The 124,707-nt window shown below is 42.1% G+C and overlaps 7 protein-coding genes and 1 long non-coding RNA gene across 9 annotated transcripts in view; 6 read left to right on the top strand and 2 right to left on the bottom strand.

Annotated features, from left to right (window-relative positions):
• Positions 1–3,120: 3,120 nt before the first annotated feature.
• atf4a (activating transcription factor 4a) lies at positions 3,121–9,624 on the bottom strand. The gene is made up of 4 exons (XM_084042203.1): positions 9,464–9,624; positions 6,732–6,911; positions 5,895–6,182; positions 3,121–4,986 (listed from the first exon to the last, which is right to left on the bottom strand). The coding sequence occupies exons 2-4, from the start codon at positions 6,781–6,783 to the stop codon at positions 3,992–3,994; spliced, it is 1,335 nt and encodes a 444-aa protein (XP_083898329.1). The 5' UTR covers positions 6,784–6,911; positions 9,464–9,624; the 3' UTR covers positions 3,121–3,991.
• A 3,150-nt stretch (positions 9,625–12,774) lies between these two features.
• rps19bp1 (ribosomal protein S19 binding protein 1) lies at positions 12,775–16,936 on the bottom strand. Its single transcript, XM_084083773.1, has 4 exons — positions 16,768–16,936; positions 14,991–15,176; positions 14,179–14,279; positions 12,775–13,865 (listed from the first exon to the last, which is right to left on the bottom strand). Exons 1-4 carry the CDS (start codon positions 16,823–16,825, stop codon positions 13,716–13,718), a joined length of 495 nt encoding a protein of 164 aa, XP_083939899.1. The 5' UTR covers positions 16,826–16,936; the 3' UTR covers positions 12,775–13,715.
• Positions 16,937–17,882: 946 nt separating this feature from the next.
• Positions 17,883–22,106, top strand: LOC311063976 (3-mercaptopyruvate sulfurtransferase-like). The gene is made up of 2 exons (XM_084083630.1): positions 17,883–18,589; positions 21,279–22,106. The coding sequence occupies exons 1-2, from the start codon at positions 18,007–18,009 to the stop codon at positions 21,584–21,586; spliced, it is 891 nt and encodes a 296-aa protein (XP_083939756.1). The 5' UTR covers positions 17,883–18,006; the 3' UTR covers positions 21,587–22,106.
• Positions 22,107–22,514: 408 nt separating this feature from the next.
• LOC311035490 (uncharacterized protein) lies at positions 22,515–89,625 on the top strand. 2 transcript variants are annotated; one of them, XM_084043733.1, is made up of 18 exons: positions 22,515–22,746; positions 28,160–28,422; positions 35,411–35,631; positions 36,063–36,156; positions 36,409–36,536; positions 36,752–36,950; positions 50,112–50,329; positions 50,749–50,842; positions 51,033–51,163; positions 51,464–51,686; positions 84,056–84,276; positions 84,734–84,827; positions 84,981–85,108; positions 85,237–85,462; positions 85,996–86,095; positions 86,351–86,429; positions 87,145–88,583; positions 89,139–89,625. In XM_084043733.1, exons 2-17 carry the CDS (start codon positions 28,344–28,346, stop codon positions 88,537–88,539), a joined length of 3,630 nt encoding a protein of 1,209 aa, XP_083899859.1. In that variant the 5' UTR covers positions 22,515–22,746; positions 28,160–28,343; the 3' UTR covers positions 88,540–88,583; positions 89,139–89,625. The 2 variants fall into 2 exon arrangements, with proteins under 2 accessions (XP_083899859.1, XP_083899860.1); XM_084043734.1 differs by lacking the exons at positions 22,515–22,746; positions 28,160–28,422; positions 35,411–35,631; ... (1 more) ...; positions 36,409–36,536; positions 36,752–36,950 and adding exons at positions 43,049–43,216; positions 47,828–48,098.
• Positions 37,265–38,633, top strand: LOC311035501. The gene is made up of 3 exons (XR_014599724.1): positions 37,265–37,411; positions 38,182–38,242; positions 38,468–38,633. It is a non-coding gene; the product is annotated as an uncharacterized lncRNA (long non-coding RNA).
• Positions 89,626–99,948: 10,323 nt separating the features above from the next.
• LOC311054225 (uncharacterized protein) lies at positions 99,949–102,486 on the top strand (the record flags this gene model as incomplete). The annotated part of the gene is made up of 4 exons (XM_084070103.1): positions 99,949–100,102; positions 100,796–100,907; positions 101,138–101,216; positions 101,890–102,486. The coding sequence occupies 4 exons, from the start codon at positions 99,949–99,951 to the stop codon at positions 102,484–102,486; spliced, it is 942 nt and encodes a 313-aa protein (XP_083926229.1).
• Positions 102,487–116,063: 13,577 nt separating this feature from the next.
• On the top strand, positions 116,064–119,401 carry LOC311059098 (beta-1,4-galactosyltransferase 1-like). The gene is made up of 2 exons (XM_084076731.1): positions 116,064–116,512; positions 117,363–119,401. The coding sequence occupies exons 1-2, from the start codon at positions 116,210–116,212 to the stop codon at positions 118,026–118,028; spliced, it is 969 nt and encodes a 322-aa protein (XP_083932857.1). The 5' UTR covers positions 116,064–116,209; the 3' UTR covers positions 118,029–119,401.
• Positions 119,402–123,667: 4,266 nt separating this feature from the next.
• tmprss6 (transmembrane serine protease 6) overlaps positions 123,668–124,707 on the top strand; it is a gene marked incomplete at its 3' end in the record, with an annotated part of 13,259 nt that continues 12,219 nt past the window's right edge. The window contains exon 1 of the mRNA XM_084070092.1: positions 123,668–123,844. Coding sequence (XP_083926218.1) covers positions 123,770–123,844 — 75 coding nt within the window. The 5' untranslated portion in view covers positions 123,668–123,769. The remainder of the gene's footprint in view (positions 123,845–124,707) is intronic.

Below are 124,707 nucleotides of genomic sequence, written 5' to 3'. Positions count from 1 at the left end.
AGGAACTTTGACTTGTAGATGTGAATGGGGATACTGGCGAGTGGGGGCCAAGGCTGCACTGCTGGGGGATGGGTGCTCAAAACCTACCCTCCAGTCTGTCCTTGTAAAGTCTCCTTTAACATTTCTTGGCCGGCACCAGCTCCTTCCCCAACTCCTTCTGGACAGCCTGGCTCCCCTCAGTGTCCCCTGCCATGAAAGCCCTCTTCTTCCTGTTCAACAGAGCATTTACTGAAGTCACAACATGTGACATGTAATGGAGTTGCTACCGGCAAGATTAGTCACTACTTAATAGGGTTGGCAGTGGTTCACTGCTCAGGAGGTAGAGTGGAGGCTTGGAAAACGGAAGATTCCCAGTTGGAATCCCAGGCTCCCCCTAGGTTAGTGTCGAAGTGTCCTTGAGCAAGACACTGAACCCTTAAGTGCTCCTGATGAGCAGGCTGGTGCCTTGCATGGTTTCCTCCTCCATCGGTGTGTGAATGTGTGGGTGAATGTAATGCAATGTAAATGCACCATTTACCATTCTATTAAACATTATTTATAGAGCACTTATTAAAACGTGGTACTTTATATGAAATAAAAACAGAATAAAAACAAGATGACTTGCTAGGGAAGAAGCTACACGGTTTCCCCATAAGTAGCAAGAGCTGGTGAAAGACCATCTTATGAAACTTATGTCCCCACATACAATCATCATCACGTGTATGCTAGTGGTCAGACTGGAATAGACCTGTGGACAGTGCCAGTTCAGACTATGAAGAAGCCACTGGAAGCCTACTTGGCAATCACTCTTACAGTGTATCCTTCACTGCACGTGTGTAACTATGAATACCCTTCACAGTATTACTGAGCCAAATGCCACAAGTCGTCGTTCATTGGGATATCCTGTACTTCACTGCTTTAGTCATACTCACTAGGGGGTGTTTCATAGAATCATATCTATGAACAAGGACTTTCATTGAGTCCTTGTTCATAGATATGATTTGAGTCCTTGTTCTAAACTAATATGATTTTTCAATGAGGATTTGGTATGAATAAATAAAATGAATAAATAAACAAACAAGTAAATGAGTGAATGAACAAACAAACAAATAAATAATCATATGTACTTTTACAGTCTATGGTACAAAGCCTGTGGGCTTGGACAGTTTATTCTGTTTATTTCTTTCACATGAACCCTGGCGTCCCTTAGGAGGCAGGGCTCTCAGTTTGCCCCTGATTACGAGATAGATCAAGTCTTTCTATTCATAACATTAAAGGGTTAAACTCTTTAAATATATTTATTGTACAAGTCAATCCATTTGTCCTCGGAGAATAATGAGGCCTACACTTTTTGTTCTACGATTATAGGGTTACTGTGCTTTCTGATATTTCTATAGTTCAGGGCAATGGACACACACACACACACACACACACACACACACACACACACACACACACACACACACGTAATCGCTGTTGCAAGAGGAAATGCAAATAACAGATAGGCAATGTAGGCCTACTGTGTGTAGTGAAAGCTTCCATTGTAGTCCTAATTAATATGGACTGACTGTACACATGCTGTCCCCAGTGACATGAAGTTCTCCTCGGAGCTACCAAACTTGTGATGTCCCCCTGGCCTGTTTGACATGTAGTGAAATAGGTCCCCCCCTCCTAGAATAGAGATACTCAACAAAACAAATAGCTTCTCTTGCAAAAATGCTTGACAGAAAATAAAAACAAATTACTATCGTAGTTTATAAAGCATCAACAAAATAACACACCTGTTATTCAGAATGGACTAATGTATTGGAAATTAGACTTTTGTGTGTACACAGTACACAGTACACAGTGAAATCTTCAGTATTAATTCATTCATTTGTATCTCTGAGTGTTTACGAATGTAACCAAATGGGCGTTCCTTGTGAGTTGAATGAATACTGAGGAGTTCACATTGTAGGCCTGTGTGCTTATCATATGGTAACTGGGTTCTACTTATCACAGAAGACAGAAGGCCTTGGTCATAATAACTTTGAATGTAAGACTGGCCCTCATATGGTTTCACTTCTGTCTCCTGCCTACATTTCTTACTTTCTTATTCTTTCTCTCCTTTATAGACACTCTCCTTTAGATACAACAAAATTCAAGTAAACTATTAAGAAATCAGTTATTCAAATACTACGTCGGGCAGCTCTTCTTATCTGTCAGTTCAGCATTGGAGGGCCTCACTACTCTGGAATTTGAATTTTGACAGTCAGTAGGAGTGTGTGTGTGTGTGCATACACACCCTTGGTTATGGTCTTTTACTGCTGAGGATAAATTTACACAGCTGCTCGACGAGTATTTAGCTGACTCCAAATACACACACACACACACACACAGTATGTATTGCACTAATACTTCTCTCACCAGAAACCTAACCCACTCAACTCTCTCCTCACACAGACATATCTAACAGACCCACTCTCATGTTTTCTCTGGTTCCCATCCCCCTCTCCAACACACACCTGCTTCACAGTTCACACAAACAGAAAAGGGATCTAGCACCAGAGCGTTTATTATGGGATGTCTGGTTTCAGACAAAACAGAAAAGGGACCTAGCACCAGGACGTTTATTATGGGATGTCTGGTTTCAGACAAAACAGAAAAGGGACCTAGCACCAGGACGTTTATTATGAGCCATCTGGTTTGAGATAAAAACAGAAGTTGGACGTAGCACCAGGAACTTATGGGCTGTCTTGAGATAAAACAGAAGAGAGACCTAGCACTAAAGACACTTATGCAGCTGTCTCTTTCCTCAATTCTTTCTACTGACAAAACTGGCTGGGTTGGGGTTTTACCCGGAAGGCATAGATAGATAGTTTAACTGTCAACAAGTTTTACATGTTTCCTTAGGTGGGACCAGTAGTATAATCAAAAAACATGTTTCCGTACTAATTTGTTTAAAATGACAACAATAAATTAGTTACATCTGTGTAAATTAGAAGCAGAAGCTACTGACATGCCTTGACATATAGCATTTAACAAACTTTCTGGGTAGTGCAGTGATGTTCTGCATGAAAACTGCAATAAATGGATTGGTGGATTTCATCATTCATGTCATGCAGATAAACTTGGTAATAAATAAAGTATACAAGCTTTCACTTGAGTATAGATAGATATTTAATAGAAAAACAGACGCAAAGCATTATACAAGCCAAACACTTGAACTAAGAAAGTGGTTAACTACGACATTAAAGAGTTATCCAATATTAAATAATAAAAACCACAATCAGAAAGCAGGAGGAACTATGTACAAACAAAATTTGTCAAAACAGGTTCAGTGTAACAAATTCTTAAATAAATGAGGCCCCTTTCTGGACTTAAGCTCAGAGGAAATTGTGAAATTAGAATGAGAAGAGAGAGGGGGGGTGGGGTGGGGGGGTGAAAGGGTAATAGGGTGGTCACTTTTTTTTTATGTTGCAATTTGGTGAGGTGGGGTCTGGCCACATATCGGTATGGGGGAGTATAGTAATACAAGCTATGAAAACTCATATTTCACATGCCTAGCCTACAAACTATTACAAACGCTACCCGTTAGTGCAAGATGTTATATGACAGAGCATCAGGGAACAAGAGACTGAGAGACCAGCATGTACCGATGCTTCCACTGACGACCTCTCAGCTCACCCCGTTCTCTACATAAGTAGTAATCTCATCAACTTTCCTGTTCTGTTCTTTCATCATTAATCTCCCCCTACATCATTTTCTGTCCACTTGACAGTTTCAAACACCCACACTAGCATACTACCATGCATAACTGCAGCCCTATTCAAGCCTCACTTAGTTGCCCACGGGTGTCGCAGTGTGATGTGTTGTGAGCTTGTCGATCTGCTATTTTCGGTGTGCAACACCCATGCACAACTAAGCTTAATCAGACTTAACCCCTATATAGAATGTATAAACTACAACTACATGGACTTCTTTGCTAGGATATGCTAGAATGGGAGCAGAAACGTGACCGTTTCATCCATGACTAGGCCACTGTGCTGGTCTTGCTACGACGGTTGCGGACTTCCTCCATCAGGTCCTTGAGGTACTGGATCTCTCGGCTGATGGACTCGGCCTTATCCCGCAGCACGTCGTTTTTCTTCTCCAGCTCAGTGCACTCTGAAACCAGCACTTCCTGCTCCACCCGCTTCTTTTGCCGGTAGCGGGTGGCCGCTGTCTTGTTCTGCTCCATCTTCTTAATTTTCTTCTCGACCTTGGGCGCGCCCGACACAGATTTGACCCGTGGGGCTTTGGGACTGGGGGAGGTGAGCTCCGGCTTGGAGTAGGGCTTGGTTCTGGAAGAACCGGCTGCTGAGGGAGAGGTGGCAGAATTAGGAGGAGTAGAGTGGATCTGTGGAGGTGAACTGGGTATAGACTCGATGCCAGAATCACTGTCGCAATCATTGGATGCGGGAGAGGTTTTGTTGGCCGACTCGGGGAGAGGGACAAGGGTGGATTCATCTTTAGGGGTGAGGACCACCACAAAGTGGGTGGTTGTGGGGAGAGCGATCACGATGGGAGTGGCGGTCTGAACATTTCCACTAGAATCTGGGATGACGGTGATGGTTGAGGTGGCTTTCCCTGCATCCAGGACATCCACTTCACTCCCCAGCTCCAAGTCCAACGTGTAGACAGGAGAGTGGGGAGACAGAGGAGGAGCCGGTGAGGAAGGCTCTGACTTCACAACAACGTCCTGCTCGGGAGCCACCCCTTGCTGCTTTACCTCAGCTCCAACAGCGTGAGGGAACTCCAGGGGGAGGTCGGGCAGTGACATACCCAGACCCAGGGAATCATGTGAGGCAGGGATGGATGCATCGAAGGTGTCTAGTTCCAGATCCATGTGGGAGTTGAGGGAAGCCAGGAGTTCCTCGGAAGAGCTGGGGGGCTCATCTGAGGCACAGGAGCCGATGAGAGAATCCAAGTCGAAGTCGCTCAGATCAATTTTCTCGGTCATCCATTCCATGCCCGTGAACGCATCCTCTGATGACAAAGAGAGGCAACACAGAGAACATTACTTACTGTAGTTGGAGAATCACATGCTACAGGGATAAACAGGAGATGAATATCATGTATCGTGATGACTACTCAGATATTAACAGTATCACATTTGTATTACTCGTTATTGAATAGCTAACCTAAAACACAGAATATAAGATTTCAGGTACCAGTTATTGTTTCGAGTATTTCTCGGAAGACCTTCAAAACAGATCGTATATCTAGGTCTGCTGGAAAGCCTTTGGCTTTCAAACTTTGACATGTGTTGTACAGTTAAGCTACCGCTTACATAATAATAGGTCCAATACTGATGAACGAGGATAGTTCATAAGAAGCCCCCTGGGGAATTGTGAGATAACACATTTTACAGAACCTGTCTAAACTAGTATATTACTCCATCATTGTAATGTGAGGTGTGGCTCCCATGTGTAATGTCATTGCATGCCAGTGTAAACCACGGAATCACCACACACCAGTCGTCTAACCTGAAATGCTGGGGAACGGTTTAAAATGCCTTGAACAGCCTTTCAGGTCTCTGTATCACCAGTTTCAAGACCTGTATTTTTTTTACACATTAATTGTTTTACAACTGATTGAAATACATTTTCCATTCATCCAGACCCATGTAAAGGTGTGGAAAAAGATGGTGCATTGTGGCATGTTCTTTGAGACCCAACCCTAGCCTGCAAGTAATTACCATTAATTAAAATGCCTTTCAAAGAGCAGTGTGAGTGTGCCACCCTACAAACATTTTATGGTTCTCTCCCCCCTCGTTACTAAATTGAAATTGACGACACACTTTCGGTTTATGTGCTCCCTAGTAAATTTCTATTTTCATGATGTCTCCCCGCTTCATTTCAATATGTGAAAGTATATAAACTCTAAACTCTCACCTTTGCCATTGTCTGCTCTGACGTCAGCATCAAGCAGGTCACTGGCACCAAACCAGGGGAAGGACAGGGAGTCCTCCCTGGCCTTGGTTCCCACGAACAAGGGATAGGTGGGAGGGGGAGGAGAGGGTGGTGGGGAGGAAAAAGAGACAGGGGAGGAGGCATAGGAGGAAAAAGAGTGGGAAGGCGAAGATGCCGCCCTCCCTTCTATGAAGGAGGGGGGAGAGAGAGCTTCCTCTTCATCTTGGTCCAGAAGGGGCCCCATGGGGTCAGCCATCAGAAATGAGGGCCCTGTGGCGGAACAAAATGACAGTTTGGAACACGGACTAAAGACATCAAGCCCCACACATCAAGATGTCATGCTCCTGCGACAATTTAAGTCATAATGGCCTACAGCCATTTACTTTGTTTTATTGGTCTTGATCACAACCCAAATGAAAAACTGATTTCTAGATTCTGATTTCTGATTTTCCAAAACTTAGGTGGATAACAGTATGAACTTCACAATTGACATAGTTCACCTAACAACTAGATCCTTAACCCATTAAGACCTGAGGCGATTCTTTAAAATGTTTTCTAAATCCGTTTAGAAAACAGTTTTGATAAAAAAAAAAAAAAAAGTTCACGATTTTTCAAAAATAGCAGATCTACAAGCTCATCCTCTATGAACTTGTATATCTGCTATTTGAATAGCCAAAGAAATCTAAAGTGACACAGATGCGTTCCAGGTCTTAATGGGTTAAAATCTAGGTGTTTTTTTCACCTGCCACTGTTTAACCCAACTTCCTATCCATTTTGAATATTACGTGTAGTGCTGGACATTTCACTTGTAATACCAACCTAAGAACAGGGCCCCCACGTCCTCCAAAGCTAGTTGGGAGCTCAGAGTCATGGCTGCTGCTGGTCAGTGGTCGTTGTGAATGGGTCAATAAAAACAATGGAGTGTCTGGTAACGTTATCGAGTCTGGTTCGGTCCTGCTGTCGATGGCAGCAAAGCTGAGGGTGGATGCCGGGAGAGACCTGCATGGAAAAGAGTGGATAATGTGGAAGGCAGGTCAATCGTGATGAAAAATTAGGCCCATTATTAACCTACATGTTTATATACATGGACAATTAGAATTTTAGCTATATATGAGAACATTGGTTTAGAACAGTGGTTCTCAAAAATGGCAGATATACAAGCTCACAGGGCATCACTTCATGCCGCACTGAGAGCTTGTACATCTGGTATTTTTTAAATCTTGACAGTGTTGAATAATCTGAATAATTTGAATCTTTTGTTCTGGGAGTCCCTGGCACAAAACATTTTCAGATGGGGGTCCATGGCCAAATAGTACATATCATTTTTGGGGCCCTTGTCACAAAAACGTTTGCAAACCACTGATTTGGAAGGCATTTGTAGAATCGGCCTACGGTCTAATGGGTTAAGGGATAAACATTGTTATCATTAGCACAAAACACAAATATGACATTTAAATCATTCGACGGTGTAGTGCCACAGGTATAAAGATATTTGAAAAATATATTTTCATAAGATAATCTTGTCAACTCTGCATAACTATTTGTCATCTAGTTTACACTTGGCTGACATTTCGCAGTGATACAAATTAATCATGACAGTGACAACACTAAGAGAGAAGTGTGAACGGTATGTGTGTACTTTCCCTATGACTAGTTATTAGTGTGTGTTTAGTGGGGGCTATTTCCATCTGATCCCTTCAATGGAAAGGCTAACAGCGTTGATGATGGGAAACGCTCCTCCTCCACCGGGGCATAACATCTCCTAATTTGGTCATGGTTTGGTCGGTAACTCCGCCTCCCTACTGAGTCACCATGGAGACAGGCGAACTGCCTTTTTACCGCCGGTCTGAGCAGAGGGGGGCGGAGGCAAATATTGTACTTTTACTCCTCTACAATTAACTTTAGTTACTAGTTACTTTGCAGATATAAATTATTACATTATAAAACATACATTAACCACTTTAGCCCTATTATATACCTAGGCTATTTGAAAATAGCAGATCTACAAGCTTTAATTCTTTTTGGATTGTTTTTTATTTTTAACCAAGACAACAGAACAAACACCAACGGATAGCTTGTATATATGCTGTTTTCACCTATTATACCTAGGCTATTTGAAAATAGCAGATCTACAAGCTTTAATTATTTTTGGATGGTTTGTTATTTTATTTTTAACCAGACAACGGAACAAACACCAACGGATAGCTTGTAGATATGCTATTTTCAAACATTTTAGTTATTACTTTGATACTTTAAGTTAATTTATAACCCCCGCTCTCCGCCCCCCCCTGCTCAGACCGGCGGTAAAAAGGCAGTTTGCTGGAGACAGGGGAGAGGCCGGGGGTGGCCAACCGCCATTTTCACAACACAGAGAGCCATCTGTCACGGTCAGTGTTGCCATGTCCGCTTATTATAAGCGACTTTGGGCTACTTTTTCTATAAAGTTGCTTGTTAGAGTTGGTAGCTGCGGGTTGTGATTTTTTGGGTCCGGTTGTGATTTTTCTTAAGTATAGTTGCTTTAAAAAAGTGGATCTTAAACATGTTCATGTCAAGGACCCCCAAATTAATATGCATTTGTCCACAGACCGCCCCCTTCCGAAAATATTTTGTGCCAGAGTCGGATAGAGCCCCATACAAGATTTACGTTGCGTTAAAATGTTTCAGAGATGTTCCAAAATTACTTAATTTATTTCTACAAGATTATTTGTCTTTAATTTATTTAAATTGCTGTACCCTAGTCACTTCGTTTGGGCTCGTTTTCTTAGACCTGGTTGCTTATTTCTCTCGCACTATCTGTCAACACTGGCTGTGGTGGGAGGGTATTGAAACCCGCCGCCGGGACACTACGCGCCATTTTGAATGCCACGTTGTCAACACACTAATATGAATATAAGTTGACGTTTTATGTTTTAAACACCTTTGATTAATGCTCTGTTGCACCGGGCATGACATGTATAACTCATAATGACACATTTTACTGTGGCAATGTTAGCATTCACTGAAACAGTGAGGGGACACGGATGTCCCATCAACCAGACGGACTAGACGCCGGGTGCCACATTTCGTCGTACGACAGCGTAGCGCGTGTAAAAATAGCCGCTCTACAAGCTCTCGATGCTTTGCATCCCGACGCGCTGTGAGCTTGAAGATCGGCTATTTTCGATGCGTGGCACGGTACCGCCCTACTATGTCATATAAATAAACAAACCACTTCTAGACAATTACAGGTTGAAGTAACGTTAAATGTGTCTGGTTGTGTATGTTTTTTGTATGTACATTGTCTTGTGTGTAGGTCTGAGTCTGTTGGAGTCTTGTCTGAAAAACTCAAAATTGAAAATAAAACAACAAAGTAGCGTTAAAACTAGCCCCCAAAAAGCGCAAACACGACCTTTAATCACAATATAACAACCCACGCGGCCCGTGCATAAGAACTACTGTCCGTTATGTTGTTATGTTGCATGACATGAAACCACAACGCCCGGCGTCCACGATGCAATCGATTTGTTAACTACTAAACTAATCACAAAAATATTAAGCTAAATTGTACTTACGCCATTTTGCCTGAAAGAGCCAGTGCACTTAGCCGTTGCACTGCGAGGTTTCTGCCGCTGCGAGACGAGCCGCAAATTACACTGCCATTTTGAGCACTTTAGACTCGATGCAAAACAACACAAGCTTTTTCTAACGTGATGAGAACAGAGAATGCACTGGAGGGGTCACATGACTGCATTTATATATGACCACATCACCGACATGCGTATCCTTCCGCCTTTTCACATAGCATTCTTTCAAGCGGACTGCACTAACCGGCACTAGACATATAAAAAAGTAGACGCCTCCTCCGACAGTCGACTGCGGCGTTTGTGTCTGCGCGCGCCATGTTCGAAAGGGCAAGTCAGTTTGTTGGAAATTGCCAAACTCAAACTCCACACTCGAATTTGTGAAATGAATCGTATTTTACTGTAGTCAAATCAGGGCCCCAGAGACATGGTCAGTGATTGGACTGACAGAAATGCTTTGTGACTATTACTGTTACTTGGATTAGATGAAAGTATTTAAGTGTGAAAATATGCATTTTAGCGTTCATTTCCTGAAGATTAAAAAGCATTTATCTTATTAAATTGCATTTTCGAATTTGCCATATCATTTGATTTATGGCATCTATTCGCTTCCATATTTTAGATGTAACCACGTATGATCAATAACTCCATGTCTGGCATTTGTTACAAACGTAACCGCTTGAAAATCGGTTGAAAACTCAGAGAGTTGTGATGATTTTAATAGTGGAGAGACTGTCTGCTTCAATGGATATATAAATGCATTAAAAAGGCTCGGCTGCCACTTCCAATATGACGGCCGCGGATACAGGTCGCTCCAATGAACTGCAGCGGCCGATGGGGTATCTAGGTTTCTAATCTATCATATCTATGGCACTAATCCATGAAAACACGCGCACCCCAAAACACTCCGCGTAGTCTTGTCGCTGATTGGCCAGAAAGTCCTTGCAAAAAACTAGTTCTGGGGGAGGGAGTGGTATGTACACCATGCGAGTGATATGTAGGTCAAATGCAAAATGTAAACATTGGAGGATTGAAATAGTTTTGTGGCGTTTTACACCCGGCAATAACTGATGAAAGTTAGACTTGAGCTACCATAGGCTACTACACATTATTAAAAAATCATACTCATATCGTATTGTATATCGTAGGCCTATGGCATTTAATTGGTAATGGTAATCCAATTAAAGTCTATAAAAACACCAGGCTTTGGGGCTGACATTTTTCTATTTTATTTTATTATTAAATAAATAAAATCTCAGAGAGCTAAAGAAAAAAAAAACCCTAAAAAACATCGAGGTTTGACGCTACGGGTTAGATGAGACTGCCCTCTAGTGGCGAACATTAAAAAGGTTCTGTTCAGAGTTCCTTACCACTCAGGTCTTTGCTGAGGTGTAAGTTTAAAAGCTCAACTTTGCGCACATTTGTGGCGAGCAGACCCTCTGCAGCTAGTTTTGAATATATTCGAAAATCATACCAAAAATATGCTTTACAGTCAGGGAATATGATCAAAAATATTCCTAAGCAAGAAATGTCTTGGCAAGACATATTTGTAGCCTAATATTCCCTATACGATACACATTTTACTTTCTTCTAACAATCCATCTAGTTGCAGTGGTGGAAAGTACTCAAATTATTTACTTAAGTAAAATTACCAATTCTGCAAAATAGAAATACTTTGCTACAAGTAAAAATCCAGAATTCAAAATTTACTTGAGTAAAAGTACAAAAGTATTGGCATCAAAATGTACCAAAAGTAAAAGTACTAAAATGTTTGAAAATATCAGATCTACAAGTTCACAACGCGTAGTGATGCGACGCGTTGTGAGCTTGTAGATCGGCTATTTTCAAATAGCCTCTGTATAAAATAGGGCTAAAGTGGTTAATGTATGTTTCATAATATCATAATTTATATCTGAAAAGTAACTAGTAACTAAAGTTTTCAAATAATTGTAGTGGAGTAAAAGTACAATATTTGCCTCTGAGATGTAGTGGAGTAGAAGTAACAGTATTGGAAATTGGAAATACTCCAGTAAAGTACAAATACCTCAAAATTGTACTTAAGTACAGTACTTAAGTAAATGTACTTAGTTACTTTCCACCACTGTCTAGTTGCCAATACTTCCTAGTGCAATAATATGGGCAGAATAATTGTCTATCATTTCAAAATCAGCCGGCAGCAGAGAGCCACAGTGGTGGATGCCACCTGCTGTTACAATACCCATAAATAGTTGCAGTGTGTATTTTGACGGAGCCAAAAATAACGTTTAACTCTTTATGAGCAATGTGGCTGTATTTCTTTTTCAAAATGACATTGAATTCATTGCTGTGCACACTTTACCCTGATATTCCCATTGGAGAAAATCTGAGAATAGCATTAGTTGGACACGGCAGAAGAAATGTTATCACAAACTAAACTAAGGATTGTTCCTTTGTTATGTTTGAGAGAAAACCACATTCCTCCAAACCCACAAGTGGCAATTTTCTGCGTTGGATACCCAAATCAACAGAAATGGTGTCTAGATATGGTTTGTAGTGATATACAGGTATCTGAACTGTCCAGAACTTATTATATTCAAGCCATTAGATGGCAGTAGAGAGCCAAAATTGTTGATGCCAGCTGCCATTACAAACCCCAGAGGTCCAGTAGCGTGGGCAGAGAATGATTGCGGATTACAATACATCAAACACTGTTCAGATGAATTATATTTAATGGCAAAAATATAGGGTACTTATTTCCTTGGCCTACTGGCAGTGTGAAAAATAATGTTGTTATTCAAGTGGTTTGGCCACAGACTGCTTGACCCCCTAGATGCCAGGCCATAATTGATAGCGTGACCATGTCTTCAAGAATACACTTGATATGTTCAGATGCATATTATCCTAGTAAAGACAATAGTATTAAGACAATAGTTAGTGTACACCAGGGGTATCCAACTAGATTAGACAGGGGGCCAAAATTGTTAGATGCATTGAGGTCGGGGGCCACAGGCCTATAAACAAAAATAACCAAATGTTCATGGTTAACCGTTTAACCGGTAACTAAAAAGTAATTTGTAACCAGTTAATAGGTTAATATACATTTTTCATTTCATTGTTAGTGCAAATGCACTTTTTACCCCAACCTAAAGTTGTGGCTGGAGGCAGATGCACAGCCACCACAGAAACACAGGGAAATAAAGTACCATGCGCACTTCAAGAAGTTGAGAAGCCGACAGACCTGAAGGCTGAGGGATTTCCTTTTCAAAACGTTGTTTCACAGAATAACACCATGTTTTGCAGTAAAATTATGATCTGAATTCATATTTTTCTGCAAAAATCTTGCAATTTGATAACTGAGGCAATTATGTACTATGCATCATAATGCAGCATGGCAGAGCTACAGTAATAGCAATAAATTTCATACCTGACATAGTGGAGGATCGTCCCCAAATATGCTGGAATACAGTAGCTTCCAATAATTAATTAGGCTACATTGCACAAAAGTAGATCAAATCAATTAAGCATGTGCAACACATGTTGGGACTGGGAAATTAATTGATAGTTGATAACACCTTTAAAGGATCAAGTCATTTCGAAAAGACACAATCCTGAATAATCTGAGACCATTGTTAACAATTAGTCTGTATTAATCTTTATTACAATTTTCAACAGTCTCCCTTATATGTAATTTTGACGAAATCCTCAAATAACCTGTCAAAAACACAAAAAAGCTTTGCAAATAAACGGATGGCTTATCAGGATAATGAGCATATATGTTTCTAAATACTATGTGTTTCTTCTCCTCTATCTTCTTCATCTGTTAGAAAAGGTAATGGTCATAGTCATTCTGATTGGTATTGTAACGTTTGTTCTTTCAGTTTTTTCTACACGTGTCACATGTTGAATATATTATTTATCAATGAGATAATTAATATATTTAATGTGAGGACAAAAAGAGTGAAATCACCATTACTTCAATGCTGTGGGATATTGAGTCCTTTCAAATAAATTGAAAGTAAACAATGTTTTAAATTAGACATTCTCTCCAGGTACAGAATATCCATCACCTGATATACGTAGCTATGCAATTTCTAACAACTGTCTCTTCGAGTGCTGTGGTCCAAACAGCAGCCTAAAAGAAAAACAAATATGTCTTTCAACAGTCTGGTCCAAAAAAAAAAAACTTTGACCACTTTGAATTACTTGTTCCCACAAAGCACAATCCTGGTGTCTCCAATGGGCCTGTAATATCACTGAGGACATCTCATTTCTCATCCTCCACAGTCCTGCCAAAGTATTCCTTTTGGAACTGTTGAAACTCCTCCTCTGTGAACAAGGACTTGGGCTCTGGTGCCTTCTTGGTGGGAGCGTCTGGACGGCTCCTGGACTGCCTTCCAGAGTTGTGATTCAGGATCTAAGTGAGGACAGAGACCAAGTATTAGGGGTGCAACAGTTAATCCAACAAATTGAAAAAATATGCCAGAATATGGAGATTATAAATTCCACATGGCTCCAGACTGGCCTCCAAGTACTCTGGTATATGTAGAAAAAGTTACAGTGATCTTGACCTTTAAATCACCAAATTCTAATCAGTTCCTGAGGTATTGCATTCACAAGGTTGGGACGGATAGATGGAAGGACGGACGGATGGATAACCATTATACAAGATTACAGTTCAGTTCCAATTCAGCAAGCTGGGGCGTGAGTGGACATCCTCCAATCCTTACCTTCATGGTGTCAGAATCTCTTGCTTTAATGCCACTAGTTCCCAGGAAGTACTTTAGGTTTGCACTCATATGGCTCTTTTTCTGATGCTTCCTGAACTCCTCTGGGTGAAAGAAAAAAAAGGTCCATTATTTCCTCTCCTTTTTCCCCCTCTACACCATATCTCTCCTCTTACCTTTCCAACAAATCAACAACAACAACAATAGTATTGTAGTCAAGTGTCAAGTCAAGTCAACAATCAAAAAAGGTCCAGGGATGTATTTTACTCATATCATATGGTTACCATCCATAAATGGACACTGGAAAAGTGGTAATTTATCTAAAGAGGCCAAAAATACAAGCCTGACTACCAACTAGGGATGGGACGATATGAAAATTCTTGTCACGCTTGTTGCGACCGAAATAATTGCGAATATTATCGCGATAATCAAAATATGCTTAAAATGGCACTTTTGTTAACCATGACTTGAACCCCTGCATCCATAGTCTGGGGTGGAACATTTGCCAAAAAATGCAGATCTACAAGCTTGCGTTGCGACACGTTGTGAGCTTGTAGATCTGCTATTTTAGGCAAAGATATTTAGAGAGTGAAAAAAGTATCAAGTTTGTACTGTACAGGTGCGTTTTACCAATTCTCGAGGGAAGTGGTACTGGATGTGCAGTGTATGGAGGACAATTTCATTGTGAGCGTTTTTTTATCACAATAAACGATAATAATGATTATCGTCCCATCCCTATTCCCTACTACCAACCAATCATATAGAGAATCAAATGGGGAAAATTCCTTTATGACCTGGTTTGACCTCAGACTTACCTACAGCAGACTTGGTCCTCTTGTCTTTAACAGTAGCTTTGCTCTTGCCCGGACCCAGGCGACCCTGCAGCCGTTTGACCTGCTTTGTGATACCGTGTCTGTTGGTGCTGACCAGCTTCATGGCACCGGTCTTATTGGGAGTCTGCAGATGCTTCTTAGCATTAATTTTCTTTCTCTTGCTGACATCTGGCATATTGAAGAGAAAAAGTAAGAGGGAGATTTGTATTGTTTTTCTCTAAAACAAAAAATACACACATAAATTCTGGTTTTAAAGCTGCAATCCAGGGCGCTCGGGTGGCGCAGTGGTAAAGTAGCTTCCCACCACCACACGGAGTGGGTCAATCCACACATGTCCGTTCCGCGTCCGTTTCCGTTCGCCGGAAGTTCCATCCACTCCCATGTTAAAACGTACGGTCCCGTTTTTTTTTAACATGGGAGTGGATGGAACTTCCGGCGAACGGAACCGACTCGGAACGGACGCGGAACGGTCGCGAACGGAGATGTGTGGATTGACCCAGTGGGTACATACACACATGAGCGTCAACTTGACGCCCGGAAGTCGGAAGTCCCGTCCACTCCCATGTTATAGGAAAAAACGGACCGGAACTTCCGGTTTTTAACTTAACATGAGAGTGGAGCTGCAATCAGGATTCAAACCCAGATGTCCTGCATGAGGAACCTTTCTACAGCTCATTCAAGATCTAATCCTTGTTTGGACAGGGGAGAAATACTGTGCTTATGAGCTTCAGGCAGTACTACTAACCAGTAGGTGTCCTATTTGGGTATACATTTCTCAATGGAAGAGAAGGGAGACCACCTCCAATTAAGGATGCACGATTAATTGTTCATGATATCAGTATCGGCCGACATTTTCTTTACAAAATGTAACATTGGTCAAATCTGTGTCTGGAAAATAATGCAGATGTTTTATAATATTTATGTCTTGACGTGATACTGAAAAAGCCTTTTGTGATGATTGAAGGCTGCAGATTAAATCAGTATTTTGTGGGGAAGCTTTTAAAAGCTATCTGTAAAACAAATATAAGCAAACAAGTTGGAATTTTGGAAATGTTAAGTGCAAACAAAAATGTACGTCTTTACTATATTCAAGTTGTTTGAACTAATAGGTGCATCAATGGGCTTATTAAATGAGCCAGGCAATAGAATGCAGTTTCTCAGAAGTCTGCATCTGCACCCAGAATCACAGTTAATGTATAACAGTGTAAGGAAACCTTCATGGAAACGTGTACAGCTTAGACTTGTATTGCCCTAGAGGAATATACAGTATAAAATAATGTGAAAAACAGTACCTACATATGTTAGTTTGACATTCTCATAAACAAGATATTTTGGAAAACAGTTTTTGATTGATTTAATGCTTTTTTAACAGTTTGCAAATAGTACAGTGGTACGATTAAACAATGGTGCTAAAAGGATAACACGAAAAACCTAAGGGCTTGTTTCCATTGTGGTCCTGCGTAATCAATTCATCAAGACATTTAAAGACATACGATAAATACTACCTACAAGAAATAATCAACGCTAGTAGAAAACAGGGGGGTTGTTAAGCTTAGAAGACACATATCTCAAGTTATCCCTTATCTCTGTATCCGACTGTTGCCCTGCTACCTTTAACATAACGTTACAATAATCCTTCTAAGGATTATTAGAATAATAAAATAAGAACGAGCCAGCATGTTCGTACATTTGCTAAGGAGGACTCGGGACTGCTGCTCACGGCTAAGCTAACACATTTTGTCTAGAGAAAAATGATTACCTTTTTTTATGTCATCACTTAGCAATTCCAGTCCTCGTCTTATCATTGATGCCGACATTCTGCTGTGTTATTTACAACCGGGAATGTAATGTATATCATTTAATTACAGCAACGATAGTAATCAGCTTCTTTTACACATGCTTTCACACGCTCGCTCTACTACCAAGTACCCCGGGTGAGCGGTCAGTGTTGCCAGGGTTTGTGATAGAAATAAGAAACCAGGTCTATGAAAAGAAGCGAGCCTTGCGCCCTTTAAACATAATTACATTACGTTGTGACCTTAGATCTGCTATTTTCCAAAACATCTTGGAAGAACATTTTCAAAAAATCAAGAATATTAAACAAACAAAAAAAACGCAACCCGCAGCAACATTCAACAAGTGACTTTACAGAAAAATAAGCCTAAAGTCGCTTATAATAAGCGGACATGGCAACCATGCATGTGAGTCCATCAACATCCGGTGAGCAGTGCATCATTGAAACAAACCGGATACTGAACATTCTCCAACATACATAGTTCCACCCATTTATGGTTCCACCAATTCCAAGTTCCACACGGAGATCTTTGAACCAAATGATGATCTCAAATTAATACACTGCCCTCAGTGCCCCTGAACACACGACAACATACATTATGCGTAAACCTATGGTCAAATATTGTACTTTCACTCCACTACAATTATTTTAACACTTTAGTTACTAGTTGCTTTGTAGATTTTGAGTATTATTACAAAACATACAGTAACCACGAAATATCCGATCTAAGCTCACAACGTGGCACTCGCAAAGGGACGCATTGTGAGCTTGTAGATCTGCTATTTTCAAAAGTTTAATACATTTTATACATTTGAAACCTGTGAAATTGGACATTCTGCATGAATCTACTTTTGGTACTTAAAGTGCATTTTGATACCAACACTTATGTACTTTTACTCAAGCACATTTTGAATTCCAGACTAGTAACAAAGTATTTCTACATTGCAGTATGTTTATGTTAAAAATGTGAGTAGGCTACTTTTTCCACCACTGCCTTTAATAGGTTGGAAACGCCCCCATTGATAACAGTGAGTGAGCCGCCCACCTGGGAACAGACACACAGTTTAAAAGACGTGACTCAATCTCTCCTCCTGACCACCTCACTGCTGGACTATATCATCTCCTCCACTCTTGCTGCGGGGACCAGGACACCACCAGAGACTTTCAATAAGGCTAAACGCCTTCCTCCCTCACCAGTTGACCATGGCGCTTCAAACCAGATGCCTCGTTGCCTCAAAGTGGCTCTCTGAAGCCGTTAAGGGACAACAAGGGAAAATGCGCGTCTTGGACACTTCGTGGTATCTGCCCAAACTGCAGCGCAAAGCCAAGAGCGAGTTCAAGAAGAGGCACATTCCCGGTGCAGCGTTCTTTGACATAGACCAGTGCTGTGATCAAACATCTCCGTATGACCACATGCTGCCACCAGAGAACGTTTTTGCCGATTATGTCGGTAATTTGGGTATCGAAAGTGACACGCACGTCGTGGTGTACGACGCCAGCAAGTTCGGCGCGTTCTCTGCGCCCCGGGTGTGGTGGATGTTCCGGGTGTTCGGACACAGGTCCGTTTCGTTGCTGAACGGGGGGCTCAAACACTGGGAACTGGAGGGTCTACCGGTAAGCGACCGGTACGTCAGACCCACGCCGACCGAGTTCAGGGCCTCGCTGAACCGCTCTTGGATCAAGACCTACGAGGATGTCCTGGATAACGTGGAAACGAAGAGGTTTCAGTTGGTGGATGCGAGACCAATAGGCAGGTTCCGAGGTCTAGACCCCGAACCCAGAGACAGTGAGTAGTACGTCTGATGATGATGATGGAGGTTGTTGTTGTTGTTGTGATATAGGAGACTACTGTTCTAACTTCTATGAAGTGAAAAGGTGGTTTGCATGTGACTTGGTTACATTACCTGGTGAGGTGATTTCCTCTTTAGTGGAAGTTGGCTATAATATGATATTAAACGGTAATCATAATAGTATGGTTTTACAAAAGGCTTATTCTGGCTTACTCTTCATAATAATAATTTTCTAATCAAAGATTTCTAAGTTGGACATGGACAAGTCTTGCCATGGACACATTGATGACCCCTGGTAACTGGCTATTCATTTTGCTTATTAAGTCACATTTTGATATAGCCACAAACTAAAATGACTTTCCTGGGAGAGAGTAGTTATCCATCAATCCAGTGATTCCAGTCATGCAGAGCAGAGGACCCATTTGCTTTTCCCCCACACGACCAAAGTGCCTAACAACATTTGTAGCTCATGTTGACTTGACTAAATACTGCATGCTGTTTAGACGTGGAGCTAATCAATGACCTGATTAGGAGAGGTTAGATATTTATCTGTCTGCTAATAGACCCATGAGTTAGCTTGCTGTAATCAGCAAGGGAAACTCTTGTTTTGAGTTCCTTACATGTAGGCAGAGGACTGTTTACCCTGGGCAAACACATAAACCAGAGGCATACAAACACATAAGACAAGCAAGCACCATGCCTTTTGCACAGTCATTGAAGTGAATGCTCATTTGAACACATACACTGTATGCGTACATGCACGAACACACACACACACACACACACACACACACACACACACACACACACACACACACACACACACACACACACACACACACACACACACACACACACACACACACACACACAGGTTTCACATTGTAATGTGCTTTGGATGAAAAGGCGATATATAAATGCACCATTTACCATTTTACAGACACACACTCAAGGACAGTAGTGTGGGAGTTCAACTGAAGTGAGTTGAATTCAGATCTTTTTAAGTGTTCTTTGGGTGTGACTTGTTGATCTTTACAGGCAGTACAATGGAGATAAGGGACCTATAGTCTGTGTCTTATCTCATAACAAAGACTTTGTTCAGACATTCCCCCAACACGCATGCACACTCCACTTTCCCTCATCCAGTTTGTACAGCATGCAACTTTTAACAATATAGTTAAGTGCAATAATAATGTATCCCTCTTATTGGCGTAGAACTCTGCACATTTCCCATACACATATCTTGCAAATTTTGTTCCAGAATAACGATCTCCCGTTTTTGAAAAGGGTGAATTATTTTCCCTCAAGAAGATATATCGCAAATGAAAATTCAAACATATTCTGGTGTAGGCAGGCCAATATAAATCTTTTTCACTGTTGGCTGTATGTATTTCAACCACCTAAGGACATATAGAGCACTGTGTTTACTTAGTAGGTAGGGGAATAAGATCTGTCTTATATTTAGTGTTACGTGTACCTAATAGTTACTTGTTAAACAGCAGCAGGACCGCATAATGCTGTTAAGTACATAAACACAGACTATGTGGGTTCAAAGTATACTGTGTATAGTGTATACTATAGGGCTGCTGTTACAGATTTGTTACAGGTTACATATTATGCATTGAGGAGCTTCATCACTGTTGAGTGATGTTGAAAAACAAAACACAGAATTAATACAAAATGAAAACAAAAGTATATAGTGTGCACATCAAAAAAACAAGAGATCAGAAAACATTGTGTGTTGTTTTCTTTTATTTACCGATTATTTGACAAAGGCTGCAATAATTCAAAGCTAGTGTTTAATGATACACTTGTCCACCCGGCTCTCATTCACTTCAAAGCATTAGTTAGTTAGTTAGTTTCCATCACTGTTGGCTTCAATTTGCCACCCAGTGCCACCTAGAACGTACATACAACATAATCTGAGCTCTCTTCCTTTACGTAGCCTTGTTACAGCCCACTACCAGTATAACCAGAGACGTTGTCGGTGGCGTCTGTGCGGTATGGTGGCAAGATTTATAGACTGCCAAATGTATGTATCATTGTGTATTTGTTTGCCTTACGTTCAATCTCTCATTCATGCCTTGATGAGAGTTAGCAGAGTTAGCACCAATGTGGTAACTCGTGTTACCTGACTGCAGCTGTCCATCTTCTCCTAAAGTCAGCCTGTATCTTGAACACTTGTGTCTCCTTCTGTTGTCATGAAAAAGCTGATGTCATACATGGCCATTCTTAACTTAACCAATCAGCATGATTATTCTCGTGGTGTCACTTAGTGTAGCACATGTCCTTATATGACCATTTAAGACAGCTTCTCTGTGAATGAAAGGTGCCACACATGACACCTAAAGGAAGCCTGGGCCCAGGGGGTGCTATTGCCCTGCTGTTCTCTGACAACAGGCAGCCACATGGAGTTTCACCCATGGATGAGCACTGGTATAGCACACATGATTCATGCTGACATTTACTGGATGTGGGGAAGTGGAGTGTGCTGCATGCGTAAGATGAAAAAAGAACTCCAGCGCACAGACAGAAACACCAATGCAAATGCGCATTTGCATGTAGATGAAAGGGCCCAAACGTGTAGAAAAAGCAACATGTACAGTACATGTGGACAGGGCTTTAGTTTTAGTTAAATTTAATAACCCTGCAGCTGACCGCTCTTCCTCTCTTTTGATTCAACAGACACAGAACCTGGCCACATCCCCGGTTCTATCAGCCTGCCCTTCAACACCTTCCTGTCTCCATCAGGTCACTTCTTGCCCCAAGAGGAACTCAAGACTTTGTTTAGCCAGGCGGGGGTGGACCTTAGCCGTCCGATCTGCGTCTCCTGTGGCTCGGCAGTCACAGCAGGCCATGTGGCACTGACCGCACATGAGTGTGGACACCCAGACGTGTCGGTATACGATGGCGGGTGGTCAGAGTGGTACACCCGTGCCGTACCCGAGCACGTCATCTCTGAGGGACGAGGGAAACACATCACGGTTGGCTGATGAACACATGATTGGATAACATCAGACGAAAGCCGACTGCAAGCCGAAGAGAAAAGGATTATGTTGAATGAATCCATGTGTTTGATTATGGTCCTGGGAAAAGGGCACTACGATTTATTACTAAAGGCTTATTTCATGATTCAATCATGAATCAAAAAACACCACAGGATTGTTTTTTCACTCCAAACTAACTTCCCTGACAGAGGGTCTACAAATATGTGACAGAAAACAAATGTTTAAAATTAGCTGTAAATGTGTCAAATATGAATCTGTGGAATAAAAATGAGCTGTATTGTTATTTTCTTTTATTTATTATAAATATCCTTATTAATTTCAGGCAATTTTGAGTCAGAGCAGTTGGACATTTTTTCATTTTCTCCCCTTCCCCCATCCCTACCCGACATAATTTTCTTACTTTCTTTTCCAAAACAAAACAATACAAATAAAATCAAATAAAAAAATCCAGACAAACAAACATACATGTGATTAAATACATGATATCAAACTAGGTATAGAAAATGGGACGTGAGAGAAGAAATAAAAAGGAGCAGTATTGTTGAAAGCGTCTGTTCAACACAAGTCAAACTTCAATATATGGACATCTTTATTTGTAGGGGCACAAAACTGGTCAAAGAGCACAGTCCAATTTGTGCATTGAAGGGTAATGTACTTTCCACCTTGGCTCAGAAAGCTTTAGAATGAGCATTCAATCCTAGCTAGACACGGATACACAGCCTTTGAAAAAGCCTTCTCCAGACATGGGTGCCGATTTGAAAATGTTCACTGACTTTATCCTAGATTGATATTAATATACACATCCACTTCTAATTATATGGCCAAATAGAATCTCAAATGAGGAACTTTATAAGCAGACAGGCAGCGTGCATATGTCCCTTGAGATAAGGAGACGCCGGTTAAGATGGCTCGGTCATGTATTGAGGATGCCCAATGAAAGGCTACCCAAAGTTGCCTTGAGATGGACCCCGGTTGGGAAGAGAAAGAGGGGTAGACCAAAGATCACCTGGCGAAGGACAGTGATGATGGAGCTGAAGGAGATGGGTCTTTCCTGGGACGAAGCGCAGGCCAAAGCACGAGACAGGATTCAGTGGCAGTGTATGATTGCGGCCTTATGCCCCAACCGGGACGAAGAGGATAAGTAAGTAAGTACTTTTAACTATATAAATTATAATATATATGCAAAGATCATAGTATATTATAAGTATCATAGTTGTAATACATAAGGAATTATAATCACTGTTATTAATGCATTGTAGTGCGATTAAGTCATTTGTGCGTTCTTGCATAGATTTCAAGTAAGTGATATTTTTGGGTTAAAACAAAAAGGTTTTTGTTAAAGGGTTAAAGCTCTATATTCTGATAGTAATCATTGCTATAGAGTGTTTGTTCAGTAATAGGGGGGAGTTCTCTCTCCTGATTCGATAAAATTGGTATCCTGACCTGAAAAGTCTGTTAAATCAAGAACTGGAGGGACAGGGAGACCTCTGTTACTGAACTATCAGAATATAAAGCAATCTAACACTTGTTTTAACAAAAATACAAAAAATAACAAAAATATATATCATATACCCGACCTTTAACACTAGTTTTTCACTTTACTTAAGCTCCTAATGACCATTTATAGTGACTTGGGTATAATCACACTATAATGCATTATAACAGGGATTATAATGCAGTATAGACCTTCATAGTCAGTGTTACCGATATGCTTCATATTACAATAAAGAGGAGATATTCTGTTTTGGAACTGAACCTAGATAATGTTACCCTCAATTATTAGATTGGATTTGTCCATAAAGACTAAGGTTGTGATGTACAAAATCAAATGGACCCTGGTGTCACTGTAGAACGAAATGATGACCTAACTTTTACAAAGAATTTTACATAGGAAGTGAAAGTAAAAGTTATGTCATAAAAAGTTTTTGGATTATGGATATGGAAATGGAAAACAGATGTGCAGTAGTTGCCTGAGTGTGGTATATACAAAGGCAAAAAAAAACAGAGGGCAAAACTATGAATTATCCATACTAATAAAGAGATACAGTAATAATGTACACACAATATTATAAAAAAGTAAATGAGACACAATGATGATATCAAAGGGTCATACATTGTGGTGCTGTCTGTTCATTTAACTAAGCGTACAAATGGAACCCAACAGCCATAAGGGTCCATTTGTAGACTCTCAGAGTTACAAATGGATACATTGAAACTAAGGATTTTACATTACATCAGCTTTCTACCTTATCTAAGCTTAAAAGTTACTCCTAATGGATGCAAATAACCAATGTCTTGCACAAGAAATGCAACAACAAACATCTCCTCAAATGTTGATGGTCATAGCCATGGTGCCAACCTACAGTATATTTGTTTGGTGTTTGAGTGTGGTTGTGTTTTTGCCTGTGAGTGTGTGTCTGGTTTATCTGAAGCTATTCCTAATATCTCCCTGTGCATGAGGACCCCTTATGTGGTGTTTGGTGGAGATAAGGAATCCCACAGGGCCACCCATTACATATGCTCTAGGCTACAGTGTACATGAGGCCTTAACCCCTGACAAATATGAATATAATGTTTTGAAACATCTCGAGTTTAGGGTTGTCCACTTGAGGGCAGCAAAACATCAGACTAAGGCACAATCTAGATCTTGAGGATGCTAAATCATGTGAACATGTGAACATGTGAAGTGGTGTGCTTGGTCTTTCATCAGACCAAAACCTAATGACCAAAAAGTTGACATAGGAGAAATAATTATTCATTGCCAAACATTCTTTCTTCTGACATTTCTGGACATTAAACAATGTTACCATCATGCATGGTGATCCTATTAGGGAACTGTAAAATGTTGTTGTGTTGTCCATAAGGGGACATGAGGTGGACTGCCTCCAATGGTGTTTTCATTTAATATATTGAATCAGTTGAAACATTTTCCAACATAATAGACCAATTATTTGTTTACTAACATTTAGACTGGATGCACAGGTGATTGTTTCATGCTATCAATTCTCAACCTGTTGTTTCGGGGTCAACCCCCTCCTGTGTGTTGGCTAGTGAGGCGCGTCCAAGCGAGACCTGACAGAATGGGTTTCATTTCACTTCATTTGGAGCCAGTATGACGTTTGGAGCCAGTGTGACATTTAAGAGGTCTGTAGGAACAATACTAGTCTAAAAGGCCCTCTAGTGACCCCTTGAGGCTGAGTTGCTTCTCAGACCCAGACAGACCAAAGTGATTTGAACCATGAACAGTTAAATATTGCAAAACATATCAATTCCCAGCAATTTGTGCTAGTAGCACCGGACACACTCAGACTCACACAATCACAGACCTGAATCACAAGAAACAAGAATGGGGCAGATCTCTTTCTTTTCAATCTTCTCAATCTTTTCTGAAGTGAAAAAATGATAATGATGCTGTATTTAATAATCATGATGGTAAAATAAACTCAGATCTGTGGTTATTTCTACGTTAAAAGGGTCTGCCAGAAATAAGACAGGATGTTAAACCACAAGTGGGGAGGATGTCAGTGAGGTATAGCCTGTGTGTGTGTGTGTGTGTGTGTGTGTGTGTGTGTGTGTGTGTGTGTGTGTGTGTGTGTGTGTGTGTGTGTGTGTGTGTGTGTGTGTGTGTGTGTGTGTGTGTGTGTGTGTGTGTGTGTGTGTGTGTGTGTGTGTGTGTGTGTGTGTGTGTGTGTGTGTGTGTGTGCGTGTGCGCGCGCGCGCGCGTATGTGTGGGAGGGAGAGGAAATGTAAACTGTCAGGGCTAAAGGTAGTTTGTTATTGGAAACAACACAAGCATTCCAGGAAGAGATGAGTTGGGGTTGATAGTCGTAGAGAGAGAGAGAGAGAGAGAGAGAGAGAGAGAGAGAGAGAGAGAAAACATTCTCCATTGACCAGTTCTAAAATATCTGCAACTTATCTATTTATGTGGTGAATTAATATAGGTTTCTGCACCTCACCACTGGAAATAATCTTTTTTTGATCCATGTCCTGTAGCCTACTGTATGTGATATTAGTTTTTCCTAGAATGTCAGGGGACAGCTTGAGCTTTGACACCCTGTGATTGACTGAGATGGGGGGAAGGGAGTACTCATTTTGGTTCATATGAAAACCTATTCCTTCCATCACAGCTGGCCAACTCATGCTTGTCGACACGTGAGGCCATCAGGACTGACTACGGATCCCTTCACATACATTTGTAATATTTCATTTGTCAGACAATCAATTAAATGTTCATTAAAACTATTAACTGTGTAAACATTTCTCAACATGTCATGTACACACAATTATTACTTTGTTCCTATTTCACCCGCGCAACGCTGGCTACATTAGTATGAGAGGAAACAGAGACAGTAGTCTGCATGTCAGAACTGTATGGTGTGAATCACATGGCAATTTATGGTGTGATTTCTGAGACTGACATGTCTCATCACACCATGTGATGGAAGATTTAGATTCTCAGAAATCACCGAAAGTCCTCTGACCTAAAAGCAACGTCAGTGCAGGTGACCACAGAGTCAGCAGTAACCTGCTACTTCCTCCGTAATGGAAATCAAAAAGATATGACGGAAACAACAGCATCTTCACATTCAGTCATGTTCAGCCATGAAATCCTAATTTTGGTTAAAAAATAAACAAATCTTTAAATTTTTCAGTTCATTGCAACAGCAATCATCTTTTTACAACTTATTTAATTCCTCTCTCTCTACCCTCCCCCCTCTTGAATACATTGAATTACATTGATCAGGCACCAGTGGTGTAAAAAAAAAAAGTACTCACATTTCTTACTTAAGTAAAAGTGTCAATACTGCAATGTAGAAATACTCTGTTACAAGTAAAAGTCCGGAATAAAACATTTACTTGAGTACCAAGTACTCATTATGCAGAATGTCCCATTTCACACCGTGTGACACGTTTTTAAATGTAGCCTATAAAAGGTAGACTAATCTTTTGAAAATAGCAGATCTACAAGCTCACAATGTGTCGTATCGCGACGCATTGTGAGCTTGTAGATCGGCCATTTTAAAAATGGCCAAAATATATATATGCTGAAGTGGTTAATATATATTTTGCAATAATAATCAAAATCTACAAAGTAACTAATTGGAAATACTCCAGTAAAGTAAAAAATACTTCAAAATTGTACTTAAGTACAGTAGGCCTACTTATGTAAATGTACTTAGTTACTTTACACCACTGTCAGGCATGAATGCTTTATGTTGCAGGTAGAGGTATAGGTAACTCATCAAGTGATGCTGTCTTAAAAGTGACAGACAGTTTAATGGGTGTTGATTGATTGATCAATCAAGTTTCCAGGCATTGTTGCACTTTTTAAATCAAGCCTGTGTTAATACATATAAAGTACTTTAACCACTTGAACCCCATCATCCATATTCTGGGGGGAAACATTAGCCAAAAATAGCCTATCTACAGTACAAGCTCTTGTGTCGCAACACACAAGCTCACACGTTGTGAGCTTGTAGATTGGCTATTTTTGGTGAAGAGATTTGGTATAGACGGAAAAAAGCAGTCCAAGTACAGAGCCATCTCTGCAACTCCAATGCAACCTCAAACATGCTCCTTGCAAAGCTGTGCCTCCACCGCCCCAGCCTCCAACTTTCTAGTGCATTGCATGGCTCAAAAGTTAAACAGAATTTCAATATCTTGCTTTGGGCCCGCTCTCGGGCGTTTCTTTATCACTCTATCTGATTTAGCTTAGCATGCTGCTTGGCTATTTGATCTTTGAGTTAGACATCTTATTAAACACCAGAAGTTTATAAAGTAAACCACAACACATCCAGTCTTACCACCAAAACTGAACCTAAAGGTTAAATGGGCTCGTGATCAAATGGACGTCAAATCTTTGGACCAGCTGCGGAATTAGTGCAGAGAAAACACACACACACACACACACACACACACACACACACACACACACACACACTCTATTTACTCTATTTTAACGTATTATTATAATAATCTGAAAGACTTAACTGTAGGACTTAGCAGTGACACTTTAAGGGACCATAGAATATCTTTCCAAAATTAAATACAATTCTATTTGAATAAATGTATCACATGGAAGAATGTGTTTAATATTGCCAAGGAACAGGACAGCTGACATTTTGTGTCTTTGAATAAACAGAGCCATTTAAAAGGGATTCATATGCTAATACTGCTTAGGCACATGAAAGCACTATGGCTGCTGTATGACAGGTCATGATGGTGTTCAAGAAGTTAGCTGTGGTTTTACTTTAAAGTTTCCAGAGTTTTTGTACATATTTATGTGCGCATGGGTGTGGACTGCGGTATATGGCAGGTGTGTGTGTGTGTGTGTGTGTGTGTGTGTGTGTGTGTGTGTGTGTGTGTGTGTGTGTGTGTGTGTGTGTGTGTGTGTGTGGTGGGTGGGTGGGTGGGTGCGTGCGTGCGTGCGTGCGTGCGTGCGTGCGTGCGTGCGTGCGTGCGTGCGTGCGTGCGTGCGTGCGTGCGTGAAATAAAATCATATACCTGAACGTCACTCTCAACCACTTGTCACCAATTTTACCTCATTTATCTGCTCAGGTTCAGAAGTAGGAAGCAGTGAGCATCCTCCTATACAGGGTACATCACCTAGAAGTCTAAAGACCTCCACAAACACAGTGATCTGCACTGCATCCTGTCTCCTGCAGAAACACAAGCAGCCATCCATCTCTAGCCTACCTGGGAAAATTGATGTGGTGTGACATCTATTGGATGATTCTCCACAATGGAGGCTCATAAGAAGCTTCATTTGTTGTTTCTCCTTCCTGTGGTCTTTCATCTCTCCACTGGCTCTTTGCAGGACAGTAAGTGATTGTTATTGCATGGTATGTAATGATTGACCACCCTCTATACCTACCTAGTAAACTGGACATGAGTTGCCTCTGGTGTGCTTTTTTTCCCTCTACACCAAATCTCGTTGCCAAAAAGAGCCAATCTACAAGCTCATAAAGCGACGCAATGCAACTTGTTGCGAGACTGTAGATCGGCTATTTTGATATTGATTGTATTATCCGTTTACAAAAATGGCATCTGTTACTTTAGTCCATTATGAAAACTCATTTAGTATTACTGTAAATAAATCATTAAGTAAACATGAGAAGGGGGGGGGGGCAAGGGGGAGAAAAGAAAAATCAACAAAAGATATCTAGTACATATAGCATATCGATACGATACGATACGATACGATACGATACGATACGATAATACTTTATTGTCAGTTCACACTGAAATTTGTCTTGCGACCCAGCAGCCATGTATGCAACAATAAACAGTTCACACATTTGACATGACACAAGAAAAACAAAACACAATACAAAATACATACATAAAAACATACATAGACAAGTGCAATGTCCACCTCTCAGCCTACCCTTGGCCTATAAATCCTGATTAAGCCTCAGTGTCGTCTGATGGACAAAGGACCTCTTCAGTTTGACCTTATTGTATGTAGGAACACCGTATCTCCTTCCTGAAGGCAGCAACCTATATTCTCCATACAAAGCATGGCTAGTGTTTGAAGTGATATTCCTTGCCAACCTTATCATACTATCATTATACGTAGTTGTATAGAGCCTCTGAAGTGGCTGTCCAACAATCTTTGAACAAATGTTCAGTTGCTGCAGCAGTTGTGACTTTAAGGCTACAGACAGACATCCATACCAGGTGGTACTACAGTACTGAAGAACACTCATTATAACCGAAGTGAAAAACAAAAGAAGAATCTGTCTACTAGCACCAAAAGATCTCAAACGGCGAAGGAAATAGACTCTTTGCTTTGTCTTCTTACCCACTGATTCAATTTGTTCTTTCCATGACAGAAGGTGGTCAATTACTACTCCTAGGTATATATACGAACATACCTGGTTGATCTGTTCACTATGAATAGTTATGGGGGATATGTGTATCTCTAGTGGGGCACCAAAAACAATCTCCTCTGTCTTTTTTGTGTTAATGATAAGAGCGTTGTTATCGCTCCACTCCACCACCTTATTTACTCTGTGTTGGTGCAGTCCAGGATCACTGGAACTATCCAAAAGGGAAATCAAAACTGTATCGTCAGAGTACTTTAGAATGTATTGGTCTGTTTTGTCAGTGCGACATTCAGACAGACATTCCTCAGTACGACAGCTGTCAGTATAAAGGGTGAAAAGTACAGCTGAGCTTACGCAACCCTGGGGAGCACCAACATTAGTAGTTAATGCTGCGGAGAGGGTTTTGTTCACTTTCACCCTCTGTACTCTGTTAGTAAGGAAGGAAGCATACCAGTGAATTAAGTATGGATTCAGTTGCAACTGCACCATCTTTGACACCAGAATATCAGACTGTATTGTATTGAAAGCTGAAGAGAAGTCTAAGAACAGCACCCTTGCATAATTCTTATTAGACTTATCTAGGTGTTTTGTAATGGACCAGTGTGACAACCGCATCCTCTGTACCGCAACCTTTCTTATAAGCAAACTGACAGGGGTCAAATTTGTCTTTAGTTATACTTACAAGATGTTGCAACAGTATTCTTTCCAGTGATTTCATGATCACTGAAGTGAGAGCTATGGGTCTATAATCCTTATGTTCTTTTGGACATTGGATTTTTGGTAGTGGTTTTATGTGTGAGGTTTTCCAACACAGAGGAATTGTGTGTGTGTCTACAGAGGTTTGAAAAATTGGTTGCCACACAGGAGCCAACTCAGATGCAAAGTTTTTGAGGAGAAAAGCACTGCACTCGTCCGGCCCATTAGCTTTCCCTGTGTTAGTACACCGAAACACTTTTCTGACATCCTCTTCAGTGATGACAATTCTGTCTGAGGGGGCAGGTGTTACAGCCTTGAGTATTTCAGTGCACTTAGAGGAATCGCCTAATGATTCGAATCTGGCAAAGAAAGTATTTAGGTCATTAGAAAAGCCAAGTTCATTATCTGTCACAATAGGTTTGGTTGGGGATGACATTCCTGTCATGGATTTCATAGTATCCCACGCCTTTTTGTGATTTTTGGCTTTAAACGCATCCTCTAGATGCTGTCTATGTGTCAATTTTGCCTGCCTCATTTTTGTTTTGAGCTTTCTTTCCGTCAACTTGAGTGCACCGAAGTCTTTGTTTATGAAGGCTATTTTCCTTTCATTTATTACATCTTTTATGTCCTTGGTCACATATGATTTATTGTTCGGAAAGATTTTAATTTCCTTTGTAGGAACAACCAGCTGTACACAAAAAATAATATAATCATTTGTAACATTGGTTGTTTTGTCCAATGAACCTTCTCTAAATGTGTCCCAATCTGTACAGTCCAGGCATGCTTTTAGTTGTTCCTTGCTTTCATTTGTCCATGTCCTAACTACTTTCTTCTCCAGTTTTCCCCTCTTCAGTTTTGACTTATAGACTGGAGTCAAGCACACGACATTATGATCAGAGGTCAATATAGGCGGCCCAACCGTGGCAACATATGCTTTTGGAATGTTCACATAACACTTGTCCAGAATGTTATTTTTCCTAGTCGCATCCTTAACATATTGTTCGAATCCTGGCAACACGGTGTCCAGATAGCACTGATTTAAGTCCCCAAGCACGATGGCTGGTGCCTCTGGATACTGCAGTTGCAGTCCGTGTACACAGTCAGCAATGTTTTTTGCTGCTTGTGCAGCTCTTCCCGGCCCTTTAGGAGGCACATATACTAGAAACAGTAAAATGCACCCAAATTCGCGGGGAAGATAGAAAGGTCTTAAAGTCATGCCTAGGATCTCCACGTTGGGATCGTCGCATATCCTAAGTTTGACGGAGAAGGATCGACACCAGAGATCATTTATGTACACACATACACCACCGTAACCACTCCCTCCACCTCTGTCCAGTCGTACCATAGTAAATCCGGGGACTTCATAAAGTGAGTCTGGTTTTGATGGCTGTAACCAGCTCTCAGTGAAACATAACAGTGATGCCTCACGAAAATCATGATTGTACCTGGTGTATGTCCGTATCGTGCCTATTTTGTTGTGCAGAGAACGCACGTTGGCCAGAACGATAGAAGGGAGCGGGGGGCGGGTGAATCTCCTCCGTAGTCGGGTCCGAATTCCCCCTCTTTTCCCTCGTCTCCTCTTCCTCTTTCCTCGGATCAACTCCACGGGGATGTTATCAAACACCGGTAGGTGGACGTGGTTTGCCGTTGTGTTCGGCTCCGGCGGCCGTAATGCCAGCAGTGCAGCTCGGCTGTACACACAGGCGGTCCCGGTCGCGCCGTTTTCACGCCAGATGTTTGTGTCGAGTTGAGTCTGTTCAACCGACAAGCAGGAGTTGATAGTCCATAGGATCAGCAGCAGAGTTATTTCTACCGCTCTCATCTTGTATCCCATAACATGTAACGACATATAGGCACACGGACAACACAAATAACGAAAACAATAAGGCATACAAGGCCCTCTGAGGTCGCGGTGCAGCCGCAGAGCAGCGCACACGGAAGCAGCAGCTCTGCAGCAGCAGAGCAGAGCAGAGCAGAGCAGAGCAGAGCAGAGCCATGAATTAACTAGCAGTTCATGATGAAATTGTTGTGACTTTATTAGAGGAGTAAGGATGAAGAATGACCCATCTGGGGGTCCCTTGGGGCCTATCCAGTGAACCAGTCCAGCTTGGGAGACCCCCATGCGCCACATGGAAGTTTTGGAACAACCAGTATCAGGGACCGAGTCTACTCACTAATCCTACCCCTTCACTAATTCTACCCGCCTATGAGCACTCATCCTGGGCGTAGAACTGACCGATAAAAGCAGATCAACAAACCCACCACATGTGGCCCATAATATGGTCGCATATGAATTTATGTATTAAGTAACTGTGGAATAACATGCTTAACTAATGATAGTTACTTAACATTAATTGATGAAGACATCATTAATTTGTATATTTCCTGATACTTTCCCGATAACCAATAATTACATAGCAAAAAATAAAAGGACAAAGTTTAGAAATAAGGTTAGGTTTAGGTGTCACTCCCTTCGTGTGGTCAAAAAACAAGTCAGTAGCTCTGGTTACTGGTGGCTTTATTTGTGCACTCTTGCAGGCTCAAATCAAAAACATAACATACAAAACATAATGAAAGAAAATAAAACTTGCAATTGAATTAGCTCCAATCGGAACCTCTCCCTCCGCTGTATAGCTCTGAGATGAGGTTCCACGTTTGTCGGTGCCTTTGTCGGTGTTTGTCGGTGCCTCAGCCGGTCCTCAGCCGGTTCCATAATATTATGCATTACAAGATGCAATTCAACATTTGACCAGTAGGGGAATCAGTAATGTTGCCTCTGCAGGCGCAACTTCCGGCTATGTCTTAAAAACATTTAGGAGAGAAGTTATTTAAATGCTTTTTTCAACCTTTACTTTTTGGATACGATGTGCAGAAAGGGGTAAGAAACATGTAAAGTGGAAAATATTCGAAAATGTCCTGCTCAAACGGCACCGGGCCACGTAGGACCTCATCTCGGAACTACATAGTGGAGGGAGAGGTTCTAAATGGGGCTACAATTGAATTTTCCTCATTGGCTCTGCATAAGGTAACGAAGAGAATGGGTGAGAAGCCCAACGATAACAGCAAACAAACACACTGAAAACAAGATGAATCGATCAAACTTATAAAGAAACGTAACATACAACTCAAATATTGACATATAACTTGGATATTGACATTTAAACACGTGAAACAAACTAACCTTTTGTCAGCGTCACGCTGCTCTCAAACAAATGCTGCCCTGTCCGTCTACACACAGCAGTGTTACACTTTAAGTGTTCCCCGGCACACCACCATATAAGGGATTCCGGTCGGAATATTGCATTTCCAGAAGACAATGTTCTTACCAAAATAAAACAAAAATATCAAGGAACATAGAAATAACAAAATAATAAATATGGCATGCTCTGCAGCCACATTAGGCATAGTTTACTGAGGTTACGTTTAGGAATACCAGGTGAATACCGCCGGATTTGCCCAGGGGCAACTGTGTTTTGGGGCGAGCGTTTTGGTATTCGATTTTATGTGAGAGCAAACCTTGCATCAACGGTGAGAACATTACAAAGGACTTTGACTTAAACACATAGCGGCAAGCAGTACACATAGCTACTTGTGTGTAGTTAATGAAGGGCAGAGGCATGGATTTACAAGAATTACAAATCTCAATCATGTCATCAATAATGTCAGAAAGAATACACAATTGTGGAGTCTCTCCACAACACTCAGCTGCTGCATGACTGATCAGTGATCCCTTTCTCTTGCATATTGTACCTTAGTGGGGCTATCTATCTGTAGTCGAGTTTGCAGTCTCTAGTCTGCACATACTGTAGGTTGGATCGGACGTGATAGCCAATGTCCGATCCCTGAATTAAGTCATATCGATCGGTGCAACTCTAGTAGTGTGTGTGTGTGTGTGTGTGTGTGTGTGTGTGTGTGTGTGTGTGTGTGTGTGTGTGTGTGTGTGTGTGTGTGTGGTGCTGCTGCTGCTGCTGTCGACTGCGCAACTATTGTACGGTAAGCCGCTGTTTATAGACCGAAATGCGCAGATTGGCTGTTTTCTATGTGTTTATTTTCCATAGGATCTCTCCCGCAGCAATCTGTTCATTTAACTCAAAGAGGGTACAAATAAGATTATACTTTGGGCATATCTATGGGCAGGCTTGTCTAGTAAGGTTATAATGAAATGCCATAGCATGGGAGGACGAGTGGGAAGACGACCGCCGTTTAGAGTATGAGAAAGTCTCCCCATTGGCTTAAAGGACAGCCAATGATGAAAAACATGTTGCTCAGTCTGTTTGTAGACCAGGCGCTCTTCGAGCAACCTGGTAAAAAAAGCTCTTCTCACATTACATCTCCTATTATGGCCAATGCTTTGTTCAATACCAAGAGTGGGATAGGAATGGGGTGAAATGTGTTAACTATCTTTTCAAAGATTGGAGTTTTATTTCATTTGATGTTTTGTTTTTTTATATCTGCAAATAGCGTAGTTTCATTAAAACACATTTGTCATCATCTCTGTCCCCTCCACAAAGTGACTGGATTGATGAATGTCTGGATATACATCCATTAAGTAAAGGTGTGATGTTATATCTTGCATGAAAATATTCAAAGATCAGCCTCCCATTTTCTAGAGCAGGTCAAAGGAAGGTGGGAGGGAGGAATTTGGTATGGTTTTAGCAGGTACTACTTGTTGCATACAGTATATCCCCATTGTGTACCAGATATGATTTGTTACAGTTTAAAGTAGGTTTAGATCCAACCTGCCTTACGTGTGGTCATGACCTGGCAAACCGTTGCCATATGTTTTGGGAATGTTTTATGATTTATAATATATACAATAATATGTATTTAAATATATTTAAAATACCATATACAACATATGTTGTATATGGTATTGTCTTGGACACCAATCCATTGACTGCTTATATGGTGTGGTTGGTGACTCTAGATCAATCAGGGCCATTGTCCTCATTACATGCATTGCTGTGGACACTGATCTTGGGTGTTGTCACTTGTGTAGAGAGTGTTTTATCTTTATATTTGTTTTATTATGTTTTTATGTTTCGTGCTTTTACACTAGCAGCAACACAAATCGGACAGTTTGCTCTAGTCTGACTCTGACATCACGACCCCCCCCCATCTCTCTCTCTCTCTCTCTCTCTCTCTCTCTCTCTCTCTCTCTCGCTCCCTCTCTCTCACACCCTTTATATAGTAGATCATTCACCTGAGGGGAATTTGCCTTGCATTGCAAAATAATTTCTCCTTCACTACAGACCTCTTTTCTGATATTCTTTGTCTTTCACAGGTCTTCACTGCCTCACTGACTATGATAATAGCATCACATGTGTGTGGAACAGCACTTCTGTATCTGACCAGAGAACCGTGACTGCATTCACTAAATGTACTCTCAGTGCCTCCATGATGTTATTTGGTACCAAATACCCGACCTCCTGTGACCTGAGGCCCTTTGATGAAGCCAAACCAGCTATGAGAAGATGTTCACTAGTCTATAGTATTACTAACTATGTGAGTTTAGTAGGTTAAAAGTATTATTATAACTGTCAGTCAAGTACATATTTGTTTCCCACAAGTCATGGTTTGTTTTAATTATTTGCAATCATATCATTATGTAGGAGTAGGTGCCACTTTTTGTAAGCCTAGAAAGTTCACTTGTAATACAAACTAATACAGGACAATCGCCTTTGATGTATTTTTTAGCTGACACCCTTAACCACCGGAATATGAACAGCACTTTTCCCACGATTACAAGGAATTAACTGTGAAAAGATCAGTGATCTATAGACTCACTAGTCAGGCTACTTCAGATAGTGACCAACTGAGGAAGAGACTAGACTAACATTATTTCCTTAAACAATATCATTGTTGTTGATCTTTTCTAGATGAGAAAACAATGTTTTTGTCATACATCATCTTATATTAACGCTGTCTACTTTTAGGTCTTTGTAAATGACCTGACCTGCTCCATTGATATAAAATGTGAGCCTCTGGATAATAGTTTGATCAACGTCACCTACAAGCCTGCTGACCACAGTAAGTGTAATAGATAAAAACACGTAGTTAACTGTACAACCATAATACTCAATACAACCTTAACTCAGGTTACTCTCTCTCTCTCTCTCTCTCTATCTCTCTCTCTCTCTCTCTCTCTGTGTGTGTGTGTGTGTGTGTGTGTGTGTGCGTGCGTGCGTGCGTGCGTGCGTGCGTGCGTGCGTGCGTGCGTGCGTGCGTGCGTGCGTGCGTGCGTGCGTGCGTGCGTGCGTGCGTGTGTGTGTGAATTTGCAGTAAAGCTGAATCCTCCTCAAATGCCTTTAATCAACTACACCACCATTTCCTGGGAAGTCCTTAAGAATACAAGAATAAATGAATACAGCTTCCAAATCCAGTGGAAACGAGAGGCTCAGTCCTGGAAGGTGTGTGTGTGTGTGTGTGTGTGTGTGTGTGTGTGTGTGTGTGTGTGTGTGTGTGTGTGTGTGTGTGTGTGTGTGTGTGTGTGTGTGTGTGTGTGTGTGTGTGTGTGCAAGAAAGAGAAGGGACAGATTTTGCTAAACATTTACACTGTCTTTGTAAAAAAAAGAAAAGAAAAAGAGTTTATTTGTTTTTAAGCTAAATCGTCCTCCCTTGTCAGGATGCCTTGGAGAGAAACAGATCACATTGTGGGATACATTGCCACATGGAGCTGGATCCAGATGAGGATCTGGAGCTAAATGAAACATACCAGGTGCGAGTCAGAGTCATGGCGGTTGATTCTTGGGCCAAATCCACCTGGAGTGACTGGAGCCCTACAGCATCATGGACATCACTCATAGGGAGGACAAATACAACAGGTAATGTAACTGTTTACTGTAAACCATTGACTGTCAAATGGTTACAGGATCAACTAGGTATAGATTAAAGAACATAATCCCTGACTGTTGAATACCATGTGAACAATTCTGTTCAGTGATTCAGCACAAACAATATGAAAACAGTAAATTACACACTTTATCATCATCAAAACACATACGCCAAAGTAAGAAGGTAAACACATAGGCTACTGTACATTTAAAATATATCTTATTTGGGAACATTTGTGGACACTCAACAATCTAATTTGGACCAACGTCTTAAGTAAGAAACTGTAATCCCTGGGACCAGCAAACGTGCATTGATATTCTCACTATTTGTTCTTCTTCCCTCTATATCAAAACAAAGGATTCTTCAGTACTTTTGCAGTATTGAAAGTGATCATTGTGGCTTTGATTGGCGTCACCTTTTCTATTTGCTGTTTGGCAGAGACATTTCACAGGTACAGTGGTACATTCTTTTTACTGAGAAATATAAAATTGCATTTATTAATAATTTACCTCAACCTCAGGGTGACCCAATATACCCAAATGGATATGGGTGGCCCATGTGTCAAATACCACATGGGCTCAATGCTCTGATCAGCAAGTCCCCGGTTCGATTAAATACCGACCGGACCATTTACTGAATGCAGTGGTGGACAGTAACTAAGTACATTTACTTGAGTACTGTACTTAAGTAAAAAACATTGTATCTGTACTTTACTTGAGTATTTGTATTTTTGATACTTATGACTTTCACTCAACTACATTTCAAAGACAAATATTGTACTTTTGACTCCACTACATTTGTAGGAAAGGAAAAGATAGGTTATGAATTAACCACTTAAGCCCTTGTCGTGAAAATAGCCGATCTACAACACAGTTCTGCTATTTTCACTATTATTGATATTTTTGGAAATTTGGGGGGAAACCTTTAAATTGTTTTGTAAAATGTCAAAATTTCAATACAGCAATGCATTGGTATTAAAAATAAAATGTACTTTGTAATTTGCACTTTTAAATACTTTGAAGTGTTTCTGAACTCTATCTATACTTTGACTCAAGTACTGGAGTTGAATAATTTGTCCACCACTAGCTAAATGTAATGCCCTTACTTTTTCTCTACATGACTCTCTCCCCACTGTCATTGTCAATAAAGAAAGACAATTCAAAAATAAAATACCTCAACCTAAATAATGCTCATGTCTCTCAAAATGATACTCAAATGCAGAAAGAAGAACTCCGGGAAGCAGATTGAGAATGTGGAGATGGTCTCTTGTCAAGATCAGCAGGTATTTGTGTTTGTTGTTTATGTGATTATCTATTGGTCCTACAAGAGAAATGTTATGCACAACACTAATTTACTTACCTTTCTACATTATCTAAAGTATTTGAAATAGGAAGTTTAATTCTTATGCTTAAAAAAACACTTAGATTTTTCCTGAAGACTTGTCTGTGTGAAGAAAGAGCATGGGGCATTATAACTGACTTGACTTAATCTCAATTCCACACTGCAGCCAGAAAGAGGACACAGAGCTCTTTCCTTGTCCTCTTGCGATGGAGATGACCATTCCGACGATTACTACGATGTTCTAGAGCACGCCACTAGAGGGCACCTGGTCATAAATGCACTATGCCTCCCTTGCACCTCCTGCACTGGAAGCATTTGTCAATAAACCCCATACACACCCCGTCAAGCGCCCACGCAGCCAATTAAATGTCTATATGCATGAGCCTTTTTGACCTAAAATCATGCAACTTAAAATCAGTGGTGTAAAGTAACTAAGTACATTTACTCAAGTACTGTAGGCCTACTTAAGTACAACTTTGAGGTATTTTTTACTTTACTTGAGTATTTCCAATTTCCAGTGCTTTTACTTCTACTCCATTATCTCGGATCCAAATATTGTACTTTTACTGTCTCCACTACATTTATTTGACAACTTTAGTTCTTAGTTACTTTGTAGATTTTGATTATTATTACAAAACATACATTAACCACTTAGTACAGCAACTTGCTATGGGCCTGGTCTTCAAGATACACCACAACATTGGGATCCCCCTGTATTTGTCAAAATACTTCCAAAATGTTAATCAAGTCCATGATCATAACACCAGAGGCAGCTCCACAAACCATGTTCAACCCAGATTTGGCACAACAAAGGGAATGAACTCTTTCTCATGCTATTCATCTAAAATGTGGAATGCCCTACCAAAAAGAGTAAAGGAGTGTAAAACCCTACTCACTTTCAAAAATGCCCTAAAGATACACCTTCAGGAGGCTGCAATTCAAAAATGGCCCCTGTCCAAGTCCTAACCTACCCCATGTCCTAACCTAACCTACCCCCCCCCCCCCCTCTCTTTCTTTTTTGTACATATTTTTCACCCTTCATACCAGTAACCTGTAAACTGATTGTATGACATTCTGTATAGTAGTGTGTATATCTGTCTGTCTCTTATATGTCAACATGATTTGTGTGCATGGGGATCTCATCTTAAACAAGCTAAGTGCTTAATGAGCTATCCAGTTTAGTAGACCTTGTATTGCGAATTTGTACTTCCATGTACTGTTATGTACTGTCATGTACTGTTCTCATGTCTTACTAAATAAAGTACATCAATCAATCAAGCCCTATACATTTCAGCCATTTGAAAATAGCCAATCTACAAGCTCACATTACATCGCGACACATTGTGAGCATTTTTTTATGCATTTTATAGATTGCATAAAATGCATTTTTTTAATACATTTTATAGATACATTTTACATTTTATACATTTTGATACCAATACTTTTGTACTTTTACGTACATTTTTAATTCCGGACTTTTGCTTGTAACAGAGTATTTCTACATTGCAGTATTGATACTTTTACTTAAGTAAAACATTTGAGTACTTTTTCCACCACTGCTTAAAATGGTGAGATTCTTCCACTTCATTTACACACAAACATGGGCTCCCTGCAGGGCATTTGCACAGTATGCCTGGTTGGAGTCCATGCATGCTCTGGAGGGAGGATAGGAAGCAGTAGGAGGACAGAGTTCAAGTCCTCAGTATGAGGTGAAAGGATGTAGCCTACTAACTAACCTGGCTAACCATCGGCTATTTTCTGCAAATATATTTAGTGTGAATGTGTGAGAGTCAAGCAGGGTGGTGCAGAGGACAGTGGGATGTTGAAGAGGGACGAGAAGGAGGAGGAGGACGTAAGGGAGAGGGAGAAGAGAGTAAGATAATGTTGAAATCATTAGGGAGCCATGATGAGCAAATATTTGTGGGATTTGGTTCAAATGAGAGTTAACGCTTTATGCTGCCAACTTGAGCTTGGATTGCTTGAGTGGTTTTTGCATTTTAAATAATAAATGATATAATAGTATAAAAAGATAGTTTACAGAAAACACCAATGTCATAAAAAAAAGCAAAAACAAAAGACAAAATAGAAAACAAAACAAAACAAAAAGAAAGAAACTTTGATGTATAACCTTTTGATTGTCAGAGCTGAAATAATTTGATGTGTTCTTATGTAAAATGTTGGTTTTAATGTGTAAATACCTATGTTGTATCATTTAACATTCATATCCTAGTCTTTATTTGTGATTTGTCATTTTATCAGCTGTATCTGTCTTATTTTACAAGTAAGACGCGCGAACGCTGGAAGCGAACGCAGCTCGAAAATATTGTGCATTTACGGACTGTGTGTGTGTGTGTGTGTGTGTGTGTGTGTGTGTGTGTGTGTGTGTGTGTGTGTGTGTGTGTGTGTGTGTGTGTGAGTGTGTTTTGACTGCACTCTGGCGCCACTCTGTTGGTTGCACACAGGCAGTGCAGTGCACACATACTGCACACAGACAGAGACACAATGAGAGCAGATGTTTCATAGTATGCTCTCCTTCCGCGTTCGCAATCAATTACATTCCTAGGGAACGATGCAAATCTGGAACAATGCAAGTTGGGAATTCATGCCCCACCCGGTTATGCATTACCCTCTGTGTTGTAGCCTACCCGCCTGAATGTCTGTGTCCCGTTTACGACCATAGATCTCTCTGTCTGTCCTTTTCCCTTTTATGCCCATATATGGAGATCCCTGATATCAAGTTAATTCAAATGCTTAATTATTTTTTTCATCAAGATCAGATGTCTTTAAAGTCAACTTTATAGAACTATTTGATCATCAGTTCTGTGTTCTGTGAAATGTTTGTATTAGCGTGTAAATACATGATGCTTTGTATTAAAGGTTAAAATTGACTCTAGTCTTTATTTGTGTAATTTTATTAGAGCTGTATCTCTTATTTGAGCAATTACATTAATTGTAATTGCAAAAAAAAAACACAGATGTCATTAAATGTTGTTGAATACCAAGACAAACTACATGAACTAGAAAGTACCTGAAAGCCCCCCCATACCCCAACCCACTTTGGGAAAAGAAAGAGAGGAAACTGCAGGAAGGATCATAGGGGACCCCATTCCATGGCAGGCACGCTTGTAATAATATAAGTAAACAAGTAATAAAGTAAACACAATGAGGGATATCAAAGGGTCAATAAACTCCACAAGGCAATTGACATAATGTGGTGGACATGGCCGTGAGTTGCAGCCTGGCATGTATGGTTGAACATGACCTAGATCACAACAAGATCACTCACGTAGACATGACGACCAAGCCTAGGGGTCACTAGGTGTAACATAGAAAATGGACTCCCTCCTTCCCAGTCCCCAAACAACCAGGCCACACAGGTATTAAAATAGGGTCAATGATTTTCATTTTACATTTACGAAAAACGCTCGGGTGGCGCAGTGGTAAAGTCCCTGCCCACAACCACGGAGGTTGTGGGTTGGAATCCACCGTGGTGCAGCCGGCTTTGTCATGCGTCTATGTGAACACAATTGGCCCGTGTTCGGGGGAGGGAAGCCAGGCGGGTCACTGCACGTACTCCTACGGGCTGGGGCGGCACCTGTCAGCAGGGAGTGTTGGGCAGGAGGAGTAGGGCGAAGGCCCTACGTCCTCCCGTAGGGGCTGCTCATTGGCTGGTGAGTCAGTACTGTAGGACACAACAGCAGTGACAACACAGAAATGTGTGTGGGGAGGAATTAATTCTCATAACGACTAAATTGGGGAGAAAAAGGGTGTAGAAAATGATTGGCTACTCTAAATTAAAATAATTAAAGATTTAAAAAACATTATTACCTCAGGGTGGGACCATATAAAATCCTAAATACAAAACAAAACTTCTACTCCTACCCAACAACAGAAACCCAAAATATAAATATCTAACCTAATATAAAGTACTGCAAAAACAGAACAAACTAATAAGAAAAGAGAGGTCACTCAAGGTATTACATTATTCAGAACTTTAACCCATGGTAGCTCTAAAGACAGGACACAATGCTTGTGTTTGGAGGCTGGCTATATGTAGCCTCGGTCCCAGCCTCACTTATCTGCGAAAAGAAGAGCGAGTGTCTAGGAAGTCCTGAGTGGGTAGGATTTCCGTCGCACGCGTTTCCCCCGGAAACGATATTTTTTTGACCAATCACAATACTCGTTTCATTCACGGAGAATGTTAACAGATTTGTAAACCATCAACGTCATTTCCTTGGGCGGTACTTCCGTTAAATTCAACCGTTTCCTGTTCTTCACTTCCTAGACAACCAACATCCCAGGTCTTGCCCAGCGTGGAAGACAGAAGAATTGGTGACAGCCAGCTTTATAGTGGAGTCACCAAGCCAATCACCAGCCTTGTTACACCTAATAGTTAGCCACTCACACTCAGGCACCACTCACACCAGCTGGTAGTCAGCCACTCATCACGACTCAAACACACATACACGCACGCACGCACTTACGCACGCACAAACACACTTAGGGGAGAAAAAACATGCACAGGGCAACACCACACAGGAACTACACATATGAGCCCATAGGGTCCTAACACCTCCCCCTATAAGATCAAACATTTATCCCCCAAAAAAAATAAAAATGTTTGATTACACATCAGAAACAAAATAACTAAACATGCTGTCAAAGTCAATTCCTCCAAGAGAGAAAGCAGAACCTTGATCGCAACCTGCCCAAAGGAATTTCCAACGTTTGTGGTTTAATACGAAACTACTCACATCAGTACAACCGCACAATGGGTTTTTTCTTTACGTCAGAAATCGTTACACTTCCTACATGACTAGATTGCCTACAGTTCATGTGTAGACAATGTACTGAAAGGAAAGGAATACTCACAAGAGACAAGAATGGGGCACATCTCTTTGTAGAATGACAGCAGGTATGTAAAACTCTTTATGATGTGACATTACAGAGCATCACACGTTTTGCGTGTGATATAAATTAAAGCCTTTACCTCCTTGTACAATTAGATTTAGTTTAATCTGTTCTAATGTGATGCTATAATGCTATAAAAGTGTAATGCTGTTGTTGATAAACCTGATTGATGGTAAACTGGACTAAAATAGATCCCATGGGTTAAATTATGCTGAATAAAACCTCTGATGAGGGTAAGATAAAATTATCTCAGATTTGTGGTTATTTCTACGTTAAAGGGTCTATCAGTAATAAGGATGTATAACCACAAGTGGAGAGGATGTCAGTGGGGTATAGATGTACTCTGTGTGTGTGTGTGTGTGTGTGTGTGTGTGTGTGTGTGTGTGTGTGTGTGTGTGTGTGTGTGTGTGTGTGTGTGTGTGTGTGTGTGTGTGTGTGTGTGTGTGTGTTTGTTTGTTTGTGTGTGTGTGTGAGGAAATGATGGTGTCAGGGGTAGAGGGAGGGTAGTTTGTTAATGAAACAACACAAACATTCGCGGAAGAGATGAGTTGTGGTTGATTGGGTGCGCACACTCCGCACAGCGGCGCACGCACACACACACACACACACACACACACACACACACACACACACACACACACACACACACACACACACACACACACACACACACACACACACACACACACACACACACACACACACACAGAGAGAGAGAGAGAGAGAGAGAGAGAGAGAGAGAGAGAGAGAGAGAGAGAGAGAGAGAGAGAGAATGGAAAGTTGATCTCAGGGAAAGTCCATACTGTATGTCAAAAAGGCAGCTAGAGAGACAGAAAGGCAGGCAGAAAATGATAGCAATATAGAACATTTAATCTGGACCACAATACTGCTTCTGTTGCCAAGTTTCCCCATCAGCAGGTTCTAAAATAAAATAAAATATCTGCATTTTAGTTATTTATGTTGTGTGGTGATTGTGAATTAGGTTGCACCTCACCACTGTGCAAACAGGAACATTTTTGATCCATGTGTCCCATACTGTACAATAGCTGACAAGTATACATTAGCACTAAGTTTTGGCAGGTTTGAAAATGTAATCCATTACAAATTACTTGTTTACCATTTTAACCAGTAAAATCTGTTGATTATGCAGTTAATTTATACTGAACTCTAACCTAAAAGTGAAATAATAAGTCAGTTATTGAAATCCCATTTCCTGTAATTCAGTAGGCCCTAGAATTGTTATGCATGCTGTCTATGGTAAAACAAATATTTCTTTGGTATCCCCTACCAGGACACAACTCTCAGTATCACCCACATACGGTAGTTCCGTTTACTGTATAATATAGTCCAGTTCTGTTTTCTGACCAAGATGTTTATACTCATGCAGAAGCAGAAGTGAGAAGTGAGAACTAGGTTGTTTTTACAAACATAGGCCTATAGGTTAAAGTTTAGTTCGCTTAAACTCAACTCACCTTTATTGTCACATCACAGCTTCTTCATAGAATCTTTCATAGAATAGGCCCTACGGTGTCCATCCTTGCAAAAAAGTACATGTACCAAAATTAGAATGATGACTGATATTCATATTTTGTGCAGGGTGCTGCTGTTATATCTATCATTAAATGCACCCCAATAGACGGGAGGCAGACCTCTCCCTGCTACAGTGGGCCCACCCACAACCCACTTTACCATCTAGGTTTGCTGTCAATTGCCATTTAATTAAACATTCTGATGCTGTGACTCTACCACCCTATGTAGCATAGATAGGAAATGTTTTTGGTCTGCCCATCATACATCTTGCGCAAATTCCTGAAGGTGAGCAAAAGTGACAGTAGAAAAGGACAGTAGCATCAATAGGGTCAGTCATCCCATTAGTTGTCTGTGATTTATTACAGTTCATTTAATTAACTGAAATTGCCAAATGAAAAATATCACGCATCCAAAATAGAAATGTGTTGTTTTTAAAAGGAAATCTTCAACGTCCATGTCCTTCTCCTCAAAATGAAACACGACTATTGACCTCATTGTCATTCATGAAATACATTATGTAAAATTCCGACTACAAATATTAAATAAAGCAAAGAGCTGTAGTACGCATGTCAGAACTGTATGTTATGATGGAACATTTAGACACTCAGAAATCCCCCAAAGTCCTCTGATCTTTAATGAAGCAGAGTCAAAACAGGTGACCACAGTATCAGCAGTAACCACTACTTCCTCTGTATGATATATATATATATTTTTTTTTTCTTCTTTTTTTTCACTGCATAATTATCCATTATTGTCATTCAGGCATGGTCATCAACAACAACAATAATAATAATAATAATAAGGGTAATAATAATAATAATAATACATATTGATTCACAAAACCTGAGCTTTGCGTCACGTTTCTACCATTTCCCCAATAATAAGTGGTGGCCTTGTGAGAAAATGTTATAAGCCTGGAGACTTCAACATGTTCAAGAACTGCATCAGGTGAAGGAGTATTGCACAAACAGGTGTGCTCGTATTCACGGCTTTCATTGCTACCGACTTGCGTGGCGTCCGAGTAGTAATAATCTTTATTCATAGAGCACTAATGAAAACAGTTACAAAGTGCTTTACATTAGAAAAAACTAAATCAAATCAGAGAACAGAACAAAAACACGACAGTGTGTTCAAAAAGTGCAGTATGTAATAAATGCATTAGGAAAATCAATAATACAGTTTCTACATACAGTAAATGATTCAAAACAAGATTAATAACAGAAACCAAAAAGCACCCACTGCTTAGACCGTCAATCAGGCAAAGAAAAACTCCCAAGGAAAAAACGCTTGGAAAAAAAGAGGAAGAAACCTTGAAGACTCACAAAAGAGGGAACCCCGTCCAGGGCCGACAGACGTACAATAAGTGCTGAGGGGGAAATATTGAAATCAAAACGAGCAAATTAAAACGAAAACTGTGCATGTTCTCCCCGTGTCTCTCAGGGTAGTTAATACCCTCACAAAAACATGTAGTAATCCTGGTCGCTATACTGCCTCCCCCATGACAGCCGGGGCGCCTGATGGAGGAGAAGGGAACTGGTTGGAATAACGTGTTCCTTCCACACGCTACGTCCAACCAGGGAAACTCCCCCCTGTCAGGTGACAAGAAGGTCAGTTGGCTCTCATGCATTGAAGGAGGCATGAGCTCGGCCCTGACCTCCCTAGGCTGGTGAGGGGAGTGTAGCGCCCAGGATCACTTAGAAATTGGCACCAGGTGAAAAATATCGCGGGATAAAAATTATTAAAAAAAAGAAAAAGAAAACTGTGCTAAAAAAAGTGCTATCATTAAGCATAGTGACATCATTTATACAGACATAAAAATAAAGTGCAGTGAGAAAACATTAACCCTTGTGTAATATTAACATTCTGTATATTCCCCATCTATCTAAAATGACCCACCTTCCATGAACCCCTAAAATAATGCAGCTTAAATTACATTTTCAACTCCAAATCTATTTTGCATTAAGAAAAAACATGTCATTCATCACCAACGTGGTGAATATGTGCTTTTGTTTTGTTTTGTTTTGTATTCCCTCTTCACAGTGCAGAAAGACTAGACGGGTTTCTGAACAGCTACAGGTTCAGCCATCCCAATTGCGCGTGTGTGCGTGCGAGCGTGCGTGCGTGTGTGCATGCGTGTTCTTGGTCTTAACACTTAAACTTCTAAGAGGGTGAAGGAAGTAGTAAAGATACAATATTTGTGTAGTGACATTAACAGTCAGCAACTCTTCAAACAGTGTTTTGGCCTAATGGGCCATCGGCCAAGCCCCTCTATCTGTTTTTGTTTTGAGTTGATCGATCCTAGCTCTACTTGATAACAACATGACACATCAGTTCTTATGAAAGCTGAAATAATTTCTCTCTGAGAAAGTGACAGGAAGTGCACTGAAATCTAATAAAGATCAACTATTTGGCTTTTGACACATTAACAGTCAGTCAACTTCAATGAGTGTTAATGTCATCCTCTCTCTCTTGTCTCGTTGTCAACAATCTATTTCCTGCTAAAAAATAACTATTCAAAAGGTTATTCTAGTGCAGTAGTTTTCAAGCTTTTTTGGAGCTCTGGACCACAAGCATATTTCAAACAATCCCCAAGGACCACCCCACCCCACCTCAGCACAACAATTTATACAGTAAATTTAAGAAGGCATAACACTGTCATTTTATGTTTTTATAAATATTTAACAATTATATATAACTGCACAAAAGTGATGTTATGCTTTGAAAGGTAATTTTACAATACTCTAATTGAATAAAACTTCATCTCACAAGGAAGACTGTGTTTCATATATATATACTGTAGCCAAGAAACAGGATCCGATGGATATTTGTTTAAACCCTGACACCCTAATCAGACAGTCTGTTTCTGCTTTCTGGGTCACCTGTGTGTGGTTGTGCTTTTCAGTTTCCTAGCATGCCCGTGTGTGCATGAGTATGGAATGCGGCATGTGGCAGGTGTATGGTGTGTGCCTGAGTGTGCGTGTGGACACGTATAAGTAAGTTGGACTGGAAAAAAGGCCACAATCTGGAATCTACAATCATACCCTGAACGTCACCGCCAACCACTTCTATCTTGTTATCTGCTCAGGTTGACAAGAAAAAGGAAGCAGTGAGCATCCTCCTACACAGGGGACATCACCTATAGTGTTCCAAAGACCTGCACCAACACAGAGATCTGCACTGCATCCTGTCTCCTACAGCAACACAAGGCAGCCATCCCTCTCTAACCCACCTGGGACAGTCCCTGTGGTGTGACATCTTCCTTAGATGATGGTCTACAATGGAGGCTGAAAGGAAGCTTCATCTGTTGTTTCTCCTTCCTGTGGTCTTTCATCTCTCCACTGGCTCCTTGCGGGACAGTAAGTGATCGCTATTGCATAGTTTTGTAATAATTCATTATTGCTAATGACTGTGAATATAAGTGATCGCTATTGCATAGTTTTGTAATAATGAATTATTGCTAATAATGACTGTGAATATGTTTCGCTGGTTAACTGTACAGAAAAGACATTCTGAGGTGCTTAAAACAGGTGTTGTGATGTGGAGTGTAGGCTGAAGTTTAGTTTGTTTGATGAAACAACTGAAAACTGACAACGCTGCTCTCCTACAGAAATCAGAAATCCAATGCAACACAACATGACGCTGCTTATGTTATGCAGTGGTGGAAAAAGTACTCAAATGTTTCACTTAAGTAAAAGTATCAATACTGCAATGTTGCAAGTGAAAATCCAGAATTCAAAATTGACTTGAGTAAAAGTACAAAAGTATTGGTATCAAAATGTACTTTAAGTACCAAAAGTACTAAAGTAAGTACTAAAATGTTTGAAAATAGCAGATCTACAAGCTCGTGTGAGCTATTTTCAAATAGCCTAGTTATAAAATAAGGTTAATGTATGTTTTGTAATGTAATAATTTAAACCTGCAAAGTAACTAGTAAAAGTATAGACAATTGGAAATACTCCAGTAAGTAAAAGTACCTCAAAATTATACTTAAGTACAGTACTTTATTTTTTGGAACTATGTGATCTAAAAACATAATGGGTTAAAAAAAATGTGTGACTACCATTTTAACCAACAATGTTATGTAATATAATAATAATTAAAGGTATCCTTCTCAGCTCTGTTTCTCTTATTGTCTCCGCCAGGCCGAAAGGCATGGCGAGAGAGTATGTTTTACCCCCTGTCCGTCCGTCCGTCCGTCCGTCCGTCCGTCTGTGGACAGCTAATCTCCCGCACCGTTGGCTTGATCGCAGCGAAACTGTGCACACACACTCCCTGGATGCCAATTCAGAACCTCTGCCCCAATTTTTTCACATGGCCCTGATATAGCGCCACCAGGAGGACGCTTTTTGCAAAACACATTTTTTCACAGTACTCCTACAGATTTTGTCCAAACATCACGCAAATCGGTACACAGTATCTCTATAGTCATTAAATGAAACGGGTCTTTCAGATTTTTCATATTCCATCCTGATTGGCTAAAAATGGCTTCCAAAGTTTACAGGACTGCTCCGTTTTGAACAAAATGCCTCAAATCATGAACACAGCATGTAATTTCCGTGAAACTTTGCACGCACATTCCCACCATGCCGAGGAAGAAATACACCTGAGATTTTTCTAATCAGCCTCATGGTGGCGTTATAACAGCCCCATTCGTGTTTTCACCTATAACTGCACCAATCTGTGTAAAACTTTGTATGCGCACTCCCTAGAGGTCAAGGAAAACCCTTTGCCCTGCATTTTTCACATCTGCCTTTTATAGCGCCACCAGGTGGCCGACTTATGTAAAACATATTTCTTTACATTACTCCTTCTGATTTTATCCAAATTTCACACAAATGGGCACACATGATCTCTATAGTCATGTGATCAATACGGATCTGTTTAATTTTTCATATTCCATCCCGATTGGCTAAAAGTCACATCTAAAGTTTGCGGGAGTGGCCCGTTTTGAACAAAATGCCGGAAATCATGAACGCAACGTCCGATTGTGGTCAAACTTTGCACACACATTCACACTATGTTGAGGAACAAATGCTACCCTTTTAACATTTGCCTGTTGTAGCGCCACCAGCAGGTCGAATTTAGCAAAACATTTTTTTTTAACAAAATGCCTAAAATCATGAATGCAGTGTCCGATTGCCATGCAAGGCCTAAGAAGAAATGCCACCCTTTTCACATTGGCCTATTATAGCGCCAACAGGAGGCCACAATAACCTACCTGACCTGGCGGAGACCTGTGCTCCGGGGAGCACTTTTTCTAGTTAGATTATCATTCTCCTTGTCTGTCATAGCAAAATAACCAAGAATAAACAAAAACTGTTGTCTAGATGACAACAGACTTGGCATCTGATCCCTTTTGTCTTTCACAGGTCTTCACTGCCTCAATGACTACAATAACAACATCACATGTGAGTGGAACAGCACTTCTGTATCTGACCAGAGAACCGTGGCTGCAGACACTAAATGTACTCTCAGTGTCTCCATAATAATGGATGATGTAGATTACAAGACCTCCTGTGACCTGAGACCCTTTGATGGCTCCAAACCAGCTATGAGAAGATGTTCTCTGGTCTACGGTTTTAACTATGTGAGTTGCTATACAATTATTTATTATAATTTTGTCATTCAAAGGTATACACATTGTGAAAACACAGTGATCTGCACACACAGTGATCAATATGTTATTTGATATCATATCATTATGTAGGAGTATAGGTGCAGATTATTTCCAACCACAGAAATTTAAATTTGGAATACAAATTCATAAAATATATTCACATGACATGTTATGTATTTTGGTTAGCTGACACCCTTAGCCACAGTAACGTATACAGAAGTGTTGGTAAGATGACAAGGAATCAATAGTGAAAAGATCAAGGGTCTATAATTCTAGCCACGCTAGTCAGGGTGTATGTCTGAGGATGAAATTGGCTCTATTTGCTGTTTTGTGATGCAATTACTGTATGTTTTTGTCATATATTATCTTACATTTGTAACACTGTCTAGGTCTTTGATAGTGAGCTGGACTGCTCCATTAATATAAAATGTGAGCCTTTGAAGAATGGCTTGATCGGCATCACCTACAAGCCTGCTTACCACAGTAAGTGTAATAGACACATAGCTAACTGTACAACCATAATACTAAATATAACCTTAAGTCAAAGTTTCTAAACTACACACTATTCTGTACGAATGTGTGTGTGTGTGTGTGTGTGTGTGTGTGTGTGTGTGTGTGTGTGTGTGTGTGTGTGTGTGTGTGTGTGTGTGTGTGTGTGTGTGTGATATTACAGTAAAGCTGAGTCCTCCTGGAAGGCCTTCAATCAACAATTCCACCATTTCCTGGAAAGTCCCCAAGTTTAATAATCTTATCAAAGACTACAGCTTCCATATCCAGTGGAAACTAAAGGCTCAGACCTGGAAGGTGTGTGTGTGTGTGTGTGTGTGTGTGTGTGTGTGTGTGTGTGTGCGTGCGTGCGTGCGTGCGTGCGTGCGTGCGTGCGTGCGTGCGTGCGTGCGTGCGTGCGTGCGTGCGTGCGTTTGTGCGTGCGTGCGTGTGTTTGTGCGAGCGTGTGTTTGTGCGAGCGAAACAAATGAAAGTTTTAGAAATGAACAAGGACAGATTTTAGGTGAGACAGCTATAATCTGTATGTATAAAAACCTGTCTCGTCTCTGTCTCTTTTTGGTGAAAAAGTATTCATGAAGCTCTTTTAACCCTTGTCAGGATACCATGGAGAGAAACAGATCACATTGTGGGATACATTGCCAGATGGAGCTGGATCCAGAAGTGGATCTGGAGCTAAATGAAACATACCAAGTGCGAGTCAGAGTCCTGGCCAGTGATTATTGGGCCAAATCCACCTGGAGTGACTGGAGCCCTACTGCATCATGGAGATCACTCATAGGGAGGACAGAGGCAACAGGTTACAGCTTACAGGATCAACTAGGTAAAGAACACAATCAGACAAATACAATACCCTGTGTGTACCACTACCTACAGTACCAGTCTGTGTTTGTCACTTTATTACTTTCAGGGAGGACAAAGACAACAGGTAATGTCACACAGTTTACTGTATTGACTGTCAAATGGTTACACAACCAACTAGGTAAAGAAGAACACAATCAGAAGAATGCAATACCCTGTGTACCAACTTATCAGTACCAAGCAGGTTTAGAAAACGGTTTGTCTCTTAATTACATTCATCAACACACATAACAATAATACAAGTAAGACGCGCGAACGTGGGAAGCGAACGCAGCTTGAAAATAACAATAAGAAGAATAGAAAGGAATGAGCAATTGTAGAGAAGTGGGTGGTACAGTTAAATTAGTGAGAACAGGGCCGCCACAAGCTAGCTAGCAAGGAGAAATCTCAAACTGTCCTCAAACTAAGGCATTTTCAACTTGCCATCCGGCCTGAAATATGCACAAATGACATGGAATTCTTAGATATCCCAATAGATGAACTCGTGTAGATGCTTTTAGATGTGTGTTTTTTTTTTTACTGTAGCTGCTATATTTCTCTCAGAGGAGTGTAATTAGTCACCCAGGGGCAGGCGGATTTCACACTGTAGTGACACAGGCAGTGCACACAATACTGCACACAGACAGACAGACAGACAGACACACAACCCGAGCACGGTTTCATAGTAAGCTCCACTTGTGCGGTGGTGCGCGGAGGCGCGCCTCCTTCCGCTGCGTTCGCAATAAGTGTGTAAGGGATCTGGGGAGAGAGACAAAGATTCATAGACAGTGTATAAATGTCAAACAGAGTTGATCATGAAGACCATTGCTTACAACAAAAAATATTTTAGGATGTACTATTTGAATGAAATCAATGCAATTCACCATTTATTATCTTCAGACAAATCTCTACAATGTTCAATATGAGCAATGTAACAAGATGAAGGGGAATAGTAGAAAAAGTCATTGGATGTCCCTAATATGGACACCTTGACATCTCATACTGATTATTTACTTGATTTGTCTTCAAATGTAATTACTTCAATTATCTCCTGTCTAAATATTACATTATATTATAACTTTTATTATTATAATGTGTTGTGTTCTTCTGTTAGATGGTCCCAGTGGGCTGGGAAGGGACACTATGGTGGGTGTCATTTTTGGAGTTGTGGTCCTGTCCCTGGCTATTATCCTCTGCAAGACACAAACCACTTGGTAAGCCAAGGAAAACATTTCCAAAAGAAGCTTAAATGTTTCCTTGACTCCTCTCCTCTGCTATCAGACAAAAAGTGCTAATTTCACCTACTTTGAATATACCATTCTTCTACCTGAGGGAATGATTGGATATGGAGAAAATTAAGGCGGTTTATATTTAGAACATAATGATCATGTGTGCATCTGGATGGTTACTTTAGTTTGAAATTATATTACGATTCTTTTCTCATCTCATTTGATGTTTCAGGGTTTATGTGGTGAAGAAGATCGGAGGTCCACCTCTACCAAATCCAGATAAATTCTTCGTTGATGGTGGAAACTTACAGGTCAGCCTACAGAAGTTATGTTGATTACAAAACTTCCTAGGTTCAATCACTCTGGAGGACTGGATTCAGTGTTTCTCTTTCTGGAGAATAACTATTTTATTATTTTTGTATCTATCTATCTATCTATCTATCTATCTATCTATCTATCTATCTATCTATCTATCTATCTATCTGTCTATCTGTCTGTCTGTCTGTCTGTCTGTCTGTCTGTCTGTCTGTCTGTCTGTCTGTCTGTCTGCCTGACTGCCTGCCTGCCTGCCTGCCTGTCTGTCTGTCTGTCTGTCTGTCTGTCTGTCTGTCTGTCTATATATCCATGTATCCATGTATCTATCTACTGTATATCTAAAAACTTCAGTAAGAGTGATGTATTGTCATTGACATGTGAGGTCACTGTTTGTGCATGGCATACTGTAAAACTAATAAACTTCCTGAAGATCTTATATCTGCCAAAATCTTTAACAGGCTACAGACTTATGTTTACCTCTTCCTTTAATTTCTGTACTTCAAATTTCACTGCAACTTCTTCTTATTCTTATTGAATTTATTGCATTTTATTGTTTTTATTATGATTTTGTATTTTCAATACTTTTTTCTTTCCATTTTGTGTAGTATATGTGAAGAACTTTGCTTCTGTGTATGAAAAGTGCTATACACAAACTGTCTTTGCCTTTAAAAAAAGAAGAAGATGGCTTCAGTAGATAATAGCAATACCATGTTGAGTAACTGGATTGGCCTTCATGTATATTAATACAAGTTAATTCAGTGAAGTGACAACCGTCTCCTTCCTCTTCCAGGCGTGGCTGAATCCTCAGTTTAACAACGAATCCCTCCACCCCTGTTTGAAGAAAGTGGATATCTCCTCCATAGAGGTCATCACCAGCAATGCGGACAATATTGCCTCGTGTGGCTCAGAGACTGCACTGCTTGACAGGAAGCACTGTGGCAGTTGCATGTCAACCAATTCTTCCTACTCCAATCCCAACTACTCTCACATCTGTTCTCTCCCTATCTCCTCTGCCACTGAGGGAAATCTGGCGCCCTGCGCTGCTGACGCACCCTACGGGTTTAGTGGCTGTCAGAATGAAAGGGAAGAGGAGAAGGGAAAGGATATGGAAATTCAAAAAAATATATCCAATGGGAGCATTATGCAGGTATCTTCGGAGCGAGTTGAGAATTCCCAACCCCAGTGCCGTGGCGTCTTCAGCCCAGACTCAGGCATTTGTAGTGGTGGAGAAGATCAGTTCAGCCAGGACAGTCTGAATGATGGAGATAAGGCAGGTATATCTGATGGTCAGGGAAAGGAGTTACAAGGGAAGGATAGGGGGAAAGAGAAGGGCAAAGAAATAAATGTTTCAGATTGGTTTACTAGTGGTGAAGTTGCTTTCAGTGGCATTGTTAGAGGAGGATCTATGGAGGTTTGTTCAGACTATGAGCGAGTTGAGAAGCTCCAAAGCCAGCGCTGTGGCCTCCAGAGCCCAGATTCAGGCATTTGTAGTGGTGGAGAAGAGCAGGTCAGCCAGGACAGCCTGGACGATGGAGATGATATAAGTATATCTGCTGATCAGGGGAAGGAGCTTCGAGGGACTTATAGTGACAAAGAGAAGGGCAAAGAAATAAATAGTTCAAATGTATTTGCTGTCGGTGGCATTGTTAGTGGAGGGTCCATACAGGTTTGTTCAGACTATGAGCGAATAGAGAAGCTCCAAGACCAGCGCTGTGGCCTCCAGAGCCCAGATTCAGGCATGGGCAGTGAGGTAGAAGAACAGGTGAGCCAGGAGACTCTGGGAGGTATAGATGAGCTGGGTGGATCCAAAGACATTCTGTTTCTTCCTCTGCCAGGTACTTTCCCATGCGGGTTGCCATTGTTTACCCCTATAAATTCCCCCTTTAAATTTGTGACAAGCTCACCTGTGGGGACTTTTCCAGTGCTTTTGCAAGAAGGGTTAAATGTTTTTCCTCCTACAAGGCCAATAGAGTCCTCTAGTGGTGACTACATGCCAGTGAGAGATCTACAGCGCTGACAACAGATTGAAATGGAAACAAAAACATCAAATCCTCAAAGCTGGGAGTGCACATAAACAACAAACTGGACTGGAAGGACAATACTGAGGCTGTCACTTCTGTCTATCAGAAGTGACAGAGCTCACTATTCTTCCTGAGGAGGCTCAGGTCCTTGGGGAGCTGCATCTAAAAATCAAGACCATCCTGGACAACCTCTCTATGATTAGCTGTGGCTTCAGCCAGAGGCTCATTCTCCCCTGGTGCAAAACAGAGCGGTCAGGTGTTCCTTTGTGCCAATGTTCATCAGACTATACAACGGTGCCTGAGACCCCCCCCCCCCCCATATGTAATATATTTAATATATATTTATTTATTTAATAAAATTCTATTTTTCCTACTTTTCCTGATAATGTGGGAAACACATTGTTTGTTTCTAATTTTCTTTAGTCCTTGTATGTGCATTTTTGAAAAGATCATTTTGGATAGTTTGTTGTTTGTATTGTGTAAACTTTAGACAATCATGAATATTTTTATTTTACTGAAACATACGTATATAACTTAACAACCTGCAGCGTTTGATTGTTGAATAATGTGAAATTGAGCTCAAAGTGAAGTCTATGTAGATGAAGACCACAATTCAATTCGACAGGGGTTTACTTTTTTGCTTTTATTATTTTATTATCAACAATCAGAATCTGGTCCATTCAGCGAATGATGGGCCCTCCGTAGCCCTCCAGCCCCTTATTATAATCTGCCTGCCTATCATAACACTAGTTCGTATCCAGCCTGCAACTGGTTTTGAAATATGATTGTGTATTCTATTCCAAAAAATCACTGATTTTCGGGCAGGTCCAAAGAGCATGCAGGCCCAAAGAGCATACACTAGTTCAACTAGCCGATCTACATCGACATTTTGTGAGCTTGTAGATTGGCTATTTGAACTATTTGAAAATGTTTTTAAAAATAGTAAAAAATGGCAAAGAAGTTTAGGGATAATGGGTCAGGCACTGGCGAAAATAGGGCCCAATAATGTCCCGAAGCCACTGGAGGACCATGGGTGGGGCGGCATCCTTCCAAGTGAGCAAAACTGCTCGCCTAGTTAGTAATAAAGCAATGTTTGTAAGAGGAGCATCTCCCTCCATAACCCCAAACAGAGCTAACTAGGGGTCTGGATCTAAGTTACGATGTAATATGTCGTCGCCTTGCTAAACTAATGTCATTTTTTTTAAAGTGTTTCAGGAAAAAAACAAAACTGATCCAAAACAAACCTATTTGATATTTCTTAATCATTTCACCCAAAATGTTTATAACAAATGACTATTTAAATAGAAATAACACTGTCTGTCAGTTATGTAACATAAGAGATTTAAATAGGTTTAAATAGGATTAAATCTGACTTAGGCCAAAACAATTTAAAAAAAATGGTCTAAATCAGTAAATAATTTGGCCTAAGTCACAAAACCATGTGACTTAGGTAAAAAAAAAAAAGCCTATTTTGGCCTAAGTCACAGGGAGTTAGGCCATTACACTAAAAGGCGAGGGAACAGCATGATCCTTTTCAAATAGGAGATGGGCGATGTTACCAGAGGTGGCCAGTGTCATGAGGAGCTGACTTAGGCAAAAATATAATTTTCCTCAAAAAATGACTTAGGCCATTAGTTTAGCAAGGTGACGATGTTAGAAAGGATGCTAAAACATTTCTCCAGAACAGTTGCAACTTAGGGCACAGCCAGTATTGATGAAAAAGGGTTGCATTACTGTTCTTACATTGATCACAGGTGGGGGTGACTTCATCATAGAAGCTGGAAAGTTTAGCTTTGGAATTGTGTGCTCTATGAACTACCTTGAATTGCAATAAACAGTGTCTTGCACAAAGGGAGGACTTGTGTATAGAAGTGAGGATGGAGTTCCAAATTTCGTCAGACAGTGTCTGCCACAAATCATTCTCCCAAGCGGTTTTGATCTTGTCTAAAGGTGCACCTTTTAAGAACGATTTTTTTCATGTAGTATTGACATTGCACCTTTGGATAACGGGTCAAATGAAAGGAAAGCATCAATGGGGTAACCGTCAGGCTCTACAGGAAAACACTCCAGGGTAGACCGTACATAATGCCTGATCTGGATAGTTCATACTTTTCTGATGTTAAATGAGCCAAAAAATGTATCTATGAACAGATCCTTGAAACATTTGATACCTTTACTATGCCAGTCTTGGAAGGTGGAATCATTTTGGGATGTTATGAAAAGATGATTAGAAGCAACAGTGCTGACAAGAGAGAGGTCTCCAAAACCAAATGATTTCCTGAACTGGGCCCACACTCTCAGGGTGGGACCAACAGTGTGACGCACCACTGGGTTAGTTATCGATCTAGAGAGCCCCCAAGCTTTAAGCTAACTGGGAGTGACACATCTTGGCAAGATTCTAACTCCAGAGATGTCCAAACCGGACGTTCAGATTGGAGGTAGAAATAATTCCAAAAAGCAAGGCAACGAATGTTAGCGGTCCAGTAGTAACGGAAATCTGGAAGCCCCATACTCCCATCTCTCTTTGCCCTTTTTAACAGAATCCTACTCACTTGATGAAATAACTGAAAACTTAAAATGCTGCTCTCCTACAGAAATCAGAAATCCAATGCAACACATGAATGACACTGCTATGTGCATAATGGTAGATGTAGTTGTTATGTCATTTATAAGCCTGAGAATTGTAGTCGATTTGTAGGTGGCCTTTTAGTTTCAGTCAGTTGATATTTCATAACCATATGAGTTATTTTGCCCTTTTTAATAGAATCGTACTCACTTGCGGAGTCGCGGCTTCTTGTTTTGCCGGATGTATGACACATCAATTCTTAACATCAAAGCTGAAATAATGTCTCTAGAGTGACAGAAAGTGCGCTGAAATGTAGTAAAGATAAAATAGTTGAGTCAGTGACCTTCGATGAGTGTTAATGCCATCCTCTCTCTCTTCTCTCTGTCAGCAATCGATTCATTTCCTGCTATGAAAAAAAACTATTCATGATGTTGTCGTATATAGGCCCTTATTTGCTTATATTTATGAACAGTATGCAAGTAAAAAACAGATAGAAATGATACTACAGTAAGAATAATCATGTGTGTGTTGTGACCTAGCCTAGTGTTTGCATAGAAAATGCAGGGACACTGCATAGCTGTGAAGTGTGATTTACATCTCTTTTGTTAACTGGAGAGACAACATGACTTGTGAGAGAGTACTGACCACGCCGTGAGGCTGGGGTCCGGGGAGCTTCGGCTCCCTGGTTCTCATGCTGTTGATGCTGAATAAATGAATGAATGGTGAACATGGATCCGGACGTCTTCTTCTCTTCTACACTTCTTTTAAACAGCTAGGCCTGGTAACCCGCAGATGCAGTTGTATATAACAACGCAAGTTCAGGAGTGGAGACCTCCCTCTGCTTATCACAGCCACTCCCCGTCCTCCATCGCTTCCCTGTCTACCACACTACCTTCACTCACTAGCCACTCCCCTTTCATAATCACCCCTATCCACTACACCTGCCTCCACTCACCTCAGCCAATCGTCGTTGCAATCACCACAGTATAAATACAGCTGCGATATCTCAACTCCTGTTTGTTCTGCTCCTCAACAGACCAAACATGGGTCGTGAGTACTGCGCTTGTAGATCGGCTCTTTCTGCCTTTCATCGCTTCAAGTTCGTTGACTACATTATTCTTTCGATAAGAACTTCATTTAAAGTCCATTTATCAAGTACCAGTAATCCGTCGAGCGAGCTTCTTCTGTAGATCGGCTACTTCCGCTATCGTCTACCGAACGCCCCAGACGACAAGCTCCTCCGAACAACACCTCCAGCCATCATCACCATACAGGAGAGTGAACTTTATTTGTTATTTCAATACTTTGCTACTGTTTCAGTCCTTAAGCATCACATTCTCGCATTGATTCGTTCTATGCCTTAACATCCTAGTTCACTTCGAGGAGTCTCCTCCTCCTTGCTGGTCGATGTCCCAGAGTCAAGCCACTCAACGGAGGTCAAGCAGACCTGTTCGCCGTCTACACAGTGCACCTGCACGCCGCAGGACACTCCCGTCCCCCCTCATCGGCAGGTTTGTATAGATGCTTGGGCCGCTTCCCTCCCTCTCCCTCCCTGCCCCCCCCCATTCGACGGGCACCGCCCGCCCTCCACATTCGACCGGCGCCGAGCTCCCCCACTCGGATCGGCACAGCGTGCCGATTCTTTCCAAGGACTGGCGCAGCGTGCCCTCCCCCCCCCTCAGCGGGTACTGCGTGTCCCCCCCCAGGCGACGGGCACCGCCCGCCCTCCACATTCGACGGGCGCCGAGCGCCCCCCGCGGATCGGCACAGCATGCCGATTCTTTCCAAGGACGGGCGCAGCGCGCTCTCCTCCCCCCTCAACGGGCACCGCATGCCCCCCCCTATTCGACGGGCACCGCCCGCCCCCCACATTCGACCGGCGCCGAGCGCCATCTTCCCCCCTCCCTCGGGACTGCACAGCATGCATCCTCCGTTCCCGGACCGGCGGCGTGCGCCTCCCTCCCTTCCCCCTTTCCTCCCACCCCCCCCAACCCCCACCGGCAGGCTCGCCCCGCCTCGCCTCCCTCCAACGTCCACCCCCCCCCCTCTTCTCTCCCTTCTACCTCTCAAGCACGGCGGGTGCCTAGTGCCCCGCAACCTCTATTCCCCCCCGCCTTCCCACCCTCTTTGCACGGCGGGTGCCTAGTGCCCCGTAACCTCTTTTCCCCCCCGCCTTCCCACCCTCTTTGCACGGCGGGTGCCTAGTGCCCCGCAACCTCTATTCCCCCCCCCCCGCCTTCCCACCCTCCTTGCACGACGGGTGCCTAGTGCCCCGCAACCTCTATTCCCCCCCCGCCTTCCCACCCTCTTTGCACGGCGGGTGCCCAGTGCCCCGCAATCTCTACTCTCCCCCCCCCCCGCTCTCCCCTCCCGGCAGGCCCGCCCCACCTTGCCTCCCTCAAACGTCTTCCCTCCCTCCCCCCCCCGGCAGGCTCACCCCGCCTCGCCTCCCTCCAACGTCCACGTCCCCCCCTCTCGTCCGTCCCTTCTACCTCTCAAGCACGGCGGGTGCCCAGCGCCCCGCAACCTCTGTCCCCCCTCCCCCCGCCTCCCCCCCCCGGCAGGCTTCCCCCGCCTCGCCTCCCTCCAATGTCTACGTCCCCCCCCCTCTGCCTTCCCCCCTCCCTCTCAAGCACGGCGGGTGCCTAGTGCCCCGCACCTCTACTCTCCCCCCCCGCTCTCCCTCCAAAAACGTCTCCCCCCCGCCTCGCCTCCCTCCAACGTCTACGTCCCCCCCCTCCCTTCTCTCCCTTCTACCTCAAGCTCGGCGGGTGCCTAGTGCCCCACCCACTCTATTCTCCCCCCCCTCCCCCCGCACGTCAGACGCCTCACCCCCACCCGGACCCATCACCTCCAGGATTCTTCCAAGCATCTGACGCCACACATCCACGCCCATCCGGACCCGCCACCTCCAGGCCATCCTCCAGGCCATCCTCCAAGCAGCCCACGATGCTCGCCCGGACTCGCCCTGGACTCACCACCTTAAAGTTCCCCTCAAGTAACTCACGCCCACCTGGACCCGTCACCTCCAGGTTTCCCCTAAGCAACCCACGCCCACCCGGACCCGCCACCTCCAGGCCATCCTCCAAGCAGCCTACGATGCTCGCCCGCCTGGACTCACCACCTTCAAGTCACGCCCACCTGGACCCGTCACCTCCAGGCTTCCCCTAAGCAACCCACGCCCACCTGGACCCGCCACCTCAAGGCTTCCCCTAAGCAACCCACGCCCACCCGGACCCGCCACCTCCAGGCCATCCTCCAAGCAGCCTACGATGCTCGCCCACCTGGACTCACCACCTTCAAGTTCCCCTCAAGTAACTCACGCCCACCTGGACCCGTCACCTCCAGGCTTCCCCTAAGCAACCCACGCCCACCCGGACCCGCCACCTCAAGGCCATCCTCCAAGCAGCCTACACCGTTTCCTCAAGCAACGTTCGTCCCACGACCACCCGCACCCCACCATCGGGTTCCCCCAAGTCCACGTCTCACGCTGCACGCTCACCCGAACCCGTCACCTCCAGTCATCCTTCGAGCGTTCACGTTCCACAGCAAACTGGGCCCGTCACCCCCAGGTCACGCTGCAAGCAGCAAACACACTACCCCACGAGCACGCAGGCAGGTGCCCACCACACCTCGCCACTTCCACCCCCCTCCCTCGGATCAGTGCCGTGCGCCTTCTCCTCCCTCGGATCAGCGCCGTGCACCGACTTTTCCCCCGGACCGGCACAGCACGCCTCCTCCCGACGCCTGCGTCTCCCTCGGACTGGCATAGCACGCCCTGCTCTCTCGACCGGCGCCGTGCGCCTCCTCCTCCCTCGACCGGCTCCATGCGCCTCGACCGGCGCCGTGCGCCTCCTCCGTCCCCAGACCGGCTCAGCACGCCTCTTCCGGCCGCCTCGCGTCTCCCTCACCACCTCCCTCGGATCGGCGCGGATCACCGCCGCGTGCCGCCTCCTCCCCCCGACCGGCACACCACGCCTCCTCCCGACGCCTTGCGTCTCCCTCGGACTGGCAAAGCACGGCCTCCTCCCGACGCCATGCTTCTCCCTCACCTCATCCCTCGGATCGGCGCCGTGCGCCTCCTCCTCCCTCCACCGGCTCTGTGCGCCTCAACCGGCGCCGTGCGCCTCCTCCTGCCTCGGACCAGCGCCCCCTCCCTCGGATCGGCGCCAGATGCCTCCTCCTCCTTCGGATTGGCGCTGCGGGCCGCCTCCTCCCCCAGACCAGCTCAGCACGCCTCCCCCCGCCGCCTTGCGTCCCCCTCGGACTGGCAAAGCACACCCTCCTCCCGACGCCATGCGTCTCCCTCGGACCGGCATCGCACGCCCTCCTCCCCCGGATCGGCGCCGTGCGCCTCCTCCTCCCTTTGGATCAGCGCCGTGCGCCAACTCCTCCCTCGGATCGGCGCAGCACGCCCGACAGCACGTGTCTCCCTCCCCTCCGCCCTCGGATCAGCGGCATGCGCCTCCTCCTCCCCCGGACCGGTACAGCACGCTTCCTCCCGATGCCTCGCATCTCCTTCCGCCCTCGGATCACCGCTGCGTGCCGCCTCCTCCCCCGGACCGGCACAGCACGCCTCCTCCCGACGCCTTGCGTCTCCCTCGGACTGGCGTAGCACGCCCTGCTCTCTCGACCGGCGCCGTGCGCCTCCTCCTCCCTCGACCGGCTCCATGCGCCTCGACCGGCGCCGTGCGCCTCCTCCTCCTCCTCCCCCAGACCGGCTCAGCACGCCTCCTCCGGCCGCCTTGCGTCTCCCTCGGACTGGCGTAGCACGCCCTGCTCTCTCGACCGGCGCCGTGCGCATCCTCCTCCCTCGACCGGCTCCGTACGCCTCGACCGGCGCCGTGCACCCCCTCCTCCCTCTGACCAGAGCCTCCTCCCTCGGATCGGCGCCAGATGCCTCCTCCTCCCTCGGATTGGCACAGCACGCCGTCCTCCCGACGTTACTTGTTTCTCTCCGCTCCTTCCTTGGATTGGCGCCGCGTGCCTCCCCCTCCCTCGGACCGGTGCCGTGTGCCTCCTCATCCCTCGGACCGGCGCGGCACGCAGTCCCCTCGACGCCATGCATCTCTATCCGCTCCTTCCTCGGATTGGCGCTGCGCGCCTCCTCCTCCCTCGGATCGGCCACGAGCGCCTCCATCGGCGCCGTGCGCTCCCCTTCCTCCCGACACCGTACCTTTCCCTTCCCTCCTCCCTCGGACCGGCGATTTGCGCCTCCTCTTGCTACTCCCTCGGACCGGCACAGCACGCCCTCCCGCCGCTCCTCCCTCGGACCGGCCACGAGCGCCTCCATCGGCGCCGTGTGCCTCCTCCTCCCTCGGATCGGCGCAGCACGCAGTTCCCTCGACGCCTGCGTCTCTATCCGCTCCTTCCTCGGATTGGCGCTGCGCGCCTCCTCCTCCCTCGGACCGGCGACGTGCGCCTCCTCTCACTCACCCCTCGGACCGGCTCCATGCGCCTCCCTTCCTCCCCCCCGCCCACCCACCCCCTCCCCCTCTCAGCCCATTGCATCCCGGCGCCGAGCGCTCCCTCCTCCCTCAGGGCGACCGGTTCGCCTCCACCTGGTCCCCAAGTTCAACACCTTCATCCACTCCGCCCATCAACCGCAGTCCGCGATTTACCCAATAGCCTTCGCAGTGCCTTTTTGGGGCCATGAATGGTCGCAAAGAAGCATCCTAATCTCCTAGGCCAACACAGCCACAATCGACCCTATCAATAAAGGTCGTTCAAACTCCCCCGATATCACATCATACCTCCATCGTCCCGTTCGGGCCTCCGTCACCCCCCAGTCAAAACTCCGAACAGCCTGCACGGAACGCCCCCAAGCAATTTCACACCAACACAGGCTTCACCTTCCACTGATGGCATTCTCACGTACCTCATTCTCAGCTGATCAACGGATCATCCCTCAGCCCCATCTCTCACCCCAGCCTGTCCGACACGTTCCACGAATCCCTCACCTTCACCCTCAAGCGTATCAATCCGATCAACAGGTGCATTCATCCACCACGCATCACGTTCAGATCGACTCGCCCCCGTCCATTCCAAACGCATCCTCCGCCGTACCCCGCGATACGTTCCTCAATGCCGCACCTCAAGACCAGAGACAATCTCTGCCGAATCGTCAAAGAGACTGCCTCCGCCAAATCTTAACCCCCTTGCATTCAACCTCGCCCCTACTCCTGCCACTCCTCCTGCCTGGCGTTCCATCACCACGTCCTACAAGTCCTGCAGTTCGCGTAGTTGCATCCCCGGTCGATGGTCCTCCCAAGCCTACCACATTTACGACAGAAGCAATTCCACGACATCCGTAACGCCCATCTCTACCCAGGATGACCGTAACGTGTTGCATCATCTTCAGCCTGTCCGCCCCGGAAGGGGGTCCCCTCTCTCGTGATCCTTCCCGAGGTTTCTTCCTCTTTCCTCCACCCAGCCTAGCGGGAGTTTTCCTCGCCCGATTGAGGGTCCAAGGACAGGGGGGATCATGCGACACGGTGCCCGAGCTAAAGACATTCGGTCTCCACCTCCTGGCCATCCACGTCTTCGAACTAGCTCTTTTGGGGACAGTGACGGAGCTAGACGACCGACCGCTCCCCGAGTAGAGCAACGATGGCCGTCAGCTCCCGAGACACTCCCCAACTTGCACTCTGCGTCACCCCACCATGGGTTCCTCATCCAGTCCCACGTCCATCTCATTTTGTTTCAATAAATCGTTAAACTTAAGCAGAGGTGTGGTCTCTTACTAGTGAAATGCAGTTGTATATAACAACGCAAGTTCAGGAGTGGAGACCTCCCTCTGCTTATCACAGCCACTCCCCGTCCTCCATCGCTTCCCTGTCTACCACACTACCTTCACTCACTAGCCACTCCCCTTTCATAATCACCCCTATCCACTACACCTGCCTCCACTCACCTCAGCCAATCGTCGTTGCAATCACCACAGTATAAATACAGCTGCGATATCTCAACTCCTGTTTGTTCTGCTCCTCAACAGACCAAACATGGGTCGTGAGTACTGCGCTTGTAGATCGGCTCTTTCTGCCTTTCATCGCTTCAAGTTCGTCCTCCTCCACCCCAACCTCCTCCTTCCCCCTCGATTCTCGCTCTTCTCCCTTCTGTCTCTACTTCTCCAGGAATCCAGGGGGGACAGTGACGGAGCTAGACGACCGACCGCTCCCCGAGTAGAGCAACGATGGCCGTCAGCTCCCGAGACACTCCCCAACTTGCACTCTGCGTCACCCCACCATGGGTTCCTCATCCAGTCCCACGTCCATCTCATTTTGTTTCAATAAATCGTTAAACTTAAGCAGAGGTGTGGTCTCTTACTAGTGAATATATGGTTATGCTTCATTTACCACAATGTTCTTCTAGTGCAGTAGTTCTCAACCTTTTTATAGCTCTGAGTCTGCACCACTAGCATGTTTCAAACAATCCTCAACGACCACCCTACCCCACCTACCCGCAACAGCCTATATTTAGTAAGAGGGCATAGCACAGTCATTTTATTTGTACATTTGTATACATACAGTATTTGATATGAACAAATCACTGCACTAAAGTGATGTTAAACTTTGAAAGGTTATACTGACTTGGGAATTTATATTTAATATGCTTAATTAAATACAATACATGCTCTAATTGAATAAAATGTCATATCACATGGAAGACTGTGTTTCATATAGTTTGTCCAAGGAACATGATTATATATTTGTTTAAACCCTGACATCCTTATCAGTTACAGGGTCACCTGTGGTTGTGCTTTTCAGTTTCCCAGCATGTCTGTGTGTGTATGTGTGTGCATCAGTGTGGTATGTGGCAAGTGTATGGTGTGTGCCTGAACACACCATGTATGTGTGTGTGTGTGTGTGTGTGTGTGTGTGTGTGTGTGTGTGTCAATCATACTCGGAACGTCACCATCAACCACTTATCACCAATTCCAATTTTACCTCAGTTATCTGCTCAGGTTGACAAGAAAAAGGAAGCAGTGAGAATCCTCCTACACATTACCTATAGTGTTCCAAAGACCTGCACCAACACAGAGATCTGCACTGCATCCTGTCTCCTGCAGCAACACAAGGCAGCCATCCCTCTCTAACCTACTGTACCTGAGACAGTCCCTGTGGTGTGACGATGGTCTACAATGGAGGCTGAAAGGAAGCTTCATCTGTTGTTTTTCCTTCCTGTGGTCTTTCATCTCTCCACTGGCTCCTTGCAGGACAGTAAGTGATTGTTATTGCATAGTATTTTAATCATTAATTATTACCATTGCTGTTTCACTGGGTAACTCTGTACAGGGTCCAGGAATAACACATCGAATGTAAACAGTGTGACAGTTTACAGTGATTGTATATCGGTTTACAAGCATGGCACCTATTACTATTCAATCTATAGTGATTATTTGTTCAATTAATCTAAGAAAAACACCTTAAAACAGGTGTTGTGATGTGGAGTGTATAAGCTGAAGTTTAGTTTGTTTGAAAGTGAAAACGCTACTCTCCTACAGAAAGCAGAAATCCAATGCAACACGACATGATACTGCTATGTGTGTAATCAGTGGTGTAAAGTAACTAGTACATTTACTCAAGTACTGTACTTAAGTACAATTTTGAGGTACTTTTACTTTACTGGGGTATTTTCAGTTTGTAGTACTTTTACTTCTACTCCACTACACACTACAACTTTAGTAACTAGTTACTTTGCAGATAAAAACGATTATATTATAAAACATGCATTAACCCCTTTAGCCCTATTTTATACCTAGGCTATTTGAAAATATCCGATCTACAAGGTCACATGTAGATCTGCTATTTTCAAACATTTTAGTACTTTTACTTTTGGTACTTTAAGTACATTTTTATACCAATACTTTTGTACTTTTACTCAAGTACATTTTGAATTTTACATTCCAGTATTGATACTTTTACTTAAGTAAAACATTTGAGTACTTTTTCCACCACTGTGTGTAATGGGAGATGTAGTTGTGTCAATTTCTAAGCCTGAGAATTGTAGTCTATTTGTAGGTGGCCTTTTAGTTTCAGTCAGTTGATACTTCATAACCATATGAGACACATTTTTGTTTTATTTTTAAAACACAGTTTTTATATTATTTGATCTAAAAAAAATATGGGTTAAGAAATGTGTGACCACATTTTAACCAACAATAAGAATTGAAGGAATCCTTCTCAGCTTGTTACACTTATTAGATTATCATTCTCCTGAGGGGAATTTGTCTTGTATAGTGAAATAATAATAATAATAATGATAAACAAGAACATGTCTCCATGACAACAGACTTGGCATCTGATCACCTTTGTCTTTCATACAGTAGGTCTCTACTGCCTCAATGACTACAATAACAACATCACATGTGAGTGGAACAGCACTTCTGTATCTCACCAGAGAACCGTGGCTGCAGACACCACATGCACTCTTAGTGTCTCCATGATAATAGATGATGAACCTTTTAAGACCTCCTGTGACCTGAGGCCCTTTGATGGCTCCAAACTAGCTATGAGAAGATGTTCTCTGGTCTACAGTGATAACTATGTGAGTTGATAATAATGAAAACACAGTGATCTTTGGATAATCTTTGGACAGTGATCCATAATCTATGCTAGTTGCTCTCATATCATTATGTAGGAGTAGGTGCCACTTTTTTCCAACCATAGAGTTTTCACTTAAAATACATTTATGAGATTTTGTATTTCTTTTAACTGACACCTTTAGCCAGAGCAACGTAAACAACAATTTTGCCATGATGACAAGGAATTGATAGTGAAAAGATCAAGGGTCTAATTCTAGCCTCACTAGCTGAGGAAGAGACAAGATATGTATTCTATTCTTCTTTGCTCTTTTCATTGTGAAACAATTACTGCTTGTTTTTGTCTATCATCTTAAATGTGTAACACTGTCTACTTTTAGGTCTTTGAAAGCGACCTGACCTGCTCCATTAAGATAAGTTGTGAGTCGCAGAATAATAGTTTAATCACCTACAAGCCTGCTGACCACAGTAAGTATAATAGAAAACACATAGCTAACTGTACAACAGTAATACTCAATACAGCCTTAACTCAGGCAAACTGTCTAAACTATACAGTCCACGGTACATGTGTGTGTGTGTGTGTGTGTGTGTGTGTGTGTGTGTGTGTGTGTGTGTGTGATATTACAGTAAAGCTGAATCCTCCTAGAAGGCCTTCAATCCACAATTCCACCATTTCCTGGAACGTCTCTGAGAATTATCTTATCAAAGACTACAGCTTCCATATTCAGTGGAAACTAAAGGCCCAGTCCTGGAAGGTGTGTGTGTGTGTGTGTGTGTGTGTGTGTGTGTGTGTGTGTGTGTGTGTGTGTGTGTGTGTGTGTGTGTGTGTGTGTGTGTGTGTGTGTGTGTGTGTGTGTGTGTGTGTGTGTGTGTGTGTGTGTGTGTGTGTGTGTGTGTGTGTGTGTGCGTGCGTGCGAGTGCACGAGTGCACGAGTGCATGCTTGTGTGTGAATGACTGAGCGTACAGTATGTCAGAGATACCGAGCAAATTAAGTTTTATAAATGAACAAGGAGAGATTTTAGGTGAGACAGTTATGTATACTGTGTAAAGTCTCTTTTTTGGGCATTCATGAAGCTCTTTTAAACAAAAACAGCTAAATGTTCTTCCCTTGTCAGGATGCCTTGGAGAGAAACAGAACACATTGTGGGATACATTGCAGCATGGAGCTGGATCCAGATGAGGACCTGGAGCTAAATGAAACATACCAGGTGCGAGTCAGAGTCCTGGCCAGTGATTCTTGGGCCAAATCCACCTGGAGTGACTGGAGCCCTACAGCATCATGGAGATCACTCATAGGGAGGATAAAGACACCAGGTAATGTAACTGTTTACTGTAAACCATTGACTGTCAAATAGTTACAGGATCAAATATAGGGTAAAGAACACAATCAGAGTGCAATACCCCATGTACCGTACCTGCTACTATAATAGTGCCAAGCAGGCTTAGAAACATATTTGTCTCTTGATTGCATAAATCAGCACACAGATACGTATAGTGTGCGAGGGATCTGGGGAGCGAGACAAAGATTCTTAGTAGACAGTGTATAAAGTTCACCATGAAGACCTTTGCGTACAACAGAAACTATTTTAGGACAGACTATGTGAATGAAATAAATGCACTTCACCATTTATTATCTCAAGACAAATCTCTACAATGTTCAATATGAGCATGTAAAAAGGTGAAGGGGAATAGCAGAAAATTACATTTAGATGTCCCTAATATGAACACCATGACATCTCACACTGATTATTTAATTTGTGTTACAAATGTAATGACTTCACTACTCTCTTGTCTAATGTGGTTGTGTCCTTCTGTTAGATGGTCCCAATGTGCAGGGATGGCACACTATGGTGGGTGTCATTTTGGGAGTTATGGTCCTGTCCCTGGCTATTATCATCTGCAAGACACAAAAAAACAATTGGTAAGCCAAGAAAACATTTCCAAAAGACAGATTAACAGCCTGTGCTGCATGATTATGAATTTCCTCTTCTGCTATCCTACAATAAACAATATTGCTCATTTCACCTTACTTTGAATGTATAACTCTTCTACCTAAGGGAATGATTGGACATGGAGAAAATCAAGGTGGTTTATAATTAGAACCTATGATCATGTGTGCATCTGGATGGTTAGTTTTTAAACTTTGATTATTTTACCATCTTTCTTCTCATCTCATTTGGTATTTCAGGGTTTATGTGGTGAAGATGATCAGAGGTCCACCTCTACCTAATCCAGAAAAATTCTTCCTTCATGATGGAAACTTACAGGTCAGCCTACAGAAGTTTAGTTTTTTCCAAAACTGTCTTTCAATCTAGATCTATCAATCTAAATGATCTGATATCTGTCTATTTTGCTGTGGCTTTGTGTTAGACAATTAGAATCAATTAGAATCCAGTTTCCTGATACAATAGTAAAAGGGACTAATACATTTGTAATGCAAAATGTGAGAGGGGGAAAAAGTTTCTTATAGTACATCTCTGATTTGCTCCCACTCTACATGAGTCTTCTTACCGTATTGATCTGCTGTTTCTAGCATTAAAACAAAACATGGTGAAGCCACATAGCTGAAATAAACTTCCTGAAGATCTTATATCTGCCCGAACTCTGGCTATTTTTTCTTTTTCTTCTTTGTGTTTACCTCTGCATTCAATTGCAGGTTCTTTTTTTATTGCATTTCATTGTTTTTATTATGCTTTTTTGAACTTTGCTTCTGTGTATGTATTTTTATTTGAGAGAATAGAAAGATGGCCTCAGTAGATAGCCTACTAGCAGTAGCCTACCATATAAATCACTGTTGAGTAACTGGAGTGGCCCTCATATTGTGCTCATCAACTGTCTATCCTCACCTTCCTCTTCCAGGTGTGGCTGAATCCTCAGTTTAACAACGAATCCTTCCACTCCAGTTTGAAGCAAGTGGACATCTACTCCCCCTTAGAGGTCACCAGCAATGTGGACAATGTTGCCTTGTGTGGCTCAGAGACTGCACTGCTTGACAGGAAGCAATGTGGCAGCTGCAGGTCAACCAATTCTTGTTTCTCCAATCCCAACTACTCTCACGTCTGTCCTCCCCCTATCTCCTCTCTCACTGAGGGAAATCTGGAGCCCTGTGCTGCTGACTCACCCTATGGGCTTAGTGGCTGTCAGAATGATAGGGAAGAGGAGAGGGGAAAGGATATGGAAATAAAAAAAAATGTATTCATTGAGAGCGTTATGCAGGTATCTTCAGAGCGAGTTGAGAATCCCCAACCCCAGTGCTGTTGCCTCCTCAGCCCAGACTCAGGCATTTGTAGTGGTGGAGAAGATCAGTTCATTCAGGGCAGTCTGGAAGATGGAGATGAGGCTTGTATATCTGATGGTCAGGGCAAGGAAGGGAAGGATAGGGGAAAAGAAATACATGTGTCAGATTTGTTTGCTGGTGTTGAAGTTGCTTTCAGTGGCATTGTTAGTGGAGGGTCTATAGAGGTTTGTTCAGACTATGAGCGAGTTGAGAAGCTCCAAAACCAGCGCTGTGGCCTGCAGAGCCCAGATTCAGGCATTTGTAGTGGTGGAGGTGAGCAGGTCGGCCAGGACAGCCTGGACGGTGGAGATGATATAAGTATATCTGCTGGTCAGGGGAAGGAGCTACAAGGGACTTATAGTGACAAAGAGAAGGGCAAAGAGATAAATGATTCAAATTTGTTTGTTAGTGGTGAAGTTGCTGTCGGTGGCATTGCTGTTGGAGGGTCCAGAGTACAGCTTTGTTCAGACTATGAGCGAATAGAGAAGCTCCAAGACCAGCGCTGTGGCCTCCAGAGCCCAGATTCAGGCATGGGCAGTGAGGTAGAGAACAGGTGAGACAAGAGACTCATGGGAGGTATAGATGGGCTGGGTGGATTCAAAGATAATCTGGTTCCTCCTCTTCCCAGTACTTTACCACCTGTCTTTTACCCCTATACCCTTTAAGTTCTTTGAGGTGGGGATGAGCTCACCTATGGGGTCTTTTCAATGCCTTATGCAAGAAGGGTTAAATGTTTTTCCTTCTACAAGGCTAATAGAGTCCTCTAGTGGTGACTACATGCCAGGAGAGATATACAGATACATTCCTCAGAGACCATTAACACCTACGCTGGGTGTAAACTGTACACATGAAAAAGAAATTGGACAGGAAGGACAATACTGAGGCTGTCTATCGGATTCGGAAGTGACAGAGCTGGCTATTCTTCCTGTGGAGGCTCAGGTCCTTCGGGAGCTGCACTAGCTCAGTCAGTGCTGTTGTTGGTCTATAACTGGACTGGACAGTCTAGAACGAGCGACAACTGGACACCCCCCATCCCCATCCCCTATACGATGAACTGTGGCAGAGCCTTCTGCAAAAGGCTCATTCTCTCCACCAGATTTTACAATGGTGCCTGAAACCCGCCCTCCATAAGTTATTTAATAAATATTTATGTATTTATTCAAGGCAGACTCTGTCCCTTTTGGAAAAAACATACATTTTAACTTTTTCGGTTTTGGGGAGGATCGAAACATCCATCAAATAAACGAATAAAATATTTGTAAAATATCTGTAATATTTGTAAAATATATGTTTACAACCATACGAACCAAATCCAGACAAACATTAAAGATTGATTTTTTTTTTTTATTGATTGTGCTATTATTCTACCTTGGATAGGGGTATCTCAACTTTTATGGGCCTTTTTCCTCCACTAAGACATGGAACTCATCATCTGCGTTTACCCATTCTAACTATTAAGAGTACTGTGCAGCTATCTATTTATCAGCTGCTTAGGAGCACTAGGGGTTCCCTGTCTCTCAGGGACATTTTGATCAAAGCCTGGAGGAGAAAAGTACTGAGGACACCCTCCAACTGCACCTTGAACTTTACTGTAACATTCATTCATCTCTCAGACTTTCATTTATCTTATTCATTCATCCATTCATGCTAATATTTATGTATTTGCCTGTGCAATACATACGGTGAAGCATACAGTACATACAAGGGGGGTGAGCAGAGTGGAACAGAGTGGAGGTGGGGAGAAAGAGGAAGTGCAAGAGAGGAAATTAGATGATAGATAAATAGAGAGAGATATATCCGGTTTGAATGCATCGTGCCTCAGACCACATTCTGAACGAACACACACCGCGCGTGTGTGCGCGTACGTGCCTGTGTTCTCACCACAGTGTAGTTCGTCTGAGTCATCAGGACAGTCAGTAAGTCACACTCTGGGTTGGGTTTCTTCAGACATGTTCCATCAGCACACTTATAGGTCATCATATCTGTACACTGCACTGCTGAACACATCAATACACAAAATATAGAAATGTACAGTTCATACAGGGACAAGTACCAAACCCATGTAGTCCCACACACACTCAACATTTGGTTCCAGCATTTTGTTAAAATAAAAAGTTAGGGATGCATGAACAAGACCTGTTTTAACTTGTTATATACACGGATGCTGAGCAAGCTTGAAAATGATTCTTTAATGCAGGGGTCTTCAACGTTTTTCAGTCCAAGGACCCCTTCGCTGAGAGAGAGATGAAGCAGGGACCCCCACTACATATTGTATAAAATTGTGTTGCAGATTAAACCTTTTCATAGATTGCATAGATAGCTTCATATAGACTTGTTTGACAGCACTGTCAATGCGTAGTATTGTATTGGATTCATGTTAATATGTTATTTTCAGACAGTTGACCACTTAAACCCTCAATACTTTGTCTGCTCTTTTCCCCCCCTACACCAAACCTCTTTGCCGAAAATAGCCGATCTACAAGCTCACAAGGCCTTGCAGCGCGAGGCGTTGTAAGCTTGTTGATTGACTATTTTCGGCTAATGTTCCCCTCAGAATAGAGATGCTAGGGTTCAAGACAAGTGGTTTAATGTACAAAAAAAAGTTCCTATCATGCACACAAAGATTTGGTGGCCCTCTATAGTAACTCTGAGGACCCCCTGTTGAAGACCCATGCTCTAATGATCAATCAGCAATAATAATTGGAGATTAGCTTGATAACATACTGTATAGAGTTTTCCCCTTATGTAACTGTAACATAAATTAGCTTGTATTTGTGTGTGCGTGAGTGAGTGCATGCGTGCGTGCGTATGTGCGCACGCGTAAGTGTTCTACTACCCTCAGTGCAGTTCTCACACTTTCATGTAATCCACACACTGGCTGTCCTCAGGGAACTGGTACTTAGCCACACACACATACGCACGCACACACGCACGCACGCATGCACGCACGCAGTTTGAACTAGACAGGACCTCCCCGCCAGCGATGCGACGCGTTGTGAACTTGTAAATCTGCTATTTTCCACAAAAAAAATGTTTTAAACATTTGAAATATATTTCTAAAATATTTTAACAACACCAATCCTAGTACAGGGGTCAAAACATACTTTTAGATGGGGGTCCGTGGACAAATACATATTAATTTAGGAAGCAAGCCCAAAATAAGCAGCACTTTAACAAGGCCAAAAAAAAAAGCAGCCCGCAACTACCCGATCGATGGGGTGAGTGGCTAGGGCGGGGGAGTCTGAGAGAAGGAGGTGAGACTCCACTGAGGGATGTGGTAGGAGGTGAAAGCAGGGAGGGGCAGGGTGTGGATGGTGGTATGGGAAGTTCAGCGGTTAAGCTAAGATAGGCTCACTTGAAGAGGTGTGAGCGTCAGACGTGGGAAGATGTGAGTGGGTGTGAGTGATGGTAGTGGGTGGTTTCTTCTCTGCAAAGAGCCGTAGATAGCAGGAAGGGAAGACTGTGTCATAACACACTTTTTCCCTTTTTTCCACAAATTGTATTCACTTTATTTTTTTTGTGCATATATAATTTGAGTTTAGATTAGGGGTTGTAATATTATTCATTTTAAATCGTGTTTCCACATTCTGTATTTACTTTTCTCATTTCTTATCTTGTGTTCTTTATTTTTAGTAAATATATACAATATCTTCCATTGCGTCTCCCTTTGAGAACGGTGAGAAAGCACTTTACTGTTTGTTGACATTCTAACCGTGATGCGATACTAATTTGCACTTAAATGATTGACATTTGGAGGATTCCCCTCATTCCCCATGTAACGCTATGAACTGTGGGTAATTCCCTTAGCCAAAGTCTGCATCGATGCTGACATACGGAAAGAGTGCATAAAGGGCTCTGCCTGAGCCCTCATTGACATACTTATTTCAAATGGGACAGCACTCAAGCCCTTGCAGACTTCACGTGAACGCGCGACTAAGTCAGTGAGTCTGTAAAATGAGCGGATTTATATTGGGCCAGGCTGTGGTAACGTTCTCCAGAAGGTGTATGTACGCCAGGTCAGAGAGGAGGGCTGTGTCCGCACCTATTTCCCCCTTGTCACTATTACAACAGTGGAGAGAAGCACACATCTCAGGTGTCTGTTTGTCTGTCTGCCCGATATCAAGCTTAGCTTCTTTTCTGCGCTGTGGGAGTCAACACACAGGCATAGATCTTGAGGGCGTCCCACACCAACCTAAATGGTGAGCTAGCCAAATGGAGGATCAAGATGACTGGACATGCCGCTGGAAGGCTTGTTCAAGGATGACCTAGAGAGAGAGGTTTTAAGCAAGAATGGTCAGCTTATCTTTTTTTTTTTACGTTATGTCTATAATGAATCTCTTCCTCGCTCTCTGTCTCTTCTGCCTCTCAAGGGTACTCTGGGAGCCCCCTGGCGTGTCAAGAATCCCCCTGAAAGTCATGGAGATTCATTAGGGATCTTTGGAATCGCCAGATTTGTCATTGTCCTTTGCCCCGAAGGCCCAGCACAGTGAGAAATATTAAAAGTCCAATCCCAGTCACTTCCCGTCAAACAAAAACGTAATGCATGATTACATCAGCAAGCCCCGTGAATAATCATGAATCATGTGTGATTCCCCATAGCTCAATGTTCGTCCACACGCAGGCAGCTGATCATCATTATGGGGACAGTATACATCTGCTATACTCTGTTCTGAATCAAATTCAGGAATCAACTCTTCACAATTTAAAAAGACCCACACATGTTTTTCAGGACCTGAGACAAGCAAGCACATAATAAACTGAGACCAGCTATTGGATTTACATGTGAACATTTTCAACAGACAGACCATGAACATTGAACAATTATACTAGCTGTGTGGTCACAGGCAGTCAAACAAATTGAATGGTGAAGCCAAAGGTCCCAGGTTCGATTCCAGGCCTCAGCAGTGTGTCGAAGTTATCAAGACACTTCTCCTCGTGAGCTATAATCTCTCAAGAACAGATTCTGCTCTACGTTTGAATTTGTCGGTAGCCGTGTTGACAACCCGTGCGCATTGGTTTTAAGTGGGCGTGCTATCAGACCAGGAAGCAGGCCGCGCTTTACCCAATCAAATGTAGTGGGCGGGATTCACGTGTCCGTCGACCCTTCCCCCCTCGAAACTAACCGAAACTAATTTAACAATAGCGTCCGCGGAGCAAACAAAACCACGGAAAGATATTCACATTTTCACTTGCTCTTTCATCATAGAAACAAGTGGGCTTATAACCAAAACGATCCATGTTCTCTGGGAGAAGTGGTGTTAGTGTTCCGTGTAGCAATATTGTTAGTGGGAATGAAAACATAGTCGCACCACCCGGAAGTGGAGCGGTGAAGGCAGACAATGCTATTGAACAGCCTTTACTGTACGCCTGTGTTAAAAAAAAAATTGAACCAATTAAAAGTATTAAAAAGCGCTTCTGAAAAAAACTCCATTGGATCCTCAAACTGTCCGTCAAAACCACACAACTCCCCCCCTCTCCTCTCCTGCTGCTGTTCTACTACAGCTCAGCTCAGAGCACAGCGACTGACTGCACACAGACAGAGGAGCAGCACATAAACACACAGTAATGATGCCGGGTTTTTCCCCCGTAGTCTGTTAAAACTATGCAGTGTACTTATTTATCAAACTTAGCACTGATGCTAATGTTATGAAAACAAGTAATTATATTTCTAAAATCTATGAAGTGTTTAATGAGGAGAGCAATGTGACAAGAAAGGAGTTCAGAGCATTTCTGTCCCGCTAGTTCTACTGAAACTCCAACTCCAACCCTCTTTGCAGAAGTTATTGTAATATTTAAAGTCCTGTTTATTATTGTAGGCCTATATAATAAGTGTCATGAAGCATCAGAGCATTAATTCACACGTTGTGATGCATTGTGAGCTTGGAGATCCATTGTTAGCTTTTGGAAATTTAGACCCATTTGAAACCTCTCCCTCAGCAGCAATTGGAGCTATTGTCTGCAGCTGATCGGACTCCTAACTCCACTTAGGCTGGATTTCGATCTGCTCGGACAAAACTCCTAACTCCACTTGAGGTGGATTTGGATAAGTGTTGATAATATATAAAGTCACTATACCAACTTTGATGAGGCAGTATTGCTTTGTTTTAAAAATATATGGTTTTCTTCATTTCCTGAAAAACTTATATATTTTTTCATTTCCTGAAAAATGAGGTTTTACAGTTAGCTGGTTGCTGCTGGACAGCAGAGATATAGTATATGCAAATATACATTGACAAAAAAAAAACCCAAGGAGAGGGGATCAAATTATTAATTATTATGTACATATCTGTATGTGTTTAATCCCAAACTGCTATTGAAAGACAAAAATGACATGGGTTCTGTGTATGACATTGCCCTCCTGTGGAATGGAAGAGATAGACACTGTACAACCTCTTTGGCCTCGGAGTTTACAAGGATGTCAGACTGGGTAAAAACACTCCCTGACTAACACATTTATTAGACATATATGTTGAAAATATTTGGGTTTTTTGATCTACAGAATTCTGTGTAAGTGTTTCTGAGTGGGTTTGCTACCCACAACCCAAAAAGTTTCTGGTCTCAATTAACTAGAATTTTGTTTCCATGGTTTATTTTTATTTTTTACTCCGTCTCTCTCTCCCACGCACAGACACGCACGCACACACACATTTACACCCACACATCATCCTGTTTTTGATAGAGTAAATGCCACCATAATAGAGAGAGAGAGAGAGAGAGAGAGAGAGAGAGAGAGAGAGAGAGATGGTACTTGCAGGCAAGCCTATATGCACAGTGGCATGTCCAGACCATTTTGACTGTGGCCCATGTGGGGGATGGAATGAAGTATGCATGCACGCACAGTCGCAAACACAGTCACACTTAGCACGTGCGTGCGTGCACATGCGTCAGAATAATTACCATTTTTTCTACTCTACCCATATAGCTATATCTAGGCCTACTTTAATTACTAACGTTGCAGTGTCTTGCGTTCTTGTGTTTAAATGTAATTTAAAAGATGAATAACCACACCAAATATGGTACCGTACAAATATAATATTTGGATGCATTCGTAAATATACTCAAATCTGTTCTGATTTCAGAGCGTTCTGATATCAGATAATTTACACCATTTCCTATTTTTGTCTTATGAAATGCGTGCAAATGAACGTTAATTCATTCTCATTCCATATGCAAACATGATTATAACCGTGTTTTGTTAGGTACTATAGATGCATGTTGAATAAAAGGCACAGCTATCGGAGTAGTCAGTGTGTGTTCTCAGAGTGTATTTCCGTCCTCAAAAAGTGTGAAACAGGGTAGCACCTGGGGTGGCCACTAGTCAAATTCCGGGATGGCCTGTGCCACTCCAACGTCGGAGTCGATTTGGGATCTCGCTGTCTCTCACCCCCTGGACACGGCACTGTATACGTGTCCTGTGTGAAGGTCCTGTGAAGGGGTTTTAGTTTGGCCTTGTCTCAAGGTTGTCTGAAAACAGCCAAACCAGGCCTGGAATTTCGTCTTTTTAGGGACAAGGCCACTTGGCCTTCGGTTTTGTAAATGTTTTGAGGGCAAATGGCAGGACAGCAGGTCGATGTCTACGAAGTCAGATAGACTGTCTGAGTTAGCACCTGGCAAATGACCTTAGATCAGGGGTCTTCAACGTTTTTTTAGCCCAAGGACCCCGTAGCTGAGAGAGAGATGAAGCAGGGACCCCGACTAGAAATTGTGTTGCAGATTAAACTTTTTCATAGATGTCATGTTGTGAAAATGGATCTTCTTTGTTTATTTGTTTACAATTCTTTTCTATTAATATGTTGGATGCATGTTAATGTGTATCTTCAGATAGATATAGATATAGGCTCTGTACTTGGTCTGCTCTTTTTTTCCAAGCCAACAACACGTTCACAGTGTGACGTGTTGTTGGCTTGTAGATCGGCTATTTACGGCAAATGTTCCCCCGAGAATAGGGGGTGAGAGTTCCTTTCACACAAAGATTTGGTGGCCCCCCTGTATAACTCTGAGGACCCCCTGTTGAAAATCCCTGTCTTAGATCTTCTAGATATGTTTTATCATCCTTTTTGTCAACCTTTTTGTCACCTTTTCGGAAATCTACGCTCTTGTAGGGCCTAGTTCAGTTTTATGTGTCCTTCCTTCAACCACAAACGGTTCACATCCTGTTCTACAGAAGCAGGATGAAGACTACAGGAAAGAGACAGAGGAGAAAATTGTGAAATCAGCTGGGGCAGCATGGACGGGGCATCAATGCCACTGTGGCTTTAGGGCATATCATTTTTTGAGGGGCAGAAGGCCAACCTGAGGGGCAACGGTGGCCATGGCCTCCATGAAATTCCTGCCTTGAGTCATTAGAGCATTCAACTACTCAACCCACAGTCCTCCTGGCCCCATAACATCTGACATGTGTATTATGCTGACTCATGATGCTGTACATCCACACATATCCTAGACAGAATAATGTCCTTGAAGGAACATTCTGTGTGTGGAATGGATTATAGTAGGTGTGTGGGTGCTACGTATTGCAAGTAGGTTTCGTCTGGTTTTCTTCCTCCAAATCTGAGTGTTGTAGGTTTCTCAGTCAGTGTGCAGGGTAAGCAGACATCCTGTCCTTGTATTGCCATTTGGCTTCCTTCAATCACCTTGACACAGCGTCAACCCAAATTTATATAGAGATGCTTAGTGGCCAACTGGACAATTGTGATTGCACTTGGCAGCTCGCTGGTGTTAAAATGTTATATGCATGAGAAGCAGGGTAGAGCTAAAAAAAAAAAAAAAAGTATACAGTTATTATACTGTATGTTGAGAGCATCTAGTGTATTGCTCTGCATTCTGCTAAAATGTTTCTATTCTAAGTGGGCTTTGCTACCCACAAACCACACATTTGCTGATGTCGTTTCACTAGAACTGTTATATCCGTATTTTATTTCCTCTCTCTCACACCACTCTTCATTGATGTCACTGGCACATGCCACCTACTATAAGTGAAAAAAACTAAATGGAAATTCAGGCTACTACTTGATAACCATGATACGGTACATCCGGTCTTAACATCAAAGCTGAAATAATTCATCTCCACTTCTGAGAGTAACAGTAAAGAAAGATACAATCTAGTAAAGAAATATCTGAGTAGTGACACATTATTTGAGTGGTGACACATTGATAGTCAGTCACCTTTAAAGAGTCTTAACATCATCATATGTCTCTTCTCTCTCTTTGTCAACAATAAATCTCCTTCCTGCTACAAAAAACCTTTCACAGTGAATCAAATTGAATAATTCAGGACTTCATCAACAAGGCACTGCACTAAAGTGATGTTAGCCTACAGTAAGCTTTGAAATATACTGTATTCAAGTTTGCAAATTATTGTTTCCCAAATGAAATACAATTCTAATTTAATACAATTTCATATCATATCATATGGAAGACGGTGTTTCCTACAGTATAGCCAAGGAACAGGATTAGAAAGACTAGAAAAACTCACACTTCGGGTGTTTGGCCCCATCCTTAAATGGCCTCCGCCCCCGCCTGGACCATACACCCTGACACTATCTGCCCTCTTCCAAGCTGTCTTATTCACCTTTGAGTGTAATCTTACTATGGGGTTTTGGGTGAATGGCTGTTATGGATGGTGGAAGCTCAGAGAAGCAAGTCATCCTCCTGGTCCCAACTGTAGATGGTCATGATGAGCATGGTTTGTCAATACGCTTGCTCATCTCTATGTCTAGAAAGGTAGAAATCTGCCAGGTGACCAGAAAAAAAATAAGTTTTTTGCATATGTAGCCTACACGACATCTTTCTACCAGAACCCGCCACAGCGACACCCATGGAGTGCCAAGTCAGGGTTGTGGAGGGTCTCACAGCACACCAGTGCTCCAGCTGGGTCCACACTTTTTCTTTTTTAAAGATTTTTTTATACCTTTATTTAGAGAGGGACAGGGAAAGTAGGCTGACAGGAAACGGGGATAGAGATGGGGGGTGACATGCAGCAAAGGTCGCCGGGAACGGGAGTCGAACCCGCGATACGCTGTCAGGCTGGCATTGCAGCCTAGGGTGCCTGGACCGTCACGCTACGGCCCAGGCCTCTGGGTCCACACTTTGCACAAATATTGCTCAGATAGCTGCTTTACGCAACGTTAATGTACTTACGAAATACAATATCTGTATACTGCCCCCACTCAAGACAATGACGGACGGAGTCTGACATTGGTTTTGCATATTTACATACTGACTGAACATTAATCTTATTGAACTTACGACAGACACGGGTGACGCATATGCAGCTCATTATGCTTTGAAGGGCATTTTTCGCGTGCATATCCAGTAGGGTGCTGGGCGGATGACCTAGTGGTCAATATCTGCTGCAAAATCTGACTGTTTGATCAAAGTAAAAAAAATGTATGACACTTGAAAGCATAAGTCTGTTTCTGCTTTCTCACCTGTGGTTGTACTTTTCCGTTTCGCAGAGAGAGAGAGAGGAGAGAGAAAAAGTGTGTGTGTGTGTGTGTGTGTGTGTGTGTGATACGGTGCTTGCATGAAGAAAAAAAAAGTTACTGGCACTGACAAAAACCCCGTCACTGTTACATCCTGCAGCCATATAACCAGCCATCCATCTCCTGTATACCTGTCTCTTACCTATCTTACTTGGATGATGTTCTTGTTGTTTCTCCTTCCTGTGGTCTTTCATCTCTCCACTGGACAATCCAACCGCTCAGAGAGAACCTTGCAGGACAGTAAGTGTTGATGTTGCATAATAATGTAATAAATATACGTATACATATATCTAATGTATTATATATATTATTGTATTATGTATTATGTATTATATTATATATATATTATATATATATATATATATATAGATATTAAGATTATTATTATTTTTTTCTTGAATAAATCAGTGATATTGAACACTCTTTACGTCTGTAGCCTATGTGGGTTTTACAAATATTGAACAAATGAAAATTATTAAAAAGCGCTTCTGACTAAATCTCCTAACTCCATTGGATCCTCAAACTGTCGATCAAACCACCATTTTCTGTCTGACTTAGTCATTCTAATCAATGAACCTCTGAACTCCACTTGAGCTGGATTTGGGTAAAGTGATGATAATATTAGAAAAAGTGCTACTCGGAAGCCAGGTCTCCGCCAGGTCAGGTAGGTTATTGTGGGCCAGTAATTCGTAAAAACTGAATTCGCCAATCGGGATGGAATATGGAAAATTGGACAGATCCGTCTTGATCGCTTGACCAGAGAGATAATGTGTACCGATTTGCATAATGTTTGGACAACATTTTTAGGAGTAATATCAAAAGAAAATGTTTTTGATATGTGAAAGGGTGGCATTTCTTCCTCGGTCTAGTGGGAATGTGCGTGCAACATTTCACGGAATATGGATGGATATGGGCTCAATCCCAGTCAAACCAGCCAGCAGCTCATACTGCTTCCTTTGGTACAGCTCCGGAGCAACTGACACACCGAAAGTGAGTTTCAGACAACATTTTCTACCCCAAGGTGTCCCAGAACGTTGTCATCAGGCTGCTCTCTTCATCCAAGCGGCACCGTAGGAATGCATCACGTGCATTCGGGGGCCTCTGGCCAGTATGCACAATCACAAAGTCCAGTTTGTGTGTCTTACCCCTAATGACGCATTGTGTGCTGCACACGCCCAACAAGCTCATCTACTCACTGCTGTAGAGTTTCGATCTGGTGATACTCTTCTGAAGAGGCGTTCTAGGCGCCAGTCTCATCTTGTCCATGATGCTCATCACATTGCAAGTGGCTCCAGAATCAAGCTGGCACCTCTGGACCCCTCTTAGCAGTTGCAGGTTGACAAACCACTTTTTTCCTTGAGGGTTCACAGCCCCCACGCTCTCTGCTGTGTACACATCTCTCTCATCACGGTCGCTGTCCTCCGGTTCCCCTGGCAACGGGTCATCCACAGCGTTCAACTGGCGTGCCTGCTGGCCACTTTTCATGTATACTTTTGCAAAATGGTTAGCAGTGCCACATGAGCGACACGATTTACCAAATGCAGAGCACAGGTCTTGCGCACGTTTGTGCCGTGTGCCACAGTACTTGAATTCACCTGCGTCTCTCATGCCCTGTGGCTGTGCAGATATGGTGGCGGACTCAGATGGCCTGCTAGAAGACCTCCATCCATGTCGCTGTCCTGGTGTGGCATTAATACTATCCCCAGGCCCGGAGCTGCCCAGTGAAATTGTTTTTAACTGGCTGGCCATGACCTCGGCTGCACGGCGGATCTTGATATAGCCTCATCCAATTTAAGGTCCTTTTCTCTTAGAAAACGACGTCTAGCACCCGTCAACGTTATCCCGAGAACAAGCCTGTCCTTTATGAGTTCATCTTTTATAGCTCCATATTTGCAAGAGGCAGCCTTTTCTCCTTTTCTTTCAGTATTGTAACAAAAGCATCCACAAGCACAAGGTTCCCAAAGACATACCTGCCAAAGACTTGGAAGCCATCGTTCCAACGCAATGCTAATGCTAGCAGGCTAACTGAAACTACTAAAAACTAGGGTTGTCCGATATTGGCTTTTTTACCGATAACCGATATACCGATATTGTCCAACTCTGAATTACCGATACCGATATCAACCGATACCGATATATGCGGGGATTATTGTGATTAGGGTAAGCTCAAATTTCATATCACACACACCATATACAGTAAGAACTCCTGTAACTTATTTATAAAGCAAAAAAAAATAAAAAATCCCGATTCCCGATATCAATTTTTATGGTAATATCGGCCGATAATATCGGGAGGCCGATAATATCGGACATCCCTACTAAAAACCTCACCAAAACATTAAGTAAAGGTGTGATGTTATATCTTGCATGAAAATATTCAAAGATCAGCCTCCCCTTTCCTAGAGCAGGTGAAAGGAAAGTGGGAGGGAGGAATTTGATATGGTTATAGCAGGTACTACTTGTTGCATATATCCTCATGTGGTCATGACCTGCAGGCAACCCTTGTCATATGTTTTGGGAATGTCCAAAACTACACAAGTTTTGGTCAGAAATATTTTATACTTTTTCATATATTGTTATGGTATTGTCTTGGTCACCAATCCATTGACTGTGTTATTTGGTGTGGTAACCCCAGGTCAATCAAGGCCAAAGGTCATAAAATTGTCCTCATTACTAGCATTGCTGTGGACACTGATCTTGGGTGTTGTTACTTGTGTAGAGAGTGCTTTATATTTGTTACGTTTATTATGTTTTTATGTTTCGTGTGTTTACACTTGCTGCAACACAAATCGCTCAGTTTGGGACAAATACACTTGAACATGAGGGGAATTTGCCTTGCATGGCAAAATAACTTGAAAAAACTAAATCATTTCTCCTTGTCTACAGACCTCTAATCTGATCTTCTTTGTCTTTCACAGGTCTTCACTGCCTCAATGACTACGATAACAACATCACATGTGTGTGGAACAGCACTTCTGTATCTGACCAGAGAACCATGCCTGCAGACGCTAAATGTACTCTCAGTGTCTCCATGATGTTGTTTGGTACCAAATACCCGACCTCCTGTGACCTGAGGCCATTTGATGAATCCAAACCAGCTATGAGAAGATGTTCTCTAGTCTATGGTTTTACTAACTATGTGAGTTTAGTAGGTTAAAAGTATTATTATAACTGTCAGTCAAGTAAATATTTGTTTCCCACAAGTCATGATTTGTTTTAATTATTTGCACTCATATCATTATGTAGGAGTAGTTGCCACTGTTTGCCAAGCCTAGAAAGTTCACTTGTGATACAAACTAATAATACAGTATATAACTGTACATCGCCTTTGATTTATTTTTTAGCTGACACCCTTAACCACAGCAATATGAACAGCAATTTTGCCAAGATTATAAGGAATTAATTGTGAACAGATCAAGGATATAATAATCAGGCCATAATCATGTCCTTCAGATAATGACCATCTGAGGAAGAGACTAGACTAACATGATCTACTTTAACAAACATATTATTGTTGTTGATCTTTTCAAGATGAGAAAACAATGTTTTTGTCATACTAAATATCATCTTATATTTGTAACACTGTCTACTTTTAGGTTTTTGTGAGTGACCTGAACTGCTCCATTAATATAAACTGTGAGCCTCTGGATAATAGTTTGATCAGCATCACCTACAAGCCTGCTGACCACAGTAAGTGTAATAGATAACAACACATAGTTACCTGTACAACCATAATACTCAATACAACCTTAACTCAGGTTACTTCTGTGTGTGTGTGTGTGTGTGTGTGTGTGTGTGTGTGTGTGTGTGCGTGTGCGTGTGCGTGTGCGTGTGAATTTGCAGTAAAGCTGAATCCTCCTCAAATGCCTTTTATCAACTATTCCACCATTTCCTGGAAAGTCCTTAAGAATATAAGAATAGATGATTACAGCTTCCAAATCCAGTGGAAACGAGAGGCTCAGTCCTGGAAGGTGTGTGTGTGTGTGGGTGACTGAGCATATATGTCAGATATACAGCAAGAAAAATAAAGAGAAAGGAGCGTCTTTACATTTATTATAACAAATGAGATGTTAAGCTAAATCCATAATTCCCTTGTCAGGATGCCTCGGAAGGGAGAAACAGACCACATTGTGGGTTACATTGCAGCATGGAGCTGGATCCAGAAAAGGATCTGGAGCTAAATGAAACATACCAGGTGCGAGTCAGAGTTCTGACCAGTGATTCTTGGGTCAAATCCACCTGGAGTGACTGGAGCCCTACTGCATCATGGAGATCACTCATAGGGAGGATAAAGGAAACAGGTTACAGCTCACAGGATCAACTAGGTAAAGAACACAATCAGACAAATGCAATACCCTGTGTGTACCACTACCTACCAGTCTGTGTTTGTCACTTTATTACTTTCATCAACCTGCAGTGTAAATAAGTGTGGTAGGGATCTGGGGAGTGAGACAGATATTCATTGATATTGTATAAATGCCTTAACACAGTTCATCATGAAGACATTTGCATATACAACATAAACTATTTTAGGATGAACTATGTGAATAAAATCAATGCAATTCACCTCACCTTGCATTAACTTCAGCCAAGTCTAATGTAACAAGATGAAGGAGAACAGCAGAAAGAAGTAATTTGGATGCCACTAATATGGACACCATGCAATGTCACATCATGCTGATTATTTACTTGATTGTTCTTAGACAATGATTGACTACACTTATCTCTTGTCTACAGGGCCGTTCACACTAAGCAGTGCACAGAACTATGTATCACGATAACTATTGGTGAACAATATAGTTATAGTCATAGTGCTAGATGTGAACAGCCCTTAATACTGTTGTGTCTTTTCTGTTAGATGGTCCCAGTAGATGGGACACTATGATGGGTGTCATTTTGGGAGTTGTGGTTGTCCTTTCCCTGGCTATCATCCTCTGCAAGACACAAAGAATTAATTGGTAATACAACATAACAAGCTTATGTTGCATGAATATGCGTTTCCTTGACTCCTCATTTTTGCTAGCAGACAATAAACAATAAAGCAATTCACCTTACAGTACTTTGAATATATCATTTTTCTACCTAAGAGAATGTTTGGACATGGTGGTTTACATTTAGAATCTATGATGTGTGCATCTGGATGGTTACTTTCTTTGAAATATATATATTGATTTATTTTACCATCTTACTTCTCATCTCATTCTGTGTTTAAGGATTTATGTGGTGAAGAAGTTTGAAGGTCCACCCCTACCAAATCCAGGAAAATTCTTCCTTTGTGATGGAAACTTACAGGTCAGCTTACAGAGGTTATGTTGATTCCAAGACGTTCTAGCTTAAATCACACTGGAGGACTGGATTCTGGTGCTTTTCTCCATGAACATAATAACTAGTTTGTTAATTCATTCATGTATTTATTCTTCTTTAAAAAAAATAATCTTTTACACTATTCTGTATCTCTCCTGTTGTTTAATCTTGTTGTTGTTGCTGCTATACCACCTGCATTTACCTCCAGTAAAATGTCAGTAAGAGAAATGCATAATCACTGACTGAATTTAACTGCAATCAAACTGACTGGCTGTATGATGGTATACAGTAACAAAAAACAAAAAACTAAGTTATATTAAACATTAAAAAAATGTCAACAGAATACAAATTAAAATCAGTCACTGTCCAAATGCAGCAGTTCTTTTGCTGTGATGGCCAAAATGGACTGACAAAGTAGACAAGTCTACCCTGTCAGTCTATTTGTTATCCCTTTCGTGGTAAAAAATAATTTCCTGGTAAAGTAGTACAAATTGCCTGGTAAAATTGTAGTGACTCATACATTTTGCAATGCACCCTCCAACAGGGGGACACAAACATTAATGAAAAAACAAACAAAAAAACGACTTTTGTTTAAAAAAAATGTATTAGTAACCGGATTGGCTTATGTATACTAATACAAGTTATTTCAGTCAATCAATTTCTATTCGATTTCTTGACTGTCAACCTCACCTTCCTCCTCCAGGCTTGGCTGAATCCTCAGTTTAACAATGAATCCTTTGAGTCCTTTTTGAAGCAAGTGGACACCTTCTCCCCCATAGAGGTCACCAGCAATGTGGACAATTGTGCCTTGTGTGGCCCAGAGAAGAAGCAATGTGGCAACGGTTGCATGTCAAGCCAATCTTACTTCTCCAATCCCAACTACTGTCACCTCTATCCTCCCCCTAATTCCTCTCTGACTGAGGGAAATCTGGATCATTGTGTTAACAGTTCCCTGTCAAGCCATTCTTCCTTCTCCAATCCCAACTACTCTCACCTCTGTCCTCCCCCTATCTCCTCTCTTACTGAGGGAAATCTGGAGCCCTGTGCAGCTGACTCACCCTACGGGCTTAGTGGCTGTCAGAATGATAGGGAAGAGGAAAGGGGAAAGAATATGGAAATTCTAAAATGGTTATCCAACGGGAGCATTAGTGGGGGGTCCATGGAGGTATGTTCAGAGCAAGTTGAGATGCTCCAAGACCAGGGCTGTGGGCTCCAGAGCCCAGATTCAGGCATGTGTTGTGGTGGAGATGAGCAGGTGAGCCAGGGCACTCTGGACGATGGAGATAAGGTGATTATATCTGATGGTCAAAGCAAGGAGCTACAAGGGAACGGTATGGAACAAAAGAATAGCACAGAAACACATGTTTCAAATGTGTTTGCTAGTGGTGAAGTTGCTGTCAGTGGCATTTTTAGTGGAGGGTCTGCAGAGGTTTGTTCAGACTATGAGCGAGTTGAGAAGCCGCACGATCAGCTCTGTGGCCTCCAGAGCCCAGACTCAGGCATTTGTAGTGATGGAGAAGAGCAGTTCAGCCAGGACAGTCTGGATCATGGAGATGGCATAAGTGTATCTGCTGGTCAGGGCAAGGAGCTGCAAGGGAAGGGTATGGAAAAAGAGAAGGGCAAAGAAATACATGTTTCAAATGTATTTGCTGGTGAAGTTGCTGTCGGTGGCATTGTTAGTGGAGGGTCCATACAGGTTTGTTCAGACTATGAGCGAGCTGAAAATATTAAAGACCAGCGCTGTAGCCTCCAGAGCCCAGATTCAGGCTTGGGCAGTGGAGTAGAGGAACAGGCTAGCCAGGTCACTCTGAGAGGTATAGATGAGCTGGGTGGATGCAAAGACATCCTGTTTTCTTCTCTCTCAAGTACTTTCCCATGTGTGACGACATCTTGTACCCCAATACCATTTAAGTTCTTTGAATTGGGCATGAGTTCACCTATGGGGACTTTCCCAGGCCTTATGCAATATGGGTCCAATACTTTTCCTTCTACCAGGGTGACAGAGTCCTCTAGTGGTGACTACATGTCAGTGAGAGAGGCACAGAGATCTAGTAGGATTGAAAAGAAGCCAACCAGTCACACCTTAGTGGCCATCTAATATGCCTGCCAACTTGTTATATCAAGGGACCTGATGTTTTATAGGTCGGGAGCAGTATGGGTTAGCGCCCCATGCTGTGTCTTCCGTGAGGAAGAAGCCCAACAAACCCGCGGTGAGGCCTTTAGGAGGGCCATTCCATTCCAGCGTACCACAAGCGGAGCTAATACCATTAGACGGCCCAATCTAGTGGTATCGGCCCAAGGAACCATCACGCCAGAAGGAAATGTTTGGATCGGGGCGGTGCACCTGATCTGGCGCAGCGCTCAGGTCCTGGACCTGGTGAGACGAAGGAGGAGCCCGGCCAGGAGACAACCCACAGAGCCTAGTCCCTCCACGTGCCAGAGCCTCCCCGAGTCCCGGCAGAGTACTTCCGGAGAAGCCGACTGAGTGGCCCTGTCTTTCCCTATAGGACTGACCGTGGGTGCTACGGGGACGTAAGTCGGGGCTTGATCAACCCTGGCTGGGTCACCTGGGCGAGGGTGTATAGTATGTTGTATGTTGCGAGACCCGAAACACCCTATGACCCCAGGCTACAACACTGATGATGCGTCCCAGTTGCATCCATGTGATGTATTTCTTTCTTTATTTATTATTATTAGGTCCCAGGTAGTAATGCTAATGTTGTTGGCCTATAGCCACTTGAGGGTCATTTCAACCCATATAGACCTGTTGAAAGTTGAAATCATAAGTCATGGATTAAAACCATGATTTGAACAGTGAAAAGAAAGTCAAAAGTAAACAGACACTTGAATCTGCTCTGAGATCCTTGAAGAGGGCCATTCTGACTGTTCAGAAGGCTCAAGACCACTGACAATAGAAATATGGTACTTTTGTCACCAAGTGACTTTCATACTGTAAAAGTCTGCTTTATCTTGTTATTACTTATACTCATTAATATACTTAAATATGATTGATATTTATATTAGTATGTATTTAATTCAATTAGAATTGTATTTACAATTACTTTTAAATGTGTTTCCTAATTTTATATTCCCTTATCCTATTCCTAATTCTATATTTTTTTGTTATTATTTATTTATTTGTATTTAATTCTAATTCCTTTTATTTAATTTTCAACTCTCACTTGCCTTACAGTATGTCTAAATGAATCTTCTACTTCTAGCTTCTACATTAAATGTAGATTAAATAAAAAATAAGTTATAAGCTAAGGCATAAGTAGTTGGAGCTTAGAAGTAAAGCCGTATAGGTTTCACTTTGACATGTGTTTCAAAGTGACCACTTCACCTGTTCAAGGGTGCCATACCTCAGGGATATGCAGTATGTACCTCACTTTATTGTATTCTTAGCTGCTACTGACAGTAAGAATGTTTTGTGACTCTATTTCTTCCTGTGATACTGCTGTCCTGGGCCACAAGTGTGTGCACTATCTTTTTCCCACTATTTTACCATAATATGCTATTTCATCTATTCCAATATTTTGTATTTCATTTACATTTTGTTTATATTTGTATTACTTGCTTTTTGTACATGTAATTGTTGACAAATGACCCTTTTAATAAAGGCCATTTTGTCTTTTATCTACTTATAATATCTTATATTGTCTTATAATATATGATACACAGATTAGCTATTCTCTGTAACTGTGCTCCAGTAATAACCCCTGGGTAACACTTCCTATGAAGCCCATGTCTATAATACATTCAACATTCTGCGTTATATTCTGCATAACACTGTATAACTATTAATAAGCACTCATAATATTTTATAACAATTACCATAACACATTATAAAGCATATTATAATTACTTATATGGTAATATATTATAGGCCTAATAATTCTCAATTGCTGGATCCTCACAGATTATTCATTTTTGGTAAGGATCATAGTGTATTATAATTATGTAGTTGTTATAAGTTATCTAGTTGTAATACATTATAACCATGTCATAGTGCATTATAGGATTATAAGTGGTCATTGGGTGATTTAAACAAAGTAATGATTGAAGGACCGGAGGCAGCAAACACTTGTGTTGTTCTTGCATAGATTTAGTGCACAGTGATTATAATGCATTATAAAATTAAGCTAAACTGTTGACACACACACACACACACACACACACACACACACACACACACACACACACACACACACACACACACACACACACACACACACACACACACACACACACACACACACACACACACACAGAGACACACAGGTTTCCTCTGCCATCTGTTTGTGAAAGCATGTGACTTGTTGAATATAATTCACATTGCATAGCACTTTGGAGAAAGGCACTATATAAATGCACTATTTACACACCTTCCTGAACCTCTTGTTTCAACTTGATATGGAAGCTGTCGTCAAAAAAAGGATGCAAACTCATTAGACTTAGCTTTAGAAGCGGGGAGCGACTTATAGGACTGGGGGGGTTTAAGAGACGTTCAATGGCAGAGAATAAGACTCTGGCATGAACCATCAGGATAGAGATGCTAGGGTTCAAGATAAGCGGTTAATGTACAAAAAAAGTTCCTACCACACAAAGATTTGGTGGCCCCCTATGGTAACTCTGAGGACCCCCTAGGGGTCCCGGACCCCCTGTTGAAGACCCATGCTTTAATGATCAATCAGCAAAATCAATTGGAGATTAGCTTGATAATATACTGTAGATAGAGCTTTCCCCCAACTGTAACTGTAACATAAATTAGCTTGTGTTTGTGTGTGCGTGAGTGCATGCGTCCATGGCCTTCTGTCTGGGTGAGGGTTACACATTGGCTGCTGTTACATGGACAGTTGTATTCGGAATGAATACACTTCTATTCGGAATGAATTCATTCTGAATGAATACATGATGGTCCATGTAACTGTGGCCAGTGTAATCCACACACTGGCTGCCCTCAGGGAACTGGTACTGAGCCACACACGCGCACGCCGCACACACGTGCACACATGCATGCATGCACGCACGCACGCGCACACACACACACACACACACACACACACACACACACACACACACACACACACAGTGTGCATGCGAACAAACAAAAACGTAATGCATGATAACATCAGCAAGCCCATGAATAATCATGAATCATGATTTCATTCACCTGTGTGAATTCCCCATAGCTCAATGTTACTCCACACGCAGGCAGGTGATCATCATTATGGGGACAGTACAGGTCTGCTACTCTGTTCTGAATCAAATTCAAAATGACGGCCGGAATCAACTCTTCACAATTTACACACACACACACACACACACACACACACACACACACACACACACACACACACACACACACACACACACACACACACACACACACACACACACACACACACACACACACACGTGCATGCGTGCCTTCACAGTGTCTTACGTTCCTCTGTATAAAATGTAATTTAAAAGATGAATAACCACACCAATGAATGACACCATACAAATGTAATATTTGGATGCATTCGTAAACGTGCTCAAATCAGTTTTTCAGATTTCAGTTAATTTACCCAATTTTTGTCTTTTGAAATGCATTCAAATGTTAATTCATCTTGTGCAAACATGATTATAACCTTGTTTTGTTACACGTAGATGTGTGTTGAATAGTGCAAAGAAAGCACAAACATCACATTTTGCAACGACTTCATCCGACCGTCATTGTTGTCACTCAGCAGATGCTCGGAAAACCAGACGTTTCAGCTATCAATCGGAGTCAGTGTGCGTTCTCAGAGTGTATTTCTGACTCCAAAAAGTGTGAAATAGGGCGGCACCTGGGGTGGCCACTAGAACATTAACAGAAACCTGAAACAAAATGAAAATTCAGGCTAATGTTAGGCTTGATAACTGCATGACACATACAGTTGAGTATGGCCTTGTCCAAAGGTTGTCTGATATTAAGTCCACTGAAATGATTAATTGAATTAAAGGGTTTGTGTTGAATACATAGTAAAACTATCAGTGAAATAAATAAATGTTTGGAATTTACAAATGACTAATATTTGTACAAACTCCTGAAAAGGGGTTAAAAAGTTCATACTCAAAGTCACTGGACTGGTTTGAAGATGGGGATGTGGACTCAGGAGGAGCTAAGAATTAAGAATCTCAACAAAAGACACTGATGTCTAGTAAAAACCACATTGACAGTGAAATAGATTTTACCGTAATTCTGCACTCTGTCTGATGACGTTATGTCCTGTAACTGTTGGCCCAACAGTGTGGATTAGTGCATGTGAGTGTATGTTCTGTTATGACTGTTTGAGTTGCCTTTGCGCCTGGCAGATGACCTTAGATCTTATAGATATTTTTTATCATCCTTTTTGTCACCCTTTTTGTCACCTTTTCGGCAACCTACGCTCTTGTAAGGGCCTAGTTCAGTTGTATGTGTCCTTCTCTGACCACAAACGGTTCACGTCCTGTTCTGTAGAAGCAGGATGTAGTCTGTGAAGACTACAGGAAAGAGACAGAGGAGAAAACTGAGAAATCAGCTGGGTCAGCACGGACGGAGCTGTGCATGGCCGTCATGGCCTCTATGAAATTCCTGCCCTGAGCCATCTAGCATTCAACTACTCAACACACAGACCTCGTGCTAGGCTTGATTTGCCTGGCTCCACCCCTGAATTGCTAGTCATGCACATAAAAAAAACGTAAGAAATTAAATGGAAATTCAGGCTAAATGTCAGGCTACGTGGGCCTACTTGACAAACATGATACGGTACATCCGGTCTTAAAGGATCTATTCTACACCATGAATTTAAGACATAATAGTAATATGTAATATCATATTGTTTATGTCCCTCAAATGTTTTTCAAAAGGTTTGAGCCTAAATCAAGCCCCAGATATATTCATTCCAACTAACTTCTCTCTGGCTTATAAAGCACTTTCACCTGCAATACCACATTGTCCTGTTTGGCACGGGGCGCTATTGAGCCAGTTTGTATGCATGTTATCTCCTGGTTCTGAGTGGAAAAGGTAAAAAAATAATAATAAGGGGGAAAAAATAAGCTTTTTATTTCTTTCTTTTTTTTGGAACTGAAAAACGGGAGGGATTGTACCCTGACGTGACGTCACGTCAGGGTGCAAATCAGTTTGGCCTGTTTTGAGACCAATTTACAGAAAACCCCAGATTTCCTGTGAAAGCCTGAGTGTTCAAACTGGGGTATTTTTGGAGATAGAAGAGAGGTAGGGGAGACCAAAAACACAAAAAAAGAAGAAAAAGTTAAAATTCATGGTGTAGTCCCTTTAACATCAAAGCCGAAATAATTTATCTCCACTTCTGAGAGTACCAGTAAAGAAAGATACAATCTAGTAAAGATAAAATATTTGAGTAGTGATACTTACTGTTTTTGACAGAGTAAATTACACAATAATGTTTTCAGAGAGAGAAAGAGATAGAGAGAGCGCATTGGCCTGTATACGAAATACAATATCTATATCCTGCCCCCAAACAAGACAATGACGGAGTCTGACATTGTTTTTGCATATTTACACACCGAATGAACATTAATTATTATTATTTTATTGAACTCTGATATGTGCAAATGGGAGTCACTACCACTGACATCCCTACATAATATGCATGAGCACAAGGATACGTGTGCAGTAGGCCTCGCTCATGAAAGTACAACTTCGTTTTTTTTTTACAACAAGGGTTCTTTTATTAGTTTGCTAGCAGACAGATTCACGTTTTGGCCTATAACTCTTGAACAGTAGGTCATAAAATCAACGTGTTTTTTTTCCTGGATTCTGTGGCATTTCTACCTTGGCCTAGTGGGAATGTGCGTGCAAAGTTTCACAGCAATCAGGCGCTGTGTTCATGATTTGAGGAATTTCGTACAAGACGGGCCACTCCTGGAAACTTTGGAAGCCAATCTTAGCCAATCAGGATGGAATATGAAAAATCCGACAGATCTGTCTTGATCAAATGACTATAGAGTCAATCTGCTTGATGTTTGGACAAAATCTGTAGGTGTAATATCAAAATCGGCCTCCTGGAGGCGATTTTTGGTGGCGACCGATGTGAAAAATTTGGGGCAGGGGTTCTGCCATGGTCTCCATCATGCCTTTAGCCGGCTTATTGTGTAAATAACGATAGAAAGCAATAAATGTTTTTTTTTTCAAGATTCATCTTTTAATTATTATCATTACAAACTAATAAAATAACCCTTGTTGTAAAAACAAGTTGTCCTTTAAGCTTTGAAGGGCATTTTTTGGGGGGGGCAAATGACCTAGTGGCCAAAATATGCTGCAAAATCTGATTTGATCAAAGCAAAACATTGTATGACACTTCGGTGCATGAAAGTTGTCTTTTTGCAGAGCATGTAGAAATTGTAAGAGTCAGAGACCTCTGGCAGTTTTTAATTTCACACCTGTGGTTGTACTTTTCCGTTTCGCAGCAGAGTGTGTGTGTGTGTGTGTGTGCGTGTGCGTGTGCGTGTGCGTGTGCGTGTGCGTGTGCGTGTGCGTGTGCGTGTGCGTGTGTGTGTGTGTGTGTGTGTGTGTGTGTGCGCGCGTGCGCGCGTGCATGCGCATGTGTGTGTGTGGGGGGGAATAAAATCGTCACTGTCGACCACTTATACACTTCCACCCGCTCTGTGTCATCATTTGAGATAAAGAAAGTGAGCAGCCTACTATACAGGCAACATATAGCCGTTTAAAGACAATCACAAACACATTGATCTACATTACATCCTGCAGCAATATAACCAGCCATCCATCTCTAACCTACCTGAGAAAATCCATGTGGTGTGAGATCTTACTTGGATGATGCTCCACAATGGAGGCTCATAAGAAGCTTCATTGGCTGTTTCTCCTTCCTGTGGTCTTTCATCTCTCCACTGGACAATCCAACCACTCTGACAGGAGCTTGCAGGACAGTAAGTGTTGATGTTGCATAATAATGTAATAGATATATGTACAGTAGATACATACAATTGGTAAATGAAGTATTGAACGCATCAACTTTTTTCCCAGTAAATGTATTTTCAATGACACTATGTGGTATAAAGTGGAATAACACAGGAAAAAATATTGAACACACCACGAAAAAGCAGTATATTTAGGCAAGGAAAGGCAATGCACCATCTAATTTCCATAAGTAATTAGTATTTCTACCTCCTATTGGGTTAGTACAAATTGATGGGCTATACAAAGGTTGTTTTGTTACCAAGCAGTCACACAAGAAAAATCTCATGATAAAAGCAAAGAGGTCTCTCAAGACAATCGCAACCAGATTGTTGCTCAGCATCAGAATGGAGCCGGGTACAGAAGTATTTCAAAGCATCTGAATATTCCAGTAAACACTGTTGGGGACAATGGCACCGTTGGGACCATTGGAAGAAGTATCACCTCACCATCAACAGGAGCTCCTGGCAAGATATCTGACCAGGGAGTCAGAGGGATGGTCAGAAGTGTACTCAAAGTGTACACAACGATCCAAAGCACACAGCAAAGGAGACTCTCAACTTGTTTCATAGAAAGAAAGTCAAGGTGTTAGAATGGCCCAGTCAATCACCTGACTTAAATTTGATTGAGCATTTGAGGAAAGAACTAAAGAAAAGGGTCACCAGATGGCACTAAAGAATCTCTGAGATTTAAAGACAAAGATTCCTCTGTGCGGAGGAATGTGCCAAAATCACACCTGAGCAGTGTGGGCGATTAGTTACTACATACAAGAAGTGTCTTGAAGCTGCCCTTATGTTAGGCAGGAGATTGGTAGTCAGGGCCTGGAAGGACCCATCTGCACCGGCTCCTTCTCTGTGGTCTACTTCCTTGGGTCAACTGGCCGCATATGAAAGATTGTCTTATAGATTGCTCAACAGGATGGATAAATATGATCTAAAATGGGGACATTATCATCTACAGTACATGCTTCAGGTCTTGGATGACGTCACCGGCTCTCTATGTGAGCTTCAATAACCTTAGGGACTTGGGTTAGATTTGTCTGGGGTAGGACTGAGGTTGACTGCTGGCGGTAGGCTTCTGTGCACTGTATTTTTGTTTTCTCCTTTGTTGTTGTCTTTAAGTTTTAATTTTTTTTGTTAATTTGTATGATGTGTTTGGTATGTCTTGTCTTGTTATAATCGTTAGTAATGTAGTTATTTGAATAAGAATGTTTTTGTGATGTCTACTGTATGTCTTGTCTAAAAAAATTTTTGCATCATTTGTTGAAAGTGAATTCTCTGTTTGTTTGTCTACAAAAGAAAATAAAGTACAAATCATTAAAAAAAAGAAGTGTCTTGAAGCTGTCACTACAAACAAAGGCTTCTCCACTAAGTATTAAATTAATTTCAGTTAGCGTGTTCAATAATTTTACAAATAATTATTATTTATGGACTTGTGATTTCTTTTCATGTATGGATTACTTGAGTTAATGTCTGGTAGAAATACCCTATGAATTGTATCTTTGGAAAGATATACTGAGAAAAAAAGATGACGCGTTTAATACTTATTTTCCCCATATACTGTATATACATACATATATATACCTCTGCTGTCCAGCAGCAACCAGCTAACTAGTTTCATTAAAACATATTTTGTCAACATCTCCGTCCCCTCCACAAAGTGACTGGATTGATGAATGTCTGAATATACTGTACACCCATTAAGTAAAGGTGTGATGCATGAAAATATTCAAAGATCAGCCTCCCCTTTTCTAGAGCAGCTGAAAGGAAGGTGGGAGGGAGGAATTTGGTATGGTTATAGCAGGTACTACTTGTTGCATATATCCTCATTGTGTACCATTTATTTTGTTTGATTTGTTACAGTTTAAAGTACTGAATGGCTTCATGTATCCAGAACCAAGTTGGACAGAATTTATCCAGGTTTAGATCAAACTTGCCTTAGGTGTGGTCATGACCTGCAGGCAACCCTTTGTCATATGTTTTGGGAATGTCCAAAACTATTTTGGTCAGAGATATTTTATACTTTTTCATATTGTATATGGTATTGTCTTGGACACCAATCCATTGGCTGCTTATTTGGTGTGGTTGGTGACTCCAGGTCAATCAGGGCCAGAGGTCATAGCATTGTCCTCATTACTAGCATTGCTGTGGACACGTAGGGTGTGTTTAATATTTGTTACGTTTATTATGTTTTTATGTTTCGTGCTTTTACACTTGCTGCAACACAAATCGCCCAGTTTGGGACAAATACTGTAAACTTGAACATGACCTTGACCTTGCTGAGGGAACTCTAGTCTGACATCACAACCCCCCCCCCCCCCCCCCCCCTCTCTCTCTCTCTCTCTCTCCCTCCCTCGCTCCCTCTCCCTCACACCCTTTATATATATATATATATATATATATATATATATATATATATATATATATATATATATATATATATATATATATATATATATATATATATAGATCATTCACCTGATCATTTTCCTTGCATAGCAAAATAACTTAGAAAAAACAAAATCCTTTCTCCTTGACTACAGACCTCTAATCTGATCTTCTTTGTCTTTCACAGGTCTTCACTGCCTCAATGACTATGATAACAACATCACATGTGTGTGGAACAGGACTTCTGTATATGACCAGAGAACCGTGGCTGCAGACGCTAAATGTACTCTCAGTGTCTCCATGATGGTGTCTAGTAGCGAATACAAGACCTCCTGTGACCTGAGGCCATTTGATGAATCCAAACCAGCTATGAGAAGATGTTCACTTGTCTATGGTTTTACCAACCATGTGAGTTTAGTTGGTTAAAAGTATTATTATAACTGTTAGCAAGCCATGATTTGTTTTAATTATTTGCAATCATATCATTATGTAGGAGTAGGTGCCACTTTTTGCCAACCCTAGAAAGTTCACTTGTAATACAAACTAATAATACAGTATATAACCGTACATCGCCTTTGTAATTGTTTTAGCTGACACCCTTAACCACAGACATATGAACAGCACTTTTGCCAAGATTATAAGGAATTAATTGTGAAAAGATAAAGGATATAATAGTCAGGCTATGTCCTTCAGATAATGACCATCTGAGGAAGAGACTAGACTAACATTATTTCCTTTAACAAATATGTTATTGTTGTTGATCTTTTCACGATGAGAAAACAACGTTTTTGTCATACCAAATATCATCTTATATTTGTAACACATTTTTGTCTTCTTTTAGCTCTTTGCGAGTTACCAGACCTGCTCCATTAATATAAACTGTGAGTCTCTGAATAATAGTTTAATCACCATCACCTACAAGCCTGCTGACCACAGTAAGTATAATAGATAACAACACACAGTTAACTGTACAACTATAAACAATAATATTATAACCTTAATCTCTCTCTCTCTCTCTCTCTCTCTCTCTCTCTCTCTCTCTCTCTCTCTCTCTCTCTCTCTCTCTCTCTCTCTCTCTCTCTCTCTCTCTCTCTCTCTCTCTCTCTCTCTCTCTCTCTCTCTCTCTCTGTGTGTGCGCGTGTGCGTGCGTGTGCGTACTTGCCTGCGTGCGTGTGCGTGCGTGCGCGCGTGCGTGCGTGCGTGCGTGTGTGTGTGTGTGTGTGTGTGTGTGTGAATTTGCAGTAAAGCTGAATCCTCCTCAAATGCCTTTAATCAACTATTCCACCATTTCCTGGGAAGTCCTTGAGAATAAAAGAATAGATGAATACAGCTTCCAAATCCAGTGGAAACGAGAGGCTCAGTCCTGGAAGGTGTGTGTGTGTGTGTGTGTGTGTGTGTGTGTGTGTGTGTGTGTGTGTGTGTGTGTGTGTGTGTGTGTGTGTGTGTGTGTGTGTGTGTGTGTGTGTGTGTGTGTGCGTGCGTGCGTGCGTGCGTGCGTGCGTGCGTGCGTGCGTGCGTGCGTGCGTGCGTGCGTGCGTGCGTGCGTGCGTGCGTGCGTGCGTGCGCGCGCGCGCGCGCGTGCGTGTGTGCAAGCATGCACGTTTAAAGGCATTGTAGGGAACATTAAGCCTAAATTTAAAAAAAATTTATATATATTTTTTTTGCATTTTTTCCCCTCTATCAGCCACTATATAATGATGCTGGGGTGTTTTGAAACACAGTACTCTTTCTGAAAACCCTATTTTCCCTCATTGTTATTGTTTGTGCAGTTCGTTTCCCGGCCACCAGGGGGTGATGCCTCCATAGACTTCCATAGACTTCCTTACGTACCGGACAAATATAACAACAACAACAACAATAGGGAAAATAGGGTTTTCAGAAAGAGGCCTGTGTTTCAGTGCAGGAAAACACCCCAGCATCATTATATAGTGGCTGATAGAGGGGAAAAAATGCAAAAAATATATATATAAATATTTTTTAAATTTAGGCTTAATGTTCCCTACAATGCCTTTAAATGTCTGAGCGAGCATGTCAGATACAGCAAGAAAAAGAAAGAGAAGGGACAGATTTTGTGTATTTGTTTTTAAGCTAAATCGTCCTCCCTTGTTAGGATGCCTCACCGAGAAACAGATCACATTGTGGGTTACATTGCCAGATGGAACTGGATCCAAATGTGGATCTGGAGCTAAATGAAACATACCAGGTGCGAGTCAGAGTCATGGCCAGTGATCCTTCAGCCAAATCCACCTGGAGTGACTGGAGCCCTACTGCAACATGGAGATCACTCATAGGGAGGATAAAGACAACAGGTAATGTAACTGTTTACTGTAAACCATTGACTGTCAAATGGTTATGAATAAATGCAATGCAATTCACCTTTCATTAACTTCAGTCAAGTCTACACTACGTATGTGCAATATGAGCAATCTAACAAGATGAAGGAGAACAGCAGAAAAAGTCATTTGGATGCCACTAATATGGACACCGTGCAATGACACATGTTGATTATTTACTTGATTCTTTCTTAGAAAATGACTGACAACACTTATCTCTTGTCTCATTCACACTAAGCAGTGCAATAACTATCACGATAACTATAAAGATATAGTTTTAAAAATCGTTCTAACTCAAGTGGATGGCAGAGTCCACAACAAAACTATCAAAGACAATGGTGAACAATATAGTTATATATTTATACCTATACCTATACCTATACCTATACAGTTATCGTTATCGTCATAGTGCTTGTGAACGGCCCTTAATGCTGTTGTGTCCTTCTGTTAGATGGTAGAATAAAGAATCTGCACACCAGTATTGCTGCTACTAAATGCAAGTTTACTTAGTACTAAGTAAACTTGCATTTGGGAGCAGCAATACTGGTGTGCAGATTTTTTATTCTTATATACTGTTTACTTTTTTTGATCCAGCACCTAGCCTAGTAGATCTGGGATGAGAGTGTCCTTTAGCAATTTTTTTTCAGCCTCTCTCTCAACCTCTTTTAGATGATCCCTTTGTGCCGGAATGGGAGTGGGACACTATGAAGGGTGTCATTTTGGGACTTGTGGTTGTGGTTGTCCTGGCTATCATCCTCTGCAAGACACAAAGAATTAATTGGTAAGACAACATAACAAGCTTGTGTTGCATGAATATGTGTTTCCTTGACTGCGATCAGACAATAAACATAAAGCAACATACCTTACTTTGAATATATAATTCTTCTACCTAATGTTTGGACATGGTGGTTTATATTTAGAACCTATGATATGTGCATCTGGATGGTTACTTTCTTTGAAATGTGCAAGTTTATTTTACCATCTTAATTCTCATCTCATTCGGTGTTTCAGGATTTATGTGGTGAAGAAGTTTGAAGGTCCACCTCTACCAAATCCAGGAAAATTCTTCCTTCATGATGGAAACTTACAGGTCAGCCTATAGGTTTTGTTGATTCCAAAGCTTTCTAGGTTCAATCACACTGGAGTACAGTTTTCGCCATGAAAATAATAGCAAGTTTGTTTATTCATTATATTTATTAATTCATCTTTTTTATTCTGTATCTCTCCTGTTGCTTAATCGTGTTGCTTTTGCTACTATGCCAGTAAAATGTCAGTAAGAGAAATGTACAGTATAGCCTAATCACTGACTTGATTTAACTGCAAGCAAACTGATTGGCTGCATGATTGTATATATACAGTAACACATTTAAATCATTCACTGTCCAAATGTTGCAGTTCTTTAGCTGTGACTGACAAAATCTACTAACAGAGTAAACAAGTCTAGCCTGTCAGTCTTTTTGTTAGCTAACCCTTTCCTGGTAAAAATCATTTCCTGGTAGTACAAATTGCCTTGTAAATTCTAGTGACTCATACATTTTTCAATGCACCCTCCAATGTGAAAGGGTGACACAAACGTTAATTACTACAATAAACTACATTTTGTTTAAAAAAACGTGTACTCATAACAGTACAGTATAAAACAAAGTTATTAGTAACCGGATTGGCTTATGTATAGCCTACTAATACAAGTTATTTCAGTCAATCAATTTCTATTCTTGATTTCAATTTTGTCATCTACTGTCAACCTCACCTTCCTCCTCCAGGCTTGGCTGAATCCTCAGTTTAACAATGAATCCTTTGAGTCCTTTTTGAAGCAAGTGGACATCTTCTCCCCCATAGAGGTCACCATCAATGTGGACAATTGTGGCTTGTGTGGCCAAGAAAAAAAGCAATGTGGCAACGGTTGCATGTCAAGCCAATCTTGCTTCTCCAATCCCAACTACTGTCACCTCTATCCTCCCCCTAATTCCTCTCTCACTGAGGGAAATCTGGAGCAATGTGTTAACAGTTCCCTGTCAAGCAATTCTTGCTTCTCCAATCCCAACTACTCTCATCTCTGTCCTCCCCCTATCTCCTCTCTCACTGAGGGAAATCTGGAGCCCTGTGCTGCTGACGCACCCTATGGGCTTAGTGGCTGTCAGAATGATAGGGAAGAGGAGAGGGGAAAGGATATGGAAATTCTAAAATGGTTATCCAACGGGAGCATTAGTGGGGGGTCCATGGAGGTATGTTCAGAGCAAGTTGAGAAGCTCCAAGACCAGGGCTGTGGACTCCAGAGCCCAGATTCAGGCATGTGTTGTGGTGGAGATGAGCATGTGAGCCAGGGCACTCTGGACGATGGAGATAAGGTGATTATCTGATGGTCAAAGCAAGGAGCTACAAGGGAACGGTATGGAACAAAAGATGAGCACAGAAACACATGTTTCAAATGTATTTGCTGGTGAAGTTGCTGTCGGTGGCATAGTTAGTGGAGGATCCATACAGGTTTGTTCAGAATATGAGCGAGCTGAAAATATTAAAGACCAGCGCTGTAGCCTCCAGAGCCCACTTTCCCATGTGTGTTGACATCTTTTACCCCAATACCATTTAAGTTCGATGAATTGGGCACGAGTTCACCTATGGGGACTTTCCCAGGCCATATGCAAGAAGGGTCCAATACTTTTCCCTCTACCAGGCCGATAGAGTCCTCTAGTGGTGACTACACGTCAGTGAGAGAGGCACAGAGATCTAGTAGGATTGAAAAGAAACCAACCAATCACACCTTAGTGGCCATCTAATATGCCTGCCAACTTGTTATTTCCAGGGACCTGATGTTTTATACAAGTGGCCTATAGCCACTTGAGGGTCATTTACTGTTACACCTACAGTATACGTTGTTCTACTTGAAAGGCACCTCTGTGTCATTTTAGGTCCATATTCTAACTTTTTGTGTTTTTTCGTAAATTAACACCCTACTTGATTACAAGCTTGAAACACAGCACGAAGCAACGTGTTTTGAGCTTGTAGATCTGCTACGTTTTAATTTTTTTAATTTGAATCTATTTTTTCTAACGATTTTCAGAAAACTTAAAACCCGGATTTACAAGGCATTTTTTGAATCGGCCTGCGGTCTTAATGGGTTAAATGCATGCTTAGGCATGGGCTATGTACTTCCTGTCTCTCCTTTGCTCCATTAAACATAATTGAAAGTTGAAATCACAAGTCATGGATTAAAACCATAACTTGAACAGTAAAAATAAAGTCAAAAGTAAACAGCACTTGAATCTGCTCTGAGATCCTTGAGGAGGGCCATTCTGATTATTGTTCATTCAAGGCTCTAGACTACTGACTATATTAAATAAGGTACTTTTGTCACCAAGTCACTTACTGTAAAAGTAATGGATTTCTACCCCCCCCCCCTCCGCTTTGTCTTGTTATTACTTATACTCATTCATATAATTAAATATGATTAATATTTATATTTGTATTTATTTAATGAAATTAGATTTGTATTTACTATGACTTTTAAATATGTTTCTTAATTCTATATGTTTATTTTATTATTATTTATTTATGTCTATGTAATTTTAATTCCTTTTATTTAATTTTATACTCTCACTTGCCTTATGTCTAAATGAATCTTCTACTTCTATTGGCATACGTTTTGTCAACATATGTTTTGTCCTTTGTATTTTGAATGCAAAAAAATGTAGATGAAGTAAACAATAAGTAATAAGCTACAAAGCGTAAGTAATTGGAGCATAAAAGTAAAGCCACAGGTTTCACTTTGACATGTGTGTCTCAAAGTGAGCACTTCACCTGTTCAAGTGTGCCATACCTCAGGGATATGCAGTATGTATCTCACTTTAATGTATTCTTAGCTGCTACTGACAGCAAGAATGTTTTGTGTTATTTTCTATTGGAATATAGTTTTATGGTTGTACATTGAAAAAGTAATTCTAAATACAGTATATTGTATATAAAATATTCCTGGATGTTTTGCACCATAGCACCTTAGTTTGTCATCATCATTATTACCACATTATTGTACCATAGATGTAATGTATGATTACATTATTTCCCCCCAAACATGATACACTGTAGTATGTAACTGTGTTCCCTTTTTTTGAGTTCTTGACTTTGTTGTTCTTGGGATTCTTTAAATGCAAATGTGTTTATTGCAATTTATATTAATGGATGGGTGCACTGCACACTGTTTATTTTGTGTAAAGCCAGTCAATTGATTGTTGTGAACAGGTTGATTGTTGTGAACAGGTGTGAACAGGTGACCTCCTCTGACAGATCAGAGTGTGGATGGTGAACTATTATGTATGTGTGTATGCCCAAGTCCTGATGAAGATCACTGAGTAATCGAAACGTTGACAGCAATATCCTTTCCCGATTATTTTACCATAATATGCTATTTAATCTATTCCAATATTTTGTATTTAATTGTATATTTTTATTACTTGCTTTTTGTATATGTAATTGTTGCCAAATTACCCTTTTAATAAAGGCCATTTTGTCTTTTATCTACTTATAATATCTTAAATTGTTTTAGAATATCATACAGTATGAGACACATGTAACCCAGGTCCAGAAATGGGTTAAAATAGACTGAATCACCCTTTACAATAAATAGTGAGTAAAATGGATTAAATCATACTTCAATATGAATAAATAAATAACTGTTAAAAAGTCATCAAGTGACAATTCATTCAGTCATTCCCTCACTACAGTACAAGATACACAGAAACCCCCTCAGATCAGTTCATTGTATCAGCTTGATTGGCATTAAAGGACAACTTTGTTTTTTTACAACCAAGGTTTATATTCTAGCTTGTAATTAAAGTAAATAAATGATGAGTGTAATTTTTTTTTCATTTACTGCTTTCTATAGTTTTAGCATTTTTTGCGATATTTTTTACAGTGGGCGGGGGCATTCTGTCCGGTGGCTAAATATACCTTTTTTACACAATAAAAAAGGTCCGGCTGTCTGAGATGGCCAGATGTGAGTTATTGGGGGCTAGAAGAGCTACTGTAAATAATAATAAAGAAAACGCCGGGTTAATGTGTTAAAAAAATACATATTTAGCCACCGGACAGAATGCCCCCGCCCACTGTGAAAACACTGTAAAAAAAGATTGTGAAAATTGCTAAAACTATAGAAAGCAGTAAATGTACATTTTTTAACACTCATCTTTTATTTACTTTAATTACAATGTAAAACATAAACATTGGTTGTAAAAAAACAAAGTTGTCCTTTAAGCTGTGGCCCAATTAGATGAGACAACGCCCTGTCTGAACAAGGGCCTGTTGCCTGTGTGTGCAGGCACAGCAGGTGGAACGAATTCCAGCTAATCAGAGTGAGAGCAAAGAGGAGCCAGTCCGAGCCACTTCAGCAAACTTTTGCTTTGGAACAGTCTCCTTGTCCCTTGCACCAGAAAAACGTCAGTTTAAGAAAATATATGAATAATAATGTCAGTTGTGTACATCAAGGCACAACATTAATGACTGGAACTCTTTGTGAGAAGCAACATTGAGTCATCTAGACAGCACTGATGTGCTGATGCTGATTTCATTTGCAAACCTTGGTGAGTGACAAACAGTGTTTGGATGCATTAGCTGCTAGGTGGCTAACATGTTAAGAGTGAAGTCCCAGCACTGCTGGTGAGTGGTGACTAGGCTGTTTGTTTAATGAACAGTCATGTAAAGTTTGCATGGGTGCAGGTATATCAAAAGAATGTGTTCTCAATGTCACTCATTTTTGATTTATAGTGTCTCACTCACATGGTATTTTGCTGGACCCTGCTGTTACTAATTTGGGTAACCGTCTTCCATGCCGACATCTCGCCACTCCGACTAGTGGCTTCCGCGTGCGGTTAGGGTTAGGGTGAGGGTTAGGTATAGGGTTCGTTAACGTCGGAAAGGCGACATGTCGGAAAGCCGCCATGTAACCACTAATTTGAGTGTAAGGAATACGGGGGGCATGCGTTAGTCCGACAGCCCATTCCTCCGACAGCCCATTCCTCCGACAGCCCAAAACTCCTACTAGAGCAAACACATTTTTGACCCTTTACCCCGACTTCCCTTTACTCCGACAAAAGTTATCCCAATATCCCGACACCCATATGTCCGACAGCCCATTCCTCCGACAGCCCAAAACTCCTACTATATAGCAAACTAAGAAATGTGTATCTCTCTGTCTCTCGTGTCCGCGCTCGTGCGCAGCGCACGCGCGCACAGACGGTTCTGTGAGTGGACCGCTCCATCTGATAAAAATCAGATAGCTTATTTTACGTGCATATTAGCCATGCATCTCTCTCTCTCTCTCTCTCTCGTTCTCTCGTTCTTTCGTTCTCTCTCTCTCTCTCTCTCTCTCTCTCTCTGTCTCTCGTGTCCGCGCTCGTGCGCAACGCACGCGCGCACAGACGGTTCTGTGAGTGGACCGCTCCATCTGATAAAACATATTCCATTTGGCCAGTTCCAACCCAACGTTGCATTTATGATGACATGACAATTAGATGTAAAGAGAGGGGTTAGTCGACTAGGAGTCTACTAGTTGCACATTCATGCAACAGAGCACTGGACATTAACCGCCAAAAAGAAACATATAATAAGCCTACTTCTCAATCCCTAATACAGCGGGGTCCAACCATAATCCCGACACCATAATGTTCCTACCGTGCCATTTCAAACCCATAATTACTACATCCTAATATTCCGACCATGGAGCGCCTTGCGCGCACGGCAGCACCAGTGGTGCACAGCGACGCGCACTCTCTCCAATTATTATAACTAGAAGCTCGGCCCCTTCGGGTTGCCGAGGGTCTAGTCGGGGACCGGCCTACACAGGAACGATGTAAATAGGGAATGAATGCTCCACCCTTTAAATCAAACCTCATTATACCTGAGAGAGAGAGAGATGGGGAGGAGAAAACCCATGTGAGGACAGAGTTGAATAACATAAGTTTAGCAGAATCTAATGGATTTTGCATCTCATTTACCGAGAGACCGAGAGACCGAGACCTTTAACCAAGCCTTTATTAACCTTCCTTTACACTCAAACAACATACATCAGAACATTCCTACTCCTTCAAGAGAGGACACTCTAAAAAAGTACACGTTCTTTTGACACCCTCCATTTCATTTAAAAATTACATTTGTGTGATTTACTTTTTTTTTTTTTTAAGAGACAAAACCAGTGACTCCTGCTCAATGCTACACAAGACGTCCCCTTGCCCCCACATCTCAACAAAGTCCTCCAGACAAGAGATCATTTTATAATAGGCAAACTCTATTCTGATACGAGCTGCTACCAGTCCTTTTGCCATGGGTTCAGCTTCAACTGAACCCGCTCCCTGGATCTTGTTCCTTCTCGAAAGCCAGATACTCATTTTTACCTGCCCGGCCAGAAAATTAAGCAGTCCCAACCGTCTCTTTTGTGACGCTTTGTACCTTGGCCCAAAAATAAACATTTCATCACTTAGCTCTTCATTAAACCTATTAAACCATCCCTGTAGCAGCGCAATCAGACTACCAAGCCTTGGGCACCTTAACCATAGATGTTCAAGTGTCTCCTCCTCCTGGCAGAAAGGACAACTTTTACTAGCCCCAGAGTTGATGTGAGCCACATGTCTGTTTGTAGCCACGGCCCCATGCACTATCCTCCACTGGAGATCTGCAGTGCGTTTCTCCACTGGAGTTTTGTACAGGGACCTCCAGCTGCCCCGTGGAGAAGAGCCTGGTGCAAGTACTCCCGACCACCTTGACTCTTGTACTCCCACCAGTGTGTCTTTGTTGATGACCTTGACACTCACTGCGTATAAGGTCTTACTCGTTAGTCCACTTAAGTCTCCCAGTTGTGGCGTTTTAAAAGAGAGGATTTGACCCTCTTCTTCCTCCCCTTCCTCCACTGCGGCAGAGACCTCTAGAAACGGGAAATCCAAACCCCTTCTCTCTTGCTCGCCATCAGGCTCTCTTCTCAAAGTCTCTCTGATTGTCCCGCAGGCAGTGAACATACCACCTCTCTCAACAGACGCTGCAGGAACCGAACAGACTTCAAACCAGTCTGCTCACTGAGGTTTTCTGCTGTTTTCCAACCTCTTTCTGATCTCAGATCAGTTAGCTTTACAATTCCTGCTCTTGTTAGCATTCTCTCCACAGATGCGGAATTCAACATCCTGCTCTGGATAAGTGGGTTGTAAAACAGTGGTTCCTGCCCTGCTTGATCGTAAGTCTGTGTTCCATTCCTCCGAGCTTTCAGAACTTTGTTCCATGCTCGCAGAACTGTTTGGTAAAACACAGTGGTGCCTGTTAAGTCCATCTTGTCCAACTCCAACATAAACAGGTGCCTATCATAGCCTAGACCCTGTAGAGGAGACGCTGTGCTGTTTATGGTCTGAAGGCTGTAACACGGCTACGTAAGTCAATTAGACCCTGACCTCCCTCGGCCAACGGTAGAAACAACACAGACGCTCTGATCCAGTGTTGTCCTCCCCAGAAAAAGTTCACCAGTCTCTTCTGAATCTCCTTCAACAGTGTGTCTGGTGGCTCCAATACAGTGAAACGGTGCCAGAACATTGAGGCGATCAGGTTGTTTGCAAACAGCACTCTCCCCCTGTAGGACAACTGTGGCAAGACCCACGTCCATTGAGACAATCGGGCACTCACCTTCTCTATCATCCCCTCCCAATTTTTCTGCTGAAAATTTGAATTTCCCAGAAAGACTCCTAGACATTTCATCCCCTCTGTACTCCACTGTAAAGCTGCCGGCAGTATTGGTAGTCTGTTGCCTTGCCACTGGCCCATAGCATAGCCCTCACATTTACCCCAATTCACCTTTGCTGATGATGCTTGTTCATATAATGCCATGCTCCTGCTAAGACACTCAACATCCTCCTGTCTTCGGACAAAAACTGTTAAGTCATCTGCGTAGGCAGATAGGACTACAGCCCTCTGTTCCCCTACACCTTGACACATAAACCCCCCCAAACCTTTCCTAAGTGTGTGTAAAAATGGTTCAATAGCCAACGAGTAGAGCTGGCCTGATAGCGGACATCCCTGCCGTATCCCCCTGTACGCTCTCACTGGACAACTAAGTCCACCTCCCACCTTTAACACAACAGACGCTCCTGAATACAAAAGTTTAACCCACGATACAAAAGATCTGCCTATTCCAAAAGCTTCCAGGGTTTTGAATAAATACTCATGATGTACTCTGTCGAAAGCTTTTTCTTGGTCAATTGAAAGGAGTCCCAGGTCCAAATCCTGAGTCGTTGATAGATCAATAACATCCCGGATTAGGAACAAATTATCCATTATTGTACGACCGGGCACACAGTATGTTTGATTTGCATGTATAACTGTGTCCATGTGCTTTTTTAGTCTATTAGAAAGACATTTTGACAATATTTTGTAATCTGTACATAGTAATGAGACCGGCCTCCAGTTTTTCAACTGACCAAGATCTCCCTTCTTTGGTAACAAAGAAAGGACAGCTCTCGTGCAGCTCACAGGAAGCTTCCCATATTCAAAACAACATTTAAACACAGCACACAAATCCTCTTTAAACAGTTCCCAAAAGCACTTATAAAACTCTGCAGGTAGACCATCTATGCCAGGTGAGCACCCAGTGTTTAGTTCCTGCACTGCTGCAGAAACTTCCTCTTCTTTAATGTCAGAGTCCAGCCGTGCTGCTTGCTCAGGCATTAGCTTTGGTAAGTCTTTGTGGATCTCGCCCACTGAAATCTGGTCACAATCCCCAGCGCTATAAAGTTCTTTGTAGAAGTCCATTGCCATTTTTCTCATCTCTCTTGTGTCCGTTGTAATTTCCCCATTAGGACGTTTAAGGTGGAGCATTAGGTTCTGTTTTTTAATCTTCCTTTCCAACTTGAAGAAAAAAGATGTTGGCGCATCCATATCCTTCAGGGTGGAAATCCTTGCCCTTATCAACGCTCCCTTTGCCTTCTGTTGTAGGTAGAGTGCTAGACATTGCTTTTTCCTTCCCAACTGTGTAGCATAGCTGGGGTCTCCCCTATTTATCATGTCCTTCTCTATTAGTCTTATTTCCTCTTCCAGTATTTCCATAGTGCTCTTTTGTGTCGCTGCAGTGTGTGCAGTGTATTGTTGACAAAAAGTCTTAATTTGTACCTTTCCAACATCCCACCATGATACTACATTTTCAAATTCATTTCTTTTCCCCCTCCATTCGTTCCAAAAACGAGAAAAAAATACACAGAACTGTTTGTCTTGCGTTAACCTTGTGTTAAAATGCCAGAATGGACTGCATATTTTTGGTACATTCAGGGCTATTTCTATCATCACCAAATGGTGATCAGAAAACCCCACAGGGGTTATAATCGCCTTCCTAACCCTGTTAATGTAATTTATGTTAACATATATTCTGTCAAGCCTGGCAGCACTGATCCTTCCCTCTGAGATCCTAGTCCACGTATACTGTCTTGTAACTGGATGAAGTTCTCTCCATGCATCTCTCAGTCCATGTTGTGTGACAGCACTGGATAGAAACGACGCTGACCGGGGATGAGGCTCTTCACCTATCCTGTCCTCTTTAAAAAAACATGTACAGTTCCAATCTCCTCCAATCACCACCATAGAGTTACCTATGTACTGTCCAATAATATTATTTAATACATTAAAAAGCCTTACATGCTCTGTACCTGAGCTGTGTGCGTAAACATTTATAAAGGTAAAAAGCAAATTTCTAATTGTGGCCTGAAGTATAATGACCCTCCCCTGCTCCAACTGGGAGAAGTGAATATCTGTCATGTTTATTCTTGGTGAGACCAATATTGCTACTCCTGCACTGACGTTCGTACCATGGCTATGAAAATGCTGCCCTCCCCAACTCATTCCCCAATCTACCACATTATCATAAGTACTATGTGTCTCCTGCAAGAAGAAAACGTCTGTATGCTTTACATTACTCATTTCATTTATTAATCCTCTCCTATTCCTTTCCCTGCCCCCATTTATGTTTAATGTTCCTATTCTCAGGCTTTCCATAATAAATAGAAAAAGTAGTGAAACAACAGTATAGGCAGAAACCCCAGAAGAGACACCCTTTTGTGATTCACCCATTTTTATTTTCGTAGACGACGAGTAGCCTTTCCTTTCCTTGCTTTTTCCTTCCTTAGTTTGGTCATTACTTTATTTAACCTGTACCTTTTTTGTTTGCTTAGCTGGTCTAAGCTAGCTTCCTGTCTTGCTGCCGTTACAGACCTAACAAACTTCTCAATGTCCGGGAAATACTCACTCACATTAACCTTATGTTTCCCATACGTTCTGTCCAAAAACTGATTTATTTCCTTTACTGAGTAGTAAGATGGATCTTTCTGCTTTACAAAATCATATAGCTGTGAACTGTTCTCCTCCTCCTCCTCTGGCATTTCTTCCTCCTCCTCCTCATCTTCCTCATCCTCCTCATCATCACCATCTTCACCTTCCTCTGTGTGCCTACCACTGGCTATTTCTGAGCTTGTGGATTCCACCCCCTCCCTTCTTTCCCCATTCTCATTCCCTGTCCTCACCTCCCCAGAACCATCTTCCTGTGCATCATTTATTCCTGACCCACTGGCCTCCACAATATGATCTGCAGACTGCTCAGTCTCAGCTTGTGTCTCCCCCGCCCCCATGTCAGAGACATTAGGGACAGTTGACACACTTTCTTGCATATTCTCATTTTCAACATGCATTGTGTCTTCTACTGTGTGCGAAGCACCGCTCGCATATCTCAGTATGCTCCCAGGGGAGCGTGGCATGTTATCCCCAGGTTCCCCCCCACCCCCCACGGTGCGCAGTGCGCTGGCCTCGCCTCCCTCCCTGGCGGAGCGTTCCGCATCGCCCGCGTCCCGCAGCTCCGCCGTCGGGTCTATCTTTGTGGGGACACCCCGCTCGTTTGTGGCCCACATCGCCACACTCAAAACACTTCATGCTCCCAGTGCTTGCATACACTGTATAGTAGGCACTTTCATATTTCACTTTAAAAGACACATCAAGTGTTTGCGTTGGGCAATTCAAAAGCATAAGCGCCTGCCTCCGTAGAGACTGAACGTGTTGCAATCGAGGATCACTGCACCCGAGGCGAATGTGCCTAAAGCTCGTAGCAAACTTTCCAAATCTCATCAACTCACTTTCCAGTGCTTCATTTGGAATAAAAGGGGGGACCCCTGACACTGTAACCCGTGTAGACGGTACAGCCAACGGAGTCACGCAAACAAGGCTATCATCTAGCATTATCCCCGCTTCAACTAGCGCGTGGACAAGCCGTTCTTCTTTTAGAAAAACAACGACAGCTTTATTCATGCGCGACCCATATGATATGCTTTCATGTCCCACTTGTTCACCCACAGCCAACAATACTTCCTCAACAGAAAAACGGACATCTGTAGCTATTCTCGCCCCATGTTTTATGGACATGGACGGCATTCCCCCCCCCTGCATCGGGGGGGGGCATCTCCGCCGCCGCCAGCTTTTAAAACTTCACTCTTCTTACCTTATCATGCAGACAGTACAGTTTGAGAAGAAACAGGGGTTAATCCAACAAAAGGCCTCATTCAACAGCGTCTCCCACACACACACTCACTCACACACACCCGCCTCCCAGCATGCAGCATGGGGGGGGGGGGGGGGGAGAGAGAGAGAGAGAGAGAGAGAGAGAGAGAGAGAGAGAGAGAGAGAGAGAGAGAGAGAGAGAGAGAGAGAGAGAGAGAGAGAGAACAAGCTCACAACCTCTAGCAGCGCCAGGCGTTGTGAGCTGAGTAGTAGGCTAACATTCTTGGGGGTCTTCTTAGCGTTGTGAGCTTCTATCTATCTATCTATCTTGATAGATAGATAATCACTTATGTTGCATGCAAGTAAATCCAACATGCGTATACGGTGCGTAAAGTCCAGCCCCTGTGTGCAAAAATTTTCTTATATTTAAAATATACTGCTCAAGCAATTCATTATTAGTTATAAATTAAGAATGTATTATTAATGATTTAAAAGGGGGTGCGGGGGGGGGGGGGGGGGGGGGGTGATCCTCAATGCGCACCCAACCAGGGATTTGATCTTTCACAGAAATGATGAGGATTTGGAATCCTTCATGAATGAATCTTTCCACCTATAACATGATAAACCTTGGGCCTATTTAGCGCATGCTGCACATCCCTGCCTGGGTGCACAGTTAGGATCAAAGGCACTTAGTTTGTAGACAGACGCGCGCGCGTGAGCGAGCGAGCGAGCGAGAGAGTACCAAAAGTAGCCAATCTACAAGCTCACAACACCTTGCAGCGCCAGGCGTTGTGAGCTTGTAGATCGGCTATTTTTGGCAAAGTAAAGAGCTTGACAGAGATACAGACAGACAGACAGACAGACGGCGTCCGTGTGAGCGCAGTCAGCGCACTCACGCCAATGCGCTATATTGTAATGTTATGATAATAATAATGATGATGAGAAGAAAATCTATTGAGAGAACAGGCAATTTCTAGTGAAAATTATGTCACTGTCAAACTATGATGGAGCCATGTTGTCAGCTTGAAGATCGGCAATTTTGTTGCACGACCCTGTGACAAAGTATAAATACTTCCAAGTGTTCAAAGTATTTTTGAGCCACACACGGACCCCAGACCTGTATAGTATACGTCATAACTTCATGCTAAAAAAGAACAGATCTACAAGCTAATATCCTGTACATAGCACAGTGTTGATAGCTTGTAAATCTGTTCTTTTTGCTCATGATGACACAGACACCGCTCATCGACCGAAACGGGGAGAAGAGAGAGAGAGAGAAAAAAAGGTTGGTTTGTGTTAATAGCCTACATAATAATACAAAAAAGAATAATAATAATGATAATAAGAAGAAGAATTATAATAATTAATAATTACTAATCATTATAATAATATCAATAATAACATTATCAACAGTAATAAAATAATACAAATATATGCTAATAATAATAGAATAATATTAACAACAATAATACTTTATGGAGTATCTGCTGTAGGCTATTTGTTTCAATGAAGTTGACAGGCCTAGAGTTGGCCTATAGATGTTTGGCTACCTTACACAAATACAGGTCATGATGTTTAAGCTTTATTATAATAATTGGAGAGAGCGCGCGTCGCTGTGCACCACTGGTGCTGCCGTGCGCGCGAGGCGCTCCATGGTCGGAATATTAGGATGTAGTAATTATGGGTTTGAAATGGCACGGTAGGAACATTATGGTGTCGGGATTATGGTTGGACCCCGCTGTATTAGGGATTGAGAAGTAGGCTTATTATATGTTTCTTTTTGGCGGTTAATGTCCAGTGCTCTGTTGCATGAATGTGCAACTAGTAGACTCCTAGTCGACTAACCCCTCTCTTTACATCTAATTGTCATGTCATCATAAATGCAACGTTGGGTTGGAACTGGCCAAATGGAATATGTTTTATCAGATGGAGCGGTCCACTCACAGAACCGTCTGTGCGCGCGTGCGTTGCGCACGAGCGTGGACGAGAGAGAGAGAGAGAGAGAGAGAGAGAGAGAGAGAGAGAGAGAGAGAGAGAGAGAGAGAGAGAGAGAGAGAGAGAGAGAGAGAGAGAGAGAGAGAGAGAGAGAGAGAGAGAGAGAGAGAGCATGGCTAATATGTACGTAAAATAAACTATCTGATTTTTATCAGATGGACATAACCGTCTGCGCGTGTGCGTTGCGCACCCGCGAGCACAGACACGAAAGGGAGAGAGAGAAAGAGAGAAGGAAAGAGAGAGGAAGGGAGAAAGAGAGAGAGAGAGAGAGAGAAAGAAAAAAAGAAAGATAGATCAACTAAATTTTACCATTTAATATAAACTATACTCCTAAGGAAAGGCTTTCATATATTGAGAGAGAGAGAGAGAGAGAGAGAGAGAGAGAGAGAGAGAGAGAGAGCGAGCTAATTAATACACGCAGTAGCCTAATATACACATTTCTTAGTTTGCTATATAGTAGGAGTTTTGGGCTGTCGGAGGAATGGGCTGTCGGACATATGGGTGTCGGGATATTGGGATATAACTTTTGTCGGAGTAAAGGGAAGTCGGGGTAAAGGGTCAAAAATTAGTTTGCTCTATAGTAGGAGTTTTGGGAGGAATGGGCTGTCGGAGGAATGGTCTGTCGGACTAATGTAGTGCACCCATGCCGAATGGAACAATAGAAAATGACGTGAGTCAAAACAGATAATTATGTACAATTACACGATGAGTCATTAATGAAGGGCATAACAGGATTGAAAGGAATGCAGTGTCACAATAGTTTGATGTAAAGGTGCAGCAAGTTTCCTTAGCCTATAATGACATTCCCAAAATTGTCGGCATACCTTAGACTTTCTCGTGAGCTGAATGGATTACACAACTATTAAAGTTGAAAAACAAAAAACTAGTTCAGCAGGTAGTACTGAAAGAAATATTGCACTTTCAAGAACAAATTGCGTCACTTTATCGCCTACTCAGGCTTTTGTGAGCCCCCCAGACAGTTTTTAAGTTGCTTGATTCAGTATTCAGATATTTGATATTCATATTTTATCAGACACGCCCCCTTCCTATACAAACCCATTGTAACTTCAAACTCCATTCTAACCATGTTAGATTTATCAAAAACACCCGTCCTTGGTTCTGGTGACTCATCCTGCCCTCCTAATACGTGAGGGGCTGTGTTTTTTCGATTACTTTTTTTAGTTTATTTTACTGTATTTAGATTTTTTCATTTTCCAATTTATTTATTTTAAATAAATGAAAAAGGTAATTGAAAAACTAGGTCTCCTCACGTATTAGAAGGACAACATCAGTCACCAGAAACAAGGACGGGTGTTTCCGATTCCAAAAATTGAAGTTGATCCGCCTTCATGATCCTCAGCTCGCCACATCACCACAGACATTCTGACAGAGAGGAGAGAAGGGAAGCTGAGAGAGAGAGAGAGAGAGAGAGAGAGAGAGAGAGAGAGAGAGTTGCTGTCATTTCTTCAAACCATTGATTGTCACTTTCCTTTTTACCACTAAAGTCAAGAGGAATATTGCTTGCCTTTATTTTACCAGGAGGTCCCATTGAGATCAGATTTCTCTTTTCCAAGAGAGACCTGGCAAGGAAAGATGCAGTTCAAACGGTTGATACTAATCATAATGCTGTTTCAGTTAGTGATATTATCTGGTTTATGGCTGCATTCCAGACACGTTCATATTCAGACGATGTGGCTCAACAAAACCCAGAAAGCAAACACAACTGAAGTACTAAAGGCTCTGGAATCCTGTCCTGAGACCTCTCCTCGCCTGGTGGGTCCATTTGATGTGGAGTTCAATTGGAACAGGACCATGGAGGCTGTGAGAGCAGAATTGAGCTCTTCTCTGCTGGAGGGAGGACGATACAAACCGCCAGACTGTATTTCGCCTCATAAGGTTTGTAGATGAATGGACGGATGAAACGAGGTTATTGGCTTGTTCTCTGTGAAATCAATGCTGTAACAAACCTAATTACAGTTGTCCCCTCAATTGATTTGACACATTTCTCCAAAGAAAGGTTATGCTCTCAGAGCAATTAACACAGTCATCGAAACAGACATGTAATTTAGCTAAACAGCTAAATTAAGTCTTTTGGGATTACAAACCAAATATTGAAAACTACAGACACGACAACTACTGATTACATAATCCAGCAAGCCACACATGTGTTGAAGTGCTTTTCTTTACCGAAAGGACTGCTTTGATCGAACTGAGGAAATGATGAAGACGTTGTGATTAAACCTGCGGATTAAGGTGGGGGAGGTGTCCGGGATACAGCCAAATGTAGGCTGAATAAGAAATTATTGTCTAATACAAATGTTTACAGAAAGCTTAACACTTTAGAGTTTATGGACTTTCACTGCAATGTCCTGCAGGGGTGAGCCGTCTAGAAGAGGGTGTGTGTGTGTGTGTGTGTGTGTGTGTGTGTGTGTGTGTGTGTGTGTGTGTGTGTGTGTGTGTGTGTGTGTGTGTGTGTGTGTGTGTGTGTGTGTGCGCCTGCCTGCCTGCCTGCCTGTCTGTCTGTCCAGGGACAATCTTGGAAACCACTGGACCAATCAACACCAAATGTCTTATGCATTGTGCCAGTAGGCAGTAACTCCCTGAATATGTTTCACATATTGTGAACTATTTCACTTTTGAAACTTTGGGCAGCGTGCACAAGACATTTAGTAGTAGTTTGCGAGTAGCCTACCATAATGTAACATTAAAGATGGTTGAGATGTATATTTCTTGTATTTCCTGTTAGGTGGCAATCATCATTCCATTCCGCAATCGGCATCAGCACCTGATACAGTGGCTTCACTACCACCATCCCATTCTACAACGGCAACAGCTGGACTATGGAGTCTATGTTATTAACCAGGACGGTGAGGGGACATTCAATAAGGGCAGATTGATGAATGTAGGGTTTATCAGGGCAATGAAGGAGTACAGTTATACCTGCGTTGTCTTCTGTGATGTGGACTTAATCCCTATGAATGACCGTAACATCTATAGATGCTTTGGTAAACCCAGACACTTGTCTGTGGCCATTGACAAATTTGAGTTCAAGTTGCTCTATCAAAGCCTCTTTGGAGGGGTTGTGTCCATGTCAAAAGAGCAGTTCTTGATCGTCAATGGCTTCCCAAATGACTACTGGGGCTGGGGCGGTGAGGATGATGATTTCTACTGGAGAAGCATCTTCAAATTCAAAAGTATCTCTCGGCCTGACATGGTGACAGGGAGGTTCAAAATGATCAAGCATGAAAGAGACTTGCGTAATGAGCCTAATGCCAAAAGATATGACAAGCTCAAAAGAACATCATTGACCATGGAAGAAGATGGGATCAGCTCCCTCACATACACCATCAACAAGGTTGAGAAGGATACGCTCTACACATTTATCACTGTGGATGTTGGCAGTCCAAATTAGGAAATGAAAACTGGACTTGTTTCTGTTCTTTTTGATAGATGATAATAATAATAATAATTTATAAAAATCAGTGTTTTATACTTTGTTGTATATTACTTACTTGCTTATACTTTGTAATGCGTGAAAATAGCATGAAAATAGCCAATCTTCAAGCTCACAACGTGTCGCATTCCCGACCCCTACAAGGAAGCCACGTTGAAAGTTTTTCACTTGCCAATATTTACCATACGTAATCATGTTCCGGAGAAGCGGACTGAGTAGCCCTGTCTTTCCCTATAGGACTGACCGTGGGTAGCTACCTGGGATGTAAGTTGGGGCTTGATCAACCCCGGCTGGGTCACCTGGGCGAGGGTGTATGTTGCGAGACCCGAAACACCCTATGACCCCAGGCTACATAGTACATCCCAGGTGTTGCAGATTAAACTTTGTCATAGTTTTCACAGATAGTTGGATTCATGCTAATGTGTATTTTCAGATAGTTAACCTTTTAAACTGTCAATATTTACTCAACTAGACCATTGGCTCTGTACTTGGTCTGCTCTATTTTCCCATTTGGTGTAGAAAAATAGCTGATCTACAAGCTCACAACGCCTCACAGCACCAAGTGTTGTGAGCATGTAGATCTGACTCTTTTGACTCTTTTTAGCGGTGCCAACCGCTCTAAGCTTGACTTTGTCCGTATGTCCGTCCGTCCGTCCGTCCGTCCGTCCGGATGAGCCTGGGATGAGCACGGCAAAGAAGCAAACAGCTATAACTTCCGTTTGCAGCATGCCACCAAGTCCAAATTTGGTATGTGGACTTAGACCACCAATAGGGACGAGCATGAATTGATGACGTTATCAAAGAGGGGTCCAGGGACCCCCAGCGCCCGTATGAGCGCGGGATGAGCACGGGATTTTAAACAGCTATAACTCCAGTTTGCAGCATGCCACCAAGTCCACATTTGGTATGTGGACTTAGACCACCAATAGGGACCAGCATGAATTGCTGAAGCCCCGCCCCCTCTGTCTTCCCATTGGCTGGCCTTCAAACAGCCATAACTCAAGTTCGCAGCATGCTATGGAGTACAAATGTTGTACATGGACTAAAGCCAGCAATAGGGACTAACTGTCATTACTTAAGCCCCGCCCCCTCTTTCTGCCCATTGGCTGGCCTTTAAACAGCCATCATTCCAGTTTGCAGCATGCTACCAAGTACAAATTTGGTAAGTGGACTCAGACCACCAATAGGGACGAACTGAAATGAGTTAAGGCCCCAAAGGCACCGCTTCCTTCACACAGGGTGTGATTTTTTTTATATGATCCCTGATTGTCAGTTACTTGAATAATTGTTCCCCTTTACTCCCACCACCTGCCCCTGCCCTCTCATCTTATTTCTGCATACATTTTTCATTTAATTTATGCATAAAGTTGATGTGAATATTAACAGGATTGATTTGCTTCTTTTGTTGTTGTTGTTTTTTCATAATTGAGTGAAGACGGAGGCACACGAAGATTTGTTGTGCCCTCTATAAGTACTAGGGTCCTGCCTAACCTCGCCTGATAAGAGTTCTGTAGTGTCTGCATGTGCCAGGTCAAGTTTAGGGATCTGATTGAGCCATTCATTAAAATATCACAAGCTTTAGTTCCTTTTAAAATACTGTTATTTGTTTATTAAGACAACTGTTAAATTGGTAACTGTAATTGTATTCTTGCTCTGTAAAGCACATTTCATGACATTTCACGTCATGAAAGGTGCTATACAAATAAAGTTTATTATTATTATTGTATTCTTATCCATAAATGAGGATGACAATTATCCATAAATGAGGAAGACGCAACTCCCAGTTTCTTCTCAAAACAGATCAGAGACCCCACTGCTAAAATAAAGACATTAAACAGTGTTCTACTGAACTTGTACACACAAAATTACCTTTGTGTTACAACAGCATTGATTAAGCAGTTTGTGCATTTCTGATGATTTCCAATCACACCTGAAGTATTACGATGGAATAAATTAGGGTTATTGGACAAAGAAAAATGGGGTAAAGAACCATGCACTTTGTTAAAAAAGTAATTCTTGACAAGATCCTGCTCTGTATTAACGTTGAGTATTCTCTGTATTTGTCAGGCGATTTACTGCAGGAGAGATAATGTTTGCATGTGTAGGATTTCAACACTGGTGACACACACTGGCCCTCATTTATCAACGCGGTGTAGACCAAATAATGGGCGTACGGCGTAATCACCGCACTTTTCGGCATTTATCAATATATCCTGACGTGGGCTTTATCCTACGGTACGCTGAGATCTCACGTCTGGTCGAGACCAGTTGTTGACGTTGGCTGCACCCGTTTATTCCATCCTAGACCTGCGGAGCAGCATTGTTTGACTGTCTGACAGGCATCTGAACACATACTCCACTCATAAATGTATATCTACACTAATAAATAATCCCTGTGAAAATATAACATTTTATAAAGTAATTTAAAAAAACTGATTTAACAGTCATTCAGATAAGACTGTAGATCTGGCTGTATTGAAAATAGCATATCTACAAGCTCACAAGCCAGCGACGCGTTGTGAGCTTGTAGATCTGCTATTTTCAAAATATACAGCGCTTCGGCAAGAGCACTCGGGAGTTTAGAGCGCTGCTGTTATATTTTCATGGCCACCGGGAGATCAGACATTTAACCCTGCATGGTCCAACACGTACCAGCCTTCATTCATTAATGTTCTCTCCAGGCTATCTCTCATTAATGCGGAGCGGGACGGGACTCGCCCGTCCGACGGTCCGAGTCTCACTGGGAAATGGGAATAGCCTACATGACGGCTTTATTTTAGTGTAACTCGAACACGCACTGCTCGGTATGGGTTAAATACATTAATATACAAACATATTCCATTCATGGCGATGTGATTGATTGGTATCATAATATGTCATTCATGTAGGCTTCAAGCCTACGTGATTGTACCGCTACCGGGTTACATGAGAAACACAGCTGGGCGGGTGTGTGTGTGTGTGTGTGTGTGTGTGTGAGAGAGAGAGAGAGAGAGAGAGAGGGGCGTGTGTGGCGAGGCGAGGCGATCGGGGTTAAACTATTTCTTATTGGCTTTTCATGTCTTTGGTCGTATTCTGGTTCGTCTTCATGTCGTAAAATCGGGGCGTTTTGAGAATTTTTAAAGGGCGTGTTATTTAAATGACGCTCGTTTCAGCCGTGACATTTATCAACGCTGGGACCAAGTGTAAGCTCGGATCAGCTGTGTAGGATGCGTTGATAAATGTGACTTTGACGTTGGTGTACGGCCGAATATATGGAAAATATACGGCGGTTTATACGCTGCGTTGATAAATGAGGGCCAGTGTCTTTAGTAGAAGGCCTCACGATGTACATCCCAGCAAGCACAATGACGTCATGATGACGTTATGATGACGTCCTCCGGTGACGTTTAGGACTAGGCCAGATCACAGCCCATATGGGGATGATCTTTACGTCATTTCCAGGACGTCATCACCAGGATTGACAGCCATTTTGGGTGATGAGAAAGCCAAAGGGAAGTCGGGGTAAAGGGTCAAAAATTAGTTTGCTCTATAGTAGGAGTTTTGGGCTGTCGGAGGAATGGGCTGTCGGAGGAATGGTCTGTCGGACTAATGTAGTGCACCCAAGGAATACACCACCATCGGTGAGAGGAAGATTTGTTTTGTTTTGTTTGAACTATTGTTGAATTGTAATTGTAATATGAATGTGAATTTGAAAGGTTTAATGTATTTATTTCCAATAAGTATTTTGAAGTGAAACCTTATGCAGTATTGTGTTTATGGTACATTAACACAGAGATGCCTCTGGCCTTGCTTTATGCAGGTCAGGTTTTTTGTTTGGATACATTTATTCTGATTCAGCCCGACTCTGGTCCACCAAGGATGGCGAGCTAACCTAACCCAAGAAGATTGGAAGAACCCAGAACGTGATAGATATCTCCTTGGACAGACCCAGAGCCGTAGCCCTTGTCCCCAGTGTGGTAGGAATTTGTCACACACACACACTGCCCTGCAAGGAGCAGTGCAGTATTGAGTGGTGATACACACATACAGAACCACACACACTATCTTCTGCCCTGCCAGTAGTGCAGAACTGGACATTGACGCACGCATACTCACCACACCCTCTGCCCTGTGAGGAACAGTGCAGTACTGGACAATTAGCTCCAACACACACACACAATTCAATTCAATGGGCTTTATTGGCATGAGAAAACATACGTTTACATTGCCAAAGCAGATAGCACAATACAACAATACAGCAATACAATCAAAACAAAAAATATGTACATTTGAAAGTCAGAGTCTTCCATAGATCAATTTCTATGTATCAAGATCACTGGGTGCAGGTATAGTGCAGGAATATATATCCAATGATTAGTGTCTCACACACACACACACACACACACACACACACACACACACACACACACACACACACACACACACACACACACACACACACACACACACACACACACACACACACACACACACACACACACACTAAGGTTCAGACACTTTGTGTCTTGGGACTATTCTGTAGCCACTTAGTGGTGTATGAGTTAATTGTCAGTGAAAGTGTTTTGAGTTATTGTTTTGGTTTGTTGTAAATGTGAAGTTTATTCTTTATGGATTCAAATCCTGATTGTATATTTGATTTTGAAATATTGGAACCTGAACTGTGTTTAATACTGCAACTAAGTTGCATACATCAGTCAGAGTAGTTGGGTGCACCCTAAAGAGATCCATTGATACCAAGGTATACCTCCCTCATTCATTGCCCATTGTCCTACTGTATGTTTGTGCGCATTGTTATGTTTGTCTTTTATTACCTTATTCATTCAATATAAAATTGAGCCGGCCAACTCAAAGTGATCTGCATCTGGTCTCATCATTTACCCCTCTGGCTCCAGTAGACGAAACTATAAAGTAACTAGTCCAACTTCTAACCCTCCATTGTAATTAAGTAACTGTCTTACACTACCTTTTCGACACAGGTGTTACACACAGAAGGGGAGTATTTAGTTGATATCCTTCTCACATAGACACATAATATAAAATACATCTAACAGATAAAAGAATAATATGGGACAGCAGCCTCAGAATCAGTTATATGAACTATTTTATTATTAACAATTGAATTAGAAAAGTAGCCAAGCCTTTATTTTATACGCCTCCCTTACATGTCACTGGGTTTCATGTTACCAGTGGAGAACAGGTGCATGGGGATTAGGCAAGCTCTATATTGTTCCTGTGAGATTTAGTTTAGAACTGGATGAGAGAGCATCTCTGTTGCTGGGTGTTGACTAGTTATGTCACGACACCTGTTGCCTACATGCATTACTGTTTGTCCCTAAAGGATGCAAAGGTCATACTGTATGCAACCATAAGGATATCATTTCAAAAGAAGAAATGGAGAACACGAATCATGAAAAGCTTAATTCATTCAAAAAGCATATTTTGATTATATTTTAGCTTTATCCCTGAGTGGAAGGATCGTAGCAATGGCACGCCCTAAAGCATCGTAGGGATCAGTGAGGTTTGGGAGACCGACGTTTACCTGTGGACCTGCAAATAGGATCCTTTCTCTCGCTGTCTATGAGGTGGTTGTTGCCAACATGTCTGGTCATGCACTGAATGGAGACACTTGAGGACTCACTGGTGACCTGCACCCAACATTGGGATAGTTTCTTGAGGAATAACAACAGAAGGAAGACGTTATGGTGACCGGGCATAACTCTGTAAAGTCACATTCCAGTGACATGGGGATCACTCCTGCTCCATTTTACAAAGCGGTCAGTTTAATTAAACTACTTTTATTGTCGGTCTGATACATAGCCTAATGATAGTCCATTAAATCATAATGAAACTGTTTTAAATATAACACAATCTGGCAAGGCTGAGTTGAGGAGTGATACATTATCTGACTCTTTTTCTCATTTTAGTCACACAGTTTGGCTTTACATGTTGACCTATATCTGGATAGGAAATAGGCTTACTTGTTGTTAACTAGTTGTATGAACTCAATTGTTTTACTGTTGTACTGTTTTATTGGATCTTGTTTAGTCGATACACTTTTTGTATTAGCTCGTGCTCATTTGATTTTGCTATTTTGTCTCATCTGTCTAAGAAAGTAGGTAGCTGATATATAGCACTTTTACCTTAGCGCTAGGTATACTCTTGGTCGCTTGTTTTTGCAGGAAATGCACTTAAGACTTCTGGTGATTAGTAGTTTCGTTCCCTACCTATGTTGAATGCACTTATTGTAAGTAGCTTTGGATAAAAGCGTCTGCTAAATGACTGTAATGTAATGTAATGTAATGTCTTAATACACTTCATAATGCCCACATATGCTATTCATTAACCACCTAATTAAACTTAGATTGTATAACAACTGGGACTCATTCAGACACTACGTTACTCAAGAATGAGGGAAATAATAGTTGGGAACAAGAATACAATCTGTACTGACTGTATTGATGTATTTATTCCATGTGTTTTTAAAATGAGCCATAGCTGGCTTTTTACCTGACAGCAACTCTTAACCACGCTCTTAAACCCTTACAGGGCGTTGTATGATGCTAGAAATAACACATTAACTACAAACTACTAACTTTTTTAAGATATTGTTTTGGCTTATTTATTGATAGATTGCAGA

Source organism: Gymnoscopelus microlampas (assembly GCF_963454915.1).
Source record: "Gymnoscopelus microlampas genome assembly, chromosome: 2".
Lineage (NCBI taxonomy): Eukaryota > Metazoa > Chordata > Actinopteri > Myctophiformes > Myctophidae > Gymnoscopelus > Gymnoscopelus microlampas.
Note: the sequence above shows the minus strand (reverse complement) of the source record. Positions and strands in the feature narration are given on the sequence as shown.

Bases quoted from the DNA above. Each gene is read 5' to 3' on its own strand.
- LOC311063976 (XM_084083630.1), top strand. From the start codon at position 18,007: ATGGCGCTTCAAACCAGATGCCTCGTTGCCTCAAAGTGGCTCTCTGAA. The intron at 18,590-21,278 runs GTGAGTAGTACG...TTGATTCAACAG, and splicing joins AGACCCCGAACCCAGAGACA to ACACAGAACCTGGCCACATC.
- atf4a (XM_084042203.1), bottom strand. From the start codon at position 6,783: ATGACTCTGAGCTCCCAACTAGCTTTGGAGGACGTGGGGGCCCTGTTC. The intron at 6,183-6,731 runs GTTGGTATTACA...GTTCCGCCACAG, and splicing joins CGTGGGGGCCCTGTTCTTAG to GGCCCTCATTTCTGATGGCT. The intron at 4,987-5,894 runs GTGAGAGTTTAG...CTTTGTCATCAG, and splicing joins CAGAGCAGACAATGGCAAAG to AGGATGCGTTCACGGGCATG.
- rps19bp1 (XM_084083773.1), bottom strand. From the start codon at position 16,825: ATGTCGGCATCAATGATAAGACGAGGACTGGAATTGCTAAGTGATGAC. The intron at 15,177-16,767 runs GTAATCATTTTT...TCAATATGCCAG, and splicing joins AAGTGATGACATAAAAAAAG to ATGTCAGCAAGAGAAAGAAA. The intron at 13,866-14,178 runs GTAAGGATTGGA...GTCCTCACTTAG, and splicing joins GAGATTCTGACACCATGAAG to ATCCTGAATCACAACTCTGG.
- LOC311035490 (XM_084043733.1), top strand. From the start codon at position 28,344: ATGGAGGCTCATAAGAAGCTTCATTTGTTGTTTCTCCTTCCTGTGGTC. The intron at 50,843-51,032 runs GTAAGTGTAATA...GTGATATTACAG, and splicing joins CTACAAGCCTGCTTACCACA to TAAAGCTGAGTCCTCCTGGA. The intron at 84,828-84,980 runs GTAAGTGTAATA...GTGAATTTGCAG, and splicing joins CTACAAGCCTGCTGACCACA to TAAAGCTGAATCCTCCTCAA.
- LOC311059098 (XM_084076731.1), top strand. From the start codon at position 116,210: ATGCAGTTCAAACGGTTGATACTAATCATAATGCTGTTTCAGTTAGTG. The intron at 116,513-117,362 runs GTTTGTAGATGA...ATTTCCTGTTAG, and splicing joins ACTGTATTTCGCCTCATAAG to GTGGCAATCATCATTCCATT.